The sequence below is a fragment of the Podarcis raffonei genome, chromosome 10 (genome assembly GCF_027172205.1).
Source record: "Podarcis raffonei isolate rPodRaf1 chromosome 10, rPodRaf1.pri, whole genome shotgun sequence".
Classification (NCBI taxonomy): Eukaryota; Metazoa; Chordata; class Lepidosauria; order Squamata; family Lacertidae; genus Podarcis; species Podarcis raffonei.
The window spans coordinates 14,122,521-14,266,699 of record NC_070611.1 but is presented as its reverse complement, the minus strand read 5'-3'; positions in this window follow the sequence as shown (position 1 = coordinate 14,266,699).

Genomic DNA, 144,179 nt, shown 5'->3' with positions numbered 1-144,179 from the left:
TGCCAACCTAGCAGTTTGAAAGCACACCAGTGCAGGTATATCAATAGGTACCACTGCGGTGGGAAGGTAAATGGTGCTTCTGTGCACTCTGGTTTCTATCACAGTGTTCCGTTGCACCAGAAGTGGTTTAGTCACGCTGGCCACGTGACCAGGAAAGCTGTCTGTGGACAAACACAAGCTCCCTCGACTTCAAAGCGAGATGAGCGCCACAAGCCCATAGTCGCCTTTGACTGGACTTAACCGTCCAGGGATCCTTTACCTTTTACTGTCAGAAAAACATTGTGTGGATATTTTTTTGATGTACCTTTAATGCTTTAATTCTGTTTTGAAGAGTTCTGCAAGTAAAACTTTGAATAATATTTTTATGGGTCTAGACAATGTTGTCACCCCCCCCCCCAAAAAAAGGATTCAGTTCTTAGGCTTCCAGTCACTTCAAATTACACAATATTAATATCTGGAATATACCTTATGCTGGTATATCCACAGTCTCCCCGCAAAAAATCTTAAGAGAGGTTGCATAACTTGCATGGGGGGTCTTGGTGGACCTTGGGGTCTCAAATTTCAGTGGCACCCTGTGTGGTGCCAAAATCTCCACCTCTAGATTTGCCCCTGATGCTGCCTGCTCAGTGCGATCAATTTCATCACACTCACTTAAATCTAGTGCTTTTTTTCTTTAAAAAAGGTCTCATTTTGACTCAAGAAAATCACCATTTTATAGTTCAAATCAGGAAAAATAAATACTGTAAATGGACAAAAGTACAAAGAACATGCCTTACCTCATATTACACAGCTGACAGCTCACAGCAACTTCCACACTGGCATGAGGTTGTCTGCACTAACATCTTCCCTCCCACTTCCAACTCCTACTTCACACATTAAACGCTCGCTTCCATCTGAGACTCAGGAGAAACTGTGAGAGGAAATGAGGTCGCCATTGGGGGTAGCAATGGAACTGACAATTCACCGTGCTAGAGAAGAAACTATTTTTAGTTTCTTCTCCCGTTAGGTTCACAAAATGTTTAAGGGTATGCTAAACCCCTGCATCCCCCCAGAAAAAAGCACTGGTTAAATCCACTTCTGAGAGAGAGAGAGAGAGAGAGAGAGAGAGAGAGAGAGAGAGAATGGAACATTTGAAACTAGAAGTTGTACGGTGGTACCTCGGGTTAAGTACCACTATTTCTGGGTTAGTGGAGTCTGTAACTTGAAGCGTATGTAACCCAAGGTACCATTGTACTTTGAAGTCAGAAGAAAATAATCTGTTACACTGGAAACAATTTAAATGAATCCTTAGCCTTGTTGTGTTCCTTACAAAAACATGCCAGATAAATTTAGTGGCATTTCTTTTGTAATTAAAAGAAAAGACATCCCAAGATAGTATGTAGGTTTTAACAGTGGTCTTCCAACAGAAGCATCGGAGTGAGCTGTATCATTTGTAAATGCTACCTCGCTATTTTGTGACTATATATAAAATCAATATTTCCTTCCCCACAATCTTGACAAGTTAAATCTGTCATTTTGGTGGATGTCCCTGTAAGGAGATATTGCAAACAAACAATTCATTCTTCGGAAAGTGTTTGTTTCTCCGAAAAGTGTTGGCACACAACCTGGACAATTGAGGACATATGGAATAAACTCTTCTGTTTCCACGCTGTTCGTATTTGGTGGATTCGTTGCCATGATCTTCATAAATGATGACAGTTCCGCTGATTTTCTGCTCTGGCTGCAGTTTCTTGTGCATATATGGAGAACATAGCTGTCAACTTTTCCCTTTTCTCGCGAGGAATCCTATTCAGAATAAGGGAATTTCCCTTAAAAAATGGGAAACATTGACAGCAATGATGGAGAGAAAAAATTAAAAGACGCCTGCTTCTTGGGAGAAAAGCAATGACAAACCTAGACAGCATCTTAAAAAGTAGAGACATCACCTTGCCAACAAAGGCCCGTATAGTAAAAGCTATGATTTTCCCAGTAGTGATGTATGGAAGTGAGAGCTGGACCATAAAGAAGGCTGATCGCCAAAGAATTGATGCTTTTGAATTATGGTGCTGGAGGAGACTCTTGGGAGTCCCATGGACTTCAAGAAGATCAAACCTCTCCATTCTTAAGGAAATCAGCCCTGAGTGCTCACTGGAAGGACAGATCCTGAAGCTGAGGCTCCAATACTTTGGCCACCTCATGAGAAGAGAAGATTCCCTGGAAAAGACCCTGTTGTTGGGAAAGATGGAGGGCACAAGGAGAAGAGGACAACAGAGGACATGATGGTTGGATGGGGCTACCAGCATGAGTTTGGCCAAACTGCGGGAGGCAGTTGAAGACAGAAGTGCCTGGTGTGTTCTGGTCCATGGGGTCACGAAGAGTTGGACATGACTAAACGACTAAACAACAACAACATGATGGAGAATATATGAATCTGCTTTATACTGAATCAGGCCGTTGGTCTATCAAGCCCAGCAGTGTTGCCTGGCTCTTAAATGCCTCCAGCATTTGGTCTTTCCAGGTTTTGCTACCTGAAATCCCTTTAAGGTGTGAGAGAGTGGATCTGCCAGACTTGTGGTTTACCGCTGAGCTATGGCTCCTACTGTAATGCTCTTCCAGAACATTTCCTAACATTCAGATGAGAATAAGGGCAGGTAAGGAGCCACAGTTACAGGCTTTCAGATCTGTGGAACTGAGTTGTTAAAAACAAGGATAGCACCTTTCTCTGTAAGGCCGGGAATGCAGAGGCTTCCATGGTAAAGGTAAAGGACCCCTGGCTAAGTCTAGTCAAAGGTGACTATGGGATGCGGTGCTCATCTCGCTTCAAGCCGAGGGAACTGGCATTCGTCCATAGACAGCTTTCCGAGTCATGTGCCAGCATTTCTAAACCGCTTCTAGCTTAACAGAACACTGTGATGAGTGCCAGAGTGCCCGGAAACATCATTTACCTTCCTGCTGCAGTGGTACCTATTTATCTACTAGTATGCTTTCGAACTGCTAGATTGGCAGAAGCTGGGTAGAGTAACGGGAGCTCACCCCATTGTGAGAATTTGAACTGCCGACCTTCCAATCAGCAAGCCCAAGAGGCTCTGTGATTTAGACCACAGCGCCACTTGTGTCCATGACACTGAACGGAATGGAACACCCCTTCCTCACACAGAACATGGCATACTCTCAACTGCCCTGGTATTGCCAGGACATTCCTGGTAATGACATTATGGTTTCCGACTTGAAGTTGGGGTACCCAATTTCAAGGCTTTGTCCCTCTCTCACAGAGCCACTCCGGCAACGGATCCTACCTGTCTGCCCCTCATAGAGGTGCCAGGTTGCTTCCAAGATTTGGGGGGCCACCCACTGGACCTGCAACACGCATCACACAATGTGCACAGGGCTACCTCAAGATTAAGGGGCTTTTATTATAATGAGAGGGATGCAGGTGGCGCTGTGGGTTAAAGCACAGAGCCTAGGACTTGCCGATCAGAAGATCAGCGGTTCGAATCCCCGCGATGGGGTGAGCTCCCATTGCTTGGTCCCTGCTCCTGCCAACCTAGCAGTTCGAAAGCATGTCAAAGTGCAAGTAGATAAATAGGTACCGCTCCGGCAGGAAGGTAAACGGCGTTTCCGTGCGCTGCTCTTGTTCTCCAGAAGCGGCTTAGTCATGCTGGCCACATGACCTGGAAGCTGTATGCCGGCTCCTTCAGCCAATAAATCAAGATGAGCGCCGCAACCCCAGAGTCGGCCACGACTGGACCTAATGGTCAGGGGTCCCTTTACCTTTACCTATTATAATGAGGCTATCTTCTGAGTGTAATTGAAAATTAAGAAAAAATATTATAAAAGGTTAAGGGACCTCAAGGACCACCTCTTTCCATATGAACCTACCTGGACCCTGAGATGACCTTCTGAGGCCCTTCTTTGTGTGCCTCCTCCTCAAGAGGTCCAGAGGGTGGCAACACAAGAACGGGGCCTTCTCTGCAGTGGCTCCCCATCTGTGGAATGCTCTCCCCAGGGAAGTTCACCTGGAGCCTTCATTATATACCTTTAGGCACCAGGCAAAAACATTCCTTTTTAACCAGGCGTTGGGTTGATTATTTGACATCCTATTCCCTTTTAAAATGGGGCTCTTTTCTAAGAGACAAGATTTACCCACTCTGGAAGAATGGCAGATGAAGGTGATGGACTATTTGGAGTTGGCGGAAATGACTGGCAGAATCCGAGACCAGGGAGAAGAGTTGGTGGAAGAAGATTGGAAGAAATTTAAAGACTATTTACAGAAACACTGTAAAATAAACGAATGTTAAAATGATGCTGGAATGGACCTAAGTGGACTTAGTAATAAGATCAGTAAGAGTACGAAAAAATGGTAGGACAATTGGTTAAGGTATAAAGTTGTAAATTCGATGAAAATCAACCTAAATGTTATAATGAAAAAGGGGTAAGGATATGCTGAACTAATGTTATGACTGGGAATACAAAAAAGGGAGGCGTGCGGAGGTTAAAGAAATAAGCGAATGAGAATTTTGAAAAAAATGAGAAAATTGAGTTGGTTTTTAATTTTTAAATTTTTTTCTCTTCTTGTGTTTTTTCTTCTTTTTGATGTATTTTCTGTGGTTTTTCTGTTTTTGTATGCATTTCTTTCGGTTATGATTATTCTTTGCTTTATTTGTGAAAACTTTAATAAATATCTATATAAACAAAAATAAAATGGGGCTCTTTTCTGTGTGTGTGTGTGTATTATTTAGTTGTTGTTTTTATTCTGATTATATATGTTGTGATCTTTTCTGTGAATCGCCCTGAGACCTCCAGGTATAGGGTGCTATATCAATTCAGTAAATAATAATAATAATGGGCCTTGACCCCCTTAGACATAGCTGTCAACGTTTCCCCTTTTTTAAAGGGAAATTCCCTTATTCCGAATAGGATTCCTCACAAGAAAAGGGAAAAGTTGACAGCTACGCCCTTAGAACAAATATTGAGGGGCGTGAGATGACTTCGGCCCCCTAGAATTGGCACACCTGGTCCCTCACAACATGGCTACCAACTCTATGCTTGATGATATCACTGGGAGGGATGGGCTTAAAAGGGCTGCAGTGCGGTTTGGAGCTGGCAGCTGTGGTGTGTATATCTTGAGCAGCTAGCAGGATGGGGAAGAAGGCTAGGGGGAAGCAAAGGAGGACTGGTGCCCAGTGCTAGGGTCCTGCCAGGTAACATGTGAGGTAATGAAGAGGTGGCAGAAGCATCTCTGAGCATGTACAGAGAGAGTGTGTGTGCCTATTTCTACACACACCACACTGCTTTTCCCCCAGCCAGAAACATCTTGCATTCCTTGGATGAAAATGTCCCAATTTTCATCTGAAGAATGTTGGAGGGTATGAAATGAAGGGTAATTACTGGAACCAATCAGCCAGGTTTGACTGCATGCAGAGATTATAGCCTAGCTGGCCAGGTTCCATAAAACCCTTAAACTGTTGTTTGCCATATTCCTTTTTAAAGAGGAATAATGTTTTCAAGATCTGCAACACAATTTGGCACATCATGTTTCTGACCCAACCACAGGGAAAGCTGCCAGCGTTCAAACTCATGGGTGACTCAGCTGAAAGAATGGAATGGTTGCATTATTTGATCATCAACTCACTATTAGTGGTGTGCAATGTCCACAAGAAATGGTTCGCTACCACACTTTGATATTTTGGGTATTTTGGGAAACTGCTGTGATTCAGCTTGTGGCCTGGTCAATTCAACTTTGTTTGTTTCTCCTCCCACCCACATTCACGAAAAAAGTACGTTTCCAAGCACAATTCAAAGTACAGTGGTACCTCTGGTTAAGAACTTAATTTGTTCCGGAGGTCCGTACTTAACCTGAAACTGTTCTTAACCTGAGGTACCACTTTAGCTAATGGGACCTCCTGCTGCCACCGTGCCACCGGTGCGCGATTTCTGTTCTCATCCTGAGGTAAAGTTCTTAACCCGAGGTACTACTTCCGGGTTAGCGGAGTCTGTAACCTGAAGTGTTTGTAACCTAAAGCATTTGTAACCCAAGGTACCACTTTACTGACCCTTAAAGCCCTAAATGGCCTCGGCCCAGTATACCTGAAGGAGCGTCTCCACCTCCACCATCCAACTTGGACACTGAGGTCCAGCTCTGAGGGTCTCCTGGCGGTTTCCTCACTGTGAAACGTGAAGCTACAGGAATCCAGAAAGAGGGCCTTCTCGGTAGTGGTGCCCTCCCTGTGGAATGCCCTCCCATCAGATGTCAAACAGATAAACAATGATTTGATTTTGAGAAGACATCTGAAGGCAGCTCTGTTCAGGGATGTTGTTAATGGTTGATGTTTTATTGTGTTTTTAATAATTTGTTGGGGGCCGCCCAGAGTGGATGGGGCAACCCAGTCAGGTGTGCGGCATATAAATAATAAAATTATGATGATAATGAGTGATGCAACTAGGTACCCTAGACTTAATGATCTTATTGAGGGTTGGGGACTTTAGATGGTCATATGTATTACTTCAGTTGTAAAGCACACAATTTATCTTTGCTTTTCTCCCCCCACTCCCGAATACGGGTGTTTAGCACCTTTAACAAACAACAGCTTCCAGAATTTTTGACTGCTTAAAGTGACATGATACTGTCTTAGATATATAGTTTCCAGTACGTTTCCGAGCACAATTCAAAGTGTTGGTGCTGACCTTTAAAGCCCTAAATGGCCTCGGTCCAGCATACCTGAAGGAGCATCTCCACCTCCATGGTTCTGCCCGGACACTGAGGTCCAGCGCCGAGGACCTTCTGGTGGTTCCCTCGCTGCGAGAAGCCAAGTTACAAGGAACCAGGCAGAGGGCCTTCCCAGTAGTGGTGCCCGCCCTGTGGAACGCCCTCCCACCAGATGTCAAAGAGAAAAAGAACTACCAAACTTTTAGAAGACATCTAAAGGCAGCCCTGTTTAGGGAAGTTTTTAATGTTTAATAGGTTATTGTATTTTAGTGTTTTGTTGGAAGCTGCCCAGAGTGCTTGGGGGGACCCAGCCAGATGGGTGGGGTATAAATAAATTATTATTATTATTATTATTATTATTATTATTATTATTATTATTATGCAAATGGGACATTCAATGGAAGGATAAGTTTGCTTCCTGGCCTCTACAACAACTGAGGTGCCATTTGCCAGCTCCTGGATGACAACGATGACAACAATTATTATTTTCAAGCCTGGAATATGATATATTGTAAACCCTTGCTTGGTGGGGGAATAAACTCCAACAATTGCAACAGGAAGTTACACCCAGTAAAGTTAAAATATTTTATGTCAGGGAAAACTGTAATTTAAACACTCTTTTAAAATTTATTTATTTATGTTTGCAAACTGAAAACAAAACAAAACAAAATTGTCTGCTGTGATGAGTTGACAACCTTCATTAGCTTGCGTCCCAGGCATATGATGAGCTACGCTACGCAGTACTTTTTTTCATATTGAGCAGATGAATTTTCAGTATTGATTTAATGAAGCAACTGCACATAAATCACAGCAATGAGTGCTGGGAAGGGCTGTTGGCCATTTAATTAATTTCAGTTCAATAGGTGTTGACCTTCTCCTATCACCTCATTCCTTACCGACTTCCTTGGAGACTTCAGTGAAATACCTGAGGCCAAGTTTATCAAGTAGGGCTAAGTCTCTTTGAAAGAACAACATGCCATTAGCGGACTCAAAAGGGGTGACAGAAAGATCAATTTTTGCTGAGGTTGTCCTATCAGTCGCCTACAACCGCATTAGCATTGCTTCATTGTGATCTTGTCATTAGAGTCAGTCTGGTCACACGCGCAATGATGCAGTGATTATAAATGTAGGGAAGGACTTGGCCCAGATGCAAAAGGCGATCAGGAATAAACAGGGCTAGTTCATCTGGAAAGAAGAGAGGCAGCAGCAGATGTTTGTTCTGATGTGCAGACATGTAGTTCATATCGATTAAGCTCGGCAAGCAAAGACAAGGATATGTGACCTTCTAAAGCTAAGCAGCAAACATCTTACTTCAGTGCAAATAACAGTAGGTATCTAGCAAACGCATGGTTGGGGTTTTTAATTTCAGGACTGGAATGCCTTAACTTTCAGTACATAGTTGAGCTGCAGGACTTCAAACTCAACTAAATCACTGAGAGAAACTGCTCAGTCCACAAACTAGTTCAGCTTAATCTTTACACACCTTATCTAAGAACATAAGAAGAATCCTTTTAGACTGGGAGTGGCTGCCTGGACCATATAACACTGGTCCTGAAATGCCTACATTGGCTCCCAGTATGTTTCTGAGCACAAATTCAAAGTATTGGTTCTGACCTTTAAATCCCTGAATGAACTTGGCCCTGTATACCTGAAGTCATGTCTCCACCCACATCATAGAGCCCAGGCACTGAGATCCAGCTCCAAGGGCCTTCTGGCAGTTCCCTCACTGCAAGAAGTGAAGCTACAGAGAATCAGGCAGAGGGCTTTCTTGGTAGTGGCACTCACCCTGTGGAACACTCTCCCATCGGATGTCAAGGAGATGAGTAACTATATAACCTTTAGAAGACATCTGTAGGCAGCCCTGTATAGGGAATTTTTTTAATGTTTAATGTTTCATTATGTTTTATATATGTTGGAAGCCTTCCAGAGTAGCTGGGGCAACCCAGTCAGATGGGTGGGGTAAAAATATCATAATTATTATTAGACCAAAGATCAATCCAATTCAGCCTCTTGTTCTCAGAATGGCAAACCAGATGTCTATGGGAAGCTCATAAGCACAACATCACTTGCCCCATCTGTGTTCCTCAGCAACGGGCATACAGAAATTGCCTCCAATATGTAAGAAAATGGTACAAATTTATTTGATTTGTTATTTACCGTATTTTTCGCTTTATAAGATGCACCAGACCACAAGACGCACCTAGTTTTTAGAGGAGCAAAAAAAGAAAAAAAATATTCTGAATCTCAGAAGCCAGAATAGCAAGAGGGATCGCTGCGCAGAGAAAGCAGCAATCCCTCTTGCTGTTCTGGCTTCTGGGATAGCTGCGCAGCCTGCATTCACTCCATAAGATGCACACACATTTCCCCTTACTTTTTAGGAGGGAAAAAGTGAGTCTTATAGAGCAAAAAATACGGTATTTGGAATATTTATATACTGCTTAATGTTTTAGGCAAAACCCGCTAGGCGGTTTACAGAAATTATGAAAGCAATAAAATAGAAATAAAGAGCAGAATATAATAAATGCATTTGATAGTCATCATTGAAAACAGTGGGTCAAGAACAGAACAGGATAACACTCTCAAATATGCAAACAGGCCGGAGTAAACAGCTTAGTTTTTAGGAGACATTTGAAGCATCTAAAATATGGCAGGTACCAAATCTCTTTTTGCAAGAGTATTCTAGAGGGTTGAACTGAAAAGGACCACTGGATCCATGAACTGAAGTCAAGCCGGGTTTTGTCTGTTTGTTTTACTACCTACATAAAGTTATAGAATTTGGCCAGGATCCAAAGGGACATGCACAGAATTATATGTGCACAACAATTCCTTTCCCACTGTTTCATAAAAAGCAGAGGGTTGGGGGGCATCTGGATAGAATTTGATGTGGTTCAAAGAGTTAGAGTTATTTTTCATGCGTCAAAGTGTGTGTTTGTGTGTTTGTGTGTGTGTGTGGTTGCTTGGATTCTAGCCCTCTAGAAACACGGTTGTGCTAGCTGTCTTTAATATCCTGAATGCATCTCAAGGTGTAGATTGTAAGTTATTGAGGGGTTTAAAAATAAAAAAAACTAACTTCTCGATATGAGACACTACCATGTCACTTATGTCCTGCGGCAGATTTTAAGATCAGCCAAGAACAAAATTTTGCCTTATCTGTTTGTAGGCCAAGTTCATGTGAAAATCACTTACATAAGTCCTCTGTTAGCTCTCCTTCTTTGTGCATTTTCCTTCCCATAAAATTTCCCCAAAAATTAAACCCAGTTATGTCTTCAATAACATTGTACAATATTTTTTCTTGGATATGGTTTTTCACAGATATGCATTGATACAGTGTGGCTTTAGCGTACAGCGTTTTATATTTTCATTAGACAGAATTATTTGTTGCATTTAATGGATTTCATGCTAAATAGTGCTACTTAACCTGAATTTCCAGGTTGAGCTGGAAAAATGAAACCTGTGAAAAATATGCACACCTTCTCAAGTTTATATCCATAGCAACTATATTGTTGCAATTTTAAGAAGCTGAACATGAATCCACAAATATTAAACACTGCAGCTGTTAATCCAAAATTACACTACTCACCTGTTACAACTGTCTGCCCCTGAAGTTACTAGAACTGTTCCTCTTTACATCTGCCATGATTTTCATTTTAGCCCATAGCTTTCTGATCTTTTGAAAAGGGATACAAAGTGAGAAAGTTCTCTGCAAGCAAGTAAAGTGATCTGAACCCAACCCACCTTTAAAAAGCCAAAGAGGAAGGGAAATAATAGCAGCAGAGAATTATTTGCCCATCTCTACATTTCCCCCTCCCTTTTTGCTGTTACCCAAACACAGCTGAAATGGCACAAGATTATATGATCTGTAGAACTGCTCTGAGCAGTATCCATGGTGACAGGTTGAAGGAAAGAAAAACGGGAAAATATTATTAGGATGCAAACGGATACATTAAAATCCATGGTTAGAAGGCAATTTTGTGTGTGAGCTTTTATTATTATTATTAATATTACCTGTATGGAAAGCAAATGCAGAAGTATAATAGCAGCAGTGACATAAGATGCAGAATTTTGCTTTGCTAATATTTTAGAATAGCAGCAGCAACAACAACAGTCCTGAAATAAGCTGCCTTTTTTATGAGTAAGAGAGTTTTTTCAATACTATGCAAACTATCCAAGAGAGATTTGAGCTGTCTTTGCTTTCCATTCAAGTTTGCCAATTAGACAAATTCACAAACAATATATCTAAATAAAGTATCAACCTGTGCATGTAAGTTGATGGCTTCATGCTCCTCTTATGAGCATGAACCTCTGAATTATCTTCTTTACAAACTTGACATTGGACTCCATAGACCAGAGATGGGTAACCTCAGGTCCTCCAGATGTTGTACCCCAGCCAGCACCAGGTTCAATGGCCAGGAATGACAGCTGTTGTGTGCCATCAACATCTGGTGGTCCAGCAAGTTTCTTCTCAGGTTTGAAAATTGGTTATGACACTGAAGGTCATTTTGATATTCCAGTGGTCTTACCAATAAACGTTAACAGAACCTAATTAGCTGCTAATATATAACACCTAAAGGGGAGAAACTATATAAAATAAAGTGTGAAACAGCTTTAAATTATTTGACAAGCTGTTTAAGTGGGATATGAATTTTTATCTCATATATGGCCAGATATGAATTGTAAGTGTAATGCACAGTTGTCCTTAATTGTATTCTAAAGCCTGGCAAAGATTATTGTGTAGTGAATTAAGAGCGGTCTTGGCAAATGAATGAGAGCAAGGCATTTTTAAGCAGGGCAGGGGAGCAGAAGCACATTGGCCTGAAAAAGGCATTTGTAAATCTTTATTTCTTTATTTCTTTATTTCTTTATTATTTATTTATTTGTAAATAAATGGCTATTCTACAATGACTACATGATGAAAAACATCAGCCTATGAGCAGCTGTAAAGGTAAAGGGACCCCTGACCATTAGGTCCAGTCGTGACCGACTCTGAGGTTGCGGCGCTCATCTCACTTTATTGGCTGAGGGAGCTGGCATACAGCTTCCAGGTCATGTGGCCAGCATGACTAAGCTGCTTCTGGCGAACCAGAGCAGCACATGGAAACGCCGTTTACCTTCCCGCCAGAGCGGTACCTATTTATCTACTTGCACTTTGACGTGCTTTTGTACAGGTATGTCCTGCTATGTCCCACAGAGAAATTTACGGTCTGCAAATAAAAACATCCTGAAGATCCCAGGCCACAGAGAGGTTAGGCTGGCCTCAACTAGAGCCAGGGCTTTCTCGGCCGCGGCTCCAATCTGGTGGAACACTCTGTCACAAGAGACTAGGGCCCTGCGGGACCTGATATCTTTCCGCAGGGCCTGCAAGACAGAGCTGTTCCACGAGGCCTTTGGTCAGGATGCAGCCTGACCCCTCCTCTGGCAATCTGCACAGAATTTTGCTTAATGGTTGCCATCAATTTGATTTTAATTTGATTTTAATTAATTTTATAATGAATGTTTTTAGAATGTTGGATTATTTTTATTGTTGTTAGCCGCCCTGAGCCCAGCTTTGGCTGGGGAGGGCAGGATATACCGTATTTTTCGCTCTATAACACGCACCCAACCATAACACGCACATAGTTTTTAGAGGAGGAAAATCCGTAGGCATGCCACCCGTAGGCATTCCCTCCATAACACGCACAGACATTTCCCCTTACTTTCTAGGAGGAAAAAAGTGAGTGTTATGGTGCAAAAATTACGGTAAATAAAATTTATTATTATTATTATTATTATTATTATTTTGAACTGCTAGGTTGGCAGGAGCAGGGACCAAGCAACGGGAGCTCAGCCTGTCGTGGGGATTCGAACCACCGACCTTCTGATCGGCAAGTCCTAGGCTTTGTGGTTTAACCCACAGCGCCACCCTATGAGCAGTTGTAGGTGAGTGCTATTTTAATAGACAGGAGGCAAGGGGATGTGAGAAAGAGCCTTCTCTGTAGCAGTGTCCTGCTTGTGAAATGTTCTCCCTGTTACACACATGGTGCTGAGATATTCTGTCATTTCAGTACCAAGGAAGGACTTGTTGGCCTGCCATTTTCAGTGTTTAGTATTAACTATGGTAGCTAGCCTGCTTTCTAATTATGGGTGGTATCCAAGTAATTTGTTCCAGCAAGAATTTATGTTTCTGTAGTGGAACTTCTCTTTCTCCAATTTACCCCCCAAATCTATTATAGGTTTTGCTATCATCACCCTCCAGAGCAGAATTGGGGAGAGCATATTAAGTACAATAGACTTAATTGAAACAGAAATGGAAAGCGTGTGTATGTTAATGAAGGTTTAAAATGGAAAATGGCTAAATGTATATTGCTGAAGGGTTGCTAACATTTTCCACAGCTGTTGTCTAAAGGACTCTGAGCTCCTTAGTGGGCTAATGAATAATTGTTGGTTGTTTTCTGTTACTCTAAAATGTTGTAACCTCAGATCAGGTGACCGAGGTATTGAGTTGCAAATCTGCCATCTTAAAAGGGTGGTGGCTGTTAGTCAAAAGTTACATCCTTACAGAAGGATATAAATGAAACTTCCAAGGTAAACCCTTTGCTTATAGGCCTGTGTGGCGTTATCTTTTCTTTCTAAGATGCTGAGCTTGTGCTGGACAGCACAATACATTGTATGGATATTTGGGTAATATCTTTGATGCTTATGTTTTATTTTGAAGAGTTCTGCCAGTAAAGTTTGAATAATATTTTGATGTGCCTGGGCAATGCTTCTTTTCCAAGAGGAGTCAGTACTTATGCTTCCAATTACATCAAACTGCACAATATTAATATCTGCAACAGAGCTTATGTGGGAAGAGAGAAATTGAGGGAAGTTCATTGGTACAATGGAAAATCCCTGCACTGTCAAACTTAGTGCTATATCGGAAACAACCCTTTAGCTGCTCTTATTGCTAAGTTAGTTGTTTATTATGCCAGTGTTCTATGTAATTTTACTGGATGTGTATACTGGGAGGGTTGCCATATTTCAAAAAGTGAAAATCCAGACACAAAAGTGTGTGTGGGGGGGGGGAGTTGTTGACCTTTTTTCATTTTGCTTTGTTTTGGCCAAATTGGTTGAGCTTTCTTTTTCAAAATTAAAAAAATGAACACAAATCAGCTATTTGGGGGAAAATTCTAAAATCAACACTCTGATCTCAGGATTCCCAGACATTTTAACCGATTTCTGAAAATTCTGCCCAGATACTATTTTTGGTGAACGAATCACAAATTCTGCATGTATGGCAGCCCTAATACTTGGATCCATTGAGATGAAGGATATGCCTTTAATTAAAAATACATACATACATAGATGCGTAAATGTATGAATACCAGTATTTTGGGGAGCTTTTGACACGAAATAAACATGTTTATATACATTTATACATGGCTTAAAATGAGGAGTCAAAAGAAGTTGCAGTTAATGCAGGTGGAAGAATTATGAGGCTTTTGTGAGAAATTAAGAAGTGGCAGCTGTGCACTTTGATTCTCTGAGAATTTGTGGGCTGGCTTGAAGTTCCATAATGGACAAGAACAGTCTCTTTAATTAATAGGTTTGCCCACTGCAGACATCATTCTGGAAAAGAAACTATGGACAAATCTTCTAGCAGCTGTAAATAACTCCACACTCCACCAGGGATGGTTCCAGAGGGCAGGAAGAGGGTGTGGGAGCCCCTCCAAAATATTTCCCATTATGCCTTCTTCTACCCCACACACCTGACTAGAAAAGGAGCATAACTTTATAAATCAGAGCAAATTAATTATCAAACAATCACAGTAGATTAATGTCTGAGTTTGAATTAAAATATTTAACAGCCTGCAAGTGGTATGGAATAAAAAAAATGCCTCCTTTCATCCGAACAAGGGAAGCTAGGCAGGAGTTAACTCTTCAGCCAGCAGACCTCTAGCCATATCCCCTAGCTGCCTTCAAGAAACAGTAGAGCTTAAGCAGCTACCTTGTACAGCCTTTTTGTGCATGTATGTGTGCCTATCTTTTTTAAAGGTGATTTTCTCATGCAAGTATAGTTGCACTTTACATCCGGCTAGAGCCAGTGTGGTGTAGTGGTTAAGAGTGATAGACTCGTAATCTGGGGAACTGGGTTCATGTCTCCGCTCCTCCACATGCAGCTGCTGGGTGACCGTGGGCCAGTCACACTTATTTGAAGTCTCTCAGCCCCACTCACCTCACAGAGTGTTTGTTGTGGGGGAGGAAGGGAAAGGAGAATGTTAGCCGCTTTGAGACTCCTTCGGGTAGTAATAAAGCGGGATATCAAATCCAAAATCTTCTTCTAATGCTAGGGCTTTCAGATCAGAAGGTCGGTGGTTCGAATCCTCGCAATGGGGTGAACTCCCATTGCTTGGTCCCTGCTCCTGCCAACCTAGCAGTTTGAAAGGACATCAGAGTACAAGTAGATAAATAGGTACCACTCCAGTGGGAAGGTAAACGTTGTTTCTGTGTGCTGCTCTGGTTCACCTGCTGCTCTTAGTCATGCTGGCCACATGACCCGGAAGCTGTCTGTGGACAGACACCAGCTCCCTCAGCCAGTAAAGCGAGATGAGCGCCGCAACCCCAGAGTCATCCGCGACTGGACCTAATGGTCAGGGGTCCCTTTACCTTTATCTTTACTATCTATTATTTCAGTTCCTGAAACAATAGGTATACCCAAATGCAGCTATTTGTTTGTGTGTTGTAAGCCGGATTGTATACCAAAGTCTGCATATTAGCAGAAATGTTCATTATAATGCTGGTGCTTTTCATTAAGATATGAGAAGCTGATGTAAAATTAAACATTTCATGGAGAAATTAAATGAATGCGAAAGAACTGTACAACAATCAGAATGACTTCTCCAAGATGTCCCCTGTAGTCTGGTCAGTGTATAAGGGACTAGTCACTAGGCCATTTAGGGCAGGTATCCCCAAACTCGGCTCTCCAGATGTTTTGGGACTACAATTCCCATCATCCCTAGCTAACAGGACCAGTGGTCAGGGATGATGGGAATTATAGTCCTGAAACATCTGGAGGTCTGAGTTTGGGGCTTTAGGTAAGGTACGGGACACGGTGGCACTGTGGTATAAACCACTAAGCCTCTTGGGCATGCTGATCAGAAGGTTGGTGGTTCAAATCTCCATGATGGGGTGAGCTCCCATTGCTCTATTGTAGCTCCTTGTCAACCTAGCAGTTCAAAAGCATACCAGTGCAAGTACTGCTGTGGCGGGAAGGTAAACGGCATTTCCGTGCACTCTGGTTTCCATCAGTGTTCAATTGTGCCAGAAGTGGTTTAGTCATGCTGGCCACATGACCTGGAAAGCTGTCTGTGGACAAACACTGGCTTCCTTCAGTGGCCTGAAAGTGAGATGAGCGCTGCACCCCATAGTCACCTTTGACTGAACTTAACCATCCAGGGGTCCTTTACCTTTTTACCTAGGGCTTTAGACACCCACAGTAATACCTTGAACTTAGCTCTACTGAACTCACACTTGATCTACTATAACTCCAGAATTCCCTTGGGCTTTTCTCAGACACTCTGGACTTCCATCTCTATCCCTTCAGCAAGTATTCCATCATATCCCTACCTCTCTTGATGTGACTCTTTTTGGTGTGACCCTTTCCCACTGTACTCCAACCAACCCACCTTAACATCACTTTATCCCTCTCCTTTTGCCTAGCTGTAAAACTAGACAGCATCTTGAGAAGTAGAGACGTCACCTTGCCAATAAAGGTCCGTATAGTTAAAGCCATGGTTTTCCCAGTAGTGATGTATGGGACCAAACTGCGGGAGGTAGCGGAGGACAGAGGTGCCTGGCGTGCTCTGGTCCATGGGGTCACGAAGAGTCGGACACAACTAAACGACTAAACAACAACAACAAAAACTAGACAAAAACTTGATTTTGTCATTAAATAATAATTGTTGGTCGTATTTAGGGTTAGGTTTGGTTTATAGCCAGTTTTGGACAATGTTTGCTTAAAGATGATTAAAAAATAGTCGGGGAGAAATGTTGAAGATATTCTCAACGTCATATGTGTTATCAATTACTCCGCAGTAATTGATGTGCACACTGAAACGGGCTCTATATTGTTTTATTCTTGGAAAATAATAGCTTTTCTTCCAAAATAAACAAAGCAAAATACAGGGCAATAACACATATCATATTTATTAATCATATCCAACTTGTACTTTTATTTAGGTTACAGCTTGTTCTATATATGGGTATTTTGGCACTAATTATAGAACAGATTGTGCGGGGATTTCTACGGGACTGCACTATGGCAATACAGATTAAGCAATTAACCTTGATGTCACTGTAATTATTAAGATACTTTAGCAAAATGAACTAATTTCCCCACAGGATGTTCTGCTGAAATCAACTTTCCCTCTCTTTAAGATGCCAAAATAGGAAATGTTAATGGAAAATTAAGTTTGCGATTTTTAATAAATCTACAGGGTATATGGCTCTTTCTCAGTACTGTGTATTTTAGGTGTTTTGTGCATAATAATTCCAGTTAAGGCATGACAAATTACATTTAGAGAGAATTTTCTTCCATCTACATTTGCACAGAAAAAATGCCTGTATTTTGTGAAATATCCTTAACAGGATGTCTTCTAATGAAAAGATGCAGAATTACGGCTGCCCACAGTGTCCTGCTATATAGTGCCACAAAAAGGACACATTCTGCACAGTGGCACAATTTGCCCTCTACTTGCCATGCCCTTAAAGGACAGCACATAATACCACAATTCTGATCCCTTCCCTTCACAAAGCCCTTAACATGATCCCATTGTTATCCTGGAAGACCAAATATATTGCAATGGTAGCTCTTAGTTTCACTGTTTGCGTGTTGAGTCCCACAGTGCCACCCCCCAAAATAATTCACACTTCACACTTCAATTTTTGTTTAAGGTTTTTGGCATAATTTTTGGCCACAACTTTATTCAAATACAAAAAATGTGAGTGGTTGCTTAGGCATTGGTTATGACTATCTGTCCTTGCCCCCCAAGGACAGAGCTGGCCCTTCCGGACACCAACGGAAGCCAGCGTGGGAAACAAGTATTGGGTGAGAAATGAAGCTGGGAATCAGACCCTCACCTCTCACCCTCATGTTCCTGTGGGGCTTGCACGGCCCAAGTCTGGCTCCATGGACAAGGACGAAAAGAATGGCAAGCCCCTGGATTCCTTTAATGGAATTCCCTTTCCGCATCATTTGGAGGGATAGGCACTTACCCCTCCAAGCACCAATTTAAGCAATGCCTAACCGCCAACCTTACAAGTTGTGACGATTTGCTACGCAGTAGGCAAAAACCAAATGGCACCAGCCAATCAGCCAAATGGCAAAATTCCTACCAGGCCCCCGCTCCAAGGCGGACGACCCCATGACAGGCATAGCAAGGTCAAGCGAGCAAAAAACCACCCTATGAAAGGGAGGGAGGGCGGGTGATCCGGTGCAAAACGGCCAAGAGGATGTCCCATTGTCTGGCCCCTATATTTAAAGCCTCTGACCCCTCCTCCAAATTGGCAACAACCAAAATTCCCCAGCAACCCAATTAACCCCTTAAGGCTAGGGTTCCATACCAAATTTGCCTAGTCATGACAGGGTGGCCTGTTCCCCCAACCGCAACACGTGCTATCTGTTAGAGAGAACACGCTTTACAGATATTCTAACATATATCCTTCACATCGTTCCTTACTGATATGTTCCAAATATTCACACTCCCCAACTTCCTCTAGTTGTGGAAATATTCTGGAGCAGCAGTTTTATAGTGTCTGTTTCCTTACAAAGAGAGTTGGTTGAAAAGAGAGTGGAGATAATGGGGAAAGCCTGCAATGGTGTTACGTGCTAATCTTTTTGGCAGCATCACTTGACCCAAAGCAACAGCATACATTCCCAGGGTTGAATGAATCTTTATTTGCATCAGCCATCGGCCATAGCAATAAAAGAACAATACAATATGCAAAGAATAGAAATAAAAAGTCAGTTATATAAAATGCATTTTAGGGTTTTGAATCAATAGTCAAATAGTGGCTCTTATTCTGATTGCCCCAGCTAAAAACCTTGCAATCTTTGCTGTCACCTTGATCTGCCAAGAGAAAGGACACTGTGGCTGTGGTTGGGCAACCCGGAATGGACAATAAAAGAGGGGTGATAATCTCATTCCTCAAGTCTTTATAAAGACTGCAAGCCAGAAGGGCATGCGCCACCAATTCGGTACTGCCATCTCCACAGGGACACAAGCGTGGATATGTCATTCTAAAACATCACAGGGCATGCTTGTCGATTAAAGCATTTATTACCTTGATTTTTTCCCATCAAAATGCAGTCTCCCTGCTGCCAGTTGCTGGTTGTTCTGCTGTGCCCTCTGATGTCACACTTTAACAATGCATTATGAACTTTAAAAGTAGGATGTCATTGTTGGGAATTCCATTCCACCCTCCACTGCAGATATGTGGGACTGTTACATGTCACATGTCTGTTTACATTCCAGCACAGAATGCTGGAGTTCCCATGAGCAGAACATCTGCTCTGTATTGCTTTTGTTTTCTCTCTCTCCGAGAAGAACGACAGGGAGAGAGGCCATGTTTTCCTTTGTCCTGATTTATGTATAATAAATGCATAGTATAGTACAGTATCCACGCCTTGAGCCTGATCTGTTGTGTGTTTACTCTGCTGAGAAATGTGTGCTCTTGGATGCACAGCAGCTTGAGTCACAGATGCACGTCGGAGGAGGGTGACTGATGGATCTCTGCAGTGGCAAGGCTGAAAAGGGAGACACTCTGGCTGGGGCCAAGCCAGCTGGCTTTCCATCCCCGGTTCTGACAGTCATGTGTCCATATACATTATCAAAACTCTTCCTTATCTCTTCCTTAACATTAAAAAACCATGGGTGTAGATCTGCCCCAAGTCAGGGAAGAAACTTCACCAGACCTAGAATTGGGATAGAGAAATTGTTATCAAAACACAGACAGAAAATGACTGCTGTTGTTGTTATAAAATTGTCCAGTAGCACCTCAGAGACCAACTAAGTTTGTTCTGAGTATCAGCATGCACACAAAAGCTTATACCCAGAACAAACTTAGTTGGGCTCTAAGGTGCTACTGAACAATTTTATTATTATTATTATTATTATTATTATTATTATTTATTTCAATTGCATCAGGCCAACACGGCTACCTACCTGGATCTATTGTTGTTGTTGATGATATTATTATTATTATTATTATTATTATTATTATTATTATTATTATTATATTAGTGTTGAGTCTTGACATTGATATGAAATGAACATGAGGGTGCTTGCATGAAGATTAGATCTCTGAAGTAGAGTTATTTGCAAATGAACAGCTGTGAATACCCGATACAGCACAATTCTATTGTTTAGGTGAAATAAAATGAAATGTTATTAGCCATAAGAACATGGGATGTTTGTAGCACCAGCACCGCCCGCCCAAGTTATTACCAATATGTATGAAGTTGACGAAACCAGAGGTATCAATATAGGCAAAGACGATTAATTCATTCCTCATGCATGGTTTGCATGCAAAACCATGCAATCTGGAATGACCATTGTGTTTAGAATGAAGAAGAAAAGATACAAATCTAAAAGTAGGCTGTAATGTTAAAACTGACAGAAATGGAGCGGAAAACATTTAAAGCCATTAATTCCTTCACATTCCTTCACTTCATTATATTTCACATTTAAACGTTTAAAAACTTCCTTCTCTGTTCCTTGTGGATTCAATTTGGAAGTGTGTTAGATTTATTTTTGCATCCTTTTTTATTATGATAATGTTTAAAAATGTCTGAAATTATGCTGGGATAGATTCTTTTTTAGAGCATGATGAAAAGTGGAAGCCAGAGCTTAGTTTCTTTTCACCTCAGCTCCTGGTTGTGTTGAACGGAACACAATATCTTTCCGGGCGATTTTATGAATATGTACATAAGTGGGGAAGGTTTTCATCTATTTTGAAAAGAAATCCCATAGCCCTTAAGCAGTATGAAAATGAACAAGTCATTTCCTTATAGCTTTCCTATTGTAGATATTTCAAAAGTCCTTCACGATGTCTCAAAATGTGCACCATTTTGATTAGATCATTATACCCTTGGAAATTATTATTGCTGCAATGTTAAATATTAATCACACTCCACAACATTTTCTCTGTCTCTGAGAGTTTATAAGGTGATATGATTTCTGGTCTGAAATACTATAGTTATTTCCCCAAAGTAGAAGTGAAGAATACTACTGCCTCCTCCAAAACCTACTGAAACTCGAAACTGCATTAATATTGACTTCAATAGGCCTTGATTAACGTGTATTACCACCAAAGCTGCTACAGGGTAACTTGAGGTAATAGATGAGCTCTCTCTGTCCTTTAATAGTCATGGATCTTTTGTTCGCTGTAAAATTGGAAAATGTGGAAGAGAAGCTCGAGTCCCTTGAATTCGTTAACTTGGCTTGCCAGCAATCGGCACATTTTTCTACTCCTCCACTGCGCATCAAAAACCCCTATACGATACTCCAACAAATAGTCTGTCCAGCAGCCTCAGCTTTTGGAGCTGGAGTCAGTCAACGCCCCCATCCTTGGTCAGGTGGAAAAGGCCTGCAAGGCAGGGAACAGGTCTTCCAGGACTCACAGCCAAGATACCTTGCATGCCATGAACGCAGTGCCTTTTTTGTTCTATTCTACTCTTATGCAGTTTGGGACGTGAGTGGCGCTGTGGAATAAAACATAGAGCCTAGGGCTTGCTGATCAGAAGGTCGGTGGTTCGAATCCCCGCAACAAGGTGAGCTCCCGTTGCTCGATCCCTGCACTTCACATATACGGCAAAGATGGATCCATAACAAAATTATGAAAACTTAAACACTTTGGAGGGTGAGACAAAAAAATCCACATATGCAGGGTCATTCCCTTGAAGTGAAATGATCAACACATTCTTGAAGATTCCCCATGGACTCCAATCCATAGGAGCAGTGGCGTTGCATCCTTTGCTGGTGCCCGGGGCATGCATGTACGCTGGGTGGGCAACGGAGGGTGAATGAAACCCGCTGCACCAGCCCAGCCCTGGCTGCCGGATGGGCGTGGGGCACAGAGAGTTCACAAGGCCATGCCAAGCTGCCTGTCCACCCGCCCAGGGGGGAGCCCAGCTGGTCTACACGGCCTTTGGTGGGCGTACCCCCAATATTGGCCAGACAACCATTTAGTGAAGGGGCCAGGGACATAGTGGCAAGGCTAGGCCAGGCTCCGGGATCCAGGCAGGGTGGGACTACAGGTCCCCACCCTTACAAACCTGCATAAGAGTAAAGGGACCTATCAGTTTGAAAGCACACAGTGCAAGTAGATAAATAGGTACCGCTCTGGCGGGAAGGTAAACAGCGTTTCTGTGCACTGCTTTGGTTTGCCAGAAGCAGCTTAGTCATGCTGGCCACATGACCCAGAGGCTGTACACCGGCTCCCTCTGTCAGTAAAGCGAGATGAGCGCCGCAACCCCAGGGGTCCCTTTACTCTTAGGCATTATCATTACATCTCAGAAGCTACTGTTTCACAATGTCTTAATACTTATTATTTATTTATGTATTTATTTATTTCTAGGAATACAAAACCTGGATGTTTTGCAGCCTTGTGTGGTCATTGGGTCAGCTGGTGCCATTTTATATAGTCATGCTGTTTATAAAATTAGAAATACTCTGTAAAAGAGAAATGTATAAAATGCAATTATGGAAAAATAAATGATGTCTTCAGGATATATCTTTATTATATTGTTCACAATGCATAGCTATTGCTGGACCATTTCCAGCTTCAAACAAGGTTGTTGTGTGCCACTAATACATCATAAAACCCCATTTTAAATAGCTGAAACTTGGCAGTGAGAAATTTGCTCCAGGCTATTTCACATACAAATGTCAGCTTGAGAGCACATTGTTTAAAATACTTTCCGCATTGTTAAGTAATAAAACCAGAATAGTACATTCAAATAGAAATCTAATATGTAAAGTTTGGTCTTTGCTTTATGCTTTTAAACTAGGAGGATTGCAGAACAGCAGACTAGTTGAGTGGGCAAATATATAATATAACGGGCCAGAAATAGCTAAGTGAAATGAGCCTAAGATCAGCCAGTCAATTAAGCCATCAATCAGTCAGACAAGACATCTAAGATTGATTTCACAGCAAGGGATTCAACATTTTGAGGAAAACTGAAACATCAAAGTCTCTCTTTCTGAAAGCGCATGTTTAGGGCTAGCATATTTAGCCCCAGTACTTTATTAGATAGGTGTGTTTCAGTTTAGGATTCTTGGTTGTTGTTCTTTATAAGGAAATTATGAAATAATATTTTAAAATAACTAACCGATAGATGGGTAAAAACCTCCCATCTCAGTTGGTGAAGACCCAGAACAACCAGAACAATAGCAGGTCATATTGAGTGGATTAGATAGTTCTCAAAGACCAAGCATCTCATAGCTACATTTGTCTTTTAAGATACAGCGTGTCTTTTCTGTTTTCACTCCATGCTTTTCAGATACTGAGTGACGCCCAATGTAGCCTTCAAGCGTTGGGGCTCCTTCTTCATCTTCTCCCTGTGCAGCCCACCCCACCCCCCAAACTTCCAGATGATTGGAATACTCTTTTGTGCATTTTGTGTGTGCCTGGTTGGAGCTATTATTTCACAATTGACTTCCATTTCTGGGAATTTTATTTATTTTTACTTCTAAGAGATTCTTAACCACACAATCCTACTCAATCAGGAATCAAGTAGTGAATGTGATGACATCACAGCACCATGTAGCTAATTGGATTTGGCTTCCTGATGATGTCATTGTGGGAAATCCTTTCACCACTTCCCGATGTTTCCTGACTAACCGCAGGGCTGGATTTCGGTTTGATGAGGCCCTAAGCTACTGAAGGTAATGGGGCCATTTATATGTCCAGCTGTCCTTTGTCAACAGCAAATTGTCGCTGTTTTTTTGTGTTGAATATATGCTATATGGTAATTTATGAACCTAATAGGTATCTAAAGCCATTAGCACATTACAAAATATGTATTTTATCAAAGTAATGGGTGAACTGAAATACAATTAAGAAGTATATTAATAGTGAAATACAATGAAGAAGAAGTATATTAATAACATTACTTGCATCATAGGAGCCTACACAACACAAAATACTGTTGCTGTATGTAGGTTTTGTTTTATTCATTTTTTATCTTATATTCTGGAAATGTACATCCAGTTGTTTTTTCCCTTTGATTTTTTTTGGGGCCCCCAAGAGAGTGGGGCCCTAAGCTATAGCTTGCTTAGCTTATATGTAAATCCAGCACTTCCTAACCATAAACTTAGCTTGAATGGCTTGAGCTGTGGGAGTACGGACAACATATTTCTTCTTTTGCAATGGTATGCAAGATGTTTGCAAAAATAAAATAAAATTTGAAAAGGGAGCACTCGTCCCATTAATTCTTTGGAAAATTCAGTGCAGAAGGTTGTATTGGATAAGTTGTGTTAAGACTATGTGTTGTAATCATTATTATTTTTTTTTTAAAAAAAATCCAGTAGCACCCTAGAGACCAACTAAGTTTGTTCTGGGTATAAGCTTTTGTGTGCTTATCTATCCAAGCTCCCAAGTCGAGCAGGTACCACATTGTTGTATTATCTCTGACTTCATGAGCTACCCCATCAGCTCACGACTTTTTGAAGCGTTGCCCCTTTGAACATCATTTACTTCTTTCTATAGATGAGCTTTGACAGAAAATGCTGAACCTGTCTTTGAACTTCTATGTATTTGGACATTTTGGATGCTTCCTTTGATCTCCCTAGAAGAGGAAAGGGGACTCTCCCATCGTTTTCCTCTTTTATGCAAAGCTTCCCTGGTGAGGGCAGGTAAATTTTTAATAAGGCTCACATGAAAGGTACTTAAAATTCAGCTGGGAAATGAAAGAGTTAAGGTAATGGGTTAAAGAGTTAAAGAGGCAGGCCTTGATCTTAGACCTTTCAAGTTGAGTCAAAGCATGGATAGAAGGAAGAAGAAGGAAGCAAATCCCCAGTTATATTGAACATGTGTGCATAGCTTTGGGAATGTAAATAAGTAATATTCTATTCTATATCACAATATAGCTAGTCTTCAGTGTTTGAATGTTTGGTCCTATTAATTTAGGAATTACTTTCTACTTTCTACTATCACTTTTTTTAAGCCACAAGGTCTGGTGTGTATCAATTCTTTGTCTGCTTTCTCCCCAGTACGACCACTCAATCCTTGTCATAGATAAGAACCTGCATTATTATTTAGAAGGTCTGATGGGGAATAAAAATTCATAACAAAAGGCAGTAGAGTGAATGGGTGCTGGGTTTGTAAAACTGGACCAGTTTTTTAATATTGAATGGAAACAAAATTCCTAATAGAACTTATTCTATTCTATTCTATTCTGTTCCGATCTGTTCTGATCTATTCTCTTCTCTTCTCTTAATTCCTTTTTATGTCACCAAAGGACATAAATGAAGCTTAGAAAATGAAGTAAATTATTTGAATGATGCACTATACTGAATGCCTCAATGTAATATAGCAGAAGTCTTCCTCATTTTCAGAACAGGGACACACACACCCATACATATGCATGTCTAACTGTTTTGACCCAAAAATTGAGCCAGCTGAGGCTCAGCCATGGGTCCTGACCAACCTCCTGAAGAGCAACGGCACAAAGTATATCATTTGACAGCAGATACTTTAAAAAATCTGGTGGATTTACACAAAAATTTGTTTAGGACCAAACAAGCTACCATGAGAGCCAGTGTGGTGTTGTGGTTAAGAGCGGTAGACTCGTAATCTGGGGAACCGGGTTTGCGTCTCCGCTCCTCCACATGCAGCTGCTGGGTGACCTTGGGCTAGTCACACTTCTCTGAAGTCTCTCAGCCTCACTCACCTCACAGAGTGTTTGTTGTGGGGGAGGAAGGAAAGGAGAATGTTAGCTGCTTTGAGACTCCTTTGGGTAGTGATAAAGCAGGATATCAAATCCAAACTCTTCTTCTTCTTCTCTTCTTCTTCCAGGAAACCCAGCCTATAATATAGCATTTGCCCCAACATCTGGGAATATAGGCACAATACACTGATACAGAATTACGCTATGGCCATAACTTTCCAATTGCCAGTGTGGGTTAGTCAGAGTTTAGGGGAAGCTTGAGAAGATAAAGTTTCCTGCTGCCTCCCTGTTTGGGTGACCTCTCCTGCCCTCAACCCAAAGCCCGATGTTATATGCTGCCCCGTACTTGTTATTGCCCACCCCACACATCTTAAGGCATGCTGAGGACAGGCTTGCCTTAACACACACACACACACACACACACACGTAAATACGCCTGGGGTGCTAGTAAGACAGCTAGACCCTATCTGGAGATTAGAAGCTAAGAAGCTTTACAACAATACCTATTGCTCAGTGGTAAAGTGAAGCTCATCCATATAGAAGATCCCAGGTTCACTGGTTTTCTTTCAGGTAATAGGTTTGGTCATGATTGCTACCTGAGGCTTTGGAGTGCTAATTCTTTCCAACCTCTCCACAGCCTTCAAATTTGTTTCTGTGCCCAGTTTAAAGTGCACGTTGTTAGCAAAAATGTATAAGGATTTGTCTAATGTATGCTGGAAGTGTAAAGATAAAGTGATGCCTTCCATCAGCTTCGGCTGGTGGTGCAGTTACGCCCCTATCTGGACAGGGATAGACTAACTACTGTTGTCTATGCTCTGGTAACCTCAAGGTTATATTACTGCAATGCGTTAAATGTAGGGCTGGCTTTGAAGATGGTTCTGAAGCTTCAGCTGGTGCAGAATTCAGCAGTCAGATTGCTCACCGGAGCAAGATGGTTTGAGCATATTACACTGATCCTGGTCTGACTGCACTGGCTACCAACTAGTTTCTGGGCCCAATTCAAAGTGCTGGTTTTGATCTACAAAGCCTTAAATGGCTCAGGGTTGCAAGACCTAAAGAACCGCCTCTTCCCATATGAACCTACCCAGACTCTGAGATCATCTTCTGAGGCCCTCCTTCATGTGCCCCCTCCACAAGAGGTCTGGAGGGTGGCAACATGAGAACGGGCCTTCTCTGCAGTGACTCCCCATCTGTGGAATACTGGAATACTCTCCCCAGGGAAGTCTGTCTGGCACCTTCATTATACACCTTTAGGTGCCAGGCAAAAACGTTACTTTTCAACCAGGCCTTTGCCTGATTTGATCTACATTCTATACCTTTTTTTAAAAAATAAAATAAAATAAAATGCTGGCTCTTTTTGGGTGGGTATTGGGTTGTTGGTTATTTTTTCATTTTATGTATTTGATATTTTATGTGAACCACCCTGAGACCTTCGGGTATAGGGCAGCATAGAAATAATAATAATAATAATAATAATAATAATAATAATAATAATAATAATAAAAATATGGTGGTCACGCAAAAAGGTAATAGGTTTCTGGGAAATGATTTATAATGAATGGAAGAAAATGTTTAAGATAACTTTTCTTAAAAAACCAGAGGCCTTTTTATTAGGAATAACAGGTGAAGGCATACCAAGAAATGTTAAAATACTATTTATGTATTCAACTACAGCCTCAAGGATGTTACTTTGCCCAGAAATGGAAAGAAGAGGAAGTACCAATGAAGGAGGAATGGATAACTAAGATGATAGAATATGCCGAAATGGCAAAGATGACCGTGAAAATCCGTGACCAAGGTAAAAAAAAGTTTGTACAAGACTGGACTATATTTATAGAATATCTTAAGGTCCACTGTAAAGACTTAAAAACATTAGCAGGGTTGACATAACATCTATGAAGTAATGTGAATTAGGGTTATCAATGGACTTGTAACTGAATGGAAAAATAAAGATGTGTAAGGTAATAAAAAAGGGACACAAGTGGCGCTGTGGTCTAAAACACTGAACTTCTTGGGCTTGCCTATCAGAAGGTTGGCGGTTTGAATCCCCGTGATGGGGTGAGCTCCCGTTGCTCGGTCCCTGCTCCTGCCAACCTAGCAGTTCGAAAGCACACCAAAGTGCAAGTAGATAAATAGGTACCGCTCCGGTGGGAAGGTAAACAGCGTTTCGATGTGCTGTTCTGGTTTTGGTGTTCTGTTGCGCCAGAAGCGGCTTAGTCATGCTGACCACATGACCTGGAAAAACTGTCTGTGGACAAACGCCAGCTCCCTCGGCCTGTAAAGCGAGATGAGCGCTGCAACCCCTGAGTTGTATGCGACTGGACTTAACTGTCAATGGTCCTTTACCTTTTAAAGGTAATAAAGGTGAAAAATTGGAAACCAGGGGTGGGGTGGGGAGTCTAGAAGGGATGAAGAAGTAAGTAATTTGGATGTTAAATTGTTAAATTATTGAAAATTGAAAATAATATATGAAAAGTAAAGTGCACATTGTTTCCTCACAACAAGCTAGTGAGGTGGATTAGGCTGAGGGGTTGTAATTGGCTCAAAGTGACCATGTGAGCTTTACTAAGAAGCTGGAATTTGAATCAGATACCTGAGTTTGTCGGGCATGTGGGCGGCAGTGGTGGTGGTGGTGGGGACACTGAAGTTGCACAATCTTCCTTCGTATCAGAATTGGATTGCTAAAAGCAGGTAAACTCAAGTTCCAGAGGGCAGAAAACACTACAACTTGATTTCTGCAGACTGCATTGTCTGGGGACTACAGCATTTTGTTTAAAAGTCTAGTTTTGTACATTTTTTCAGATAAAGCCCAATTTCTCCCATTTCCTCCATGAAGTGTGTGTGTGTGTGTGTGTGTGCGTGCGTGTGTGTGAATTCATGGTTCACCTCAGGTGCCAAAATTTCTTGGGCCGGCCCTGTTCCAAAGCGTTACTAATTCCGATTGTGAAGGCAAAGTATTGCAACCATGGCTAGTAGCCATTGTTCTCCTTCTCCCTCACTGCCTGATCCTCCTTTAAAGCCATCCAAATTGTTAAAATACAGACCGGACTAGGACCTGGGTGTCTAGGGTTCAAATCACCTCATGGCTATAAAGCTCCCTGGGTGACCTTGGACCAGGTATTGGTCTCTCAGCCTAGCCTACCTCAGATGGTTATTGTGAGGATAATTTGGAGAGAGGAATTGCATCTTGTACACCACATTGAGTTCCTTGGAGAAAAGATGGAGTTTTCATGTAAACCAAGAAAGGTGCACAAAAATGTTTTTTAAAAGATGCCTAGACATGGCGAATGTGGGTGAGCACCCAGGCAGAGAGAGAAGGTGGCTCCATAATACAGTGGTACCTCGGGTTAAGTACTTAATTCATTCCGGAGGTCCGTACTTAACCTGAAACTGTTCTTAACCTGAAGCACCACTTTTGCTAATGGGGCCTCCTGCTGCTGTCACGCTGCCGGAGCCCGATTTCTGTTCTCAACCTGAAGCAAAGTTCTTAACCTGAAGCACTATTTCTGGGTTAGTGGAGTATGTAACCTGAAGCATATGTAACCTGAGGTACCCACTGTACAATGAAGGCCCCCTCCCCCCAAAAAGAAAACATTTTTAAAAGAACATTCAGCCCACTGGAACCTATGACCAAATGATGGACCACTATCCAGTCAACCCCTGGGCAAACAGGTGAGTTTTAAGGAGGTGCCAGGAACTGGACCACAGTCATGACTTGCCTTATTTCCTCGATTCTCCAGAGGGGTGCGAGGGTTTGGAGAAGCTCTAAGGGGAGCTTAGATCCAGCTTCCTGAGCCTTCTAGGTAAAGGTAAAGGGACCCCTGACCATTAGGTCCAGTCGTGACCGACTCTGGGGTTGCGGCACTCATCTCGCTTTATTGGCCGAGGGAGCCGGCGTACAGCTTGCGGGTCATGTGGCCAGCATGACTAAGCCGCTTCTGGTGAACCAGAGCAGCGCACGGAAACACCGTTTACCTTCCCGCTGGAGCGGTAGCTATTTATCTACTTGCACTTTGATGTGCTTTTGAACTGCTAGGTTGGCAGGAGCAGGGACAGAGCAACGGGAGCTCACCCCGTCACGGGGATTCGAACCGCCGACCTTCTGATCGGCAAGCCCTAGGCTCTGTGTTTTAACCCACAGCGCCACCCGCATCCCTGCTTGGGGGTAAATGCAGGGCTGGGCCAGATGTTTGGCAGCTATCTGAAGGTGCCCAGGTGACACAGGCCTGGCAGAGAGAGCGTCCCTGGAGCCCGGAGCCCATAGGCTTCAGTCCTTGGCCAGGCTGTGACCTCACAACAGGCTGTGGAATCCTGCGGAATGTTTTGTTTCCTAGGAGACCAGGAGCGTTGTTTCAAAGGATCCCTGGGTCAGTTGAAAGCCCAGACAGTTAGATTGGTTGAAAGCCATTCAGATTACGTCTTCTGTTCTGGTGTTCGGATTAATTGACTGTCACATAATGTGCCGCTGGTTCTGCAGACGCCAAAGCCATGGGAAAGAGGGGAGACATTGCCTAGTGCAGCAGGTAAACAGACAGCTGAAAAATGTACCTCTTAAGTAAGTAAATATAAATAAATAATACCCGTAAAGAACACTGGGGCTGATGAATTAACGGTCTGACTCAGAAAAAAGCAGCTGCTTATGCTGCTTCAAGACCAAATAGAGCACATTAGAAAAACAAAATACTGCAAGAGGCATTTCTTTGAACTCTACTATGAATCCCCTGAAGAACTCTTGTGGGGAGGGGGGAGAATGCAAATTGTACAGCAGGAACATTAAGATATCCAGGCACAACAGTTTCATCCAACACCTCAGCAAATGAACAGTCACAAAGTTGGTCCCAGAAGATTTACCGCCGCAGTCATCTTGCGACGAGGTAGAACTATTTAAAATGAAAATGAATTGACTCTCTACTGCGTGTATTTTGCAGGTAAATCACTTGCTTGGGATCTGCGGGAGCGATTTGCTTCTCTCTGTTTCCCAACCAAACAAGACATCCAGGAATCTTAGCCAAAAAAAGATATGACAACTTGAAATGCCTAATTTAGCAGGATTCCTCAGGAATTGCAAGAAAGCTGAATATTGTTGGGAAGGAAATTTCTCACAGGCATATCATCACTAAGTAAACCTAAATTACGGGTAGCTAAATGGCATGTTGACGTGTAGGCTTTTTTCAGTTGCCTCAAACATGTAATTAGTGAATGACCAAAAAATGGTGGGAAATCTGAAGTGCATCTGAATATGTGGGATGGGTGATTGCCACTTCCGTTTTCCTTCATTCTTTCCAACTAGCTTTGCCCAGTTGCCCTCACTTTCTCAAGGTTTCCTTCCTCAGCCACTTTCCACTGCTTCACCTGCTCAACTACTTCAGAAATCTGTTTGAGGCAGGTACAGGTAAAGGGACCCCTGACTCTGGGGTTGCGGCGCTCATCTCGCTTTATTGGCCGAGGGAGCCGGTGTACAACTTCCGGGTAATGTGGCCAGCATGACTAAGCCACTTCTGGTGAACCAGAGCAGCACACAGAAACACTGTTTCCCGCCTTCCCGCCGGAGAAGTACCTATTTATCTACTTGCACTTTGACGTGCTTTCGAACTGCTAGGTAGGCAGGAGCAGGGACTGAGCAATGGGAGCTCAACCCCGTCATGGGGATTCGAACCGCCAACCTTCTGATCGGCAAGTCCTAGGCTCTGTGGTTTAACCCACAGCACCACCTGCGCCCCTTGCCTAGTCTCTAAAGACCTCTAATGAGGCAGAAATGACCCTTCTAGTGATATCGTTGCTGAAACATTAAAAATCACCAAATGTCCTACTAACATCTCCACCCCTGTAGTTTAAACCCATTTGATGTAGTCTTTCCCTCTGAGGCAACATTTAGTATTATTATTTTTAGCTAAATAGGAAAATGTCATCTTTTTATACTACTGCATCACTGTGGCCAAATCTAGACTGTTGTCATTTCTGCTCTTAGACCCATTATTTGGCTGTATTGTTCTTCCGTGCAATTACTTTGTGTAGGAAGGTTCTCACACCTCACATGCACAAATACATTGCTTTCAGAACAGAATGAAGTAAGAATAGGCATGTGGTAGTTTGTAAAGTGCAAATGCTTTGGCTGGATTCACAACAAATAATGGTTTCCTATCCTGAACTGATAAACTCTGCTTTGAGAAAAAGTCCCAATGGCATGACAAACTGCTGTTAACTACAGTTGAAAGCTTCCATTTTATCATCATCATCATCACGTACATCAGTACACAGTAACATAGTGCACAGTGGGGCAGAGTTGTAGAAAACCCCCAAAACACACACATCAGCACCCTGCTGTTTACAGGTGAGATTGTACCGGTATGGTTTCACCAATGATAGCATCTCCACCAATCTGGAGCTCCTCTCAGTGTAGCTGGGAACCCCCAACAGTAGGGTGTGGTCAGTGCACTAGGGGGACTAGGCTAGTCCCCTAAATGTTTCCCCGGCACCTCCTTCTCAAAGCCCAGGAAGTGTATGTCCAGCTTAGGGAGGTGGACACAAATCACCCTCACAAACTGGTGCCTCTGGCCCTAGTTGTTCCCCTATGATAAACTTCACCGCACACCAATGACCCCCAACCTTGCTACCATTCCATCCCAGCCTGGTTTAAGTGGCGAATCAGGGGATTTTGATCAAAACGGTTTTGTTTGTTTTTAGTTTTTTATTTATACCTTTTCAAATTTATGCTATTCCTTAGTTTTACAATCAATTTAACATTTCAAAATTTGACTTCCTTCCCCCTCTTTCTGCGGTTCCTGCAATTTGATTTTTTAAATATCTTCTGCATAGCCAAATTCATTTAACTTGCTCATTTAACTATCTACTGTAAATATATGTACTCTTATAAAACTGCAGGTTATTACAATAATCCTGCTAATGTTTTTATCTGTTTACAATTTATCTGCAAATATTCCATAAACCATTTCCATTCTTTTATATATAAAAAAGGTTTGGTATCTTGATTTCTTATTCTTCCAGTAAGTTTTGCCATTTCTGCATATTCCATAAGTTTCTGTATCCATTCTTCCTTTGCTGGGACTTCTGCTTCTTTCCATTTTGGGGCAAGTAACATTCTAGCTGCTGTAGTAGCATATATAAATAAATTTCGATACAATTTAGGTAGTTCTGTCCCTATAATTCCCAAAAGAAAAGCTTCTGTTGTTGTTTTTTAATAAAAGTTATTTTGAGCATCCTTTTCAATTCATTATATATCATTTTAGCCAAACAGTTGCTCCCTTCCCAAATAGAATAATTTTTCTTCTGCAAATTAAGCTGACTATCGGGACTGGTAAGGAGCCGATGGGTGTAGACCGAGCCAATAACAGATGAGTGCCATCTAGTTTGACTTTCCCCCACATCCTACTCTCTGTGTTCTACAGGAGCAAAACTGATACAGTGGAACCTTGGTTCTCAAAATCTGTTCTGGAAGTCCATTCGTTCCTGAATCCATTCGAAAACCAAGGTGTGGCTTCCAATTGGCTGCAGGAGCTTCCTGCACTCAAGTGGAAGCTGCGTCAGATGTTCGGCTTCCGAAAATTGTTCAAAAACTGGAACACTTCTGGGTTTTCTGCATTCGGGAGGTGATTTGTTTGTCAACTAAGCCGTTCAAGGACGGGAGGTTCCACTGTAATAAGGAGGAGGAAGCCAACAGGCATGATCATCCCTGGGATTGGTTGTAAGTCAGACATCAGGCAAGTTTGGGCAGCCTGGAGACAGACCAAGATTGGTAGCACTGGGTCCCATTCACTCTGATGGATCAGCTTCCATGAAGTTCTGTGCTCCCCATTGCCAGTGTACTGGAAGAAACAAAGATCACCAGTGTTGAAGCAATGATTCTTCAACACCAACTTCGTTGGACTGGTCATGTTGTGCAGATGCCTGATTATCGTCTTCCAAAGCAACTACTCTATTCTAAACTTAAAAATAGAAAGCATAATGCAGGTGGTCAACAAAAGAGGTTTAAAGACTGTCTCAAGCCAAATCTTTAAAAATGTAGTATAAACACAGACAATTGGGAAACACTTGCCTGCGAGCGCTCCAATTGGAGAACAGCCTTTACTAAAGGTGTCAGGGCTTTGAAGACACCCAAACTCAGGATGCAAGGGAGAAATGTGCTAAAAGGAAGGCACGCTTGGCAAATCCACACCATGATCAACTCCCTCCCAGTAACCAATGTCCCCGCTGCAGAAGGATGTGTGGATCCAGAATTGGCCTCCACAGTCACTTACGGACTCACTGTTAAAACCGTGTTTATGGAAGACAATCTTACTTGGCTACGAGTGATCGCCAAAGAAGAAGAAGACGCCTTCTCTGAGAAGGAAAGTCCTTTAAGATGACTGACACAAAGGCTTGTCAATCTATCCTTGCTGTGCCAAACTGGGTCCTGCTGCCAACTTTGCTTTTTCCAGGAATAGAACTGCATGCATTCTCAAAATGTGAAGGGTACACTACTTTCTTATACTTACATTTTTCAGCATACACACACATTCTAACAAAACTCTGAGATGGTCACAAGCATCAAGAGGTTGCAGAAACCAACCTGTTGTACAGCAGTATCTCTTATTATTTTGGACAGTTTGCCAGGCATCCTTGGAAACTACTTGACGTTTTTAAGAAGAGGCACCATTTTAATGTGTTAGATGAGGAAAGATGGGAACTCTTATAAAAGCTTAGCCATTTCACCGATTGGCAGTAAAGAGAAAGGACTGTGTTATTTACTATTCACACAGCTCTAATCATAACATTTATATCCAAAAGCATCTGGTAGATAAAAACCGCAACACTGCACACCGGAAAGTATTTTAATTGTCCCATATTCATCCCACCTCTCTATTATTTTGTTATCTGAAATGAATATTGTTTGGAGGGGTTTTATATATATATAAAGCTCTGTTCCATTTTGGACACAGGGATTTTACATCCTATAAATAAAATATTAAGCTGGACCAGTGTACGGTGAGCAGAAATTGGACAAAATTATCACATTAATATTAACACAGAGATACAAGGAATAGCCAACATGAGGCCGAGCGAACTACCATTTTATGACAACCATTGCCCCTCTTTGCTTCAAAACACGCCTTAATGCTTGTTATTCATACTGTTTCACACAGTTTAGCTTATGTTTTAAATATAAACCCTTCCTTCTACCTAATTAGAAGGGGGAAATCTCCTCATTTAGGAGGTTTCTGCTGAGAGATAACCTTTTCTGCATGAGATAACAGTAGACGATAACATCCTACCCACTTGGGAGGCTTGTAAGCGACTGCAAACTTTTGTACTTGTATGTTCACCTATAGAAAGGTTATACAACCCTGAGGAAAGTATCATAGTAGTTAGTATATGAAACTACATCATCTGCTTTATTTAGTGCTGCGTTGAAACCTGTCTGCACTTTCTTAAAACATTTCTTCCCCTGTGGAAAAGGGCTTTGATTTGTCTGTGTTTTCTTTCTCAGGACACTTTAGATATTTGTCTTCAGGTATTTGGTGGCGCAGTGTTGAGCTTACTATGTAGTTGTGAAGTGGAGGTGGTGTGAGCATCTCTCTCTCTCTCTCTCTCCTTTTCTCTTTCTTCCTATTAAACATTTCTCAAGCACTCTGCCATCTCCCCCGCTGCCTATGCTTCGTGATCTGAAATAGTCCCATGGGAGAAGTTACCTCAGGTTGTCTTCCCCTGGGCTTTAAATGAAGAATGGGAAAATGAAGAATGGAAATGAAGAAAGGGAAGTGCCTTAGATCAGTGCACTCAATCATTCTGTTTTTTAAGGAAAGTCATTCCCTTTAGGTTAAAATAATAATAATCTGCATTGATTTCTTTAAAAGTGTGTATGTGTATGTATGTATATGGGCCTTTTTTCCCCCAGCTGGAGCTCACCAAAACTCAATTTCAGCACCTCTCAGGTGGGCACCATTGTAAGAGAACAAGGGTGAGCTCTGGCATCGCTGTTTCTAGAAAAATAGCACTGTCTATGTATTTGTGTGCGTGTGTGTGTATACACACACACAGACACACAGCCCAACAAGACAACAAGGCCCTGCCAACAGCATACAAATCAATCTCGCTAACCTGACCCAAACACACACTACTCACACACAAAAACAAATTTCGCTACAGCCAGTCAAAGACAACCAACCACACTCTAGGCCAACCCCAACCTCTTTCACCACCAAAGAAATACAAGCGAATAGTAAAGAGAACCCACACAAGTGACGCTGACGCAAAACCCCACACATACACTAAGTAGAAGCACTGCCACGCGACCCCACCCCCCTCATCATTCTCCCCTCCTCCACCTCTTCCCCCCTTTTCTTCCTAATGTAACGCTAATGTCTCACAGCAAATGAAACTGTAGAAAACGTGACTTGGAAAATGAGACATTACACATACTTTTGTAAACCAAGAAATCTTTATTCACACAAAAAGAGAACATACGAGATGAGCAGCTGCCAGGCACACAGTAGGAAGCATCCATGTCTTCTCGTGATTATAAGAAAGCCTAGCTGAGGTTGTCCTGTAGTTGCCAGGAAATTCAGTCACCCAAGAGTGCTGCAGAGTGCTTATTCAGATGATTTTTAGAATGAGAAAAGTACACTCTTCTCTGACACACACTATGTTCACCTTAAGAGGAAGGTAAGTGCCAAACCCCAGACCCCACCCCACCCAAAAAATACCCATGCATAATTTCTGAAAATGGTCTGGAAGCTCCAGTTAGTGCAAAATGTTGTGACTGGACTGTTGATGAGGACAGAAGAAGAAGAAGAGTTTGGATTTGATATCCCGCTTTATCACTACCCGAAGGAGTCTCAAAGTGGCTAACATTCTCCTTTCCCTTTCTCCCCCACAACAAACACTCTGTGAGGTGAGTGGGGCTGAGAGACTTCAGAGAAGTGTGACTAGCCCAAGGTCACCCAGCAGCTGCATGTAGAGGAGCGAGGAAGTGAACCCGGTTCACCAGATTATGAGTCTACCACTCTTAACCACTACACCACACTGGCTCTATCCCCAGAACCTAACTGTGGTGCTTAAACATTCTCAGGTGACCTGAGCTACTCACCTTGGCCCCAAGGAAAGAACTGGGCCACAATGTCTCGGGAAGCTCTTAAATATTTACTCATTTCCACAATTAGAAGTTTCACACCGGAGGCACTGAACAGTGAAAAGATAAGTTTGTGTAGGGTAACCGTGACTTGCCGGTATGTGTTTGTGTTCAGTTACTTGGCTGTATCGTTCATCTGCTCTGTATTTCTCTGCACAGATGGAGAAAAATAAAAATCACTTTTGAGAGTTGCAGAAGCCAACAAAGTAACTTCACCCTGCGGGGTTCTAGAGGTTCTTAATTTAAACTATGAATCACTTGCCAAACCTAGAGAGAGACTTCTAAAGCGCCTTCTGTTGGGGGTGATTCTGTCTTTTCTTCTGCACTATATATTTCCGACATTTGGAGCAAGTTAAAGCACTTGAATAGCTGACAGTAATCTTCTCACTTAACTGTGGCTGATCTGCCTATTATTCAGCTGCCCTATAGAAAGTACATGACTCTTTGTTCTTGCCCTCTTCCATTTGCAATGGCAGACCCCCAGGAAAGTGATGTCACCCGGTATTTGTACAAATCAGCTCAAAACAATCTATTGAGTTTGTTTGTTGCTGTTCCCTTGGAATGGAGAGAGCGTGACTCAGAGGATGTTCTTTGGTGAGGGCAGTAAATATTGGAGGCCACTGCAATCTGAGTAAAATTCACAGATCTTTGTGGCATCCATGCAGGCATTGATAACGGAGAGGAATATGTAGTTTTCATTTGCGAACTGGATTAAAATTCTTATTAATTTACTGCAGCTAATTCTGAATCTGGATGTTGGACATATATGGTTTTAAAAAATGGTAAAAATGAAAGGATCTTAGAGGATTTTTTTTAAAAAAAAATTATTTAACTTTATTGAATTCCAGTAACAAAAACCAAAAAATGTCACAAGAAAAAAGGAAATATAACAAATTACACAAAAAATAAAAAATACCAAAAAATACATAAAAACATAGACTTCTCTCCACCCATGTTTGACCTCTTTCCCTTAATCTTCTTTTATTCATTGTGTTATCAGTATTACATTGTTTTTGTTCCACTTCCATCCATTTCCTCAATATTTCTACCCTGTAAACTTTATTCATTGAATATTGATATATTTGTCCCAGAACAATGTCTTTTCATGTACCCCTTTACACAATCCCATTCTTCAATTAATTTTTGATCTGTTTGTCCTCTTATCGCTGCCTTATCTTCAAGTCCCATATAAGATATGAGGGGAATAGGGAGGGACGAATCTTGTCAATTTTGATTCTGCAACAATTATCTTAAAAGAAACAACAGCACCTAATGACTTTCCCTTTTACTAACTTTAAGTCAGTGTAGACCCATTGAAATTAATGTATTGAAGCTGGTTGTGCTTATTAATTCCATTGACTTTACTCTGAATAAAAAAATACAACCCTGTGAAAATTCATCAGCATTCCAGTGCAGTTTCCCCCTTTTTCTGCATCTTTGGCAAGCAATTTCCCCTAATACAATGCATCTTATGTTTGTTTGTTTAAAAACAAATATATGCATTTTATGACACCTTCCCCTATTATTATTTTTTGAGGGGGTACACACTGGTTGGCTGGAGAACTGCATTACAATATTTGGAGACTTGTGAATTTTGAAAGCTAGCTAGGTTTTGCTTCACATATTCATTCAAGAAATGTGGATTAGATCGTTTCTCATGAAATGCAAATGCACTCTAATTTCTTCACCTTCCCTAGAGAGGGGCTAGCACTGTGTCTGGACTGTGCATCTGCATGCTAGCTGCGTACACAAACGGTGTGTAACCACAGTTTAGGATTTGTGCATAGCACTTCACTGTGGCTAATGAAAAACAGAAGTGGGAGCTTCTGACCTCTTCATTGTAGCCATACTGGAATTGGAGGGAAGGGAGAAAACCATGTGAGTCTGAGGCTCACTGACGCTGATCCTCACAGCCAACATGACAGCAATAATTCAGCAGAACTTCCAATCCCTGCTGAATTCTTGGTCACGATTCTAGCAAGCACTGGTTCAATAATGTCTAAATGAATAGGAATTGGTTCCGCGCTGAAAGATACCATCAATGGCAACAATAACAGAGAACAAATTTCATTATCACTACCCTGCCACCTTTGCTGCCTCCCAGCCTTCAGTATTGCAATGAGCGCCCTCTGCGGGATTACGCACTGAGCTACAGTTCCCAGGGAACTTAATGGCAAACAGGGGCTGGCCTGCCTCTCAGTGTTATTATTTGGAGGTTCACCCCCAGCCTCAGCAGTCAAGTTTCATTGCTGGGAGGTGGGGCCAGTCCCATTTATAAATAGGGGGTGGAGCCGACAGTAGCCAGGCAGTTGGCTCTGGAGATTCACCCTCCCTCCCCTCCCTTTGTTTAATGATTTCTTGTTTACAGTTTAACATTTTCTTCCTGTTTAGCGGGCGCTGCTACAGTCCTTCACTGGTTGCTGTTGAAGGACCAGGAAGAAATGTTCCTGCATTGGCAGGTTTTGTCTTCCCCATAGCAATCCGTCACAACTTTGGCCTTGGGTGGAATCCTTTTCTTCCCTTTATGGGGGAGGGTGAAGTGGTGACTCACTCCCCTGCAGCAGCGATTCCGGGGTCCCCCTCTTGTTGTTGTTGTTTAGTCGTTTAGTCGTGTCCGACTCTTCGTGACCCCATAGACCAGAGCATACCAGGCACTTCAGTCTTCCACTGCCTCCCACAGTTTGGTCAAACTCATGCTGGTAGCTGGGAGAACACTGTCCAACCATCTCGTCCTCTGTCGTCCCCTTCTCCTTGTGCCGTCCATCTTTCCCAACATCAGGGTCTTTTCCAGGGAGTCTTCTCTTCTCATGAGGTGGCCAAAGTATTGGAGTCTTAGCTTCACTATCTGTCCTTCCAGTGAGCACTCAAGGCTGATTTCCTTAAGAATGGATAGGTTTGATCTTCTTGCAGTTCATGGGACTCTCAAGAGTCTTCTCCAGCACCATAATTCAAAATCATCATATATATATGGGTGTAACTGGCCATACGCTGAAAGGTTGTCAGTGAACTACTCTGTGTGTGGGGATATGGCCTGGGCTGCCTGCTACACATACGTCTTGCAGTGCACCCCCATATCCCATTTACACTGATGTACCTAACTTCCCCTGGCTGGGGGGCTGGGAGGGATACGCGCCAAGGCCTAAGCCAAGGTCTTCCTACATTCGGAAGTTTAATAAAGTTGTGGCCTAATTTTAATTCCATAACATGTTGTCAGAGTCTTTATTCCTTTCTTGTGATCCCTGGGGGCTGGGGCTGTCACTGCCTGGTCGCACAATGCAGTCAGCCCAAACAGTGAGTGAGTCTGTCCTTTCTGTTCAGGGGCATCATTTTGTTTTTATTAAGATCTGACTAAAGTTATATGGTATGTTTTCTTTGAATGGTGCATCAGCTGTTATCATCACTGCCGTATTGTGTCTGAACTTGTCACCGTGCGCAGTACATATGTCTCCGTCAAAGCTCTTCCCATGGAATAATGATGTATAAATGTTGTTGTCATTCTTAGCTGGGATGAGGGAGGGAGCGAAGGGAGGCAACACCTTTCAATAAATTCACTGAAGACTTTGTATCAGATTTAAAAGATACATCTAATATTGGGTTCCTTGTTTCAAAGACGCTGTAATTTGACAAAATGAATTACCTGCCAGAGCTGTGTTATACTTTCATCAAGATATGTTTCATAAGAAAGAAATGGCTGAAGAAAGAAAGAAAAACCAGGTGATAAAGTAGGATTCATTTAGCTCCAATGAATGGAAGACACATTTTCTTGAAGGTATTATTTCATTTGCCTGCTTTATTAAAACAGACTATCTGCTACCAAAAACAAAACAAAAAACACACCCTAATAGCAGCTTTTCAGCAGAACACTCTTCTGGTGCATTATTACTTTCATTTATATTTTATTTGGTTCCTTTATTGAGGGGAGGCGCAAACCAGGGGGAAAGATATAAAGCCCTATTAACTTTGTACAAGACACTGAATTGGGAAGCTGCAAATGCAAGTCATATGTGGAGGCCTGTTTCGGCACACATATGCCGTGTAAACATGCATTAGGGTTGAGATGGACAAACCAATTTCTCTCCACTCTGTATCACTTTTTACATATAGAAATTATCCGAAATAGACGTACGTACATGGCTTGGCGCACAGATGTTGTGTGGGACAGAGGTATGTATACACTTGTTCAATTCTGCTACGCATTTAGCAACCTGGAGTGGGACTTCCATGTAGATTGGGTGAGGGAGGGATCCAGAACTGGCCCACTTTCTGTGGGATGTAAGAATCAGGTGCAGTCAAACACAACATGGGTAGAGTAGACATGAAGGTTATCTCAGTCCTCCAACCATAACTTCCTGCTTTCCAGGACTGAGACGAAACTTCTTATGTGTAACTTGAGATGGGTGTGGCCTCTCCTGAAGTAGAAAGAACCAGAACCACTGGCTGGCGACCATCTTGTCTCTCTTGTCTCTATCCATTCCATCTTAACAACAGCACTACTAAGATGCACCCTTGGCTCCAGGCCAAGAGAAGAAAAGGGGGGCTTTCTCCCATAAGGAGATAGTCACCACATTTAAACTATGTTCTAACCTTTTATGTCTGCCTTCTGGGAACCTTTGTGTGAACAGATGATTACTTGTGAGTAAACGTTTTATGCTTTACAGAAGACTGTGTAGCATCTTATTTTAGGAGGGATTAAATGGGGGAAATACCAGGAAATATTTACAGAGACTCTAACGAGTCTGAGCAAGCTGTCTGCTGTGCATGTGTTTAAAAAGGGGAATGTTAACTCTGCTGATTTTGTTAAACTTGTAAAGACAAGTTGGGACAGGATATCTTAGGCAATATATCCTTCCCCGCATCCCTAAACATTCCCACACTTTCCAGGAATCGTAGCATGTGTGAAAGCAAGGTTTGTCTCTTCCTCTCAAGCATGCGATTCAGAACCTCCTTCCCTGCCCCACCTCCTGCACACAGTTCCATGGGTTGGAATTTGGCACATGTGAGTGCATGTAACTGTCATAGCTGGTTTGATTGTGTGTGTTTGTATGGATCATAGCTGCAGAGAGAAGGGATAAACCTCCGTGCTCTGTGCCCCTCAAACCCCAGTGTGTAGCTTGGCCCTCATATACTGTAGAAGCCATGGGCGTGAACTTGAATCAGTAGATTAATCAACTTACATTGGAGGGGCAGCTTAAATAATTGAAATCAGTGGGAATCTGATAATGTGCAGCTATGCAGTCCTCATTGATTAATCAGTATTAGCTTTACTGCTTATTTTGTCCAGTTGTCAGACTTTCAGAATTGATCTCTTCATTGCTGTTCGGTAATAGGTTATGCAGGCTATTTAATTAGTCTTCTAAAGAGAAACTAAAAAAGAGTAACGTTACTCTCACACTCTTTTTAACAGATGCATTTCACAGAAAAGATACACAGATCCATCTGTCTCCCATTTATCAAAAAACAATGTAAAGAATAACAATGTTAAGGCCAAGTATTTCCACATTGTTACTATTATTATTATTATTATTATTATTATTATTATTATTATTATTACTGTTATCATTTTTATCATAAGCATCATAATTTAGCCATGTAACACTTGGATTAGGTTCCACATGAGTCCATCCAAAATACCTTCCTCTAAATTTTGCTAGATTAAGTGAAAACAATGTCTGCTTGTTTGTTTCACTCATTTATATGCCACCATACGACCAATTTCTCAGGGTAGCTACCAACAAGAATAAAAGCAAATTAAAATTCCAAAGATGTCAACAATACAACACAGAAGAGCAGCATAAGGACAGGTTGCAAAAAGAAAACTAGCTAGACCTAGGGCAAATTTCAAAAAGTCTGAGAAAATGTAAAGGTATTTGCTTTGAGTTAAGTTGAGAGTGTTGGCACTACCATTAGTTAGAGTGAAGCGACTACCTCAGGGAGCAGATGCTGCAGGATAATTAACCTGTGTTGAATTAAGATTTCAAATGCCAGTCCAGTTGGCTTTTAAAAGAGGAGGGAGAAAGAGTGCCATATTGTCCTGTGCTTCAGGCAGCAAAATGTCTTGAGCCAGCGCTGCAAACTGAGAACAACTTGGGTGCTAGTGAGGAGGGCATTAGGTAGGTAGAGTGTCAGCACCAAGAAGGCCTTTTCTCCAGGAGCCACTTGCTCATCCAAATATGGCGTCTAGAGAAGAGCTTTCTAAAGTCTGGGTAGGATGGTACATTGTCTGATCAGCAGCAAATGGGATCATCTTTAGAATGGTCCTGGTTGCAGGCAGGCCCCCAGCCTGGTTCCTCCCCCCACCCTGGCATGGGTGGAGTAACGCTTTCATGCCAGGGTGGCATCACGATCACCCCAGACCTATTGGCCAATCATTTTTGAGCGGGGGAATTGTGAGGAGTTTAAAAGCGGCAGCGCGACATGGGCAGTGTACCTGCTTCGCGCTGCCGAACACCCACCCACCCGCCCTGTAATTTATGTGTTCTCTGGCCTTGCTTTGGACGTTGGTTGGTCGCCTGTCTTGGGACAGGGGCCAGGTAGGAATTTTTCCATTTGGCAGATTGGCATGGGCAACTTGGTTTTTGTCTACCTCTTAGCACAGCTTTGTAAGGTTTGGAGGTTAGGCATTGGCTCATTGAATTGTGGGGGAGGGGAGGTCAGCCATCGCCTGCGCCTCCATTGACCAAGGGTATTCCGGTAAAGGAATCCAGGGCCTGGTTCCTGTCCGAAGTCCGCTTGAGGGGCTAGGGCCATGACAGGCCTCTGGGAACACTGAGGAAAGCTACAGGTGGGTTCCCCCGATGTGGCTTCCTCTTGGGGTGGTTTACCCTTATTGACTACCTGCAATGCCGGCCAGAGTCCGATATAGTCTATGTCAATGCCTAAGCCAATACCGCTCACATTTCTGTAATTCAATAAAGTTGTGGCCTAAAATTTTGCCAATAACCTTAAACTAAATATTATGTGTCCTTGTGAATTTATTTTAACAAGGGGCTGGTCTGGGGGCCTTGCCACGCAACTATGGCATCCAAGCTGTTGCCGATATGAGTGATTTGATCTTCCACAGTGCCTAGAAGCATGGCACGGTTCATTCACCAGACCAGATTGGAAAATGTAACAGACTCCTCAGAAAAAGCTCCACTGAATGGGGAACAGACAAGAGTAGTAGGTAAGAATGGCTTACCTTGTAGACATCTCCCAGTCTTGACTCCAGCTTTCCTCTGGGCTAAGACGATGAATGCATTCTGCTCCTCAGGAGAATGCATCTGGAGGTGATCCTATCAAACACATTCCACAGAGCAACCAGGGTTGCAACAGGAGTACAAACCACAGCAGTGAAAAAATTATAAAGACTGAAAACATCAAAGTTACATATTAGTACCAACTGTTCTTCATGGTCCTCTAAACAACAAACACCCAGAGATGAATGATGATCATTTGAATTATATTTCAAGTGCTTAAAGTGGTTTGGAGTTACAAGCATATCATGTCGGTATGCAGTTGACTGTTGTTGAACTTGATTCAGATCTTGAGCTGGGACTTATTTAAAAATGTATTTTTATTGAAGATTTTCTTGATTTACAAAAGTATGTGCAATGTCTCTCTCTCTTATTCCCCCCCCCCATGTAACATTTTTTACAAATCGGTTTCATTTGTCGAGACATTAGGAGGAAAAGGGGGGAAGAGGTGGAGGGGGGAAGATGAGTGGGGTTGGGGTTGGGTGGCAATGTTTCTGTTTTACTTAATGTTGAATAGTGGGAAAGATGGACGAAGAACAGAGCTCTGTTGGATTCACAGCTCTTTATTGCAGCAGTTAGAACCGCTCCTGGAATCAGACTGACTGCAACCTAGCTGGCTGCTTTTTATTATACTAAGTAAATTGAAACAGTAACAACTCAGAACTAGCTAATCAATCAGGAGCGACAGTTTTCAATCCTTCATTTACATACTGATGGCCCTGAGTGAGAACTGCCACTAATCTTAATGTTGTTGTTGTTGTTGTTGTTTAGTCATGTCCGACTCTTCGTGACCCCATGGACCAGAGCACGCCAGGCACTTCAGTCTTCCACTGCCTCCCACAGTTTGGTCAAACTCATGCTGGTAGCTGGGAGAACACTATCCAGCCATCTCGTCCTCTGTTGTCCCCTTCTCCTTGTGCCCTCCATCTTTCCCAACATCAGGGTCTTTTCCAGGGAGTCTTCTCTTCTCATGAGGTGGCCAAAGTATTGGAGCCTCAGCTTCACAATCTGTCCTTCCAGTGAGCACTCAGGGCTGATTTCCTTAAGAATAGATAGGTTTGATCTTCTTGCAGTCCATTATGTGGGGTTTTGTGTCAGCGTTGCTTGTGCAGGTTCTCTGCTGTTCACTTGTGTTCCTTTGGTGGTGAGAGAGGTTGGGGTTGGACTAGGGTGTGGTTGTCCATTTGTGGTTGGCTGTGGTGGTCTTTGTTTTCATGTGTGAGTGGGGTGTGTGTGTGTTTTGGATCAGGTTAGCCATATTGATTTGTATGCTGTTGGTGGATTTTTGTCATTGTCATGTGTATGTGATAAAGGGGAGCCAAAGTATGCTGCATAGCTCAAACACCTGAAAGAACCCTCATCAAGCCTACTGAGATCTAAGTAATGCCTCTGGTCAAAATTCATTCAGGAGATCAAAATTGCAGCAGGAAGTTATCCCAAAACATAGGAGATATATATAGTTTTTAATATCTTAAAATGAAAGGTAGGCCTACTGTTCTTATAGACATCTGGGAGTTGAAAGCTGTGCTCTGTGGTTGTACCTGGCTTCTCTGCTGATCTGAGGTTTTTCAAACAGTGTGCTGGTTTTTAGTATTGTGGTATTTCAGACCCCCAGGTGTCCCATTTTCCAGGGACAGTCCCAATTTTACAGAAGCTGTTTTGATTTAATCCTGGGATGTCCTGCTTTTCCCTAGGACTGGACGTTCCTATTTTCATTGGATAAATGTTGGCGGATATGGTAGGGCACCCCTAATTTCATCAAAGAAATGACGGAGGTTGCAATCCTTAGAAGACATCTGAAGGCAGCCCTGTATAGGGAAGTTTCTAAATGTTTAATGTTTTATTATGTTTTTATGTATGTTGGAAGCTGCCCAGAATTGCAGGGGTAACCCGGCCAGATGGGTGGGGTATTATTATTATTATTATTATTATTATTATTAATTATTATTGAATAGAACATCACTACAGTGGTACCTCCAGTTGTGGATGGGATCCTTTCCAGAGCTCCGGTCGGAACCCGAGGTTTCCGCAACTGGAGGTGCCTGTTCTGCACATGCGCGCGGCGCATAGAGTGCTTCTGCGCATGCGCGAGTGGTGAAACCTGGAAAAATACCTCTGGGTTTTCCACTTTCACAACCCAAAGTTTACGTTACCCGAGGGTAATGTAAGCCGAGGTCCTACTGTATTTTCATCAGAGAAATGTTGGAGGCTATTGGGGTTTGAGCAGTTTTTTAATTTTATTTTTGGTAGGCTGGCTTCAGTAATAGTAAATATGGGTATAAATCAATAAATACAATGAATTGTATCCAGAAGTACTTCCTGTTTATGGAAATATTTTTGACGGAGCGGAGATTCTTTTGAATGGAAGGGGGATAGATAATTTCCCTAAATCTGCTCCAGAGGTTATGGGGACTCTCCAGAACAGTATGGGATGTGGAAAGTGAATCATGGGGGGAAAAAACATTTTCCTTCTTCTGTTTGCAAGATTATTCTCTGGCTTGAAGGTCCTTCTGGCTATGACAAGGCACAGTTGAATCCAGCGCTGTGTTCTTGTTGTTGTTTAGTCATTTAGTTGTGTCCGACTCTTCGTGACCCCATGGACCAGACCACGCCAGGCACCCCTGTCTTCCACTGCCTCCCGCAGTTTGGTCAAACGCATTCTGGTGGCTTCGAGAACACTGTCCAACCATCTTGTCCTCTGTCGTCCCCTTCTCCTTGTGTCCTCCATCTTTCCCAACATCAGGGTCTTCTCCAGGGAGTCTTCTCTTCTCATGAGGTGGCCAAAGTATTGGAGTCTCAGCTTCATGATCTGTCCTTCCAGTGAGCACTCAGGGCTGATTTCCTTAAGAATGGATAGGTTGATCTTCTTGCAGTGCATGGGACTCTCCAGAGTCTCCTCCAGCACCATAATTCAAAAGCATCAATTCTTTGGTGATCAGCCTTCTTTATGGTCCAGCTCTCACTTCCATACATCACTACTGGGAAAACCATAGCTTTAACTCTACGGACCTTTGTTGGCAAGGTGATGTCTCTGCTTTTTAAGATGCTGTCTAGGTTTGTCATTGCTTTTCTCCCAAGAAGCAGCCGTCTTTTAATTTCGTGACTGCTCTCACCATCTGCAGTGATCATGGAGCCCAAGAAAGTAAAATCTCTCACTGCCTCCATTTCTTCCCCTTCTATTTGCCAGGAGGTGATGGGACCAGTGGCCATGATCTTCGTGTTTTTGATGTTGTGCTTCAAACAATATTTTGTCCAGCGCTGTAGGTATACCTGTAAAGCACAGGGGGAAAATATTTACTGTTGGGTGATGGGAGCAATGAAAGACGACACGGACGAGTCTAGGATGCTGATCTGGAAGAACCTAATTACTGTAGTTCCACTTGTCTCATCACATAGTACTTTCATGCTTATCAGATTTTTAAAAGGCCCTTTTTCTTCCTCCTTGTTCAGTTACTGCAAATTAATAGCAACACTGCCGAATCTAAGCAACTGTTGTTGCATTAAGGTATTCCAAATGGGTACAAATGTCTACTGATGGTATAGAGTTACACTTTAAATGAATAGCAAGGGTAATTTCACTCCATTGTAAAATGATTTTAATTTTAATTTTACTGTATTACTGAACCAAAAAGAGACTAATTTTGTATCTAATTTAGCAGAGCTGAGTCGTAGCTATTGTTTTTAATGGCATCGTGGTGTTTTGCTGGTGGAAAATGCAGAACGCAAGAACATTTTAATATGTGAAATTATAACAAGGCCATTCATTCATCTGATGGTAGCTGTAAATGGAAGACAAAGTCAAAGGAGAGAGAGAGAGAGAGAGAGAAATGGAAAATGCAGTTTTTAAATATGGATACCCCCAACAAAAAAGCTATGCAACTACAAAAATCAACATTAATTTAGAGTGTAAGCATTATCCTTTTATGTACTGTGCTCTCGGAGCACAACTTACTTGTTTAATCACTCGTAGTTTGGGGAGGCAGGGGTTGTTCAAAAAAGTAGGTAGTGGGCAGTGCTCAACAGGACAGACAGCCATACAACAGTTTGGTAATATCATGTGCAAATTTTATTCCCCAGGAAAGGAAAATAATGTTTGTGTGTGCCTCCCTTTCCAGGAGGTCCAGTCATGGCCGACTCTGGGGTTGCGGCGCTCATCTTGCTTTATTGGCTGAGGGAGCCGGCGTACAGCTTCCGGGTCATGTGGCCAGCATGACTAAGCCGCTTCTGGCGAGCCAGAGCAGCGCACGGAAATGCCGTTTACCTTCCCGCTGGAGTGGTACCTATTTATCTACTTGCACTTTGACGTGCTTTCAAACTGCTAGGTGGGCAGGAGCAGGGACTGAGCAATGGGAGCTCACCCCATTGCGGGGATTCGAACTGCCAACCTTCTGATCGGTAAGTCCTAGGCTCTGTGGTTTAGACCACAGCACTACCCACATCCCTTAATACTCATCCTCAAATGAAAGTGAGCCAAAATAGCCAAAGCAGTTGCATTTTCTCACATTCACTCCTTGCACCCACAGCGCCACCCGCGTCCCTCCACAAACAGGTAACAAGGTGATTTATGACCATGGCAATATCCAAGTCCATTGCCTATCAGATGAGAAGATTTGGTGCAGGATGCATGTGACAAAAATGGAGAGATTAGGCTGAATTTTATATCTAAGTGTTGAATTAATAAATCGACTCATATACCAAAGAGCATTGAGATGCTAAGTTAAACCACCCAGCCTTACCTTCCACACCAACAAAGCTGAAAAGATACAGTGGTACCTAGCAAGACGAAATTAATTCATTCCGCAAGTTTTTTCTTCTTGCGAGTTTTTTGTCTTGCGAAGCACGGTTTCCCATAGGAATGCATTGAAAATCAATCAATGCGTTCCTATGGAAACCGCCTTCAGACCAGGTCCGGGGACAGTCTGTCCCCCGACCTCTTCTGAAGGCTGGGGGGGGGACAAGGGCTTTTCTTCCCACCGCCAGCCTTCAGAAGACTGTCAGGCTATATCAGCAATCAGCGACACGAAGCCTCAAGAAAAGATAGCCACATTCTTGGACTTGTGCACACTCTTTCAGCAGAATTCACACAGCAAAAGATGCACAGCAGGAAAGCATATTTACAGTTTATTCAGCGTTGGTCAGAACAAAAGAAGACATGACCGTCTGCTCCGACTGCTCAGGCAAAACAGCAGAAAAACGAAATGAACTGACAACATAAACATCCTGTGAGACAGGAAATACGCAGACTCTGTGACTCACAAAGCCTGCTCCCTTTTAAGGTGGAACGGAAATATCCTAACACAAAACACATGTTCTTTTCTGCATTCCTTTTGACCTGACTTCACCTCATCTTCCTCTCCTTTTGTTCTTTCCAGCTGTGTCAAATGTAAGCTCCTCGGAACCTGTTCAATTTGTGAGACCGTTTCCAGAAAGAGGGTTCTTACCCAGCAGCAATGATCAAATCTGTTATTTTTTGGTTTGCTCTCATTTTTCCAAGAGTAAATTCAATTCTTGACAGCTCCACATTGCTTCACAATTCTTTTAAACAAATCCTCCTGAAAACCCATCAGCATGTTAGTGCAAATTTATCCTGGTATAAATATTTGCATACAGAATTTTCCCCAATGTACCCATTCTTGAAAAGCAATTTTCACCAACATAATGCATTTGGTATGGTTTTTAAAAACCAATACATGTATTTCAATCCACACTTTACCCGATATATGCATTTTCAGCACATTCCTTGGCTTAAAAACTGCACTACAATTTTTAAAGAAATGCACATTCTGAAGAATGGCCATTTCTGTTAGCAAACTAGAATTAGTGCAGGTTTTTCCAGACTTGGGTCTCCTGCTGTTTTTGGACTACAATTCCCACCATCCCTGACCAGTGGTCCTGATAGCTAGGAATGATGGGAGTTTGAGTCCCAAAACAGCTGGAGACCCAAGTTTGGGAAACAATGAATTAGTGAAACTCAGTTCACTAGGAGCAAGGAGATTTTACAACTTCATAGCACAATGCTACACATTTACTCAGAGGTTGTCATAATAACAGAAAAAGAGGCAATGGCCCATCTAGTCCAGCATCCGTTGTCAGAGTGACTTGCCTAGTGTGCCAGAAAGGGGATGATGATGAGAACCTGCTGCTATGTGATAGCTGCGATCGTGGCTGCCACCTCTACTGCCAGTAGCCCAAGATGGCCGAGGTGCCAGTTGGTGACTGGTTCTGCTCCCTCTGCATCGCTCAGATGCAAAGAGAACACCAGGATGACTATTGCTCTCCACGATGTGGCAAGAAAAGAAAAGGTGGAAGTTCTGAGGCTTTTTTTGGAAAGGAAGAGCTCAGGCCCCGATCTCGGTCAACAACAAACTAGCAGCGCGGTAACCTGGCCAACGTACCGCCCCCATACTCGGGTGAAGGCCTATCTCCTTCCAAGCGAAGAAGAGTGTCTACACGAGGCCAGAGTGCCGACCTCACCTTCTGCAAGATCATCCTGATGGAGATGGAATCACGTGAAGCTGCCTGGCCTTTCTTGGAATCAGTTAACCCCCGGCTAGTGCCTGGCTATCAGAAAATCATCAAAAACTCTATGGACTTTGCCACCATGAGGGCATGGCTGCTGCGCGGCAGGTACACAAGTTGTGAGGAGTTTAGTGCTGATGCTGCCCTGGTTTTCGACAACTGCTGGACCTTTAATGAGGATGAGTCCGAGGTGGGCAAGGCAGGGCTGACCATGCACCAGTTTTTTTGAGAGCCGGTGGGAGGAATTTTATCAGGGAAAACAGGAGACAAACCCATGAAGCTGGCAAAATGGGGAGAGATGAGAGGAGCCAAAGTCCAGCATCCTGTTCTCGCAGTGACTAATCAGCTGTCTATGGGATTCCTGAGTACCTTTTGAGTCTTAGGCTTTAGTCCTGACCCTTCATTACCTCAGAGTAATCCCCATTAAAGTGAACTGAATTTTCTTCTGCAAATACATGATTCAGATTGCGCTGTAAGGCTCTCATCCTATGCTCACTTTCATTGGAATAAGCCTGATACAACATAGCGGCATAAATATTGGAAATTAGCATTTGTGCTAAATTTGCATTGTGTGGAAATGTATTGTCTCTCTTGATAATGCAGATATTTGGGGGGGGATGAAATTACTCTGCAATTACCCAGGCATTTTGCTCTCTCCCACTTAAGTAAAAGCTTCTAGCAACAGACTCACATTTTCTTCACTTGAGAAAGCCGGAAAGAGATATGGAGAGAGGGGGGGTGGCGATGGGAGTGGGATTTCAGACAGGAAAGAGATGCAGGAAGAGAATTATGTACACAGCAGATGACAGCATGAATCAGGAATTTAGAGAGCTTGGAGCTCAACATTATAATATCTTTTTGTCTTGTAACTTTATAATGTCTTTCTGTCTTGTAGGTTTTATCTTTTTGTATATGCAAAAACAATTCATCAAAGAACAATAAAAATGCAAAGAGGGGAACGGTTCACAGCTTATATCTGCTCTCTGTGTAATTACAGGCACACATTTGTAAACCGAATAGGTCTATTAAAGCTGTACGGACTCAGTACAATCCTCCATAACCGAGCTTTTAGAATTGGCATTGCAATATTAAAATATGAAAAAAACAAAAACCCACCGTAAATAGAGACTACAGAATGGAGAAAGAGGAGGCTGGCAGAGAATTATAAGACCTGGAATGTGATCAGTCAGACTAGAGGTCAGCAAGGAAATGTAGCCAATCACAGCTCAGCTCCCTGATGAATGGAGTTTCAGGATAGCTATGTTTGTAGATTCATATTTTTTTCACATTCACTCACCGGATGCATGCTTAAACATCAATGGGACACGGATGGCGCTGTGGTCTAATCCACCGAGCTTGTTGGGCTTGCCGATCAGAAGGTTGGTGGTTCAGATCCGTGCGTCAGGGTGAGCTCCCGTTGCTCTGTCCCAGCTCCTGCCAACATAGCAGTTTGAAAGCATGTCAATGCAAGTTAAGGTTACCAGATTTTTTCCCCCAATGAATCCAGGGACACTTTTCAGCTTCCTACTAAATAGATGAATTTTGTCAAGGGACTGATTTGTAAATCCGGGGACTGTCCCCGGCAAACTGGGACGTCTGGTAACCTTAATGCAAGTAGATAAATAGGTACTGTTGTGGCGGGAAGGTAAACAGCATTTCCATGTGCTCTGGTTTCTGTCACAGTGTTCTCTTGCACCAGAAGCAGTTTTGTCATGCTGGCCACTTGACCTGAAAAGCTGTCTGTGGACAAACGCCGGCTCTCTCGGCCTGAAAGCGAGATGAGCGCCGCAACCCCATAGTCGCCTTTGACTGGACTTAACCGTCCAGGGGTCCTTTACCTTTACCTTTTTTAAAGCATCACATATGCCCAGCTTAGCAGTGCAATTTGTGAAGCGGCCCATAGTTAAGGTAAAGGGACACCTGACCATTAGGTCCAGTCGCATATGACTCTGGGGTTGCGGCGTTCATCTTGCTTTATTGGCCAAGGGAGCCAGCATACAGCTTCCGGGTCATGTGGCCAGCATGACTAAGCCACTTTCTGGCAAACCAGAGCAGCGAACGGAAACTCCGTTTACCTTCCTGCTGGAGTGGTACCTATTTATCTACTTGCACTTTGACTTTTGAAAGTTCGAACTTTGTGCTTTCAAACTGCTAGGTTGGCAGGAGCTGGGACAGAGCAATGGGAGCTCATCCCATTGCGGGGATTTGAACCGCCAACCTTCTGATCAGCAAGCCCTAGGCTCTGTGGTTTAATCCACAGTGCCACCCGTGTCCCATAGCAAGGTATTATTAAGCAATGGTGAGAAGGAGCGTTGAACCAGAAATGGTGCCTCTCTTTGGCACCCTTCTAGACTAGCGGCTATTCAGATGAAGTAATGTGATTTACCCTGGTCCTGTGGGATTGGGTTCACATCCTGCACTGCAGCATCTGAAATGGAAAGCAAAGCTATATGAGATGGGTGAATGAAGTGGTAAAGAAAGTAGGAAGAGCTCCAGTGGATCAGGAGAAAGGCCCACCTAGTTCAACATCCTGTCCTCACAGTGGCCAACCAGATGACTATGGGAAGCCACAAGCAGGGCATGACTCCAAGGGTGCTCACCCAGCTTATGTTCCCTAGCAACTGGTATTCAGAAGTATACTGCCTCCAACTATGGAGGTAGAATACATCTGTTAGGGCAGGGTTAAGCAAATTTGGGTCTCCAGCTGCTTTTGGACTACATTTCCCATCATCCCTGGTCACTGGCCCTGCTAGCTAGGGAAGATGGGAGTTGTAGTCCAAAAGCAGCTGGAGACCCAAGTTTGGGAAACTCGGCACGAGTGAAGATTAATTAGTAGCTACTATTCCCACACCAGGACCATAGCTCCCTAAATCCAATGACACTTGCATATTCATTCATTCATTCATTCATTCATTCAGCCTTTATTGACATAATTTAGACTATAAAAATAAAATAGCCATGGAACAATGGTAATGCAGACATATCAAACACATAAAACATATAAAAGACTCAGCAGTAGTTTAAAATAAATTAAGTAGTTTTAAATTTGCCTTTTAAAATCTCGACTAAGTATCCTGAAACAATCCCAGTAGTTTCCGGCATATCACCTCTCAACAGATATTGCATTTCTCATACCCTGAATTACAGATTCTTTGCAGATGCTGGCATACAAAGTAGCCATGCCATTTCCACAACACTACTGTGGCAAGGAAATCTTGACTCTCAGTTTTAAGACTGCCATTTCCAACCATGCTTATTTTATTAATTAAATTTATATACCACTCTTCATCCGAGGATCCCTAATGCTTAGGGGGGAATTAAAGGTTGCACTATCATGATTGTTCCGTCAGTGCAAGCATTTCAGCTTTCCAGATGAAACAACCCCCTCTTCTCCCCATGTGCTATTTTGGGGTTCTCCCAACCTTTCAGAGTGAATTTAGGTGGGGAGTGTAGGGGGAGGGGAGAAAGACCCATTTTGCTAGTGGCAATCTTTGTGCTTGCTACCACACTGGGCTGGTTGAGTTCAGCCCTTAATATTTGGTTGATCCAGCCTAATCTCACCACCTGTATTACTTCAGGGTGTGAGAAAGTTAAAACACAGAAGTGGAAACAATAGGAATTACCGACAAAGTAAGAATGGCAATTGAAGTTAATTGAGTATGCGGAACTGGCCAGGACCAGAAGTTCATCAAGGACTGGACTAAATTTGTAAATTATTTGAAAGACAATTATAATCAAACACATTGGTAGGATTGCAAGAGGCTTTGTAAGGAAAGGTATAAAAATCACTGCAGAGAAGAATAAGAAAATATGATGCTTTGATGTTTTTGATTTGAAAGCAATGGTCAAGTAGTGAAAATGCAGAAATTTGAAATGAAATTTAGAAAATCATAAGGAAGGTTTGAAGGAAGTCATGGCCCTAGAAAGTCAAATTGTGTAATATAAGAGGAGAGATTGTAATGGAAAGCATTATTGTAAAATTAATAAAAATGATATGGCAAAAAAGAAAGAAAGTTAAAACACGTGGGCTCCAAAGTAATAGTGCATGCACAGTTTTCATGCCCCTGAAAACGTAGCTGGAATTGTGCCAATCAGCTGTTTAGCAGTGGGAATGGTGGAGATTGAATCCAGCCATTGGGAACAGCTAATTGGTGCAATTCCAGTTTCTTGTACAAAGTTATGCATGCATGGCAAGTGGATTAGACTAAAGAAATTGCATGAGTAGCCCTATAGTTCTCTCCCACTGAAAGTTACAGGGCTTAAATGTCTTTAACTTTGTCTGAATCATGACTGCTGTTTGTGAACTTGATACACGAAGGAATGGCACACTCTTATATATGCTTGTGGTGTTCTCTTGCTTTGGAACTGGTTTTCATGGTTGCTGTTAGTTGTTCTATGAAAAGCTGTCCTGATCACGGAGATAACGCCACATGTCTCAGCGGATTGTTTTGCATGAATATGTTTGGGCAGATAGGTATGAATATGCATGCCTGCTATAATTAAATCTCAAGGAAATAGGGTTTCATCTGGAAGTCTACATAAACTGAAACTCTAGGTCAAATATTATTTTAATCACATTAAACACTTTCAGACACCGATTTAAGTTTAATTACAAGTGCTGCCTGAAACAATATTATTAACACAAGTTGCTTTCCATCGTTTGCATATCTTGACCCCAAGTAATAATGGGAAGTTGTCACTAGAATGTAACAGTGCTAATTATATTAATTAGTTTATATGGAATGGCTCAAGGAAAACAGCACATTTCTGACAAGGTAATCCCAGATCAAACCAATCCTCTAAGGATGTAATTCATTGCATTTATAAATTGGAAGGTGAATTCTGGTTTGCAGCCCAGTTGTATGTGTTTTTATCAAGAAGCGAACTCTACCTGAGTTCAAAGGGGCTTCCCAATTGAGTGTGTACAGAATTTCTGCCACGAATGTTTGCTAATAGCAGAAGATCCAGCTAAGTCACTGTAACCCCACAGAGCTGGTCAATCAGAGCAAAAGGTCCCTACCAGCACGACCTTAAAGAGGACTCCAGGAAGCATAACGGATGGAGAATGTTCATTTATTCAAATATAACAAAAGAGAGGACCTGCAAACAACCAAATAAACATAATTAGACAAATCCAAGTATACTCTAGTCAAGGAAGTTCCCTTGGATGTGCTTACAGGCTGCACCTATGGCCCCACAGCAAAAGGACTGGGAGGAATTCTTCCTCTTTGCTTCGAAAACCTTGGGTATGTGAACCTGACAAGTGCATGGTGGCCCTGCTGGGTATGCATTCACTGGCCGAGCTTGAAAAGCAACCAAAAGGACCCAAAGCCAAAGCAGTGTAGGGTGTCAAAGAGCAAAGATGGAGAACCCTTAACCCTCTAGGTACTGTAGGACTCCAACTCCCATCAGCCCCAGCCAGCATGGCCAGTGGTCAGGAATGATGGAAGTTGTAAGTCCAACAACACTTGGAAGGCCAAATGTTCCTCACACCTGCTCTATTTTTGTGTGCTAATGTTGGGGGCATGCAACTGTGTGGCTGGAATAATACAGAGAAAAGCAAAATGGCTGCCTGCTGTTTTCCAGCTTGTCTTCTCATTTTTGTGTGGTCCCATAAAGCCATAAGTTGGCTTGTTGTGTTGCGCCACCTGGGCCAGTATTAATTCTAATGTCATTCTCAAGTTCCTTCAGGTTCTGTCCTTTCAGAAGAAACGTCTGGTAGCCTCTTACAATTCCAATGATTCACCATTCTAGAGCTCCACAGCCTGCCCTTTCAAAGTATTGTTTAGTACAGCTAATAATATGGTTTATTAAAAGATTAATATGCATTACTCTCTTTTTATCAAGGAAAAATGTTTGCATAATGAATTCCATTAAGAAGAGCTGACATGAATTTATTTTCCTTAGTCCTAACAAAAAAATAACCAAAAACCAAAAAAACATATTTGCCATTCAAATTTGGCTCACGCAAATTTATTAAAATGTAATCTGGTTAAAACGTTTTATGTATAATTTCAAAGGCATGTGTGGGGGTGGGAATCACTACTGATGTTTCTCAAACTATGAATTGTACTATGAGTAGGTTTCTGACGGTTCTAGGATGGAAAAAAGACCCTATTACATAGGCAACATGGGGTCTTATATACTGAGTTGTTTTAAAGTTCTTTCAAATAAAAAAAAACTTCAAAAACCCCACACCATTGAATGGTTACACTTGTGAATATATAATAGTATGCACAAAGGGGATAAGCCTCATATGTACACATGCAAAAAATGGCATATGAAAAACTAGGGTTGCTGTAAGTCCGGGTTTTTCTGAACATATCCAAGATTATGACCTTGAAAATCGCCTCCGGGAGGAATTTCCAGTTTGTGGTAAAATGTCTGGGAAAACTTGGATGTATAGCAACACCACTTTTTTTTTATAAAAAAAAAGGCTCCAGAAGTGGCAAGAATAAGCTCCAAAAGAAGGTGAATTTGCCCAAAGGGGTCATTGCTTGTGTCGGACGGTGGCAGCTGAGGCAAGAAGAGGTGTGCAGGGGATTGTCCTTGTTATGTACTAACCTTGGATCCTAGAACAATAGGCAAGTAGGATTGTAGAATGCAACAACTGATTGGCTTGCAGGAAAAGACCAATCAGGCTCCAGGAGGACATTAATCAGCCTATTAGGCTGGTAGGATTGTAAAATGCAACAACTGATTGGCCTGCAGGAAAAGACCAGTCAGGCTCCAGGAGGGAAGCAGAATCAGCCAATCAGACGGGATTCATTGTGTAAATAATGCATATAAAAGCCTGAGGTTTGGGGGGGGCATTTCAATCACTGTTTTACAAGCTGCAATAAAGAGCATGAAATCACTACAGGACTCCGAGTATATTTCAGTCCTCTTGTAGGGAAGGGGCTCGGGGGCACTGGAAGGTGAGAATAGATAGGTACGTGTCTGGTCAAGCAGTGAAAAATTTCCCCCCCCCCCACAAAAAAACCCTGACACTCTGCTTCTCTGCCTCTGGCAGTGGCTGGGACACCTCAGGCTCCACCGCTGCAGGGGAACTGAGGGGCAGGAAGCTCCTGAGCAGGATGTCGAGGCAGAACCCGGGGAAGGCAGCGCCCGCTGCTCTGCGTCGGGCCATGCCATTGAGCAAACTGATCTGAGAAAGGCGGGGAGCAGGCGGCGGGCAGGGTGGGGGTTTGAGGAGGAGAGAAGAAAAGAAAGTAGTGTGATGAGAGGTAGCCGAGGCAGCTTTCAGAGGTGGCTGCTCTCGCTCCGGTTGTCGAGTAGACAAGGGCTGCAGGAGGTGAGCCCAGTGGCGAAGAAAGCCAATCAGCGGGGCCAGCTGCTGGAAGGGCCGGGCCAACTGCCCACAGGGTGGGGTGAGCCGGGGCAGGATGCTCTGCAGAGCCAGTGTGGTCTGGTGGTTAAGAGCAGTAGACTTGTAATCTGGTGAATCGGGTTTGCTTCCCCGCTCCTCCACATACAGGTGGCCTTGGGCTAGTCACACTTCTCTGAAGTCTCTCAGCCCCACTCACCTCACAGAGTGTTTGTTGTGGGGGAGGAAGGAAAAGGAGAATGTTAGCCGCTTTCAGACTCTTTCGGGTAGTGATAAAGTGGGATATCAAATCCAAACACTTCTTCTGTTCTTCTTCCAAGGAGTCTGCCTGCCTCTTCCCACTTAGCCGTCCTACATTGGAGGGAGAGGCGGTGCGTGGACCGTTTGGGCGCCCAAGCCACCACATTACTCCCAGGAGAGACGCGTGGCTCAGGCGCGCTGCAGGCCCCGTGGTGAGTGCCACCCGGCATTTTGTCACACACACCCCAGTGGTGACACCCGGGGCGGCCCGCCCCCACTACAACCCCTTCCTCCCCTCCCCAGGCGAGCCGGTCACCAGTGCACCCAGATTGTCACTTTTTTAATTATTGCAACCAAGTGAAAGACTACTGTGTTTGACAGTGCATACACTTCTGCTGCATTAAGGCACGATACATATTCAGCCTTATATTAAGATTGTCACACTGCACATTTCCATTTGCAAAACAGCTGTAACATGAGGAAGTGACTCTGTATTTCCACATTGTCCGTCTGTATGAGGTTTCCCTCCCCCCCTACATGGAAGGCTGCACAGCAATGAATCTATTCATTTTCCATAGTGGAAAAGCATATATTAAATGCTTATTATTGTATTGATCAAGTACTGGTTATATTTCCATTTTTTCTATGCAAGGCTCAGGTCTCCAGCACCACCCACCTCTCAAACCATGATAATTAAAGATACAAGACCTCTTCATCCTGGCCTTTGAGTGTTGATATGTATGTGTGTATGTATGCAGCCCCTCTAGTTGTGATTGTATTTCATTTGAAATTGTTATTAAGGCTGTATTTTATAATGCTGTAACCTATCATGGAACCTTCTGATGAGGGGCATGCAATTAATCTAATAATAATAACAACAGGACTATTAACTATTAAAAATTAAGTTTGAAGTAGCCCATACTAATCATTATTTTCATCCTTTTTATTTTTATTTCGTACAAGAGTCTCTTTTATACTTACAATAAGGTTTAGTTCAAACACGGCTATTTAAGCGTTGGGGTGTTCAAGATCTGACCTGCAAGGACTGTAAAGGGACGAAGGCTGACCCCGTGAAGTAAAGGGCATTTTATTGGTAGGCTATTGCCATTTAACTGATTAAGCTTGAACTATTATTTAAAACCTCTCACCACCTTTTATCAATTACTACTATTTATTATCCCATTCTTCTGCTAGAGGAAGTATGAGGACCTAAGGGAGAGTACTATATTAGCATAAGTAAGGAGACATTACAGTAGCAAAAACGCATCTTGGAAGCTAATTTCCAAAGAAGGGGATTGGTCATATGACCGATCTCCTTCTTTGGAAATTAAACCAATGTCCAGACTTTAACATTCAAAAACTTTACTTGCAGAAACTTATAGTTCTAGACCAGGCACCCCCAAACTTGGCCCTCCAGATGTTTTGGGACTACAACTCCCATCATCCCTAGCTAACAGGACCAGTGGTCAGAGATGATGGGAATTGTAGTCCCAAAACCTCTGGAGGGCCGAGTTTGGGGATGCCTGGTCTAGATGAATTAAAACATAATATTTATAGTCACATGCTTATCCAATCATAGGCTTACAGTCTATTCTTCTTACTTCCAAACAACTGTATTTTCCTCCGTTTGCAGAGCTCAGCACTTAGCCTTCTCAGTTAGGCCATGTCTTGCAGCTCCTATGAGAGATTTCCACTTTTACCTTCTCCTGAAGCTTTGCGCTCCCAACACTCTATTCATCTTAGCAGTGTTCGCAGTGGATTCTAAAACACAGTCAACTTGTTTTATATAAAACAGAGTCTCTTCTTCACTAGATACCTCCCATGTGACTGATGTTAGCCATTTACAAGAGAATGACTTAGCAGTGTTCACAGTGAATTCTAAAACGCAGTTATCTTTCTTCACATAAAATGGAATCCCTCCTTCACTAGAGACCTTCCATGTGTCCAACGTTAGCCACTCTCATGAGAACTACTAGAGAACTCTCTAGAATTCAGTTACCAACCAATCAAATTTAAACAGATAGTAATGCATACAAGAAGGGACACGGGGGCGCTGTGGGTTAAACCACAGAGCCTAGAACTTGCTGATCAGAAGGTTGGCAGTTCAAATCCCCACGACGGGGTGACCTCCTGTTGCTCAGTCCCAGCTCCTGCCAACCTAGCAGTTCGAAAGCACATCAAAGTGCAAGTAGATAAATAGGTAGGTACCGCTCCAGCGGGAAGGTAGACAGCGTTTCCGCCAGCTCCCTTGGCCAATAAAGTGAGATGAGCACCGCAACCCCAGAGTCAGTCGTGACTGGACCTAACTGTCAGGGGTCCCTTTACCTTTACCTTTTTAATGCATTCAAGCATTTACAATTTCAGTGAATTAAATTACTATATTTAGCATATTCTTATATATGTGCATGAACATATATTTATGAATAATTACTAGAATTTAAATAAAAGTTCAGTACATTTTACCATAGCGGGGACACAAATGTTACCAGTCTGCTTGCCTCCTAGGTCTGCTTTCCAAGGACTGACTGTGGATGGACAACTTGAGGGTCTTGACTCTTCCTGCTTGTGGTTCTTTATCTTTAAACCATACTTTAAACCTTTAATTTTTATGGGGCTTGAAGGCAGCCTGTTGTACCAAAGCAAGAGCCATATCTATTTCTCCACACGCTTTTGCCCTGCTTAGCCTGGAATGTGGTTTCTGGAAGGCTCCTCATGAGGGAATGGGGCCTTCAGGCTGAAAGAAGTTTCCCACCCCTGAAATAAATAATCCCAGCTTGGCCAGATTAATCAGCTAGGAAAGCATCTGTGTAGTCTGCTGTACTTCTCCAAGAACCCAGACAACAAATAAAAAGATATTCAAATAAAAATATTTACTGTATTTTTCGCCCTATAGGACGCACCGGCCCATAGGACACACCTAGTTTTCAGGGGGGGAAATCAAGGAAAAAAATATTACACACACACACACCCCGCAGCTCTGGGAGCAGCGCACAGGCTGCACGCAGCCTGTGCGCTACTCCAAGACCTTCTCCCTGCTTTTGCGGGAGGTGGCGGAATTCCCCCACCTTCCGCAAAAGCCCGCAGGAGTCGCGCGCGGCTTTTCGACCAGGAGGGGAAAGGGACTGAAACTGCCAGTCAGTCCATTCTCCCTCCTTGGGGAAAAGCCCCCAAGAGCGGTGCGCTCTTTAAAGGCTGTGCGGCACCTACGGGCTTTTCTACGAGGTGGGGGAATTCCCCCACCTCGTAGAAAAGCCAGCAGAAGCCACGCAGCCCCTTTAAAGAGCGCACGGCTTTTGCCTGCTTTTGCGGGAGGTGGGGGAATTCCCCCATCTCCCACAAAAGCCAACCGGAGGGAGAAGGGACGGACTCGGCCAGTCAGTCCCTTCTCCCTCCTTGGGGAAAAGCCCCCAAGAGCGGCACACTCTTTAAAGAGTGCGGCTCCTGCGGGCTTTTCGACCCAGATTGTGCGCCCTCATCCTCTGGGGCTGGCGATGGGGGAAGCGTTGCTTTCCCCCCCCCCCTCAAAGAGCAGACTCTCCTGGCTTCAGCGGAAGCAATGTGAAGCCTCTGGAGCACAGGCTTCGGAGGCTTCGCGTTGCTATCGCTGAAGCCAAGGCATCTGCATTCGCTCCATAGGACGCACACACATTTCCCCTTAATTTTTGGAGGGGAAAAAGTGCGTCCTATAGAGCGAAAAATACGGTAAGTATCTCACTTGTTCTATAAGACATAATGACAGTACAGTTAGGGTTTCCCCCTAAAACTCTAATGGTAGAAGTGACCTTATTAAAATTCCACTTCCTCCATAGCTTAAAAAAACACACCAAAAACCCACAAACTAATTACTGGTAGTAATTGGAGCAGAAATGACATTTGCAGATCATTAATATTCAACAAATTGTTTTTGAAGATGTTCTTCCAGGGTTAGTCAATCTTTAGCATTTCTGTATTTCGAAGTCATCTAGGATAATAGTTTGCATTTTAATAGGACTTGTCTTTATTGAATTGACTTTATTTATAAAGTTTTAAATTGCTAATTAATTTGTGAGGATATCTGCTGTAATATTTGTAACACATGAACTGAAAGGTGAACGTAGTAGAACATCTAGTGACTCATGCTGTGCCACTCTAAGTGAGTATGAAAGATGTAATATTGCCTTGATAAGGATTTTCATTATTCTTCCTTAGAAATGTCAAAAACAGGTTTAATGTGTCACACTTTTATGCACCTGAATTCAGAAGTCAATTTATTTGACTCTACAGAGTTGAAGCATATCAAAACAATGAAGTATGGAAAATTTTCCTAATTAATAAAACACAGCTAGGGTCCTATATTAAAGGAAAGTAAACTGTTTACGTTGCATAACGAAACCCCACGTTTATGTTTTTCGAATGTTTGAAACCCAGGGCACGTTCCTTTAAAATTTGAAACACTTTTTACTCTTGCACTCAAAATGATGTACCTTTGTTTTCATGACGCAATCTCCAAAAACTGAACACGTACCCCTCCTGTAACAATGGAATGGCCAATCTAATATTGGTTCCATTTGTGTGTCAAGGTCCCCAGGGCCACCCCAATTACTCACACATCACACCAAATTTTTTGTTTAAGGTTTTTGGCATAATTTTGGCCACAACTATATTAAAATACAAACATGTGAGTGGTTGCTTAGGCATTGGTTGCGAGTATCTGTCCCCACCGTGGGGGACAGACTGACATTCCGCATGCCTATGGAAGTCAGAAAAGGGGAATACACTTGGGGGTAGCGATGGAGCAGGGAACCTGCCCTCAGCCCTCCCCAAATGCAGCCAGGAGCTCATTGCTATGGTCCGAGCCCCCTTGACAGAGTGGACAAGCAATAGTTAGCCCCCGATTCCTTTAACGTAATCCCTTGCAGCAGCAGCATTAGAGGGGCAGGCACAGCCAATCCATGCCCCTCAACCAACCAAACCATAAACCAATGCCTAACCGCAACCTTACAAGTTGTGACGATTTGCTACGCAGTAGGCAAAAACCAAATAGCCCCAGCCAATCAGCCAGATGGACAAAATTCCTACCGGGCCCCTGCCCCAAGAGCAGACAACCCCATGACAGGCATAGCAAGGTCAAAGCGAACAACCCTAAATATAGGGAGGGGGCGGGCAATCCGATGCACAGGAGAAAAGAGGAAGCCCTAGCCTCGTGCAAGGAGTTTTAGCATTTCAGGCTGTGAATCAACAAATGGCAATATTAACTTCTTCCCAACAACAAGGGAACGCTAATCGCATCAGTGGCCAATGATCAATTAGCCCGCCCCACAACTTTGGAGTGTCCTGGCGGCCCGCACCGCAACAAGCTTTCCCCATTCATTCGGAATCAGGAAGTGGCACAACTGTCACAGACCAACATTGTAACTAGGCTTGCTCTGTCTTCCCCTCAGTATACAGTACATGCACAAACCACCTGTCACAGTCCAGTTTACGGGCAGTCAAAGTCCCAGCTGAGGATGTTGGGACCAGGGGCAAGGTCCCCCGGTGGGACCAGGAACCAGAGTCCAGAAATCAGGGGTCTGAGGGTCGAGAAGCAAGGAGTCATGAAGTCAAGGGTCCGAAGGGCGAGAACCAAGGAGTCACAAAGTCAAGGGTCCGAGGATCAAGAAGCCACACACAGCAAGACAGGAAATGTGTAGATGTGGCAAAGAGCCAAAGGGAAATGCTGACCTTATATACCGTCCTGGCTCTTGCCACCAGATGCAGTGAGTTACCAAGCGGCCTTACCTGTGCGACCACACCTTGCCTCCCCAGAACAAACTTAGGAAGGCCCCAGTCCTGTGAAGCCCTACTGGTCACAGGGCCTGGCTCCTGCACGCACTCTTGACACCACCTACTTGACAGTTGGACCTATTATTGGTCTCTTCCGCTCAATCTACCAGATCCTCTCTTCGCATGCAGTGGAAATCTCTAACTCACCAAGGATTTCAGGACCTATTGGCTGCCTTCACCTGGTTTATCTAGCCGGTCGAAGCCATTCTTGGGGTGCGGCTGCCGACAGCTTCTAGGAGCCACAGGTGAGAGTGGACTGCAGGGTGGGGACCAAAAGTGGACACACTACCCTGGAAGGAACACAATGTGTCCCCCGCCAGAGGTACTACCCTTCCCCTAACATCCCATTCACACATTCAATCTCTCTCTCTCTCTCTCTCTCTCTCTCTCTCTCTCTCTCTCTCTGTGTGTGTGTGTGTGTGTGTGAAGGAGAGGAATATACCATACTTTTCTGTCTATAAGACTAGGTTTTGTTATACAAAATTCCTGTTAAAAATTGGGGGGTCATCTTATACATGGATAGTGCATTGTGGTGACATGGGATTGGTTGCTGCTGTGAGTCGGAGGTTGTTATTGGTGGTTGCAGCAAGGGCTGGTGTTGATTGGCTGTTGTTGCAGCAAGTGGGCGGGCAATTTGCTGCTTTTGTCAGCGAGGATAGGTGGCTTTTGCGATGTGAGCAACTGGCATTGTCGGTCAGCAATCCTTCCCCGAAAAAGCTCAACAACTTTGGGGAATTTCCCCCCTCCATTTTCTTAATTTTGAGTCCCCCAAAATAGGGGGCGTCTTATACGTGGGGGCATGTTATACAGTCATACCTCATGTTATGCTGCTTCATGTTACGTTCTTTCAGGTTACGTCCCACGGCCACCTGGAAGCACCAGAAAGAGTTACTTCCAGGTTTCACCACTCATGCATGCGCACAAGCGCTAAATTTCACTTCACACATGCGCACAAGCACCAAATCGCGCTTAACACCTGCGCAGATACGGCGCTTCAGGTTGCGCTCTTTTCATGTTGTGAACGGGCCTCCGGAACAGATCCCGTTCGCAACCAGATGTACCACTGTACATGGAAAAATACAGTAAATGTATCCAACACTGCAGCTCTGCTGACAGAAGTACATTCATATGTGCAAATGGAGCTTCTCCTCCATCTCCCTTCCAAGCTTCTCTTCATATACCCTAAAAATAAGCTCTGGAGATTGTGAAGCCCCCCAGAGCTGATGGGGGGAATCAAAATCCCATTGCACCCACACAATGGTGTACCCAGAGCATGGAATAAAACCGTATTTTTTTATTTGTTTGAAAATCTGGGTGCCTTGAACTGCAATTTTGGCAGATGACTGGCTGACTGGCAAGCCTATACAGTGGTACCTCGGGTTACATACGCTTCAGGCTACATACGCTTCAGGTTACAGACTCCACTAACCCAGAAATAGTGCTTCAGGTTAAGAACTTTGCTTCAGGATGAGAACAAATCGGGCTCCAGCAGCGTGGCAGCAGCAGGAGGCCCCATTAGCTAAAGTGGTGCTTCAGGTTAAGTACAGTTTCAGGTTAAGTACGGACCTCTGGAACGAATTAAGTACTTAACCTGAGGTACCACTGTACATGCCAGAAGTAAGCCTCATTAACTTCAGTGGTGCTGTTTTTTAAGGTAAGTGGGTCTATGTGTGAGCAGCTGTTGAGGCTTTATCACCTAAAGTTGTCCAAAACACAGCGCCATATCAGAATAAATTGCACATTAGTCTCCTTTGCAAAATCAATTTCAGTAACAGACATATAGAATAACACTCTCTAAACCTGCATAATTTTGAATCTTCATTAAACATAAAAACAAATAAAGTTAGGTGCTTCAGTGCTCAGTGAGAAAGTGTGTGCTTCACACAGGGAGACAGAATAAATCTTCCTCGGGTTTTGAAACTATCAGTTATGGCCTTCCACATTTCCCTTCTTTCCTAAACTCTGTAGAATATTAATTTAATCAGTTTCTTCTCCGCTTTGGAAGAATAAATATCCTGATGTTATTTCATCATAATATTCATAATGATTTGGACTCAGGTGTAGTAATTTGAGGCAGAGTGTGAGGGAGCGAGGGGGTGGAGATAAAACAAAACAAACTTAAAAAACCCCAAACACCCAACCCTTCCATAGCTCTTGAGAATCATAATGGCCCTTAAATGCAAATTCTTGTCTACAGCAGGGCAATTTTCCCCATTAAATTTTTGAAAGGATAATTCTTTGTCATACAACTTATTCCTACAGCAATCAGTCAGATTAATGATACTGTTAGTTAAGGAGTCTGCTTATACAATAGAAAAGAGATGCGTGTGCAGAACCAAAAATCCTACACTGCTGGCTTAATCCCCCGCGTGCACCCCAAGCACACACACACACACACACAGACGTACAAATTTTGCAGTTCTTGTGCTTGTGCTTAAGGGAGTCCTTGGAGCACCCCATAATTGCCTAACCTTGGCAATTATGGTTGGGGGGCACAAGCAAGAGACTTAAGCCAGAAGATCGAAGCAAAACAGCGGCCAGTAGGCCTGATCTTTATTGTTGCAACAAGACTTCAAACTACCACATAGAAGAGGCAGAGAGAAGCCCCAAACAAAGGATGGCTCCCTTTTGTATATATATAAGTGTTATGTACTGAAGTTCTCACCCTGGGCCAGCAGGGGGATACTGTAGATAGTTTTCACTCAGGTCCGCAAATGCAAATAAGGAATTGAAAGTGATGTTCAGTGATTGAATAGTTACAGAAAGTTGTTACTGTTGCTTTGTAGTTGAGCTCTATATAAGCAGGTTGGCTGAACCCTTCAGTTCAGTTCTGTTCTGGCCTGTGACTAAACAAGAGCTGTCTGAAGAATCGCTGTGTCGTCTGATATGTTCACCCACAACTTAACAATAAGTTTCCCAAATTACCCACAACACCCTTAGTAAAACATCATACATTTGTCATAAATTGGGAGGGGTCTTCTGACATTTGTCATAAATTGGGAGGGGTCTTCTGGCAGAAACTTGAGCACCAGGCATGCCCTGTCCCTTGCATGTCCTCCACCTCCCAACCTTTAGGTGAAACAAAGTAAGTATTTACATTCTCCTGTCTTCCCAGCCAAGTTAAGCACACCCTTTGTCTTGACCATTCACTGAGGTTGGGTTTGTGATTGTTCTTGGAATGACTACCTGTCTAGCACTTAGGTGCCAGGATGCCAGTGATGATCACTGTGATGCCAGTGATGATCACTGTAGTTATCTCCCGCTTGGACTACTGCAATGCGCTCTACATGGGGCTACCTTTGAAGGTGACCTGGAAACTACAACTAATCCAGAATGCAGCAGCTAGACTGGTGACTGGGACTGGCTGCCGGGACCACATAACACCGGTCCTGAGAGATCTGCATTGGCTCCCAGTACGTTTCCAAGCACAATTCAAAGTGTTGGTGCTGACCTTTAAAGCCTTAAACGTCCTCGGTCCTGTATACCTGAAGGAGTGTCTCCACCCCCATCGTTCAGGTCAGACACTGAGATCCAGCTCCGAAGGCCTTCTGGCGTTTCCCTCATTGTGAGAAGTGAGGTTACAGGGAACCAGACAGAGGGCCTTCTCGGTAGTGGCACCCACCTGGAATGACCTCCCTTCAGATGTGAAGGAAATAAGCAGCTATCCTATCTTTAAAAGACATCTGAAGGCAGCCCTGTCCAGGGAAGTTTTTAATATTTAATGCTGTACTGTTTTTAACACTTGATTGGGAGCCGCCCAGAGTGGCCGAGGAAACTCAGCCAGATGGGTGGGGTATAAATAATAAATTATTATTATTATTATTATTATTATTATTATTATTATTATTACCCAGGCAGTGGGGCCGCTGAGTACATGGTCTCAGCCTTCAGGGATTATGGCTGTCCCGACCCATGTCCCAAGCTCCTCCCTTCTAGCCATTTTCCTTCTGAGTAGAACATTGGAATGGTGTAAATCCCTCACTGGAGTGATTTTATATGAATTTCTTAAGTTTCCCCATTGAGCCAGTACTTAGATACATTTTTCTGTGAATTGCTACATTTGGTAGGTCTCTCACCCCACTTCCAATTCTCCAATAACACTTGACAGTGCAATTCTGAGCATATTTACTCAGAAATATGCACTATTGAGTTCAACGGGATCTGGTGAATTTGACAAAGCACTGGTACTATAAGCTCTTTTGCACCTAATTTAACTGGCTTTTCGAGACTGCATTCAAAGGCAGCGTCAGTACAATTTAGCGCAGTAGTCCAGTTTCATATCGTCAGATACCAACTACCAAATCATCAGAACTGAAATCAAATTTCAGAGTCTGATATCCAAATATTGATATTGCACATTGCAACATGCAGTGAAAAATCTGACATCAAGAATTCTCTGAAGCGAATATTTCGGTGCAAATAGATTTCAGTTCTGTCAGCCTAATCCACCTCCTCTTGGGTCTGTTGTGAGAATGAGTTGAAAAGCATTATAGATACAAAAACCTTTATTTTACCCAGTGCTTTTTTTATATTAAAAAAATGTTTAGGGGTACTCTCATTTTGACTCAAGAAAATCACCATTTTATAGTTCAAATCGGGGGAAATAAAAATAGTAAATGGATAAAAGTACAAAGATTCACAAAATGTTTAGGGGTATGCGTACCCCTGCATCCCCTCAGAAAAAAACACTAATTTTACCACTTTGTATTGATCCCTCCAGGCTATCAGGGAGGAGCAGCAGAAGTGTGTTTTGCTGACTATCAAAAGAAAGCACTTCATAAAGCACATAGTTAAACTATAGAATTCACTCCCAGAAGATGTAGTGATGTCCACCAGGTTGCGTGGCTTTAAAAGAGAACTGGAGAAAATTTCCAAATAATAAGGTTATTACTACTAGGCATGAGGGATATGTCCTCTCTCCACTGTCAGAGGGCAGTAAGTCTCTGAATAGCAGTTGCTGTGAATTTGTCCCTGCTGTGTTCAGCTATTGCTTGTGTTCTTCCTATTGTATGGTTGCCATATTTCAAACAGTGGAAATCTGGACAGAAAAGTGGTTGAGCTTTTTTGGGGGGGCAAAGTTGTTGAGCTGTTTGTTTGGCCAAAGTTGTCGAGATTTTACAGGTTTGCCAAAAGTTGTCAAGTTTTTGGGCTTTTACTTATTAATTAAGTAAATAATTATCATTATTAAGTTTTATAAACAAGTACATAATTATCATTATTAAGTTTTATAAACAAGAATAATGTTATACAAATAAGTATACCAAGTTTTCTCATGCCATATGTATATCACAAAATAGCATAATAAATGTGGGAAAATATCTACAACGTATGTTTCATTATTAGTGGTCAATGTATGAGTTCTTGGTTTATGAATTGGTTTAAACAATTAGGAGGAGGAAGAAGAAAAGGAGGAGGAAGAAGAAAAGGAGGAGGAGGAGGAGGGGAGTGGGGGTTGTGTGGGGTCATGTGGTTATGCTTCTATTATTCTACTTAGTGTGTGTGATGGGTTGTGTCAGTATTACCTGTAAGGGTTCTCTTACTATTCGTTTACTAAACTGCAAAAACGACACTGCTTACATGGGCTGCCATATGTCCGGATTTCCTTGGACATTTATCCAATTTTTGCCTCGACACTTCTGATGACTGCAGTATTCCGGATACGGCCAAGAAGATCCAAACATCTGGCAATCCTAGAAATCAGGATGCTGTTCTAGTTGATCCTCTGGCCTGATCCAGTGGTTCTCTAAAGTTCTTCTGCTGCTTGCCATGCCCAGGAGAGGTAATTCACATAATTTTCCCCTCCATATCATTCCATCTCTTTCCAGTCAAGCCATTATGCAATTCCATCATGTTTCTCCACGTTATCCTCACAGCGCCCGATTTCTAATTTCTGTTATCTTCCCCCCCACCCAACAATCTTTGTTTACACAGCTCTACAGTACACGGCCATGCATTTCGCAAAGGTACCTGCCTTAATAACTTTCTCCAATAAAGAGGTCAATGGGAACAGCGCAGGCGGCCCCATAATTGGATCAGAGCTCTTTGCTTAAAGTGATTAAGCTTTCAAAGTCATGTGCGGACAGCTATGCTTATACATCCCAACCAGGGCTTAAGAACACATCTCTCTCCTAGCCCTGATCCCTAGAATTAGCACTCCGTGACCTGGGAGGCAAAACCTACTCATGAAAGAAGCTATCAGCAATCACACGGCTCCGGGAGAATAATAATTAGTGACAGACCGGCTTTGGCAACGGTAAACAGTTTTGTGGCTAGAGTTTAAACCAAAGTGAAGCAAATATTTATAACTTTATGATTATTTTTATAATATTTATAACATTATAATTATTTTTATAATATTTATATCTTTATAATTATTTTTATAATATTTATAACATTATAATTATTTTTATAATATTTATATCTTTATAATTATTTTTATAATATTTATAACATTATAATTATTTTTATAATATTTATATCTTTATAATTATTTTTATAATATTTATATCTTTATAATTATTTTTATAATATTTATAACTTTATAATTATTTTTATAATATTTATAACTTTATAATTATTTTTGACAGGGCCATCTGAAGTATATCCGGCACCATGGTGCAAAGATCCCTCAGGTCCCGGCCCCCCCCCCCGTTTCCCAGAGTTGCCAACATTTTTAGGGCAAGGCCAGCAGCTTTGCAGGGCTGGAGGAGCCGGGCAGCAGCTGGAGGGCGGCTCCTCCAGTGGGGAAGAGGCGGAGGCCCCGGGCGTGGTGCTGCTTCAGTGAGGTGGCCGAGGATGGTGAGCTGATGCCAGGAGGCACCGCGTCCAGCCTCCACCTCTTCCCTGGCGCCCTCCAGAACTTGGCACCCCGGGACATGCCCAAGGATTAAGGCTTTCTGGGAAGTGATTTATAATGAAATGAAAAAGGTATTTATATATACCTTTTTGAAGAAACCAGAGGCCTTTCTCCTGGGTATGGTCGGCCAATTGGTGCCAAAGAAGGATAGAACTTTCTTTATGTATGCTACAACAGCAGCAAGAATACTCATCGCAAAATACTGGAAGACACAAGATATACCCACCCGGGAAGAATGGCAGATGAAGGTGATGGACTATATGGAACTGGCGGAAAGGACCGGCAGAATCCGAGACCAGGGAAAAGAGACGGCGGAAGAAGATTGGAAGAAATTTAAGGACTATCTTAAGAAACATTGTAAAATTATTGAATGTTAGAACGATGTTGATTTTGAAATTAAGTGGTTTTTAGCTGTAATGATTATGTAATTAAGAAAAGAAAGGTCAAAAATTATATAGAAATTAGGGGAAGGATTTGCTGAATTGAACTAATTAGAGATTGGAATACAGAAAGGGGAGGTATGAGGAGGTCGGGAAAGTAAGTTTTATGAATATAGGGGATTGAAATTATACTTGTTGTATGTGTTTTGTATGTATTTTTGTTGTTTCTGTTTGTTCTTTTGTTTTTTCTATTTTATATAAATCTTTAAAAATTTAATAAATATCTTATAAAAAAAAAAACAGAACTTGGCACCCCGGCGCCCCACGCCACTTGCCTCTATGGGCAAGATGGCCCTGATTTTCGAATAATTAGATGCACCCATTAGATGTGGGTTTATAGTGATTGTGTTTGTAAACATATTCCAAACTAGTGAAGGATTTTGCCATTAAATACTCATTTTGGGGAGATGCATGCAACATTTTCTCTCTTATTTCTGCACTTCTTTAATCGTTTTTTATTGAAAGTTACAAAATAATCTTGTCTTTAAAAAAAAATGCTTTTCAGGTTTATACATTTCACTACTTTTACAATCATTTCAAAACTTGACTTCCTTCCCCCTCTTTCTGCGGTTCCTTGAATTTATTTTTAATATCTTCTGCATATCCAAATTAACTTAATTGCTCATTTATTCATCTGCTTTAAATATATACTCTTATATAACTGCAGGTTATTACAATAATCCTGCCAATGTTTTTATCTGTTTACAATTTATCTGTAAATGTTCAACAAACCATTTCCATTTCTTTTTTAAAAAAGTTTGTTATCTTGATTTCTTATTCCTCCGGTAAGTTTTGCCATTTCTGTGTATTCCATAAGTTTTGGTATCAATTCTTCCTTTGCTGGGACTTCTGCTTCTTTCCATTTTTGGGCATGTAACATTCTTGCCGCTGTAGTAGCTTACATGAATAAGTTTCTATACAGTTTAGGTAGTTCTGTCCCTATAATTCCCAAAAGAAAAGCTTCTGGGTTGCTGTTTTTTACAAAAGTTATTTTAAGCATCCTTTTCAATTCATTATATATCATTTCCCAGTAAATGGAAAGGGAAGCAAAATAATCTGTCTTGGGACTATACAACTGCAAATATAACCTTTTAAGTGTGTTTTAAGTGCAATATACAATGTGACACTTGATGGCGATGGTGAGCCTTATGGAAAATTCAATGCATTTTTAAAAACGCTTTTTTAAAAAAAAAAGCATTTCAGAACTTTTTTATATGTGTGTAGATTCCACTTTGGTATAAAACAGATTCTTCTGCTCCTATGATTGTCCCTGTGCAAATAAAGCCACTTCCGAACTGGAGAGGAGGTGGGGTTGCGGGCTTCACGCCCCTCCCCACACACCTCGTAGCAATCGTCACAACTTCCTGGGCATTGGCGGTTAGGCATTGGTAGGGATATTGTTATGCAGATGAAAGGGGTGGGGAGAGGAAGCGTCATCCCCTTCCCCCAAAATCGAAGGGTAGTCCGGTAAAGAATTCCGGGGGGTGTCGCCTTGTGCTAAGCCTATGGAGGCGTGGGTCTATGGCACGCCCCCGATCGGTGACCCCGGGGGAGCTCCTAGTTGATGTGCATCAGCAGGACTCCCCCTACTGGTGGTTAACCCTTGCCAGTCTTCAACCAAGCGGGCTGAAACTGGTTAGCTGATAGGGGCAATGCCTAAGCCAATACCGCTCAATTCCTGTAATCAATAAAGTTGTGGCCTAATTTGACCCTTTAACCTTAAATTTTGGTGTCTTGTGTGGTGGGAGGTGGGAACTTGCCACGCAATAGCTCCACCTAAGCACACAAATGCACTCACCACTCAAAAACAAAACTACGAGAGCTTTCTGGAAGGTACTTGGAATCAGCACTACTTCCTTCACAGATGTCCTTATATTAACTAAATTCCTGTACATCTTTTATACAAAAAAAGGAGTGGGGTCGAATTCATATATTGCAGTCCGTAGACAGTCTGTCACACAAATAAGGCTACTCCATAGTGTTTCATTAGTGTGTGTTTTTCCTCAGGGAAACATCCAATTTAACATCTTTATTTCCATCCATTGGTCTGGCTCCCAATATCCAGTTTTCTGGATTATCTTGCAATTGGGCTGGATCTCCATGGTTTCTGATACCTGCCTTGACATGACTCCATGTGTCCTTGACTGCACCCTGAGATTTCCCACCATTCCATCATACAAATGCAGATCTAATCTGATCCTTAATGAAATTGTAAGTGTAAAGGAAAAAGGGGGGGGGGGATAACCATTTTGACTAGGCTTTTGAATTATATTTGATTTCTCTTAGATGTTTGAAACATATTACCGGAAAGCAATAAAATACTGCTCACGCTGTAATGCCTTCTTGGCAATGCGCAGAGATGATAGATAACTTTCTTATTAAAGACAAAATCCCATTCCATTCTGGGTACCTTATCCATATTCTAACAAAAATATGCATAATAACACATTGAAGCTAGACAACCAGCCATTAATTCTAAATGAAAGTGATTAATTATGCCTGTTCTTGTTCCCCTAACAAAGAGAAACGTAGCTCAGTTTAGGGTTGTTTTTTACAGCAAAATGTAACAAAGTATATTTTAACATAATCTATAATAGTATATCCAACAGGGTAATATATTTGGACCTGGAAGCCATGGTTTTAAAATCCCACAGAACCAGGAACAAGCTTTTGACAAGCCATTTTTCTTCAATTTCATCTGCTCATCTGAGGTCACGAACTATCTCACAGAGGTATCATGAGGAAGAATGAGACGCATGCTGAGCAAAGAAAAATATCTACAGTGATTTACAAAAAATATTGTCTTTTTAAATATATGGAAGCTTAACAACAACAACAACAACAACAACAACAACAACAACAACAACATATGTATTTGTACCCCGCCCATCTGGCTCGGTTTCCCCAGCCACTCTGGGCAGCTTCCAACAAAACACTAAAATACAATAACCTATTAAACATTAAAAGCTTCCCTAAACAAGGCTCCCTTTAGATGTCTTCTAAAAGTCTGGAAGTTGTTTTTCTCTTTGACATCTGGTGGGAGGGCGTTCCACAGGGCGGGTGCCACTACCAAGAAGGCCCTCTGCCTGGTTCCCTGTAACTTGGCTTCTCGCAGAGAGGGAACTGCCATAAGGCCCTCGGCGCTGGACCTCAGTGTCCGGGCAGAACGATGGAGGTGGAGATGCTCCTTCAGGTATACTGGACCGAGGCCGTTTAGGGCTTTAGATCATGTGTTTTTAATTTATTACTAATTTAATGTTTTGAGGGACGCAGGTGGCGCTGTGGGTTAAACCACAGAGCCTAGAACTTGCTGATCAGAAGGTCGGCAGTTCGAATCCCTGCGACGGGGTGAGCTCCTGTTGCTCGGTCCCAGCTCCTGCCAACCTAGCAGTTTGAAAGCACATCAAAGTGCAAGTAGATAAATAGGTACTGCTGCGGCGGGAAGGTAAACGGTGTTTCTGTGCACTGCTCTGGTTCACCAGAAGCAGCTTAGTCATGCTGGCCACATGACCCGGAAGCTGTACGCCGGCTCCCTCAGCCAATAAAGCGAGATGAGCGCCGCAACCCCAGAGTCATCCGCGACTGGACCTAATGGTCAGGGGTCCCTTTACCTTTACCTTAATTTAATGTTTTGAGTGTTTTCATTGTTTTTACTTTTTATTTTTGCTTAATCTTCTTGTAAATTGCTTTGAGGGTTTCTTTGTTTGTTTGTTTGTTTGCTTACAACCAAGTGGTATATAAATTTTGCCAAACAAACAAACAAACAAATATAGTCCCCCCTCTCTCCCACTTCAGAGACAGACTTACTTGAGATATCTTATCCAATATTCAGTATTCAATCTGTTGCTCTTTTCCATTTTCTAAAGTTCATTGCCCTTCAAATATGTGGCTTTTGCTAAAACATTACGCTTTTTCCCCCCTTATGAGGGAAAAAGTTTTATCCCAACAGGGGGCTGCTTGATGGCTCAGAGCTTGTCTAAAAGCAGCCCGGCTTTGGGTTGTGCTAATGCATGGTTCACAGTTGTGATGAGGGACCCAGGAAAAGAGAGCCTCTTTGTTCCACATTGTAAAGCCCTGTTACTAATGGCCAGAGTTTTATGTCACTGTGCAGCAGCGACTGAAGAAAGGACCCACAGGGAGTTAATACAGTTCTTAGGTCTATTAACTCTCAGCCAGATTTCTCTGTAAGTTTACAGCAAGTCTGTGGAGAATGGCACTATGGAACATAACCCAGATCCTGGCTTCATCTCGCTACTGATTTTAGCTACGTGCTTATTCTGCTTTCCTAACAAATATTTTGAAAAGCAGTAAATAAATAAAAGCTAAATGCTCGGGAACTACAGACCGTAGCAAATGGCACAGCCACTAAAAGCAACAAGGTAGTGGAATTTTACTTCATGCCACTTTTGAATCGTGTCGGTTCAGAATGTGGGTGTTCTGTGTAAATACTCCCCCCCAAAAAATATCCCTGCCTAGGGATGTTAGGAAGACAGAAGGCTGCCTTGTACTGAGTCAGATCATCTGGACATCTAGCTCAGTATTGTGAGCTAGGCCAGGAGTCAGCTTCACCTGCTGAACGGCAGCCTGAAGGGAGAGAAGGCAAAGTGACTCCACCTGCAGCTGATCAGCCTTCAATGACACACAGGAGACGGTGCTAATGAGGACCAGCAGCTTCAGCCTTCTTAAGCAGAGCTTCCAGCAGCAGTCAAATGCTGGAAAAAATGCTTGTAGTGCCTAGCCCTTCCTTGGAGCTTCCTGCTAATCTTGACCTTTGACTCATGATCATTGGATTCCTTGATTCCTGGACTGTCTGACCACATGGATCGCTGTTCGCCTGACCCTAGGACTGGACCTTACTCTGCCTCCAGCCTAGTACACCTCAGCGACTCTTCTGGTTGGCTGGCCTCACAATCCACTGATCTCTGCACATGATTGCTCAGCGATGAGACTGTGACATATTGTCCATATGGACTGGCAGAGGCTCTCCGGAGTTTCAGAGAGGTTATCTTTGCCAGCCACAGGTGGAGATGTTGGAGATTGAAGTTTGGTCCTTTGGCAAGCAAGCCAGACTTTCTAAAACGATGAACATCTGTGGACTATGGCCTTTTCCCATTAGGGAAAACATGCTGGTGTAGTGTCAGGGAAGATTGGGCAATGCAGTCACAGGGAGATCAGTTCCTAACAGAAGAGGAGGGGGAATATTCACACACAGACACCCCCGCTTCCAGCATTCCCAGAAGCAGGCCGACAGGCAGACACAGAAGCTGCACACTTGAGAGAGGTGCTACCCAGCTATGAGATAGTAGCTAAGCAAGCAGAAGGGAGGGAGCAGTTGGGCGATACATCAATCGAGAGTGGGGAGGGACCCCCTCCCTCCCCCTGAACTCGGAGGTCCGAGCATGTCAGAGAACAAAGGATACACGGGGAGGGAGGGACTTCCCTTTGGTGCACTTCTTGCTGTGGAAGTGGTGAGGAGACAGAGTAGGCAACTGATATCCTTGCAGAGAGTTCCCTCTTTGTGCTTGTAACAGAATGCTGTAATAAAAAGACTATAAATCTACCAAATGCTCATTAATTCTTATCGGTGAGCCACTGGAAGGTAGAGGGGAACTACCGTACATGACATGTAGCTACTCATCACTGTGCTTGCTTGTTGCATACAGGGACCTTAGAAACTCAACCACCTAGGAAGTTGGAGCTTTGGAGACATTTGGACTTGAAAGGAGTAAGAAACAAGATTCAGGCTCCACTTTTAAGTATGGAGGTCTGGCTGGAAGAAACATGGACCCTATTGGACTAGAGCTTCTCCGAGATTTGGTGCTTAATACCAAGGACTATCAAAAAAACCGGCAGAGAGGAATTGAGAGAGAATTAAGAGCCTCGGACGTGAGGTCTCCAGGCTGATAGTAGATTGACTGAAGGACGTTTGTTGGGGATTGAAACCGGGAAAGGGGGGGTGGAGTTTGGGAATCCAAAGGGTGTATAATTATAATCTGTTTTGCTTTTACTTTGTTTTGTTATTTGTATGAGAATTGAGGAAATCGTGGAAGGGAATTTAGGCCGACTTTAGAAAAAGGTTTTAAGAATAAGCACTGATGTATAACCATCGATGTTTACAAGGCAAAATTGGTTTTTCAAAATGAACTAAATATAAAATATAAAATATAAAAAGGTTACAAGAACTTGTTGAACCAACAATTTGAATTGGAATACAAGAGGGGGAGGTGTGGGGAAGTCAGGGAAATATGTTATTGAAAATAAGGATTGTGAATTCTATGTGTTTTTAAACTTTTTTGTTTCTTCTTTTTTGATTTTTTTAATGTATTACAATGGAAAATTTTAATAAATATCTTTTTTTAAAAAAATAATAATAGAAACTCAACCACCTCTGCCTGCTGTCTGAAATGGTACACTCCATAATTCCAGTCTTCAAATCTACCTTTTAATTCGGCACAACGTAAAGAATGGTTGTGACTTAGCTCGGCGGGCGAAGTCACCCCAGGGCCTGAGGATGCCAAGCTGCAAAGCTGCAAAATGCATTTCAGCGTCTCAACTTATGGGGGAGGCATGCGCAAGCCCAAAGGCTCCCTGCTGGAGCCTACATTAGTTTCCAACAGTCCCTATGCTTGGCTTTACCTCTGATCCTGTGAGACACTGTGTCAGTGAGGTGGAAATGCTCCAAAATGCTGAAGGACGGTGAAACTATGAGTCAGTTTTCGACGTCTGAGGTAGACAAGGGACACTTGCTGGTGTGTTTGTTCTTCCTACTTGATTTTCTTCCTTTGTTTCCCCCACCCCACCCTCAGTTGCTGCCACCTGGATAGATCCGATGATAAGTCTAATGGGCTCTGCATTTATCCAGGGTAAACCCGGCCTTCAAATTGTCATTACGGTCTTTGAATCAGTTGCCCTCTCTCTCTCCATCCCATAGGCTGCTTTAAGATGCACCCGTGTTTTCAAATGTCTCTTTTAAAATCCACAGAATGCAACACAAAGGAGAGAGCAGCGTGCCAGAGCGTATAAACCTTGCCAACCTGGTTGTAGCAGCACAATGCTTTTTTTGCCCCACTGGGTCTGGAGTGCAAGCCTTTGGACTGGGTTGCAAGCAATTCATCCTGGTTGAGCCTTGAATTATGTTCACTGGGAGACTTCACATTTTGCTATTTAGCCTGACTGAAATGGACTGCCAGCTGCCTGCGTTAAAAATGTCCAGCGCTGTCATTGTTTCATATCAGCTTATGACACCTGTTTGTATTTTCTTCCAGAGGGAACCTATTAAAATCCTCTTCATTAACCCACTAGAAAGCTCTGTGCTTCAAACTCTCTGATGCTTGTTTTTTTGGTTTTGCAATTAGAAATGATTGCCAAGGGGGGGCCCTCTCCCTCATATTTGTCAAAGAATAGTTGTAAACTTCTCATTGTGTAGTTGTGTGTAGATTTGCCTAGAACGTCAAGTTGCCCTCTGTAACAGCAGCCTGTAAACAGAAACAATCTTTTGAGGTCTTCCTGGAGTACTTAAAGTCACTTTTGGAGTAATTATCTGAAGGCAATTATCCTTATTACTTTAAGCAAATAAAGCAGAACTTCCACAGAAGCAGGGAAGTTAGAAGGAACATAAAACAGGCCAAGAATAGAGATGAACGAGTCTATTTCTGGCCTATGTCACTTCTGCACCGTTTTGAACACAGATCAGCAGCATCTGACTGGGTTCCATAGAGCTGCTTGGTTAGCTTTCTGGCAGGTGGTTGCTCAAGAGAAGGAGCGAGGCAGAGGAGAGGTCAGCATGGTGCAAACGCTCTGGCAGAAGTGCCAGGTTGGCTTCACTGCTGTGTTTGCATTATGGTGATCTCTCCTCCTCCTCTTCCTCCCGTTAAACAACAGTGACCCCCCCTGGTGGGATGCTAATATGGCAGCTCCACCCCACCAGCTGGTTCTGCAACAGATCCATTCTATGTCCACATCAATCTGCAATATTTGTTTAAAAAGTCTCTGGGTACATATTTTGAACACGGTCTGGGAGTTGTACTCCAACAACACCTGAAACATCATAGAATTGGAAGGTACCCTGAGGATCATCTGATCCAACCTCCTGCGATGCAGGAATATGCAGCTCTCCCGGGGATCAAACTGGCAACATTGTTGTTATCAGCACCATGCTCTAACCAGCTGAGCTATCTAGGCTGACAGGCACCACTGTGAACACCCCTGGTCTATACTGGCTGGCAGGAGCAATCCTAGGTTTTATTTGGGGGCCTTTAACAAGATTGACTGGAGATAACAGCAATTGAGCCTATGGCTTTCTGCCTTCAAAGGATATACAGTGGTACCTTGGGTTAAGTACTTAATTCGTTCCGGAGGTCTGTTCTTAACTTGAAACTGTTCTTAACCTGAAGCACCACTTTAGCTAATGGGGCCTCCTGCTGCTGCCGCGCTGCCGGAGCACGATTTCTGTTCTCGTTCTGAAGCAAAGTTCTTAACCCGAGGTACTATTTCTGGGTTAGCAGAGTCTGTAACCTGAAGTGTATGTAACCCGAGGTACCACTGTACTTTACCACATTAATCACAAACATGTGCAGAATACTTATTTATTTGAAATATTTATATCCTTTCCTATATACTTGTACCTTGGTTTTCGAACAGCTTAGTTCCCGAACATTTTGGCTCCCGAACGCTGCAAACCCGGAAGCGAGTGCTCCGGTTTGCGAACTATTTTTGGAAGCTGAATGTCCAGTGGGGCTTCCATGGCTTTCAATTAGCTGCAGGAACTTCCTGCAGCCAATCAGAAGCCGGACTTTTGTTTTCGAATGTTTTGGAAGTCGAACGGACTTCCGGAATGGATTCTGTTCGACTTCCAAGATACGATTGTATAGGGTAGGGGTCAGCAAACTTTTTCAGCAGGGGGCCGGTCCACTGTTCCTCAGACCTTGTGGGGGGCCGGACTATATTTTGAAGGGGGGGGGATGAACGAATTCCTATGCCCCACAAATAACCCAGAGATGCATTTTAAATAAAAGGACACATTCTACTCATGTAAAAACACACTGATTCCCAGATTGTCTGTGGGTCAGATTTAGAAGACGATTGGGCCAGATCCAGCCCCTGGGCCTTAGTTTGCCTACCCACGGTATAGGGCTTCTCACAGTGTCTTAAAACAACAGCAACAAATACTATAGAAATCCAAAGAAGAAAAGAAACAGATCTCTATTTTTTAAAGAAAGAAATCTTAAACAGAGTTCACTTAAAGCCTTCAACCTAACCAAAAACTACAGAGCAACAAGCAGCAACTTAGTTAATAACGGGAGGCCAAGAGAAAGTTGCCTTCCCTGGGTAGCCTAGAATGTGTTTCTTTCTGTGTAAGTCAACATTTCATGCTGTCTTGATGGCTATCTTCAATCAACAGGGTTTAATCAGGGCAAGGCAGCATTTCATGCTGTCACAAACACAATCCTGGATCAAAGGAAGGAAGCCCAGAGACCAAGGCAATGGTACCAGTTTTCAAAATTGAAGAGAGCTCTCAGTCATATAACGCATTCACACACGCTCTATGGGGATAGAGTTACCAAAGACAGATCCTGTACCTAACTAGATGGTCAGGCTAGGAGCACAGAGGGATGGATGGAGCTGGGCGATGGTGGAAATTTCACCCTGCTCCACAGGGTGTTGCAGAGGTGTTTGAACCTAAAATATCCACATATTTCTTATACTTTGATCTTGCTCTCTTTTGATATGTCACAGGTTGACTGACATGTTGATTGCAGACATTCTTTTGTAATGTCTCAGTGTATGACAACAGGTCATTATGATCTTTTGGTCCTGCCAGGGTGCCTCTGGGCAAACAGGCATAGCCGTCCTGGAACGTGTCATTTCTTTCTACGAAGAAGGTTGTTTTGCCGTCTCATTTTCCAAGAAATTTTTCGCTTTAATCTGATTAAATCCATTGATCTAATGCAGCCATCTGCAACTCATCTTTGGCAACCCTGCACAGCCTGCTTTTACTACAAAAACTCCCTCTTTTTCTCTCAACCATACAGCTTGGAATTGATTACAAGAAAAAACCCAGTAATAAAGCATCCCAAAGATACATGGACACATATTCACAAAATCTTCAGAGGACTCATTTTACCAAACCATATCTAATGTACAACGTGTAATGATCTCAGGCAGGCAAGCAAGCCACGATAAGAAGTAATGACTCTCCACCAGTTTTATGTTACATTTATTTACAAAAAAAAACACACATCCAGAGCACAGCTTCTTGCCTGCTCACATTGACGATAGCTGGTCAGTCTGAATCTTCACCCCTTTCACAGCAGGAAGGATGCCAAATTCCCGCCCTTCCCCTCTTGCCCTTCTGTGGTCCTCTGACCTTATCCAGTCTCCTAGAACGGGGACTGAGAGGCTGGTCTTCCCCCTCCCCACTTCCATTTGGCACACTCTCAGTCCTCTGCTTATCTGCTGATTGCCTAGCAACGCTCTGGCTGCCTCCCAACTCTCCCGCTTCTTGAGAGCTAACAGTTCTTTGGGAAGGGGGGTCGACTAGCTTGCTCCATGACAATAACCCTCCACACAGACCCTGTCAACCCTTTCTTGGCTCTGTCAGCTAGCTCTCATCTGCAGAGTCGGTCTCTCTCTCACTTAGCTCAATTTCTCAGTCTGACTCTTCCCCTGCACTCGGGTGAGCCACGTTCCTGGAATAACAGGTACATGGCAAAACTCTCTCCCCTCCCCCAAAGAAAACAGGGGACTAGGATTGAGATTTGGACCCTGGGTTGTTGCTTTTGTTTGGAAATCAACCACTGGTCCTAGCAAAGACCACAGATTTTCCTATACTTGCAGCTCTGGGTTGACAGGGTCTGTGTGGAGCGTTATTGTCATGGAGCAAGCTAGTCAGTCAATCACACAGTTTCTCATTACTAGAGAAATACCATCTTCACAAACTTGGCTGAGTTTCAGGCCTAAGGAGCACAACAGCTCATGCCCTGTTGGTCCTACTCTGTGAAAGCAATTGCATACCCTCCAACCTTTCTCTGCTGAAAATAGGGACACCCTGAACAACAACAATAATTTTTACTATTTACAGTGGAACCTTGGTTCTCAAACTTAATTCATTCTGGAAGTCTGTTCGACTCCTGAAACCATTCAAAAGCCAAAGTGTGTGGAGGTGCTGTTGAACATGATTAGAGGGGACCGGTCTATTAAAGGAATACAGGTCGGAGCCAAACAATATAAATTGAAAGCCTTTGCAGATGACTTGGTTTTGACTCTACAGGAGCCGGAATCTAGTATGAAAAGAGCTTTGGAATTGATTAAAGAATTTGGTCAAGTGGCAGGATTTAGATTAAACAAGTCAAAAACTAAAGTATTAGAGAAGAATTTAACTCCAATGGAAAAGGACAGGTTTCAGAATGAAACAGGTTTAATTGTGGTTAAGAAAGTGAAATACCTAGGGATAAATATGACTGCGAAAAATTTGAACTTATTTAAAGATAACTATGAGAAATGTTGGTCAGAAGTTAAAAAAGACTTAGAAATTTGGTCTAATTTGAAGCTTTCCTTGTTGGGTCGAATAGCAGCTATAAAGATGAATGTTTTGCCAAAAATGTTATTTCTGTTTCAATCTTTGCAAATTTTGGACAAGATGGATTGTTTCAAGAAGTGGCAGAGAGATATTTCTAGATTTGTCTGGCAGGGCAAGAAACCCAGAATAAAGTTTAAAATTTTAACTGATGTAAAAGAAAGAGGTGGATTTGCCCTGCCAGACCTTAAATTGTACTATGAATCAGCAGCATTCTGCTGGTTAAAAGACTGGCTGCTTCTCGAGAACACGGACATTTTGGATTTAGAAGGTTTCAATAATGTTTTTGGGTGGCATGCATATCTGTGGTACGACAAGGTTAAAGCTCATAAGGCATTTAAAAACCATATTGTCAGGAAATCTCTGTTTAATGTCTGGACAAGATATAAAGATTTGCTGGAAAGCAAAACCCCAAGGTGGTTATCACCTATGGAAGCTAAGTCTCAGAAAAAGCTCAATATGGAGGCCAAATGGCCAAAATATTGGGAAATTTTGGAACAAGAAGGTGACAGATTGAAACTGCAGAGTTTTGAGAAATTAAAAGACAAAGTGCGAGATTGGCTTCATTATTATCAAATAAGAGAGGCCTACAACTTGGATAAAAAAATTGGCTTCCAGGTGGAGAAATCAAAATCGGAAACAGAACTGTTAGAACCAAAAACTAAGATTTTGTCAAAGATGTATAACTTGCTGTTGAAATGGAATACGCAGGATGAAACGGTTAAATCAGCAATGATTAAATGGGCGCAGGATATAGGTCATAACATTATGTTTGCTGACTGGGAGCAGTTGTGGACCACCGGCATGAAGTTTACGGCATGCATTGCCTTAAAGGAGAATATTATGAAAATGATTTACAGGTGGTACATGACCCCAGTTAAGCTTGCAAAAATTTATCACCTGCCTGACAACAAGTGTTGGAAATGTAAAGAAGCTGAGGGAACATTCTTTCACCTTTGGTGGACATGCCAAAGGGTCAAGGCTTACTGGGAAATGATATATAATGAACTGAAGAAGGTATTTAAACTTACCTTTCCTAAGAAACCAGAGGCCTTTCTTTTGGGCATAGTTGGCCAATGGGTGCCAAAGAAAGATAGAACATTTTTTATGTATGCAACAACAGCAGCAAGAATACTTCTAGCCAAGTACTGGAAGACACAAGATTTACCCACCGTGGAGGAATGGCAGATGCAAGTGATCGACTACATGGAGATGGCTGAAATGACTGGCAGAATCCGTGATCAGGGAGACGACTTGATTGAACAGGATTGGAAAAAGTTTAAAGACTATTTACAAAAATATTGTAAAATTGTTGAGTGTTAATATGATGTGGGAAGTGAAGGTAACAGGGTTTGTGTGACTCGGTTAAATGTGAATGAAAAGAAGAATGTTAAAAAGGATAGGGGGCTATGAACAGAACATTATTATGTCATAGTATATAAGATGAGGTATGGATTAGAAGAATATCATTTATTACGGCCATAGGCCCATACAGGTAAAAACAACACATAAATAACAGTTTGAGCCGTAAGGAGAAAAAAACGATCACTAAAACACCACTATAACAATAAAATACTATAAAATGGAAAAGGTATGGATTAAAATAATGAAAAATTGGGACATAATAACTAGAAGAATATAAAATTAAGTATGGTTAAAATAAGGTTTTGAATTTGCTGAATTTGATTGGAATAAAGAGGAACACAAAAAAGGGGGATGTGAGGAGGTCAAGACAGAGGGGCATCGAACTTCATAAATTTAAGAAAGTGGGTTTTTTTCTCTTTTTTCTTATTTTTCTTTTTCTTTTTGCTATATATCTTTGTTTTTCTGTTGTATGTGTTTTCTATATGAGCTTTATGTATGGAAACAATACATGTTGAAATGATGAATCTTTTGTTTTGTAAAATCTTAATAAATATTTATTTTTAAAAAACAAAAAAAAAAAGCCAAAGTGTGGCTTTTGATTGGCTGCAGGAGCTTCCTGCACTCAAGTGGAAGCTGCGTCAGACATTTGGCTTCTGAAAAACATTCGAAAACCAGAACACTTACTTCCAGGTTTTCAGTGTCCGGAAGCCGATTTGTTCGTCAATCAAGCTGTTCGAGAACCAAGATACCAGTGTATACCCCACCCATCTGACTCACTCTGAGCAGCTGCCAACATACAGTGGTACCTCAGGTTAAGTACTTAATTCGTTCCGGAGGTCCTTTCTTAACCCGAAACTGTTCTTAACCTGAAGCACCACTTTAGCTAATGGGGCCTCCTGCTGCTGTCACACTGCCGGAGCCCGATTTCTGTTCTTATCCTGAAGCAAAGTTCTTAACCTGAAGCACTATTTCTGGGTTAGCGGAGTGTGCAACCTGAAGCATATGTAACCTGAAGCGCATGTAACCCGAGGTACCACTGTATATGGAAACATAATAAAACATTAAACATTAAAAACGTCCCTATACAGGACTGCCTTCAGATGACTCAGGGTTTGGATAACTACATATCCTCCAACATTTCTCTGATCAAAACAGGGACATCCTAAAGAAAAGTGGGACATTTTGGTATCAAATCAGAAACTGGGATGGCTTCTGTAAATCTGGGATGTCCCTGGAAAATAGGGACACATGAAGGGTCTGCAGTTGCCAATACTAAACGTCTCCCCCCTGCAGCTGTCTATATCTCCTCTCCAGGGTTTCTTGCAAGCAATCTGAGACTGTGCCTGCCTGCAGCCTGCCTTTGCTCCTCCTGTTCCATTGCTCTTTCAGTTCTGGGAGTCAGGAGGATACGGGAGCTTCTTGAAGCAGGTGGGGAGACATCTCTGCCTTGCACCTCTCTTCTCCCATTCGCATGTTTCAGCTTCTGCCTCTGATTATTGACTTTTCTCTGCCATAGACTGAGCCCTGTTACCCCTTCAGCTTCCAACACTCCTCTTCCCTGTCTTCTCCCTCTTCTCCCTGTGACCACTCATTGTTGTCCCCAGGATCTGAGCCTTCTTCATCCCTTGGTGGTTAACCAGCTGGTTCCTCCCACCACTCCTCCATGTCCAACCAATCCGTGACAGTTACACAGAGCACATACATTGACCAAATGTAAACTAAAAGCTCTCCTGCAAAATTGGCCATTGCTGACAAACCCTCGTTTATATGGCAAGGTTCTGAGAGAATGGTCTTCTGCATCAGTTTCACTGTAACTTATTGCATCGCAGGCAAAAAAAAAAAACCAAAAAAGTGATCAGAGTAGTGATTAAGAAATGTTACATGTGGAGAAAAGCACAGCATGAAACCTGCAAAACACTCTGTTTTGATTACATGTTTGAGCTGCAATGAAAGATCACGGGAATGTGAAACTAGAGCAGACTGTACAGGAAGCTGTAATTATTGCCTTTTATAAATAACACTCAAAAACATGTTCTTTAGGGCTATTAGAGCAAAAGATTCATACTTGAGACTAATATTAGGGTGACTGAGGTTGCTCAGTTATTTTAACCGTAAGTGTCTTTGTTGTGCAGAAGAACAATGATGTTACAAACAGCAGACTTTGACTTTTTTTTATATATGCTTTACTAGATCCCATTCCCGACTGTAATTCAGCCTAACCAATTGTAACTGGGAAGAACAGCTTGCATATTACTTCCCAGCTTACCTCTCTGTTTCCACCTCCCTGCCCTTCCTCTGTTGTTGCCCCTATATTGTTGCTGATGACAACGTAGTGTGCGCACACTCAGAGGATGACCTCCAAACCATCCTAAATATCTTCACAGACTTACGAAAAGCTTGGCTTATCGCTCAACATCCAAAAAACCCAAAGTGCTGCACCAACAAGCACAAAACAATTCCACCACAAATCCAACTCAATGGTGTAACGCTGGAAAATGCCGATCACTTCTCCTACCTGGGCAGTTATCTTTCCACAAGGGCTGACATCAATGCCGAATTCCAGCATCACCTGAGCTCTGCGAGTGCAGCTTTCTCTGGATTGAAGTGTAGGGTGTTTAAAGACTGGGACATTCACAGGGAAACCAAAATGCTTGTTTACAAAGCTATTGTACTACCAACCTTATTGTATGCTTGTGAAACATGGACCACTTATAAACGCCATCTCCAACTCCTCAAAAGATTCCATCAACGGTGTCTCCCCAAAAATTTACACATCACTTGCGAAGACAGGTGAACTAATGACAGTGTACTGGAAGAAGCAAAGATCACCAGTGTCGAAGCAATGATTCTTCAACATCAACTTGGACTGGTCATGTTGTGCGGATGCCTGATGATTGTCTTCCAAAGCAACTACTCTATTCTGAACTTTAAAATGAAAAGCGTAATGCTGGTGGTCCACAAAAGAGGTTTAAAGTCTCTCTCAAGGGAAATCTAAAATAATGTAGTATAAACACTGACAACTGGGAAACACTGGCCTGTGAGCGCTCCAATTAGAGAACAGACTTTACCAAAGCTGTCATGGGCTTTGAAGACACTCAAACTCAGGACGAAAAGGAGAAACATGCTGAGAGGAAGGCACGATTGGCAAACCCTCACCGTGATCAACTGCCACCCAGAAACCTACGTCCCCACTGTGGAAGGATGTGTAGATCCAGAATTGGCCTCCAGAGTCACTTATGGACCCACTGCTAAAACCATGTTTATGGAAGACAATGTTACTCAGCTACGAGTGATCACCAAAGATTGCATTTTAGGATGATGTGCTTCAAATATGTCTGCATATATAAGATGAAGGCAGTGTCATGGACAGGCTAGATGCACAGGAGTGCTGAGAGGCACCATCTGGGGAACCCCTAAGGGAAGAAGGCTCAGAGCTGAAGATTAGTGGTAGGATGACAATGAGTGGTCAGAGGAGAAGAGGGAGCAGACTGGGAGAAGGAGGTGTCATCAGCTGAAAAGTCAGCAGGGTTTAGTGATCAGGAAGAGTCTGTGGCAGAGAGCAGTCCAGAACCAGAGGCAGAAGAGGAGGTTGGAGAGGGCCAGGGCCTAGAGACAGAGGTGAAGCAGGTTGCTGAAAAAGCCAGGGGATCTCTCCCTACTGCTGTGACCAGCTCCCCTCCCTGCTGGTCTCCAAGGACCAGAAGATGTATGAAAAGTGTGGAGCAAAGACAGAAAATACATTGAAGTCTCAAATTGCCTGGGAAGGACCTGGGGGAAGAGGAGACTTAAGGAGCTGTGGTAAGGCAGGGATCTTCAGTCCTCACAAGTGCCTCATTGGGGCAGGATCTAGCAGGGAGAGTTGCTGTGCTCACTAGGCCTGGCCTCCCGACTTGTTTTGTTTCTTTGAATAAAGAGAGTTAACTTCACTGACACCGTGTGAGTTCTTGCTGTCCTGCTGCTGACTTTTCCCCTGACAGGCTGGCAGCATCAACCCCGCTGTGTGGGAATCCTTTACAGATGACCACAGTGCCTGGAGACATACAGTCAGGTTGTGCATCCGTAGCAATGACCAGAGAAGGAATGATTGCTGGGAAGTATGCAGAGAGAAGAAACCATGTAGTGCATCTGCAGCAGCACAACTGGAAGCCTTTGTCTGCCCCAACTGCAACAAAACATGTCTCTTCCATATTGGCCTCTACAGCCACAGCGGGTGCTGTAACCTTCCAATAGTTTGACTTCACTCCCAAAGGCGCCTTTCTCCATAGTGTCCCAAGATAGACAGATGCCAACAACAACTCCAAATTGCATTTTAGATTTCAGATTGCAATTCCTCCCCACCACTGCTGCATGCCCCCACACTGCACTTAAATCTCCTCTGGAGGGTTGAAGAACAACACACCCTGGGCAGATCTTGGGGGGAAGGAGAAGAAGGGGAAGCTCCATTGCCCATGCAAAAGTTGTCCCACTTGCCCAATGACATGGATACAACCCAGTATTAGTTTTAAAAGGTAGAGGTAACGGACCCCTGACAGTTAAGTCCAGTCGCAGATGACTCTGGGGTTGCGGTGTTCATCTCACTTTACAGGCCGAGGGAGCCAGCATTTGTCCGCAGACAGTTTTTCTGGGTCATGTGGCCAGCATGACTAAGCCACTTCTAGCACAACAGATCACTGAAACCAGAGCAGCGCATGGAAACACCATTTACCTTCCCACCGGAGGGGTACCTGTTAATCTACTTGCACTTTTTGGCATGCTTTTGAACTGCTGGGTTGGCAGGAGCTGGGACCGAGCAACGGGTGCTCACCCTGTCATGGGGATTCAAACTGCCGACCTTCTGGTCAGCAAGTCCAAGAGGCTCAATGGTTTAGACCACAGCGCCACCCACATCCCATAGTATTAGTTTTAGTTCAACTCTAATGTTTCATACTGTTATTCTGTTTAGTTTTATATATTGTTTGGTCATTTGGGGGATTGTTCATTATTGTCCTGGTGTGTAAGCTACCTTGAATATCAGAGAGCTTGGGGTGTAATTATATTTCAGCTAACCATTTTAGCGTCTTGTGAATTGGCCATAAGACTGTAAAAACCCAGAACAAATGCAGAGATATTTGATTGACTGGTGAAGCAAAGTCAACAGATTTCAAATCCTTTGCACTGGCAAAGATCCATAAATACTCATACCTGCAATATATTGATCGTGACAATAACTGGATTATATTTGAATGCTGATCAAACCCTCGCCACAACAGTTGTTATTGTGTTTATGGATAAAGCACATGATGCCTCCAAAAGAAACCCATTTCAGTGTTCTCTATTTGCCTGAACTTATTCCACCCTCGGTACCGAGGACATTTACCCAAACAGTGAAAGAAACCATTGAACCTATAGCAAATTAAGAAAATAGCCCATCAAACAGATGGAGGGGAAGAAAGGCTAATCAAAGAGTAGTTCAAACAAGTGGAAAATGAAGATTTAGGTTACAACTGTTTCCCCGACATCTTTGCATCTCCATTCATTCTCAGATTCCAAATTGCTCTTTATTCAACTTGGGTATGCCTCTTTAGCTAGCAAGATTCTTTTAAATGCCTCCATTTTAATTCACACAGACGATACTCACAGCTAGTGGTGAGACAAAGCTGATTAGCTCATTGGCTCCCTACTGCTATACTCGGTAAGAAATTTCTGATCCTGACATGTAGATATTTGGGATTTAGCAGCGATGGAGTGAGAGAAGGCTTGGAACGGGCTGATGCTTAATTGGTGTCTAGGCCCTGCTTTGAGGATGAACCGGATTTGAAGTTTTGAAGTTAACAAAACCTCTGAAAGGGTTTTCCTCTGATTTTGTAGAAGGAAACTGGTGATCTCCCCATACTAATTCTGCAGACAGCCCTTGCTGCCTGTTTTTTCACGCCGTACTCAGTCAAATAAGATGCATGAAATTCATTAGATGGCAGGGAATTACTGTAATAAATTGGACAGCAACTACTGGAGTGGCATATATATACATCTGAAACATTGACAAGGCTGTCTGGCATGTTCACTTACTTATTTATATTTGTTACCAGCCTCCCCCCATAGTTTCAGGTCTGGTAATGATATCAGAGATTCAAACATAAAGATGGGGTGTTTAAAGGAAAGGAAACAACGGGAAAGTGCAAATATAAACTCTAAATCTCATCGAACTCACTCTATTGAACTCAAGGAGACTTAGCCTACAGTCCTATGCACATGCACCTTAAAACAGGCTCCACTGAACTCAGTGGTGCTTATTTTTGAGTATACATGGACCACATTGTTAAGCATCCTTCCACACACTTAAGCCCCATTTACTTTAGTGGGTTGGGACTTGTCTGACTTTTGCCTGGCGTTTCTCCAGAGTGCAAGATCCAAAGGTCTTTGAGGCTCATGTGTGTACCTGGAGCTTTATAGGAGCAAGAACATACCCACCCAATTGCGGTTGCAATTTGCACAGCTTCCCAAAAGGAAGAGAATTGGGTGATTTCTGTTGGCCTGTAGAAGCTCATGGGTCTTCAGAGTTTTAGCAAGCACTACAGAGCTCTCCTGAGGCAAAAATACAAGAGATGAAAGGTTAAGAAGACATACCAATGAAAGAAAGGTTCAACTAGTAGTAGATAAAGCTAGGTAACTGGTATTGAGAACATTCCCTGCAATCTAGCTTTTTTTCCATTTCATGCTAGCGAATTTTATTTTTCTAGTCTTTTTGACCCAACAGTTGCTTTGGCAATGCCAAGAATGGACCAGCTGGAGCTAAGAACTTTTAAAGGCATATTGACTTCCCATGACATTTTGATGAGGTTCTTTATGCCTTGGGCTCCGCTGGAACATTGTTATATTCAGTTGCATACCAGCAAATTCAGGTTATGCCATCAAAGTTGGTTGGGCGATCTTCTGCAGCAAACCCACTTCCCCCCCAAATCAGACTGTTTTGTGCTAAGGAAAGTGACGAGAAAATGCCCCAAGAGTGTGAGGTTATGTCTGATGATGGAACATCTTCTAACCTTCTTGAAAACAAATAAGAATGAATGGCAGATAAATAGCTGACATTGTCTAAGAAATGAATCAGAGTGAAGGCTCAACAAAGTGGAAGCACACTTTGTCCCTTGTTTTTGGAATACAGTAGTTAGCAATAAAATAAAATAAAAACCTGCATATTTCAAATTTCATTGTGCTGTAGACCCAACAGAGATTCGAGCAATTAAAACATTTGCTTCAAGACATATTAGTTCCATTGTAGCTACTGGTGGTCGTGGAGCTGATTAAGTTCAACGATGCCCCTGCGGCTGAACTCCATTAACAATCCACTCATCATGTCTTGAGCAATTGTTCGTACCATTTACATTAATAGCAACCTCAAGGGCCATTTTTGCTAATAGGATTTGTTTGTTGCTATTAAAAAAAAACAAAAAACCCAACACATACAGCACCCCCCCCCCAAAAAAAGAGCAATGGATGTAATCAACTTGGTGTCATTTGCAATCCTTCAGCAGAATGGGAATGAAATTATTGGTTTCTGACCCCTCTGCAGCCCGTCATCCTCTTAGCTTTTGGAGGTAATCTGTGGAGAATATTTGGGAGGGGCTGTAGGAACTGCAAGGGAGGTGGTGGCGGCGGTGGGCAGTTTTCCAAAAATTGTCCCATCTCTGCTCCACTGATGGACACTTTCCATCAGTGGAGTGACACCAAAAGGATTCCATGCTGTAGGTGAAGTAATTATTAGTACTAAACAGCTTTGGCCTGTATACCTGAAAGAGCATCTCTACCTCCATCGTTCAGCCTCGGCACTCAGGTCCAGCTCTGAGGGCCTTCTGGAGGTTCCCTCATTGCCAGTAGTGAGGTTACAGGAATCCAGGCAGAGGACCTTCTCAGTAGTCGGCACATGCCTGCCCCGTGGAATGCCTTATCACCAAACGTCAAGGAAATAAACAACTATCTGACCTTTAGAAGACATCTGAAGGCAGCCCTGTTTAGAGATGTTTCTAACGTGTGATGTTGTTGTTGTTGTTTAGTCATTTAGTCTTATCCGACTCTTCATGACCCCATGGACCAGAGCATGCCAGGCACTCCTGTCTTCCACTGTCTCCCGTAGTTTGGTCAAACTCATGTTAGTAGCTTCGAGAACACTGTCCAACCATCTTGTCCTCTGTCATCCCCTTCTCCTTGTGCCCTCAATCTTTCCCAACATCAGGGTCTTTTCCATAGAGTCTTCTCTTCTCATGAGGTGGCCAAAGTATTGGAGCCTCAGCTTCAGGATCTGTCCTTCTAGTGAGCACTCAGGGCTGATTTCCTTCAGAATGGATAGGTTTGATCTTCTTGCAGTCCATGGGACTCTCAAGAGTCTCCTCCACCACCATAATTCAAAGGCATCAATTCTTCGGCAATCAGCCTTCTTTATGGTCCAGCTCTCACTTCCATACATAACTACTGGGAAAACCATAGCTTTAGCAATATGGGCCTTTGTTGGCAAGGCAATGTCTCTGCTTTTTAAGATGCTGTCTAGCTTTGTCATGGCTTTTCTCCCAAGAAGCAGGAGTCTTTTAATTTCATGACTGCTGTCAGCATCTGCAGTGATCATGGAGCCCAAGAAAGTAAAATCTCTCACTGCCTCCATTTCTTCCCCTTCTATTTGCCAGGAGGTGATGGGACCATGATCTTTATGATGTTTTAAATATTCTGCTGGGAGCTGCGTAGAGCGGCTGTGGCAACCCAGTCAGAGGGGCAGCATGATGGTGATAATCCACAAAGTCCTGAGTTCGAGCCATTAAAGGTGTTTTTTCACTTTTAAAAAATATGAAAATAGCATCCACTGTGGGGCTGATAATCACCCAATAGGTTTCCTTCCTTTAGAGGAGGATTTTTCCTCAGTACTGCAGCAGGAAAGGGAAGAGATTCTGAGAATGACCAGGCTCCTCCCAGCAGATACCCTATGCATTAGATTTTAACTATAGATGTAATAAATTAAATGTACAGCTTACATCATAAGAGGATGTCCCCTGACTGAAACCCTGGAGCATTGCTGCCAGCCTGTGTCAGCAATACTGCACTTGATAGACCAATAGTTTTGACGTGGCATTAGGAAGCTTGCTAAGGAAATGACAGAAGAGAAAACAAAGAAGAGAAAATCATGTAAAGGTATTTTCCTTATATTTTTTGGTTCATTGTTGGACATAACATTTTTGTACACATTGGAGGAGTCTTACTTCAATGTTTGTTCAGAGATGCCCTGGGCAGATCAGATTCATGGAAGTCTCTTTGGAATGCAGGACTCATGAAGCCCTTACATATTTGACCTACCAGCTTCTAGGATGCAGCACAGAAAGCATAAGACCTCCCCTTGCCTTCAGAGAGAAATATGGATCCCTTTGCTATGTATGGAATGCCTCTCCCAATGTACTGTGATGTTTGCTGGGATTACAAACTCCAGTGTTGCAGGTTAAGCAATCCTTAGGTTTCTTTTTCTACAAAGTACCATTTGGTGTGGGACGCGGGTGGCGCTGTGGTCTAAACCACTGAGCCTAGGGCTTGCCGATCGGAAGGTTGGCGATTCCAATCCCTGCGATGGGGTGAGCTCCCGTTGCTCAGTCCCAGCTCCTACCAACCTAGCAGTTTGAAAGCACATCAAAGTGCAATTAGGTAAATAGGTACCACTCTGATTGGAAGGTAAATGGCGCTTCCATGAACTGCTCTGGTTTCACCAGAAGCAGCTTAGTCATGCTGGCCACATGACCTGGAAAAACTGTCTGAGGACAAACGTCAGCTCCCTTGGCCAGTAAAGCGAGATGAGCGCCGCAACCCCAGAGTCGTTTGTGACTGGACTTAACTGTCAGGGGTCCTTTACCTTTACCATTTGGTGTGGACCATATTAAGGACCCACAGTCCAGAGATTGGTGGACATGCTGGTGACCTCACTCATTCCTGGAAGCAGGACTCAGCCTTCCTTCTCCATCTTCTGACATCGCCAAGCTTGGAATTGAGAGACCCCCCACCTCTATAAGGGCTGAAACCTTCACTGAAATGAAGTTAGCTCAGGTACAACTTCACACAGACCCTGAACAGGTCCCCTTCTATGATCTCCCCGCCACAAAGAATAAATCTTATTTGTAAGCCATTTCTTCACACTTCAACAAGAGGAGCTGAATGATTTAACGTATTGTCAAGAGATGGCTTGTGATCATCAATTACTTAGCAGACTGGATCAAAGTACAGATTGCTTGGATCAGTCAATTACAGCCCAAATAGAATAAAGGCATCTCATTGTAATCAGGCCTTATGCAATTCAGCATGGATATTAAGGGAAATAAAGAACAGTCATAAATACATTGACCCACTTATCTCTTTATCTTTCTGCTTACTAAACATGAGCATTAAGTTCAAGCAAACCGATTTGAAAAGCAGAACTGAGCTAATTAGCTATACTGAATTACCAAAATATCCAAATTGGATTTCACTTCAAGGTTTAGTTGAAACTTATCTTAGCTTGAAGCTGATTCTGTTGGGGATAATGAATGTATAGAAATAGGATGAAAAGAATATTTTGTCATTGCAAATCAGAGTTAAAAAGATATAGTTAAGGGACATTGTTACCACCCACTGACTACTTTGAACTCTTTGCACTGGTAATGAGCCTTATTTTACTTTTCATGGATAACCAGAACTGGGTTTTGACACAATTCAGCAGGACCTAGTATGTATTTATCTGTCTGTGGTATTCTTACCCACTTTCACCCTATGACTGAAGACTGGTTACAAAGCTAAAATACAATCACAAAAATAATGGATAACCAACAAACCATAAAACGCTGAAAGCATACAATGGGTACAGCTAACAATACTATTTATACAGAAGGGAACTAAAAAAACACAACATACTTCCACTTTCAAAGGCCAGGGCAAGCATGTTGTCATGGGAGTACTGACACGTAGCACAGTTCGGCACAGCTCAGAAAACAGACAAGGCCACTCCAGCTAAATTGCAGTTAGTAGTTTTATTAGAGAATCAGAACAGGAAACATATGGAGACCGTCTTGTACTACCCGCTTCACTGTATTTCCTCTTTGTCAGGCCCCTCACTCTATCTATGGTGAGTCCCAAGGGACCCTCTCTGTCTCTGCCTCTCTCTCTGCTTTGTTATGTGAATTAAACACTGGGTTCTGGGAGAGAGAGGAAGACCTGTGGTGAAGCTGCTAAGTCTGACTCCTCTCTTTGCTCTTTGCTGTGGCACCTGTCTATTTCCTCCTCTTCATCATCCTTCAAGCTCCCAGCCTCCAGTACCTTTCAGCTCTTCCTCTCCTCTAGGGTGTGTCCTGTTTCCCACCACCAGGGGGGCTTTTGGTCAAAACAAGAACAAGAGCATCAAGTCACACTGAGGACAATCCTAGCTGTGATCTAAAATCACTGTTCAAACAGAGTCCTGGAGAAGATTCGTTTAATTCACCGCCAGTAGCAGGCCCAAGCAAAGCTCCAAGAAAGAAAGTTTGTCAACAATATGTGGATAGCTATTTGACTCAGTTTTGCATGGACTGGAGATGAAAATGTCCCTCAGCCTATGTGTTTGATTTTTGGTGAGAAGCCTTCCACTTCCAATGTGGCACCAAACAAGATGGGAAGACATCTGTTGTCAAAACATGGAAATCTGGCAAGCAAGAATGCTCAATATTTTGAAAGGCTTTTGGAACACCAGAAATGCCAATGAACATATTTTGGAAAATGAGTAAAATAAGATAAGATGCAATGTATATCTTACCAAGTGGCTGAATTGATTGCTCAACAGACAAAACCACATACGGTAGTTGAAAAATTGATTAAGCCTGCCTGTGGCTTGAATGTGAAGAATTTGTTTGGTGATGATACTGAGTGACAAGCTATGGAAATTCCTTTGTCTGATGATTCAATGTGCAGAAGAATGGTTGATACAGTAGGTCAGCTAATATTGAGAAGCATGTTTCCAAAACTATGGAGAATTCTAAATTTGCCATTCAACATTGGTGGAAAAGCACATTTGCTTGCCTATATCAGATGAAATAATTACAGAGTGTCTACTTTGCAATGAACTAGTAAAACATACCAGAGGACAAATTATTTTCCAAACCTTGTCTGAGTATTTGTGAAAAAATGAGATTCCATAAGTTCTTGTATTGAAATTTGTACGGATGGAGTGTCATGTATGGCAGGGAACAGAAGAGGCTTAGTGGTACACATCAAACATAAAAATCTAGATGTAATATCAGATCACTGTTTTTTTTACACAGAGAGGCATTAATCACAAAAACCCTTGTAGCTGATTTGAAGATGCTTCTAGATCAGACTTTAGGACTACAACTCCCATGATCCCTAGCTAACAGGACCAGTGGTCAGGGATGATAGGAATTGTAGTCTCAAAACATCTGGAGGGCCGAGGTTGCCTGTGCCTGTTCTAAATCAAGCACTGCTAGAAGTTGTTTCTTTTGGTTTTCCAATGTATTTCTTATAAATAAAAGATTTGGTATGGCACAAGCACATTTTTATTCTGAACGTGTGGCCCAGAAATTGTTTTTGAGAGCCATTGGCTTAGAGTATCTGAGAAACATGGTTTGGGAAGCCTTTGAAAATAATTGGGCATATTTCCTGGATTATTAGTTTTCTTCACTGGGTGCATTTCCCAAAATTACCGCAGTAACATACATATGAAAAAACTAGGAAATAATCCATACTCATGCCTAAATTTACATGGGCATCTATGTTGTGTATGTTTTTTTTCCCATTATGGAAAATCCCCAGAGACTAGTTCTTCAGTGCCATCTCCTGTGGTGAAACTTCCTTCTCTGTTTTCATCCCTGTGGTCAGATCAATATCTAAGTATGTCAGGTTTTTTATATATATATTGTTGTTGTTCTGAATAAATCACAATGGAGCAAAGCTTCCACACAGGGAAATGAGATGATTGTGTACATTTGTCCAAATATGAAAAGGGGGGGGGGACTAACTAATGAATTTCCTGCTTTATTATTTTTACCAGCATAGTGACTGCAAGGAGAAGACTCCAAGGAGAGGCATGGAATATGAGAAGTACTCAGTAAGAATAAATAGGAGGTGTGTGTGTAAAGGTGTTGAAAGGTATATCAAGACAATATATTAATAATATAGGTTTGTGGGGCTGGTTATCAGCCTTTAATGGAATCTATCTGGACTTATTTGGCTATAATTGCATATCTTACCATTATTAAGTATGTTTCAGAAAAGCAGATATCTTACAGAATCGGACTAATTTGCACAACCTTGAGATTATTTTATAATAATAGCAAACTTAGGCGCTGCATTAGGAGGGCTATGTTGCAAAAATCGGGCTAGTGAGAAACAAGAGGGAGGCCTCAACATACTTGGAGAAATCTCAAGCTTTGCAGAAAAAGAAGTATTTAGGGGGGAAATCTGGGAAAACCTTCTAATGAGGCCAAGCATGTTTAGTGGCCACAGAACACTGAGTGTCTATCAAAACAGGTCTGGGGAACCACCAACCCATAAATAGGAACTGACCTGGCAAGCCTTTCTGGACACTGTACCAGACCCCTTTCTTGGTTGCAATGGTGCCAATATTGGTAATGGAACTAGGAGAAGCAATGGCAACAGAGAAGCACACCCAAACCAACCAACTGTTCCATGTTCCCTCCTCCACCAATGTTTCCTAGCTTTCCCTGCCTTTATGTTGGTGCAGCAATGCTGATAACAACAGAACACACACACACACACACACACACACACACACACAAACACTGATCTTCTTTGGAAATGGGAGGAGTCTTCTGGATCACTCATTACCAGTGCTAGGAAAACATCGGAAACACTGGTCTAACTTCTGAAAGTGCTCAGCGGTCACTGGAGGCCATCCTGCCCTACACTTCTTCCTCTTCACCTGATCCTATTGCTCTGTGGGGCTGGCACAGCAGTTGCGTCAGGGGCTGTTTTTGGCAGTGGGAGGTGAGCTAATGCTTCGGGACAAGTAAAAGGAGAAGGAGGAAAACAGGGTATGTGATCTTTATCCCCACCATACTGCTGGCAGTGAAAATCCCCAGCAGTTGAACAGCGGGCGGAGGGGCACTAAGTAGCATGTGATAACATGTGTATGTATGTTAAGTATGTGTGATTCATAGAATGTTAGAGTTGGGTCGTCTAGTCCAATCCTCTGCAGTGCAGTAATAATAATAATAATAATAATAATAATAATAATAATAATAATAATAATTTATTTATACCCCGCCCATCTGGCTGGGTTTCCCCAGCCACTCTGGGTGGCTTCCACAAAGACCAAAAATACACTAAGATCTCACACTGTAGAAACTTCCCTGAACAGGGCTGCCTTAAGATGTCTTCTGAATGTCAGGTAGTTGTTTATCTCTTTGACATCTGATGGGAGGGCGTTCCACAGGGCAGGCGCCACTACCGAGAAGGCCCTCTGCCTGGTTCTCTGTAGCTTTGCTTCTCGCAATGAGGGAACTGCCAGAAGGCCCTCGGCGCTGGACCTTAGCGTCCAGGCAGAACAACAGGGGTGGAGACGCTCCTTCAGGTATACTGGGCCGAGGCCGTTTAAAGGTCAACACCAACACTTTGAATTGTGCTCGGAAACGTACTGGGAGCCAATGTAGGTCTTTCAAGACTGGTGTTATGTGGTCTTGGTGGCTGCCCCCGTCACCAGTCTAGCTGCCGCATTCTGGATTAGTTGTAGTTTCCGGGTAACCTTCAAAGGTAGCCCCATGTAGAGCGCATTGCAGTAGTCTAAGTGGGAGATAACTAGACCATGCACCACTCTGACGAGACAACCCGCAGGCAGATAGGGTCTCAGCCTGCGTACCAGGTGGAGCTGTTGGACAGCTGCCCTGGATACAGAATTGACCTGCACCTCCATGGACAGCTGTGAGTCCAAAATGACTCCGAGGCTGCGCACCTGGTCCTTCAGGGGCACAGTTACCCCATTCAGGACCAGGGAGTCCTCCACACCAGCCCACCCCGTCCCCCCAAAACAGTACTCTTTTGCCCAACATGGAGTTTGAACCCACAACCTTGAAATGAGGAGAAGATTGTGTGAGAGAGAGAAAATGAAAAGTGGAAGTGAGATGGAATAGAGCATGCTGGAAAATTGCCTTTCTGGCTGCCTAGAACAGGAGCGCTTTACACAGCAACAGCCACATCCCCCACACCCCACTGTCCTTTTCTAATCTCTGAGTCTGTTGCTGTATAACAAGGCCTCCATGATTGATTCAATTCATGCACACCACTCTCCAGGATAGTTGCTAGCAACTTCCAGTATGTTTGGGTAAACGAAGTCCTGATATGCAAGCCCATTTATTTCAGTTTTCTTTTCAGAGTTAATTAGGAAGCATTAAGTATGGAGGAGGGCAGGGGGTAAAGAATTTTCAGAGACATATGCCAAGCAGTTTCTGCAGCAAGTCTAATTAGAATTACCTTTCTCAGACATGCAAAGAAGCCATCGCCAGAAGGTCATTAGGAAGAGGAACGCAAAAACCATTTAGGATTCATTTGGGTCCTGAAAAAACACCCCTAAGAATGTATTGTGTTTGTGTGCTTTCCTCTCCTGCTTTCATAACATAAGAATAAAGATTGATTTCCTAATTTACTTCTCAGGTGAAAGCAAAGCCTGCCTTTGCTGTTTAAATGTGTGTGTTTTTCCTAATGGTTTTTACAAACATTCCACTAAAAATGATATGACTCACCAGCTTTTTCCTCCACACAAATTTTCAGCTCTTAGCTCTTGTTCTCCTTCTCCCTGGGGTTCATACAGTCAGCTGCAATCTCTGCAAATCACCTTGTGGTCCTATAGATCTCTATTCAGGCACTGCTGTAATTGCTAAAAAAATAACATCCTGATTGACCTTACATACTTCCAGTTCATGAGATTCATTTTTGATATGGCCAAATGCATTTGAATGCCCCAAACCATTTCTCTCTCCTTTTTTTAATGCTTGTGCAGTTCTTCTGTCTTGTCCAGCCTTAAGGCTACTTTTCACATGATGTTGGGTTATGTGGACTCATGAGAAAGGTAGGTTTAAAGGTGAACCTACCATATCTGCACTACCTTTTGAAGTTCCCACTTCTCTGAGGGAAAGGGTTATAGCTCTGGGGTAGGGCACCTCCTTTCGATGCAGAAGGTCCTAGGTTCAATCACAAACATCTCCAGGAAGGGCTAGGAAAGAACCCCATCTAAAATCCTGGAAAGCCATAGTCCATCACTGTCGACCAGCGTTTCCCAAACTTGGGTCTCCAGCTGTTTTTGGACTACAACTCCCATCATCCCTATCTAGCAAGTCCAGTTGTCAGGGATGATGAGAACTGTAGCCTGAAAGCAGCTGGAGACCCAAGTTTGGGAAACCCTGATGTAGACTACACTGAAGGAGGTGTAACCAATGATTTCACATAGGATAAGACAGCTTCCTACGTTCCCCAGCCAACTAATATGCATAAAAAGCCATATGTTAGGGTAAAGTGTGCATATAAATACATATATTAGTGAAAGTAACATTGTTGTTGTTGTTTAGTCGTGTCTGACTCTTCGTGACCCCATGGACCAGAGCACACCAGGCACTCCTGTCTTCCACTGCCTCCCGCAGTTTGGTCAGACTCATGTTTGTAGCTTCGAGAACACAGTCCAAACATCTTGTCCTCTGTCGTCCCCTTCTCCTTGTCCCCTCAATCTTTCCCAACATCAGGGTCTTTTCCAGGGAGTCTTCTCTTCTCATGAGGTGGCCAAAGTATTGGAGTCTCAGCTTCAGGATCTGTCCTTCCAGTGAGCACTCAGGGCGGATTTCCTTAAGAATGGATGTGTTTGATCTTCTTACAGTCCATGGGACTCTCAAGAGTCTCCTCCAGCACCATAATTCAAAAGCATCAATTCTTCGGCGATCAGCCTTCTTTATGGTCCAGCTCTCAAAGTAACATACAAAGTTGTATTATATTAGGGGATGTTGCTTTGAAAAATATGCATACAAATTTCATACAAACGTGTATTAGCAGAAAATTGCACTAAAGTGCTGGTGAATTTTCATGTGGTCTCTTTAGAAAAAGATTGTAAACTGATGTGGAAATGGGGAGGGTGGAACTTGATTAGAAACATGAGAAAATGAAGGGGTGGGGAAAACATCACCCGTGAAAAAATGTTCAGCCTCAGTGGTTAACTGCAACATGCTCTGAGCTGAAAAGCAATGGTGGAAAAACTCTTGGGAATTCCATATCAAAGAAGCAGAAAGCACCAAATATGCAGACCAAATTTATCAAAAGACTAATGTGGGCTATTTTGTTATCCAACAACTGCTAGGTGCCTATGCTCACTCCAAACCCACACAAACTGTTGCAGAACCGTTGGTAGTTCTTTGGGAGGCTGTAAAAAACCCTAGCATTTCTTATTTATTTTGGTGAAAAACTATTTGTGGAATTATTGGGTGAACCTGTTTCTCCTCCTCCTCATTTTCTCTGTATAAGATGTTGCATTGCAAAGTGTTTGTATTAAGCTGCCTTAAGAATGCGAGGAACAGGTTGGGGCAATAAACAAGGAAGTGGGCTCAACTGAATACATGGGGAGATTGGAGGTGATGTTTATTCTTTCTGTTTTGAAAATAGGAGGCTTCGGTATGGAACATGAAGACAGAAAGTGAGTATATACTTCACTCAAGATTCACATTAAAGGTAAAGGTACCCCTGCCCGTACGGGCCAGTCTTGACAGACTCTAGGGTTGTGCGCCCATCTCACTCAAGAGGCCGGGGGCCAGCGCTGTCTGGAGACACTTCCGGGTCACGTGGCCAGCGTGACATCGCTGCTCTGGCGAGCCAGAGCCGCACACGGAAACGCCGTTTACCTTCCCGCTAGTAAGTGGTCTCTATTTATCTACTTGCACCCGGGGGTGCTTTCGAACTGCTAGGTTGGCAGGCGCTGGGACCGAGCGACGGGAGCGCACCCCGCCGCGGGGATTCGAACCGCCGACCTTTCGATCGGCAAGCCCTAGGCGCTGAGGCTTTTACCCACAGCGCCACCCATGTCCGTGCATTACAGATTCACATTACAGAACTGTAAAACAAATAAAGTAAGATTCAATGGTCTTCTCTCTATGAAACTCCCTCATTTCCAAACCTCAGCCTTATAGGATTAAGTAGGAAAAGAATATGTAATTTATAGCTTTATGTATGACCACCCTGTTCCAATTCAGGGTCTGATTCAGCACTTTGGAGCAGCCCTGACCTGAGATGATACAGGGCTGACCTAACCCAGATGTAGTTACAGGTAGGTAGCCGTGTTGGTCTGCCGTAGTCGGAACAAAATAAAATAATCTGAAAAAGTGTGCATGCACATGAAAGCTCATAGCAATAACAAACTTAGCTGGTCTCTAAGGTGCTACTGGAAGGAATTTTTTTATTTTGTTCTAACCCACAGTGGGCAACCTTACACAACGTTTCATTGGTCTGCCTGCTCCCCCATGCCACCACCCTAATTGACAGCTCCAAATTTCTCAAGGTGAACCCAATCCAAACTAGGGTGACCAGAAGCTGACTCACCCCACCAGTGGGATCTAGTGGGATCCTGAAGTCAACCTGAATTGCCCCGACGCAATCCAAGATTCAGCCCAAGCTGATGCACAGCCCTGGTATTTGCATATTTATCCAAACTGGAAGTCAATTTTTCAGCACATTTCTGCTTTCAGATTTGCCCCCTCCAGTATAAATGCCATCCCATGGAACATGATGTCATTGGAAATAAAGATTCACCCGAGACCCAAGTGAAAAAATATGGAACATTTTTTTTGATCCAAAGCATCTGTCTCTTTGGCAGATTCCTAAGACTCTTGTATTGGCATCTTTGAAATAACCTCTGCATCTGTCGTGAAGCGACTACCTTGTCCTTTCCTGCTACATTATTGTGCAGTGATTCAATTTGTTTCTGAATAATGTCTGTAATTTTATGTGATTAAAGCTTCAACACAAATCACCAAAGAGATCTCTAAACCAATCCAGCTATTGCAATGTGCTGGACTTATTAACTGTTGACAATCTTCCCTTGCCTGCCAACAAAATATTTGTTACAATAAAAAAAAGGCTTACAGTTTGTAATTACCACCCCGTTCTGGAAGGATGCCATTTTCTACAGTTCTGGAAATCTCGAGTTATCATGCTCTAGAGGAGATTTTCAAAACGGTATCCAAGTCTCTGGGACTTCAAGGCAGGTAGAATGCCTTGCACAATTCATGTAACACCAAATTTTCAGTTCTAATTCTACAGTCTTTAGTCTGATCACACTTTAGGGATGGGGGACACATTCAAAATTCATTGCATTTGAAGGCGAGCCTCCCTACCTAATTTGCACTTTCTGAAACCTAATTTGCACTGTGCAAACCAAAGCACAGATTATCTTTCAGAATTTGCAGCTCCGAATTTTGCAGTGCAGTTCTCCAGCCACACAATGTGTACAAAAGTACACTAGAGTGAAATGTGCTTAGAAGTTCGCATATTATGGAAAGCAATGTACACAAATGCATTATATTGGGGAAAACTGCTTTGCCAAAATCTGTATATTAGGTAAAATTGCATACAAAAATGCGGATGTTCTCTCAAAAATGCTGATGAGTTTTCATGAGGACTTTTTTGGGGACAAACTGATCTGGAAATGTGGAGAACCGAACACATTATGCCCACATCTTTTGCACATTTAGCTTTCGTGATTTCAATTATACACTGGCAAGGTGAGATGCTCTTGTGAAGTCAGGTTGTCCTGCAAGATCTTGCGAGGGCATCCCTACAAGTCCATGAAATGTAGCCTTATTGAATTTTACCAATTGGTGGGGTCTGCGTTGCTCCCGGGAGGGAGGAAGGAAGTCAAATGACACCGAGGGTTGGTTCAGAGAAAGAGTTTATTCTGCTCTCCAGATAGCAGAAGGCACTTGCGTGGTCAGCTCACAGCAAGTCCAAAGAAATGAGAAATTTCATGCAGTATATATATCCTCCAGGCACCCTCTCCCCCCTTCCCCAGGAATCCAGCCACGTCAGCTTATACACGCAGGTTGACATCACAGATGTTCCTGCTCCGGCACTCTTAACCATAAAAGGATGTTCCTCTTCCTGTACTCTTGACCATATAAGGTTGTTCCTGTTCCTATATTCTTATATTGGGGCAGGAGGTCACCAACTCTAAGAACACTCCTGGCACCGTTCCCGGTGCGTCATTGTGGTCAGGAAGTAAGATAAGACCCAGACGTGCTATCCCTACTCCACTGGAACAGCCAAGGTCATACATTGCTGACACAGACTGATAAAGGATAGAGCTTTTTTTATACAGCTGTGTTCTTGTTATACATTTGCTCAATAGCTCAAGTTAATGCATTTTAGAAATGCTCCCTTGGAGAAGGAAAAATGCGGATTTTGGGGCCCATTCCAGACTGACTACACAGTCAGGTTTTTAGATTTGGGAAGCCCATTCCTTCAGAACCAGAGTGCTGAGCAGGCTTTCCCCAAGAAGCAAGGCTGAGAGCTTAAAATCTCTTTTCACACCAGGTAACCCCAAGTAGACCAGGTGCCAGAAGACCTTTTAAGATGTTGACCTTGTTTCCATGGAAAGTCTGCTCAGTGTTCTGGCTCTGGGACTGGGTAAGGATGCTTTCTCTCCTCTTCCTCACTGGTGACCTTATAGAAGGCAGGCTGGCTAGCAATGGGGCAGCACCAGGGTATATGTATTCCCCTTGGAACTGAACCCCAACTGTATAAGACTGGAAAAATGAGAAACTGAAATTGACCAATTTGCCCATCCCTGAATCCCAAATGGCTCAGAGTTAGGAGTCTGGTGGCACATGGAGAGCTGCACTGATCATTGCAATGCATCCCTAATTATTGCTATTGCATAATTCTAAGAGTATTGTATAATTTTAGAATTTTGCATAATCTTTGAAGCAGGCATGGCTGTGACTATCATGAAAGCATTCTGCACTTCTGAATTTGCCACAACACTACTGAACATGGGATAGAGATAAATGAACTACTGGGGGAGAGGAGAATCACCCAAAATTGAATGGATCTCTGCATAATTTGGGGTGGTTTCCACTTCCCACAGTTGCCCCCAGTGGCATAGCATGGGTTGCCAGTGCCCGGGGTCAAGCAGAGGGGGTGGGTGGGAGGGAAATATGCAGAATACGCATCTGCATTCAACTGCCCAATGGCATCCACGTCGGCCAGGAGATCACAGCCACAGAGATAAGGAAAGAAGAGCCATTCCACTGTCTGGAGAGGTCATTTCCTGGTTCACATAGAGAAGAAATTTTCAATGGAACCCAGCGATGGAAGCACAAAGCTGTATTGTGGCAGCACTGGGTGCTGAAATTTTGCACCCCTAACAATTTACGCCTGGGGCAATTGCCCCTGTGGCCCCCAATTTTACTACACCAGTAGCCTCTTTAGCCTCATACCGCATCCCCTTCACAAGACCTTCCAAAAGAGCTTTTGAGGAAAGCAGGTAGCAGAGAGAAGGTGGATACAGTAGTACCTCTAGTTATGAACTTAATTCGTTCCTGAGGTCCGTTCTTAACCTGAAACTGTTCTTAACTAGAGGCATGTTTTCGCTAATGGGGCCTCATGCTGCCGCTGCGCCACCTGCACACAATTTCCGTTATCATCCTGGGGCAAAGTTCTCAACTCAAGGTAACTCTTCCAGGTAAGCGGAGTTTGTAACCTGAAGCGTTTGTAACCTGAGGCGTTTGTAACTTGAGGTACCACTGTACTTTCCTTCTACAAACTTCCTCAAGTTAACTGATTTTAGGATTGTGTTCTACATTTCAAGTATCCAACACATCCCACCATGACCCTTCAACCTCACCATCGACCAGTGGACCATTGCATGTTCTGAAAGTTCTGAACCCAATCCTTTTTTATATTGAGCTTCATTGTGTTTGTAATTTGGCTTAAGTACTTTCCAGACATTTAGGATTATTTTACACAGGCTGTGATAAGAAAATGAATGAGCTTATACAGTTGGCATAATGTGGAGAGAGGAAATGGAACATTTAGCTGGTTATCAAGTGATAAATTCGTACTCTGTGTTTCAGCAATGATTGATGTATGCCAGGCAATCATATGCTTGACCCATTTTAGGAACTTCTGCCTGAATGTAGATTATTCCTGTCAGAAGCTATAAAAGTTTTGAATGCTGATTCCAGAGAACTCATTACCATACTTCTATTTGCCCCCCCCTCTCCTGCTGTGTGTGGGATCACTGCTGGTGAGATTTCCAGAACTTCCTCAGACTACAATTTGATGACACTACTTACTGGTGAGTATCTTCATTGATTTCAGTTGAATAAGCCCACACTTACAAATCTGAGAATCACAGCTTGATGTGTTATTTATTTATTTATTTCAACAACTGATACACTGCTTTAATATCGTAGTCTCTAAGTGGTGCACAATAAGGTCACAAGAAAGGAACAATAGACATAAAATCAGCCAAAATTAACCACACAAGTGCCCACTGAAATATGAATGCTTTCATGAATGCTTCGACAGAGAGGAAACCTGTCTCAGTCAGTAAGGGGTTCCACATATTTGGACCCATGGTACCTAAATTTGACTCCAGGTGGATGAAAGCCATGTGTCAGAACCATCGGATGACAACTAATAGAGAATCCCCCAGGACCTTGGTGATTGGGTGTCAGGGAGGAATGGTGGAGACTGCCTCCTCACCTGATCCTTCCAGAGAAGAGGAAGACAGTTCAGAATGGCAACAGGAGGTTGAGGGAGATTACAGCTCAGAGGAAGATGAGGGGGGAAGTTGGGAAATAATGGGAGAGGAGGAGGAGGCAAAGCAGGAGCATCTGGCTGATAAGTTATCACTAGAAAGCATTCCAGACCCACCATCTCCCAGAACCTGGCAAGCCTTAAAAGTAGGAGAGCAAAGAGCTCAGAAACAAAGGGTCTTCAGCGCCACCCGTAGAAGAGATGACAAATGAGAGAAGGGAAAGGGAGATTGACTTGGGACAACACCATTATTCTAAGAGGCTGCATTCCAAAGCCTCTCGCTGTAAACATTGAATAAAAAGGAGATGGTAAGGACTTTCCTTGTCTTATCCGTTCCTGGCAACCTGCTGTGAGGGCTGGTTCCTCTGCAGCCTGACATTGGGCAGGGTTACAAGGGAACTTGCAGTCCTTACGGTATCCTGGACTCAAGTTGCAAAGCACCACATTGTTAAGGTGGTAGGCACAGAGCAGACGCCAGTCTCTAAAAACTGAGCAGCACAAACTGCATCCCAAGCAATGCCACACTGATGGTCGCAGGTACGATCCCAGCAGCTCCAGGTAGGATTGTGGGAGACTCCTGCAGGGAACTTTGAAAAGATGCTCACTGCCAGTGCAGACAAGAATGGGGTAGGTGGAGTGATAGTCTGACTCAGCATAAGGCAGCTCTCTAGGTTTCAGTAAAGGTAAAGGGACCCCTGACCATTAGGTCCAGTTGTGGCCCACTCTGGGGTTGCGGCACTCATCTCGCTTTATTGGCCAAGGGAGCCAGCATACAGCTTCCGGGTCATGTGGCCAGCATGACTAAGCCGCTTCTGACGAACCAGAGCAGCGCATGGAAATGGCGTTTACCTTCCCGCCGGAGTGGTACCTATTTATCTACTTGCACTTTGATGTGCTTTCGAACTGCTAGGTTGGCAGGAGCAGGGACCGAGCAACGGGAGCTCACCCCGTCATGGGAATTTGAACCGCCGACCTTCTGATCAGCAAGTCCTAGGCTCTGTGGTTTAACCCACAGTGCCACCTGCATGCAAAAGATTTTTTTATATATTAAGAATAATACGTATCATACAGAGTGAATTCTGTTACTTCCCTTTTCTTCTGAGATCCTCGTTTCCATCGCCCACCCCCCACCCCTGCTGCTGCTTTAGTCTGGTTTGAAAACTACACAAGATTTATATGTGCTGTACGTGATATTGGCACAGTGATACCAATATTCCTGATAAAAAGATAAAGTGGAGAATTTGCACAGGCTTTTTACCAGCATCCGAATGAAATGGAAGGAACTGTATAAAGAATATTGATGCGAGTGAAACAATCCCTTGTATGCCTGTAATGCAGTGATCAGATCACCAATACCTCGACTTTTTAAACGACCATCACAGGTCACCATTTCAAGAAGAAGTCAAATAATAATAATAAAAAGACTGTTAAAAAAAAATTGTTGTGTGCTGTTCTTGAGGTCAGTTTGGGCAGCCAAGCAAGAATTAAATAGCTTCTGTTTTTGCTCTCAGTCCCGAAGCAACAAATGTGTTTCACAGTTTGGCCAGTGATTTTTTTCAAATACATTTTTTAAAAATAATAATAATGTGTTTTTTATTAAAGATTTCTTGGTTTGCAGAAGTATGCGCAATGTCTCTTTTTAAGTTATATTTTCTACAGGTCAGTTTCATTTGCTGAGACATTAGTGTTACATTAGGAAGAAAAGGGGGAAAGAGCTGGAGGGAGCCTTGGTGAGTGGGGGTGGGGTCAGGTGGCGATGTTTCTATTTTACTTAATGTATGCCTGGGGTTTTGTGTCAGCGTCGCTTGTGCAGGTTCTCTTTGCTATTCGCTTGTGTTCCTTTGGTGATGAGAGAGGTTGGGGTTGGCTTAGGGTGTGGTTGCTTGTTTGTGATTGGCTGTGGTGAACTTTGTTTTCATGTGGGGTGGGTGGGTGTTTTTGAATCAGGTTAGCCATATTGATTCGTATGCTGTTGGTGGATGCTTGTCGTTGTCTTGTTGGGCTGTGTATGTGATAAAGGGGAGCCATACATTGCGTGTGAAGACCCTCCCCAAAACCACCCCCAAATGAAGACACAATAGACACAGATTTTAGTTTAAGGTTTTTGGCATTAAATTTTGGGCACAACTTTATTGATTACCGCATGTGAGTGGTTGCTTAGGCATTGGTTCCAGACTCCCTGAACCTGCACAGTGGCAGGAAAAGGACTGACAACTGGGCACCACCATATGTCAGTAAGGGAAAACATCCTGGGGCAACGAGAACTCCTTCGATCTCACAGCTCATCCCAAATGCTCCCAGGGGCTCTGGCGTGGCCCTAGCCCCTTGACAGGGTTCAGCCAAAAGCAAGACGAGCCCCTGGATTCCTTTAATGAAATTCCCTAGCAGCAGCAATGGAGGGCCAGGCACAGCCAACCACGTCCCCTCCCCAAAACTTTGAACCAAAGGCCTAACCGCCAACATTACAAAGTTGTGACGATTTGCTACACGGTAGGCAAAAAACAAGTGGCAACAGCCAATCAGCCAAATCACAAAATTCCTACAGGGCCCCTGCTCCAAAACAGACACCTTAAGAACAACCCTAAATATAGGGAGAGGAGGGTGGGTGATCCGCTGCACATCACAAGAAAGTGAAACTCTGCAGCGAATGTGCAGCAGCTTAAGTAGCCCCTCAACAGCCAATAGCCAACTCAACTGACCAAATTTCTGCCCCAGCAACAGAGGGGAAACCAATGGGATGTTGTGGCCATCCAAACGGTCCCGCCCCACAATAGGGAGGCAGTTTCTGGTGATCTCACCGCAACACATGTCCTCCATGATGGAGGACCCAATTTCTCAGAATAGCTTATATGTTTTTTTGTTTTTTTTTAAAGCATTGGGTTTATATCCATGCATGATATATCAGTCAATAACTATTTGGTCATGGTAGGATCACAGAATCAAAGAGTTAGCAGTCCAGCTCCTGCTCAGTGAGGTACGTGCAGGAACACAGGAAACCACAACTTCTCAGACTCAGTTTAAATACTTCCAGTGAAGGAGTGTCCACTGCCTCTCAGGGTAGTTTGTTTCATTGCCAAACAGAATGGTTCTTCGTGCCCATTGGTATCGGTGGGGCTGAAGGCAGGGAGGTAACAGCTGGAGAAACCAGCACCATTGTTAGGCTGGGCCAAAGCCAATGAGGGGCAGAGCCAACTAATTTGAGCTTTCCTCGGTTTCCTTCCCTGCTGAGTTCCAAAAGGACAATACTGATGTTATATTTGCAGCTGTATAAATGAGTCCAAAATATCTGAGGAAGTCTGGAAGAAGAATGGGCTGGGAAGTAATCAGACTAGTGACCCATTGAAATATTTGTGGGAATGTTCAAGGTGGCAGGAGATTAATTTTTTTTAAATTAATATCCTTCCTAATTTGCGATAGCAAGTTCCTTTACGTAGCAGAGTGCATTCCCCTTTTCACACCGCAGAAAACTTGTTGCAAACGCCTGTGAGTTTCTTAAGACAATACACAATTCAATCTGGCTTGTCCAGATTGAAATGTGTTCCAATATTTTCCTGGGAAGACCCCTTGAATCCCTCCTAAAAGAATAAAGACACCACAGTCATATTCATAAGCAATAAAAAGAAAATTTACTCACAATCAGGCAGAGCACAGTGTGATCCCTGAAGGCAGGGTTTAGGCTTAAAGTTCCAAACATATACAAACAGGTTTACCCCATAAGGGAGATTTACGTAGTGACTGCAGGCTAGCAGTCCAGCAGTTCGCAGGATGAAAGGAAGATGGAAAAGAGAGAGAGTGGCAGCATGCCTTGTCCTTTTACCAGGTCTGGAAAGTTCACACCCACCCACTAGTCACATGCAAGAAAGGATGCTCCAGGCCAGGAGGAACAGGAAGTTTCGACTGGCTGGACCAAACATTCCTTTGCATGTCCACTCTAGCAAAACAAGGAATGTTGTATTTGACTGCTCCCATATGGCCATGTTACATATGGGATGAAATATATTTGTGAGAGAATTAATCAGCCTCTTACATGAAACATTCATTTTCAGGTCCACGTCATGAGAGACTGGAGTGTATTTTACATATGGAAAAGTTTTTGTCAAAACTGGGGAGGGATATGACTTCCATCTATTTTGATGCCTTTTTGTGATTCCCATTTGTGGGCGTTTTTAATACATGCGTCTGGATCTCCAAATGAAGCGAAGATTACTTCTCAAGTGCAGAAAGGGGAATTATAGAAAAGAGTCTGAAGTAGTGAGTGATAGTGCTTGCATTCCAAAGAATGGAGATAAAATGGAATCTGGGCGTACAAAGTATCCCCACCGGCATCAATGTGCTTAATTTTAAAGGCATGCTCGAATAAAGTTTATGAAAATAGAAGGTGGTTCACCATGCCTGATGGAGCCAAGGCAATGTTCAAGCGCGCGCACCCCTCTCTGTCTTCATGAATAAGGATTTATTTGTTTTTTTGGAAACTCGGTGCATTTTAGCTCCTCTTAATACATTTTGCTTTAATAATTGAGCATGCTGAACCCAAAGTTGTCACATGAAGTGGAAACAGGGGAGCTTTGCGAAGGAATTCTTCCTCAACTCCGGAGCACAGCTGCAAATGGCCTGATTGTGGCTTCCCATAGGCATATTCTTGGCCACTGCAAGAACAGGATACTGGACTGGACGGAACTTTGGCCTGATCCAGTGGGACTCTTCTTATGCTCTTATATAAATGTTGTACTCAGACATGCATATAATATTTACTGCAATATTTACTACAAAACCAGACTCATAGGCTAGAAGAGGGCTTACAATGGCCAAAACTTTGTTAGAGAGTTTATTGGTTCTCTGGGTGGTTTCCAATGAAGAAGTTTAATTAGTGCCATTGGTACAGTGGGACTTCACTCATCTCTCTCCATGTGCATGGTGCTCAAGAAGGTTGTGGGGAGAAACCTTAGAACAGATGGGGGGGGCATGGAAAGAGGAGAGGGATGTTCTGTTACACAGCCAGAAGTCCTTGCAGTTACAGAATTACTTCTTTGGATAACACCCACAGAGTTTGGCATGGCAGGTAAAGGTAAAGGACCCCTGGATGGTTAAATCCAGTCAAAGGCAACTATGGGGTTGTGGTGCTCATCTCGCTTTCAGGCCAAGGGAGTCAGTGTGTGTCCACAGACAGCTTTCTGGGTCATGTGGCCCACAGGACTAAACTGCTTTTGGCACAATGGGACACCATGATGGAAGCCAGCTGCATGGAAATGCCATTTAAGTTCCCGCCACAGCAGTACAGTGGTGCCTCGCAAGACGAAATTAATCCGTTCCGCGAGTCTCTTCGTCTTGCGGTTTTTTCATCTTGCGAAGCACGGCTATTAGTGGCTTAGCGGCTTAGCGGCTATTAACGGCTTAGCGGCAATCTTCGCGGAGCTCTGGCCCAATGGTGGCCAGTGGCTTGAATTTAATTAATTTTATAATGAATGATTTTAGAGTGTTGTTTGTGTTGTACTTTTGTACTGTTTTATTGTTGTTAGCCGCCCTGAGCCCGGCTTCGGCTGTGGAGGGCGGGATATAAATAAAATTTATTATTATTATTATTATTATTATTATTATTATTAGCGGCTTTAAGAAAAAGGAAACAAACTCGCAAGAACTCGCAAGACGTTTCGTCTTGCGAAGCAAGCCCATAGGGAAATTCGTCTTGCAGAACGACTCAAAAAATGGAAAACCCTTTCGTCTAGCGAGTTTTTCATCTTGTGAGGCATTCGTCTTGCGGGGCACCACTGTACCTATTTATCTACTTGCACTAGAGTGCTTTCGAACTGCTAGGTTGGCAGGAGCTGGGACAGAGCAACGGGAGCTCACCCCATCATGGGGATTTGAACCACCAACCTTCTGATTGGCAAACCCAAGAGGCTCAGTAGTTTAGACCCACATTTGCCATGGTATAGGGCATCATACACACTCGGAGCAGTCTGCTTGCCAGACAACGCCCACATGCTGGAATAATGTTAATGGAAGTGGCTTAATTCTTGGCCCCTACCCTACCCTGGAACAATCTGTTACTGGGAGGCCCCCTTGTACAGTCTGACAGTGTGGCAGCTGTGCCAACCTCTCAAGGTGGGGCTGAGGCCTTGAAGCAACACCCCAAAACCTCCTGAATGGATCCTCTTAATGTGAAGTGGAGTGCCCATCTCCTGCTTACCCGGCTGTGCCTAATGCCCACCACACACATTCTTTATTATGGTCCAAAGACCCACAAAAACAGTTTTGAAAGCAAAACACAGCAGAAATACAAAGAAAACAATCCAAAGCAGTTACTATGTTTTATCCAGATCATGTTGATTTCTAATTCTTCTTACCTCCAAGAGAAATTTTGCCACGGCCAGGGTAATGTCATTTGTCTTATCTTCAAGAAGATACTTGAGATAGAATGTTTCAGAATGTCCAGTTAAATTTACCAATAAGGGTTTAATTAATTGATCCCTGGCTTGTTCACACAGCCCACAGTGTAGTAAGATATTCGTCGTGCAATCGTCGGCCAGTGAATAAAAGCAGAGTCTATTCTGATAAGGTATACCAGTCAGTTTGCCGTTTAGAACTTCAGATGGAAATACATTTAATCTGGCTACCATGGAGAGTTGTGACAGATATTGATGTAAATCAATAACTATGAAAAATACTGCTGTGCAGTCTGGTCAGTGCTGTGAGCAGGGCTTTTTTTTTCTCAGGGGGAACTCACAGGAACTCAGTTCTGGCAACAAGGCAACAATCAGGTGGGCTCTATTGCTATTGTAAAAGAACAAGGGAGGTGTTCATGGTGAGTTCCGGCACCTCTTTTTCTATAAAAATAGCACTGGCTGTGAGCAAAATTCATTTCCAGACGCATCAACAGGGAACTAGCCTTCTTATATATCAACCACAACTTTAGACAGTGAGTAGAGAAGACTCTGCCAAAGATAAGGAATGAACCTCTACTTTCCTGGAGCAAAGAATGGATCAGAGAGAGCAAAGTCACACCCATGCCATATATTTAAAGTACTTTTATGCCACTTTAACAGCCATAGCTTCCCCCAAAGACTTGTGGGTACCATAGTTTGTCTCTTAATAACTTTCAGTAGTCTTAATGAACTACAGTTCCCAGGATTCTTTGGGGGAAGTCATGTATGTGGTGCAGTAGTGTTTCAAATGTGTGGTGTGGATTTGACCTAAGTTCCTTCTCAGGTCTGCTCTCCAGCCCTGACTCCTTAAAGCTGCCTAGTGCTGTTGATCTGTTCTTGGAGGAGGAGGAGGAGGAGGAGGAAGAGGAGGAGGGGGAGAAGAAGAAGAAGAAGAAGAAGAAGAAGAAGAAGAAGAAGAAGAAGAAGAAGAAGAAGAAGAAGAAGAGTAGTTTGGATTTGATATCCTGCTTTATCACTACCCAAAGGAGTCTCAAAGCAGCTAACATTCTCCTTTCCCTTCCTCCCCCACAACAAACACTCTGTGAGGTGAGTGGGGCTGAGAGACTTCAAAGAAGTGAGACTAGCCCAAGGTCACCCAGCAGCTGCATGTGGAGAAGCGGAGACGCGAACCCGGTTCACCAGATTACGAGTCTACCGCTGTTAACCACTACACCACACTGGCTCTCTGGAGGATGACATTTTCTATTTTTTAAAAAAAGGTAAAGGACCCTGGACAGTTAAGTCCAGTCAAAGGTGACTATGGAATGTGGCACTCATCTCAGTTTTCCGGCCAAGGGAGCCAGAGTTTGTCCGCAAACAGCTTTCTGGGTTATGTGGCCAGCGTAACTAAACCGCTTCCAGGGCAACGGGACACCGTGGCAGAAATCAGAGCACACTGAAAAGCTGTTTACCTTCCCACCACAGCGGTACCTATTTATCTACTTGCACTGGCATGCTTTCAAACTGCTGGGTTGGCAGAAGCTGAGGCAGAGCAGATTTTCTATGGCTATGGTGCAGCTGAGAAGCATTACACTTTGTGAGTCGCCCACTGTGCCCATTCTGAGTCAGGCATGTTTTCCCCACACTCATGTGGAACAGAAGCAAAGTCCCCATTTAGCCTTGGACCCAGGGCTTAGAATAAAAAAAGACCCAACCTTTGAATGTTACTGCTAATCTTAACCTCTTGACTGAAATATGTCCCCATTCACGGAGAACACTGAACTATCATCACCGACCCCAGCCCCCAGTAAACAGCAAATGCTATAATAGGTACCTTGCACAGATGTTTCATAAAATTCCAACTGTGCACTCGTGTAATATTGAAAACACGGGAGATATACATGTATATTCCACTGCTGAACTTTCTTTCAAATCCCATCCTATCAGTGTTCATTGTGTTACTCTACGTAAGAGAACTGTAAAACAGATCGTAATCTCCTTTCGTTTCTATTTTGCGTTAAAGAGTTTGTATTGATTTGAGAGTCATTGCAAAGAGTGAATGATGCAATTTTCTTCATTCCTAAGGATTTGCAGGCATTAAAAAAAGGGAGTCATTTTCTTGGTTGTTTCATACATTCGGAATGTCTCTATTGCCCAGGTTTCTGTCTGATAATACAGCTTTTAACATTCAGGTTGAGAGCACAGGCTTTGAATGTAGCTTTTACTGCTTATTGAATTTTATGTCAGAGAGTTTGATTTCAGTTGTATTTTTTATTGGTTTGATTAGTTTTATTATGTAAAACACCCTGTGATACGGCGCCTGATGGCACAATAAAAAATATCTATGGAACACAATGAAGCGTCCTCGCCAAAGGAGGAAAAAACAAGGAGAAAACTGTTTAGACATGCTTCACAGTTCATTTTAGTTCCATGCCTTGGAAACCATGCAAAGTCCAACTGCACATTAAAAAGCAAGTATTGTATTTCTTCCAAATAATTTCTGTACCTACTAACTCATGGGTAATGAACCTGATTAAAGGTAAAAGGTAAAGGACCCCTGGACGGTTAAATCCAGTCAAAGCTGACTATGGGGTTGCGGTGCTCGCTTTCAGGCCGAGGAAGCTGGCGTTTGTCCATAGACAGTTTTCTGGGTCATGTGGCCAGCAGGACTAAACCACTTCTGGTGCACAGAGGACTGTGACGAGGGCCAGAGCGCATGGAAACGCTGTTTACCTTCCGCCATAGCGGTACCTATTTATCTACTTGCACTGTTGTGCTTTCAAACTGTTAGGTTGGTAGGAGCTGGGACAGAGCAACGGGAGCTCACCCCGTCGAAGATTCAAACCACCGACCTTCCAATCAGCAAACCCAAGAGGCTCAGTGTTTTAGACCACAGCGCCACCCATGTCCCCAATGAACCTGATTATTGTGCAACCAGTACAGCAAATACATTCATTCTGTTTTTGGCCATGTTCTTTTGGACAAACTTGACACAGTTGGCAGTACGTTACTATGCTGGATCCGGTTGTCACATGGCTGAACTCAACTCTGACTTTTCCTTCTAACTAACCAAGAGTTAAGGGAGAGGGCCCACCCATTTGCCATCTCACAGAGTCCCTTTCATTTGTTTCCTGTAATGGCCAATCACCCAGGTGATCAATCACCCCAATACAAGAAGCTAACCTGGCTTATATTTTAACACTTGCTGGATGCAGGGGTTAGGAGGGTTTCTGCACATACCCTACTTCCCCCCACCTTAAACTCATAACAATATTAATTTGGCATGGCAAACTATAAAGTTTTTATTTTAATGTAAATGGACTTCCTCATTTATGATATGTGTAGTTTGTAATTGTAACCACAAGTCTTTGTTGTGTTTTTCTGAAATTTGTTTCCCCCCCCCCCCAAATGAGCTAATTTCAGTCTCCGACTCAGCCACCACACTAATTTCCTTGTTTCTCCCTTACTGAGAAGTCTGATCTTACTGCTCCTCATACAGACATTTTAGCAACATCCTGAAGCGAAATACTCTCGTCGTCTTTCATGAAATTAGTTTGCCTGATGGAACTGGAACTTGCAATAATTATATGAAGTCAAACATAAAGTTTACGGATGTGGTTTTGCTTGCAGTGTGGCAAGTTAAGGAGTCAAATGCAATCAAAAGCCAAGAAAATTAAAAGTCCAGCATAACCCAGAGAGCAATATTTATTCATTTACTCAGTAATTCATGTCCAAATATCTGAACCTGAGATTTCTTCCACTAGGCCATTGAAGTTCAGCAGGGCCAGCTGTGCATGCTGCATCTGCTAAGATAGGGTATCTGTGGTCTTCCAGATGTTGTTGAACTATGTCTCATCATCACCATGATGGGACATAGGATGGACTGATGGAAGTGGAGAGCTATAGATTCCCTATTCCTGAGCCAAGACATGATTCATTCCGGGTGCTGTTGTTCTTGATGTCCTGCTCTGAGGATGTCACATGACACTTTTGGGTTTTTTAACGTGTTTTGTTGGGGTATGTAGTCAAACACAAAACTTTATTGCAACATAACTAGACAGAGAGCAGAACTCCAGGCAACAGCTAAAACTGGAAGAGAATTGCAAGATCCCAATCAGGCCCAAAGGCAATAGCTTAACTAATTAGAATGCACAACATAATGGATTTCTTATGCAAGCTGAGAGAGAAACAACCAGAAAGGGAGTCTGGAGGCAGATCAAATCATAGAAGGAAAAGTCAAGGCAGGGGAAAACCGGTTGTGGTGAACACAGCCATGGACCAGTGAAGAAGCTAGGGAAAGGGTTTAAAAGTTGGGAGTGTACTGGAACTGGGTGGAGGCAATGGATACATCACATAATGGAAGGGCACTGGAGAGGAAGAGTCTGGGGAGCAAGAAAGAGCAGGTAGGGCCTCTGGTAGGGGTAACACAACCAAGATTTGAGCCAACTGGGATCAAGAGACAGAGATTGTGAGCGTGGTGGTTGAAACCATCAGAAATGCCTTTGAGATGAGTGGCAACAAAGACAGCCTCAAAGGTCAAGGGATCCACAATTCATAGCCTTGAAGGACCAAGAGTGACATTAACCTGGCTCAACTTCCTGGACTTTCCCCTGTATTTCTGTTGCTAGAATAAAACTGCTGGTGGACCCAGAGCTAACAATACACAGATGCGCCACCTGACTAGCTGCAGACAGGCAGAGGCTGGCTGAGGACATACAGTGCTTAGTAGGGCAGGGTTCCATATGCCCTAATGGACAAGCCCCCAACGTTGGCTGTTGTCGAGCCAGAATGGGTGCTGAGAAAGCAGAATATGGAGTTGGCTATGATTTTTCAGTAGTAATGCCCAGTGTGTTTGATAAGGTTGCATAGGATAGCAATCACAGTCTGTCCTTTTCATGCTGAAGCCTGTGCAAACGCTGTGTCTCAGCTAAAGCAGCAAACAAGTTAATGCTGTATGTGCTGGCGAACGTTGCACATTATTAGATGAATTAATATGTTCTGGAGGTTTGGGCAAACCTCAAAGCTGGCACAGGGAGCAAAAGAGGGAAACAGAAAAAAATGCCTTCCCTTCTTTGATGGGCCTTCCTCTGTTCCTTCTATCCATTGAAGAAGCCTTCTATTTGTGGAAAGGAAAGTGAAATTCAGCCCATTGGAACGTTGCATTGTTTAAAGGGAAGGTTGATGTAAAATACTTGCAATATTCAGCCAATCAGACAAAGCTCATTGCAGCGTTTTCCAGTACCTTGAGTGTGGGATGGGATATAATGTTTTGACACCTGAATGCTGGGCTATGTGTGTTTATCGGGGGGAAAGAACCTGATATTTGTGTTCAATTATATCAGAGGGAGGAGAAATAGAAAAATTTCTGTATGCAAGGCTAGCCCTGCTACTAAGTTACTGGTTCCTCAGACTGTCACAGTGTAAAGTCCACTAGTTTAAAGAGAAAGAGGGTGGAATAGTGTGAAAAGCAGTATAAGTAATATCAAATTCCGGACAACAACACATCCTGAAAAGCGGCAAGCGAGAATGTTGCCCTGTACATAAAAAACTCTCTGGAACTTCAATAAATTATGTGTTTTATTTTTAAAAGATGCACATAGCAAAGCAGAAGCTGCTTATTCCCTCCCTGCCCCCATCTCACCTCTACTTGTTATTGCCCATGATGCGAAATGCTTGAAAGCTAGGCTCCAAATTAGGCAGCTGTTTTGAACATGTGGAGCCAGAACAAGTGGTTCCAGTGGGAATCAGATGAAAGCTCTCAACGCTCTTTTCCTCTCCCGACTGACTACTTTTCATCAGAGAGAGAAGATACATTACTGCCTCGCATGACCACTAGGCATCGCAGCGCACACTAATATTTGGTTCGCTTCCTTTCCTCGATGGCCCCTCACGCATCTCCAAAACGATGAAGCATAAAGTGAAAGGAAAAGAAAGGGTGTGCATTGATAGCTCACTTGTGAAGATTCACGTGTGATTTTCAAGTCTGATAACATATTTAGAAGGGGCAGTAGCTTCTGATGCTATGAAATGTGTGCAGGAGCAGAAAACTGCAGCTTTGATCAGTGTAACTCTGAACTCAGACTAAAAGCAACCAAAGGCTGTGTTCAGATATGGAGTTTATTGTGTTAGTTTCCCGAGTTAAAAAAAAAAAAAAGCCTTCTCATCATCATCAAACCTTTATTGCATTAGCATACAGCCATAGCAAGATAAGACAAAAATGCTAGAAAGAAGCAACCTGATAAAACAGAATTCAAACGATATTACTGACATTGTGACATTTAAATTACCCTAAAACAATAATATAAAAATTTAGTTGCCAGCGCCGGGAATCTAAAATGCAGATGTATATAAAACATATAATGGCCCCAAAATAGGCTCGGCACATTAGGTTAAAAAGGTAATACAAAGAATTAAAACAGGTCCGGGTCTGGGACACACTACCCAGTCAGTGTAGCCCTAAGTTTCAAAGCCTGCACTATAAAGATTGCCACCCCACGTGAAATTTCCCGAGTTATAGTGCTGGAGCTGCTGTTGTGGCATCTATTGTCCCTTTTGCACTGTTATGTTATGGAACAGTGGCTTTTTGACTGAATACCAACACGCTGCAGTAAATTTTATTCACACCAGTGGTTGTGCTGTGACACAACAGCAAACGTCATTGGCATACCTTCCAACATTTCTCCAATGAAAATAGGATGTCCTATTCCATATTATTAATAATAATTTTATTATCTATATCCCACCCATCTGACTGCATTGCCCCAGTCACTCTGGGTTAGGGCTGCTGTACATACATGTGTCCTAAAAAAGAAACCTCTACTCTGGGTGGCTTCCAACATGTAAAAATCATAATGAAACATTAAGCATTAAAAAAAACTTCCCTATACAGGGCTGCCTTCAGATGTCTTCTAAAAGTTGTATAGTTATTTATCTCCTTGGCTTGGGAGGGTCACATAACTCCATACCCCCTAACATTTCTCCAATGAAGACAGAGACATCTCTCCAACATTTCTCCAATGAAGACAGAGACATCTCTCCAACATTTCTCCAATGAAAACAGAAACATCTCTCAAACGAAAACAGAGATATCCTACAATACCGTCCAACATTTCTCCAATGAAAATAGGGGCATCCTTAGGGAAAGTGGGACATTCCTTTTTTATATATATATAAAATTTTTATTGATTTTCCAACATATATTATAAGACATTACAAATAACAATACAAAAACAAACAAACATATAAACATGTATAATTTCATAACCTTTTTTCCTTATACCCAATTTTGACGACTTCCCCATGCCTCCCTTTTCTGCATCCCTATTTTAAACTTTTTCAGCAACCCCTGATCTAAATTACTTATAATTCCCTTTCTTTAACCTTTTTTCTCTTATCCAATCATTTATTGCTGCAAATCTGCTTTGCCTTACCCATGACATTTTAACACTCAATAATTTTACAACAGTTTTTAAGATAAAATTTAAATTTCTTCCAGTCTTCTTCCACCGTCTCTTTCCCTTGGTCACAGATTCTGCCCGTCATCTCCGCCAGTCCTATATAGTCGATCACCTTCGTCTGCCACTCTTCCAGCGTGGGTAGTTCTTGTGTCTTCCAATACTTTGCTAGTAGAACTCTTGCTGCTGTTGTAGCATACATAAAAAAAATCCTATCTTTCTTTGACACCAATTGGCCTACCATGCCCAGGAGAAAAGCCTCTGGTTTCTTATGAAAGGTACACTTAAGCACCTTCTTAATTTCATTGTAGATCATTTCCCAGAAGACCTTAATCCTTGGGCACGTGGAAAGTGGGACATTCCAGGATTAAATCAGAAACTGGGCCAGCTTCTGTAAATCCAGGACAGTTCCTGGAAAACAGGGACACTTGGAGGGTCTGAATTAGACAAGTCACCTTCCTAAATGGGCATGTCCGCTTTTGTTCCCCCATAGTCCCCCCATGGAAATAGTGAGAAAGAACTGCACGTCAGGATACAGTCCCAAGCTTCACCCCATGATTTCCCAGGTTAACAGTTTAAAAGGTTTGCTTTTCCCCTCCCAAAGCAATTAAAATGGAAACAAAATGTAAAACTACCACTAGATTGCACTAGAGGTAGCATTTGCACAGTGTGGGAAATAATACACACCCTAGATTAAGTTAAATCTCAAGGCTAGATTCAAAATTCCGTTCAATTCAAAACAAATAAGCAAATAAGCAATTACAGGTGGAGCAGCAACATTTGTTAGTCACTTTATACAATGTCTCAAAGCAATTTAAGATAGAATACAAAAAGGCAGATTTCACCCCTCCCTTCCCAATGCTTTTTTTTTTTTTACCCCTCTTTGTTATTCCAGACATATTTGGGCTCATTATGAACTGGAAAACTCCTCATATGCCAAATCAAATGGCGTTCTGATCAGAGTGACTCTGCGTTTTAACCTCCATTCGTGAATAAAAGCTTTTTAGTGTGAAGATAAGCATAAATAAATTACTGGGCCGGCGTCTTTACACATCACACCACTGCCTTTATAATCAAAAGGAAATAACAGTTCTGGAGCGGTGTAGAAAAATAATGGGGCCTTGTAGGGGGAATCGTCCTTGCTGCAAGCAGAGGTTAAATGAGGAAAGTTGTTCCTTTCTGCAGAAGAATTTACATTTCTTTGTAACGTGACAGCTTTCACTAGTAACAAAGCTAAATTTAACCTCGCCGATGATTGCCATCTTGCAGCTCTCTGGTTACACGGCGCATCCTGAAAATGTAGTCCCTTTTCCCCCCTCTAAAACTTTTCATGCTTGATCGCCCTCCCAACGTGCATATTTCTGGAACATTTGAGGAAAATCCTTCCAGCTATTTTGGAGTTTACGAGGGCGCAGAAACACACACACACTTACCGGAGGTAACAAAATCCTGACCACTGGATTGCCTGGATCAGTTAACTTTGAGCTTTCTGAACTTGACATGTGCCTAACCTTTCTTGATTCATGGATGCTTTGCAAAGTCGGAAAAATCAAAGATCTGTAAAATAGGCTCTTCCCCTGAAATTGTATGCAGTTTCTTTTTTCTGTGGTATAGTCTGTCGAATTCAAAATGACACTGCAAAGAGAATCCTTCATAGGAGCAAATATCTACCTTCTGGGAAGAAAAAAGGGGATTCTAAATATTCAAGAATTCATGGACTGTATTACTGGAATGAATGTATTTAGTCAGCCTTAGGAACTATGCAGTTGGAGCTTGAAAGGGGCACCATTTTGCTGTTCGACCTCAGTCAGCAAAATAGGTTGGGCCAGCCCAAGGTTGACCACTGTGGGAACAGAATACTGGACTAGGTCTTTGGTCTGATCCTGCAGGTTTTTATCTTATATTCTTATGCTATTGGGGGGGGGTGTTGCGATTGTCATGCGAATAGGGGTGCTGTCCAGCTAGGTTTGTGAACCACTCAGTTGTGGTCCATTGGTATGCCCCCCCTCCCAGCTGGAGCAGTGCTTCCACTGACCAGTTCTGGGGCAAGGGGGCCAATGATGGCGGGGGAAGAAGTGGGATGGTGGCTGATGTCCCCCTTCCCATGAGTGGCAGTGCTGCTACAACTGGAAGGACAGTGCAGCAGTCATTAGGGCTGGGCAATATATCATCCAGAACTGGTTGGAATTCCATATTGTGATATTGGTTTCATAATTATTGACCTGGCAATATATTGTGAATCATGGTGTGGGTGGGTGCTGTGCAAAAATTGCAATGTGGGGAAAACCATGAAGCCAGCCAATGCCTCTACGTAGCTCCATCCTTATTTCAGACATTGTGATACGTATATCAGTATATTGTGATGTTTAGCAGGTGATGTATCACAATGTTGAAAACCAGATATTTCCCAGCCCTAGCAGTGATTCACCTTGCCAACAAAGGTCCGTATAGTTAAAGCCATGGTTTTCCCAGTAGTGATGTATGGAAGTGAGAGCTGGACCATAAAGAAGACTGATCACCGAAGAATTGATGCTTTTGAATTATGGTGCTGGAGGAGACTCTTGAGAGTCCCATGGACTGCAAGAAGATCCAACCTATCCATTCTGAAGGAAATCAGCCCTGAGTGCTCACTGGAAGGACAGATCCTGAAGCTGAGTCTCCAATACTTTGGCCACCTAATGAGAAGAGAAGACTCCCTGGAAAAGACCCTGATGTTGGGAAAGATGGAGGGCACAAGGAGAAGGGGACAACAGAGGACTAGATGGTTGGACAGTGTTCTTGAAGCTACCAGCATGAGTTTGACCAAACTGCGGAAGGCAGTGGAAGATAGGAGTGCCTGGCGTGCTCTGGTCCATGGGGTCGGACACAACTAAACGACTAAACAACAACAACAACAAATATACCGTATTTTTCGCTCTATAACACGCACCTGACCATAACACGCACATAGTTTTTAGAGGAGGAAAACAAGAAAAAAATATTCTAAACGAAACAGTGGATGTATGATTTTTGTGGTTCATGCTGTGGCCACAGACATGTGATCTGACGGTGAGTTTGGGGTAGCCCAATGCAAAAATCCTGAGGATCCATGTGGATCCATGCTTTGTAACCACGTTTTTGCGCCATTGCGGCCCCATGAAACAGTGGGTGCGTGTGTTTTTTGGTGCAGGCTGTAGCCATGGATATGCTATGTGATCTGATGGTGAATTTGGGGTGACCTAGTGCAAAAATCCTGAGGATCCATGTGGATCCGTGCTTTGTAACCACGTTTTAAGTGGAGAGGGAAGGAAAAGAACTCAAGGGACAAGGAGCACGCGTGGGGTGTGTGGAGAAGGATGCTGCTAATAATGCAGGAGAGGCTCCTCTCTGGCTTTGCTCCTTTAGAACAAGCAGGCTCTGCGTCTCTCCCTCCTCCCCGGCAAGGAAACCATGATAGTAACCACTCTGAGACAAATCAAGAAAAATTGCGACCAACACTCTCTCCCAACAAGCGCAGTGAGGTCAAAGCACACACACACACGCAGAGAGAGAACTGGCCCTAAAGTCGCAGGGGTGCTGGGGGAGTGAACGGGAAGCAAGAGAAGGAGAAGGAGCCCTCACACACAGAGAGACACACAGAGTGTCATTCTAAAGTCGCAGGGGCGCAGGGAGAGTGAACGGAAGCAAGAGAAGGAGAAGGAGCCCTCTCACACAGACACAGACACACAGAGTGTCAATTCTAAAGTCGCAGGGGCGCAGGGAGAGCACAGGGGCGCAGGGAGAGTGAACGGGAAGCAAGAGAAGGAGAAGGAGCCCTCACACACAGAGAGACACACAGAGTGTCAATTCTAAAGTCGCAGGGGCGCAGGGAGAGTGAACTGAAGCAAGAGAAGGAGAAGGAGCCCTCTCACACAGACACAGACACACAGAGTGTCAATTCTAAAGTCGCAGGGGCGCAGGGAGAGCGCAGGGGCGCAGGGAGAGTGAACGGGAAGCAAGAGAAGGAGAAGGAGCCCTCTCACACACACACAGACACACAGAGTGTCAATTCTAAAGTCGCAGGGGCGCAGGGAGAGCGCAGGGGCACAGGGAGAGTGAACGGGAAGCAAGAGAAGGAGAAGGAGCCCTCACACACACACAGACACACAGAGTGTCAATCCTAAAGTCGCAGGGGCGCAGGGAGAGTGAACAGAAGCAAGAGAAGGAGAAGGAGCCCTCTCACACACACACAGACACACAGAGTGTCAATCCTAAAGTCGGAGGGAGAGCGCAGGGGCGCAGGGAGAGTGAACGGGAAGCAGGAGGAGGAGAACGATAGCTCAAGCACACACACACGCACAGCCCCTACAGTGGCTAATCCAAAAGCGGACAGCAAAAAACTGCAGGCAGGGACAGAGAGCACGGGGTTGTTTTAAAGCAGCCAACCCCGCTCTGCTTCTCTCCCTCCTCCCCGGCTCCGCTAGCTGACAGGAGCCGCTTACACCCGCTTTGCTGTTTCAAAGCGAGCCACGGACTGCTCACAACTGCAGCAGATTCCCCCGCCATCTGTAGGCATTCGCTCCATAACACGCACAGACATTTCCCCTTACTTTCTAGGAGGAAAAATCTGCGTGTTATGGAGCGAAATTTACGGTATCATCCAGAACTGGTTTGAATTCCATAGTGCGATATTGGTATCATAATTATTGACCTGGCAATATATTGTGAATCATGGTGTGGGTGGGTGCTGCGCAAAGATCGCAATGTGGGGGAAACCATGAAGCCAGTCAATGCCTCTGCACAGTGCCATCCTTATTTCAGACATTGTGTTATGTATATTGGTATATTGTGATGTTTAGCAGGTGATGTATCACAATGTTGAAAACCAGATATTGCCCAGCCCTAGCAGTGATTCCCCTCTTCACACACCACAACAAGAACCATCTCTAGCATTCCTTTTATTTCCAAACAATCCGCCCTTGAGAAACGGATAAAGGATGGGTAGATTGTAAAGATGGATGAGAAAGCCATAATGAACTGTACCTCTCTGTAGACGATCGCCATTCTTCATAGTCTGAGGAAAAGACCACCAGCAGCAAAATTCACATTCCTCCACAGCCTGGCTTTTAAAAATCAACATTTCTCCACCTCTTGCTTTCGTCTTCCTTCCAAACAGGTCTACCCAAGAGAGTTGCAATAGCTGTTTTAATTACGAGTCACAAAAGAAAGAGCAACAGATGTATAAACATATTTTAGGTATCTATTAAATATCTGCTGAATTGTTATACTCCTGTTGGCTCATTAATGAAATCTCCATGGATTAACGGCTGATTTCTAAACACCTTCATCTACAAAGACACAAGGAAGATTTGCATTTTCACCTTATGCACACTAATTACAATTTCTTTTATATATTCCTAATTATGCACCTTTCCCTTTCTTCCCTTGTTTCTTCTTAGAGAAGGGCTGATTGAATGTCTGACTACAGTTAAAAATAAAAGGAGGAAAAGCCATAATTGGCACATAAATACATCTTGCTACAAAGTCTTTATTCATATCAATCAAGGTTAAGTGGTATCAACTGGTAAATAAAGCAGAGAAGTACCTTTGGATTTGAAAATGAAATTACTTGAAGAATTGTTTTCCCTGTCATAGTCAAGATTGTTAGGGTGGGTGTGCTTAACCCTAGATATAAATAGTCCTATATTCCAGGCAACAAGAGTTTACTGTTAAACAGGAGAGAGAATCAAATGCCCATTGGGCATGGCCAAGATCTTGGAGCTACCTTAAGGTAGCTTCATCAATGGCCTATGTTTTCTACCATGGGGGCAGCCCACTAACTCTTTCTTCTCTCATGCTGTACATGAGGAATGGGAACCCACAAACTTCCAGATTTTGCTGCTCCAAATTCCACCAGCACCAACCAGCATGGCCAAAGATTAGGGATGATGGGAATTGTAGTTCAGCTTCTTTTTGGTGGACAAGGTTCCTGATCCACGCTGAACACAAAGCCCAGAAAGGCAGCCAGAGAGCCATCTGAAATACGTATGATCATTTCCAAATGCAGAAATGTACCTAGTGGCATTTCCATGTTTGAGGGAGCCCTGATCAAAGTGCCCTCACTATGTTTTCCATAGTGGACTTACCTGAAGGTAGCGGTGATGGTGGCAGGCAGGCTGAAATCGCAACAGCAGCTTGGAAGGATGAAAGGAGTCTGTGAACTGATAAGGAACTGATAAGGTTCATTACCGAGTGATGTGCAGTTCGACAGTCCACTCTTCTTCCCAGGCTGAGAGGAAAAATGGTGAAAACAGGTTATTTATTGGGACAGAGTGACTTTTGCAGCTGTTGTTAAAGTTGCAAAGCAATGAAGCATGGGACAGAGTGAGGGAGAAATTTCTGGAACAACAGTGAGATATCAGCTCCGCCCAAGGCATGATGGATAACAGTAACAGCTGGAAAAGATAGACATAACATTTTACAAGGAAGAAACACCATGGACAGAATAATTGCCACACAGGAAGAACAAGGAAATAGTTTAAGTGCCTCACTTGTAGTTTTATAAATCATTTAATGTGTCAACACAAATAGAAGTTATCAATATTGCAGTTGTTGTATAAGGGATCATTATGATGAGTGGAATGTAATTGAAATTATTTCTGTATTCCAAAATCTTATTAAAGAAAATAATCAAACCATCAATTCTAGCATGCGAGGGGCCACCTTATCTAAATTATATAATTCGGTATTTGAATGATTGGTAATTGTATTATAAATTGGTATTGTTATAATGAGGCTATTATTGGATTGCAATTGAAAACTAATAAAAAATTATTATGAAATAGCAACAGCACCCTGAGCCATGCAGAACAGTTGGGTCCAGCTACCATTTTAATTTCCCACAATGCCCTGATCTCGTTGGGCTTTGTGGAAAATTAAAATGGCAGCTATGCTCAACTGCTTGGTAGTACTTGGAGAATCAGGCCTAATATCTTTTGAAGGGGGAGCCTGGATAGTTCACAGCTTGCTGTGATCCTGGCAACTGCTAGGAGGTCAGATGCTGACACCATTCTTCATATATCTGACATGCATGGGGCAAACATACAAAATTCAGTAAAAAAATTCAGTAAACCTTACACACACCCACACACACCCACACCCCCCACACACACCCTGCTATCCCAAACAAAGCTGCCCCATTGCTCTGATCTGAGGGACATCAGGGTGACCCATGCTGGGTTGACATGGGGCCACCTCCGCTCCACATCTGCTCCTAAATAACTTTGGGTGTGGATCTAATGTTTAATTAAGGTTTAAAACAGAGCCATGAGGATGTGGGAAGGAGAACTTGAACTGTTGAGTAAAGGGATGATGCTGGAAGTGTGTGATGCCTGCAAGTGTCTTCCCTAAAGGAAAGCCTCTTGCATAACATCATGGTCCACCCCCAGGTCTTGATTTTTTTGCAGGGTTCCCCCCCCCCAAAAAAAAACCCTGCCTGGTGCCTTCCCCACTGATGGTCACAGATTGCTCTGGCCATCCAACATGATCCATAGCGCTTTCTACCTGTCTGACCGAACTCTTCCAATGCGTAAGTCCATCTGAATCGGCCTAACTTGGTTAGGGCACATCCCTAGTAATAGCTGGCAGATGACCATAAGCAGCAAGACCCTTTCAGTACTGGCACCAATACTTTGGAATGTCCTTCCCTTGGAGACCCATTGTTGCTGTTGTTTAGTCATTTAGTCATGTCCGACTCTTCGTGACCCCATGGACCAGAGCATACCAGGCACTCCTGTCTTCCACTGCCTCCCGCAGTTTGGTCAAGCTCATGTTGGTAGCTTCGAGAACACTGTCCAACCGTGTCATCCTCTGTCGTCCCCTTCTCCTTATGCCCTCCATCTTTCCCTACATCAGGGTCTTTTCCAGGGAGTCTTCTCTTCTCATGCGGTGGCCAAAGAACTGGAGCCTCAGCTTCAGGATCTGTCCTTCCAGTGAGCACTCAGCACCATAGGAGACCCCTGAGAGTCCCATGGATTGCAAGAAGATCAAACCTATCCATTCTTAAGGAAATCAGCCCCAAGTGCTCACTGGAAGAACCCGTTGTTAGTTTGGTGCAAACCTTGTTAAGCCAGGAGGTTTTGAGTGACAATTCTTGCCATTGATTCTCCTTAGAGTTAACTTTTGTCATTTTCTGATACTTTGGGACCTGGCTTGAATAATACTATTTTGTTGCTGTTTTATCATGTTTTATCATGTTTCTCCCCTCTTGAATAAATAATTAGTGTTTGTTTGTTTTTTTAAAAAAATGTACATTCTTGGCCACTCAGAATTTCTTAAAACAGTAGGCTATTTTAAGGAACAGAATAAAATAGTCAGAATTAGTGTTATATACAAAGCCCACATGGGTAAATTAGATATTCTGTGTGCATTAGGAGGAACTGTCTTCAGCTGTGGAACTGGGAGATTAACAGTGTTTTCCTCTTCATTTGAAAATGAACTGTAAGTTGCAAACCTTTACAGCTGGCTTTTATTTTTAATTATGTGAAACATTTATTGGTGAAGCACACTGCTTAAGTTGCAATTAGATGAAAATGTGTTATCACGATATAACTTATATTTCCTTTCTGCACATGGATTAGACAATCTGAGTTCAATATTCATTCACTGTTTAGCATTTTATTGTGCTAAAATGAAACACGCATGCACACGCACACACAAATGAACATTTCTTCCCCAATCTTAAATTCAGATTGCACTTTTCTGACCAGTTTGCATTTTTTCCAGTCCTCAAAAAATTGTCTGAATCTTAGTTGCCACCAAAGGAACTGGTTTTCTCACTTTAAAAGGAATATCATATTTTTTCTTAGATTCAGTGTTCCACATACTATTCATCCTTCATCAATATTCATATGGCAACTATTGACATAACTCCAGTATATCTGATATAAAAAAGTAAACTGGTGTTCATTCCTGAAATATCTGATTTCAGCAGAGCTGTTCTCATCTGGAAGCATAATTGCTATTCAACAAAGTACTGTGCACCATAATCTCAACAGCACTATGCTATCAGCTTCAACTCCCATCTCCTCCAAGGCTCTTCACTATGTCAGTTCAGTTGCCAACCGAGATATATTATATCTTTGCTTCGGAAGAATAGAAAAAACACACGCGGTCCAGCCAATTACATTTTGTGGTTTTCATTTGCTTTTCTATTTTCTCTTTCTTTTTTTTAGGCTACAGTCAAGGATGGCAGATATAAATAAACAAATCTACTCTTGCTTTGTCCTCCGTAACTATTTCACATGCGAGAATTCATTATTGTAGCATTCTTAACCTCACTGACAGCAGTACTTATAGTCACAAAATGATCCAAAAGTGCTTGCTCCAAAAATAATAATAAGGGGAAATATATGCAGTCCGCATTCAGTCTCGTTTAGGGAAGAAATGTTTCAAATATTGTCCTATTCTCTGAGCTGAGTTGAAGAGGAGTACCTAGGTAGCAGGTGGTTCACAGAGGTGAATGAGGTACAGGAATTAAGTGATATCAAGAGGGCAGGGAATGAATTTACCTGTGGCACAGCAATTTCCTCCTGCCCTTATTGGACAGAGACCATAGCTCAATGATAAAGAAACAGGATTTGCATGCCGAAAGGACCTAGGCATCTCCAGTTGAGAAGTATCAGATAAAACATAATGGGAGAGATCTCTGCCAAAGTTCCTGAAAAGAGAATACCATGCTTGGTGGGAAAATAGGCTGCTCTGGTATAAGGCACCTTCCTGTCTTCTGGGTGTCAAATTTTGTGCAAGCAATGGTACACAATGGATGTAGAAGCATTAGGAAGACCTACTATTCTGCAATCAGTACACTCAAGTTGAAAGTGGGAGGGAGAGGATAATTCTGGCTTACTCATAGCTGCGTGCAAGATGAAAATTTGAAAGAAGGCATCAGGTACATTAGTGGAAATGATAACTAGTGCAGAAATAAGTAACTCCACCAATTCTTTCATAGCATTATCCTGTAATCCACAATCAAGCAAGCTGCCATTTATAAGTGTTCAGATGCTCTCAGAGTATGAACCACATTTTATTTTCTGCTGAATCGAGTAGTGCTGAATCTTTAATTAGAAGTTTTTAAAATACAAGGGGTTGGTGGGGGTGAATTAAAAGTGCTCCCAAAGAATGGGGGAGAACTTCAAATAAATTGGGGGGGGGGGTCAGGAGAGATCATTTACCTTATTAACTGTACAAAGTGGTCTTTATTTTTCTTAATTTAAAAATGAAGAAATAAACCCCTGTGCGCACTTGCAGCAGCAGCATGTTCTCTAGATGCAGACTCCCAATTTCCTGGGGCCATCTGAACAGCACACTGCTACAAGCACATGCAGAGCTTTTTTTGAAAATAATAATAATAATGATGATGATGATAATAATAGCAACAAAGACCTCTGAATAGCTCCTGGTCAACTCACATGAATAAGCACACACAAGTCGGTCCCCTGCTTGCAAATTTCTTCAGATTGCTATAGAAATGTGCTCCCTAAACCTTTCCGGAAACAAGATCCACTGACAATGAGGGAACAACTTTCAACCTAGAATCAGAATTTAGAGCCAACCTGTATGTTTGACAGGTGGTTTTTTAATGCACAAATAGAGAGGTTGTATGGAACTTATTAACAGCAGCGGCCAAGATTTTGAGAGGAAAGGAATTGAGAAGCTCCAAGGAACCTTTTTTAACGGAGCGGTTAGCAAGAAGCATTTATGGTGGCAGAACTGTCCCAAACAGGCAAAGGCAAACTTGGCCCTCCAGATGTTTTGGGACTACAATTCCCATCATCCCTGACCACTGGCCCTGTTAGCTAGGGATCATGGGAGTTGTAGTCCCAAAACACCTGGAGGGCCGAGTTTGCCTATGCCTGGTCTAAAACAAGGGTGACCCACACCCTTTGGTCAAGGCTCACATTCACCAATGGCAAAACCTTGGGGTGGGGGGCACATGCCCGTGTCGTCTGTGGCTGAAATGGATATGACCAACCACATTCTCATCAATGTCTGTCCGTGTGTGTGTTTGTGCATTTATGCACACACATGCATGCACACACCAAAATGTAGTATTCCAGGCTTTGCAGCTCTGTTTTGTTAAAATGCTAGAGGAAAGCAACGCATGGGACAAGGTTACATGTGGTTTATCACTAGAACCGGCCCTATCATTATGCAGAGTGCATTGGTCAGCTCAGACACAAGCTGCTGATGGACATGGATAGGGCAGAGATTATCAGCCCTGCACCCTTTAAACTAGTCGGCTGCTCTCACCTGGAGGGTGGTGTCCCATCACCAATGTTGAAAGTTTTGAGTGTTGGCTTCTGTGCACAGAACTGGGAGGTGAGTCCCATCTTGTCCTTTGACTGAATCCATTTTGTTCCATGTTCCATGTCTCTGATATACAGTGGTACCTCGGGTTGCATACGCTTCAGGTTACATACGTTTCAGGTTACAGACTCTACTAACCCAGAAATAGTGCTTCAGGTTAAGAACTTTGCTTCAGGATGAGAACAGAAATTGTGCTCTGGCGGCGCGGCAGCAGCAGGAGGCCCCATTAGCTAAAGTGGTGCTTCTGGTTAAGAACAGTTTCAGGTTACGTACGGACCTCCAGAACGAATTAAGTACTTAACCCGAGGTACCACTGTACAAGAATACGGTATGTAGATTTATTGCTTAGCATGTGTGTTATGTTACTTGTTTTTGTATAAAACTACACCACATTATGTTCGTTTGTATATTCCAGCCGTATGCATAGCTGACGAAGCCCAGTTGGGCAAAACAAGGAATTATCCTAGAATCCTTGTCTAATTTTCTGCATGTGCCATTCTTCCAAGTTTTTCATCTGAAACCTGCATACAAGGAACGCTAGAATTCTTAGAAGCATCTCCACGTGGAACACTACAAGATTGATATAAGAATTCCACACTGTGGATATTACTAACATAAGAACTAAATAGATTGTATTTCCTGGTCAATCTGCTGGACTTTAATTTTTCATAATATGTTTTGTTTATATGATAAGTTGGTCTATAGAACCATATATTTTGATATGATATGCTGAATCACGTTTGAAAAAGAATTTATATAGTTACATACAGCCTGTTTTGTTGTTTGTGTGGTTATCAGTTTTGCATTTACGTGACAAAGGGTTTGGTAGTGTTTTGACTTTGCCTCAGGCAGAAAATTGTCTTGGTTATATTTTATTTTGCTCAACTAGTTGTTAGCTTTGAAATTTGACTAACATTCTGATTTAGTCAAATAACAGTAGCTCGTGGATTATTCAGTGCTGCCTACCAATAATTTATTGATTTCATGGTGAAACTGTGGGGTAATTTACACCCATGCATATCCCATTATATGTTTATAAATGTTTCTGAGGCTCAAGTAAAAACTAGTTTTCTCTGTGATAGTCAGTAGTAATCGTCTCTCCTGATCTCATCAGCCAGACCAGCTGTTCAGATGTTAATCCTGGCTCCTGGTAGGCAGCCATGGGGGTTTGATCAATCCTCATCTTTAAATCAAGCTCTGCAATCAAGACTAGCACCACTTTTGATGATGATCAAGATGACACTGCTAATTTATTTTGTTAATAGAATCTAGTGCTGGAATGAGAATTCCTCTGTTACCCACACATCATCCATTAGAGGTATATTACCCTTGTTAATGAGCATGCTGTTAGCCTTTTAACCTGATACTAATTTTAGTTTGTGTGGTTGAGCATAGACTCCTTTTTATTCCAAAAATGGCTTGCAGGGAAGAAAGTTTACCTTGCTTTCCTATTTTCTTTTCTGTATTTCCCAAAGGGCAGGAATACATTTTTTTCTGAAGCTACAATACATTTAATATTAGGACAGAATGTGGTTGAAAACAGAAGAAATGTGAAAATATTATTTTGGTAAGATAGCAATTCTATGTGCTGTTTCTTTGTTCTGCGGTTATAGATGTGAAGGACCTACAATTCTAACAGGGATTTAGGATAGGTCTAACTATGCAGTGGTAGAACTGTGAAATAACAGAATGGGGTGTTATCGCTCCATGAATCCACTCCACTTCTTAGTGGGGAGGAGTTGCGGTGGACCGTGCGGCCACCCACTCTCCTCCTGGGAGTAGGGGACGAAGTCCCGCGTTGCCAGGGGAATCCTGGTCATGTCATCGGCCAGCCGGCCAATGCAGCAGCTGATGGGGGCATGGCCGGGACCATTTAAAACTAGGGCTCGAGCCAGAGGGCTTCCTCTTGGCTCGCTTCTTCAAACTCCTGCCCTCCCTCCCTATTTTACAGGTTTTCTTCATTGGCCTTGCTATGGACTTTGGTTGGTCGCTGTTGAGGGGCCTGGTAGGAATTTTTCCACTTGGCAAAATTGGCATGGGGCCATTTGGTTTTCGCCTACCTCGTAGAAATTGTCACAACTTGGTAAGGTTTTGCTGTTAGGCATTGCTTGATCATGTGATGGGGGAGGGGAGGTGTGGGCATCTCCTGCCCCTTCAAGCTTAAGGGTATTCCATTAAAGGAATCCAGAGGTCTGGATCTTGTCTGAAGCCCGGGGTGGGGGCTAGGACCATGACATGACCCCGACCGGAACATCTGGTGGGAGCTCCAGTTGGTATGCATCAACAGGGCTCCCCCTTCTGGTGGTTTACCCTTACTGGGTTTCCAGCATTATGGGCAGGAGTCAGATATAAAAAGGTAAAGGGACCCCTGACCAATAGGTCCAGTTGTGGCCGACTCTGGGGTTGCGGCGCTCATCTCGCTTTATTGGCCGAGGGAGCCGGCGTACAGCTTCCAGATCATGTGGCCAGCATGACTAAGCCGCTTCTGGCGAACCAGAGCAGCGCGCGGAAACGCCGTTTACCTTCCCGCCGGAGCGGTACCTACTTATCTACTTGCACTTTGACGTGCTTTCGAACTGCTATGTTGGCAGGAGCAGGGACCGAGCAATGGGAGCTCACCCCGTCGCGGGGATTCAAACCGGCAACCTTCTGATCGGCAAGCCCTAGGCTCTGTGGTTTAACTCACAGCGCCACCCGCGTCCCGAGTCAGATATAGTTGGGTCCATTCAATGCCTAGCCAATACCCCTCACAGTCTGTAATCAATAAAGTTGTGGTCAAATTTGCCCAATAACATTAACCTAATATCTGTGTCATGGTGTTTTTTATTCCTTATGAGGGGGTGGTTGCGGGGTCTAGACAGGCAATGCAGGGAAATGTTACATTTGAATGTTCCGCGGGTTTGTTTGTTTTTAATGCATTTTTAAAGGCAATCTCATAACATTATCACATCTGGATATCACATCACTTCTTTGCTGTGCTAGTTTTATGTTCAGGGAAGTTCAGGTAATTCATCTCCATCCAAGGTGGCACAGGTGGGCATCTGTTGCTCTCTCACCTGCCCTGTGCTGCCACTTACTGGGAGGAAGATGGGCAGCGGAGAGGCATGAGGAGCTTGGCATTGTACACAATGTTCTGGTGGGAGCATCAGATTGACAATGCCAACATGCACCACGCTGTGCCAAGCTCCTGGCACCTTGCCCCTCCCCTTGTTGCTATGTGGCAGAGACATAATGTGTGGCGAAGCCAGAAGAGTAACAGACTATTACAGCAAAGTGGAAGAATAATTCAGTTTCAAACAAACATTAGATCTTGCGTGTAGTTCATCTAGTGCCGTGTCCTTAAAAGGATTAAAAATATTTTCTTAAATATATTCATATCCTGAAAGATTAAAAATATATTCTTGAAAAGATAGAGGAGGACGATGTGGTGTTCACACAGGGTCCCTGAACGTTTCACCATCTATTGATCCCTGTGCCACCACTTTATTTCTCGCTGCCACCACCCAGGCCCTACCAGGTACAATACTGAGTCCAGTCAGGGTTAAGTTGGAATATAAACTTCTGTTTATTTATTGCAGTTTAACAAGCGTGTGGTTTCATAGATGGTACAGTGGTACCTCGGGTTAAGTACTTAATTCGTTCTGGAGGTCCGTTCTTAACCTGAAACTGTTCTTAACTTGAAGCACCACTTTAGCTAATGGGGCCTCCTACTGCCGCCACACTGCCGGAGCACGATTTCTGTTCTCATCCTGAAGCAAAATTCTTAACCTGAAGCACTATTTCTGGGTTAGCGGAGTCTGTAACCTGAAGCATATGTAACCTGAAGCGTATGTAACCCGAGGTACCACTGTATTGGTCAATTACAATCATGGTGTGCTTATCCAGACCTATAACTTCCACTACCTGCTCTCACTCACTAAACCACCTCTCAGATATTTACTTGTCTTCCTAGCGTCTAACTGTTCCTGACTCAGCTTATTTCGCTACACTAACTCAACCTACCCACAGACTCTATCCCAATTCACTCCCACTCCAACCAAACACCCAACTCCCAACGAACTCCTCCCTTCGCCCCTCCCAGAGCTGGTTTTATAGTCCCTCTGACTCCACCCCCTGGGTTCTGATTGGATAACCTGTTTAACTATTTCACCTCCAGCACTCTCATATGTTAACGGCACATATGCTATATTAACAAAACAATGAAGAACATAAAAGATCAACTTCTACCTCATTGCAACCCAGAGTCAGGCAGTTGGACCTTTAAATTTCATGCCACAAATCGAGAATAATGGTCAAAACAGTGGTGATTGCTTGACCAGGCCCCAACAGCCCCAGCCCCTGGGATCATAAGAAAGGAATAAAGAGTCTGACAACGTTTTATGGAATTAAAATTAGATTAGGCCACAACTTTATTAAACTTCTGAATGTAGGAAGACCTTGGCTTAGGCCTTGGGCGTGTACCCCTCCCAGCCCCCCAGCCGGGGGAACTGGGGAACATCAGGGTAAATGGGATATGGGGGTGCACTGCAAGACATAAGTGTAGCAGGCAGCCCAGCCCATATCCCCACACACAGTGTAGTTCACTGACAACCTTTCGGTATATGGCCAGTGACACCCATTATATAACCCCTTTTAAGAGTGGACCCTGGAATCAATGCCACAGGGGGGTGAGTCACCACTTCAGTCCCCCCCCCATTATAGGGAAGAAAAGACTAAAGGATTCCACCCAAGGCCATAAACCACCAAAGTTGTGACAAATTGCTACGGGGAAGACAAAACCTGCCAATGCAGGAAAATTTCTTCCCGGTCCTTCAACAGCAAGCAGTCAAAGACCGCAGCAGCACTCGCTAAACAGGAAGAAAAAGTTAACCTGCAAACAAGAAAACATTAAACTAAGGGAGGGTAGGGAGGGTGAATCTCCTGAGCCGACTGCCTGGCTACTGTCAGCTCCAACCCTTATATATAAATGGGACCGGCCCCATCTCCCAACAATGAAACTTGACTACTGAGGCTGGGCGTGAACCTCCAATAATAACACTGAGAGGCAGGCCAACCCATGTTTGCCATTAAGTTCCTTGGGAACTGTAGCACTGCATGCGATCCCACAAAGGGCACCCACAATGCAAAGTGTGAGTGTTCATTCCAGCATGGCACACTGGTATTGCCAATTTTTTAGAGCAGTATATGAGCCAATGAAGAGATTGCCATAAACTGTCATGCTAACATAATCATGTGGTTAAGAGAGTGACTGAATAACTCTTGTCTTTGGCAACATCACAGTCTGATTTCTGCTGACGATCAAGGCAAAGAAAGGTGTCTGAACATTTCAAAGCAGTCCTGATATATCTTACAATCCACTTTTCCTAGCATAAAAGAAATGCTTGCTAATCGCTCTTTGCATTACAGTACAGAATTTGTGTCAATTAAAAGGTTTAAAAGTGGAATACCATGGAGAGTCCAAGCAGAATCAGTCTTGATCAGACTCCAGGGGTGCAATTTCGTCAGAAGCTTTCTGTTGGAAATATCATGAAGGAAGGAAGCCCTGCTCCATTGCTAGCAACCAATTTGTTTGTGATCTAAATTTCTCACTGACTTCCATGGAGCTAGAATTGCAGCAGCTGATATGTGGAGAATCAGAACTACAAACAAGGAATCCAGATGCCTGGAATTAAAATGGCTAGGACTAGGTGTTAAAAGATGGCTTGTTTCAAAGACTAGGAATTCATAGCCTCCATTTGTTATTTCACTCCATCTTTCATCAGTGCCAGCCAGTATGGCCAATGGTTAGGAATGATGGGAACTGGAATCACACAAAATATAGAGGGCCACAGATTCCCTGTCCCAAGTCTGTGTGCTTATCGCATTTTTAGATGAATGCTTGGTAAACTCTAAGACAAAAGTCTGACATGAACATTCCTCCAAATGCATGAAAATATGGGAACATAAGCTGCTTCCTAACCTTTTCCCCAAACTGTTTTACAGAACTTGAACATAGTCCATAGCAGATAAAAAGGTAAAGGACCCCTGGATGTTAAGTCCAGTCAAAGGCAACTATGGGGTTGTGGCACTCATCTCACTTTCAGGTTGTCTGTTTGTCCACTAAACCGCTACTGGCACATGGAGGACCATGAAGAGTGCCAGAGTGCATGGAAACACCATTTATCTTCCCACCACAGCGGCACCTATTTCTTTACTTGCACTGGTGTGCTTTCAAGCTGTTAGGTTGGCAGGAGCTGTGGCAGAGCAACGGGAGCTCACTCCATCGCAAGGATCTGAACCACCGACCTTCTGATTAGCAAACCCAGGAGGCTCAGTGGTTTAGACCACAGCACCACTGCGTCCTGTCATTTGTTCCATTTGTGTTTGATTAGACAGTTTTAGACGTTCTCTGGAAAACACACAATTTATCTTCCTGGAAGACTGTCTTCTTGCTACACATCACTATTGATTATTACCAGGCAGAGGTGGACTTAGGTCTTCCAAAACTCAGCAGCACCCTGTGTGAGCCCAAAATTCGGCTCCCCCTACCCCACCTCTCACCTTTCTTTCTGCTCAATTCACTATGTCAGGGTTTTCCAAACTTAGGTCTCCAGCTGTTGGTGGGCTACAATTCCCATCATCCCTAGTTACAAGCACCAGTGGTCAGGGATGATGGGAATTGTAGTCCAAAACAGCTAGAGACCCAGGTTTGAGAGATTTGGCACAATGTCATAGTTGTGATGCCCTGTGGCACCCCCTAGACTTGGCATCTAGTGTGGCAGAATTGGTCTCACTGCCCTAAATCTGCCTCCATACCAGGAAGAGAGTCAAGTTGGATCAGTAACAGAGGTTTCCTTTTTTCAGCCATACCATGAAAGCAATATGCAGCAGTCCAGAATCATGGCCAGAATCAGTCCACTCCCCTAACACACGTGGTGGTTCCCCACCCCCATCAACTCTCAAGTCTGAACCTTGTTGCATGTGCTGCACAGCTGGTTCCTGAACTCATGTTGTGGAAAACAGACATGGTTTAAATATAGTTGTAAACTGGATCCTTTACTTAACACCAGCCATTTCAGCAGAAGCTAAGAAAAAAGGAGAAATAGAACATAAACTCACAAGTCAAGAAGGCCCCTTCCCCATCTCCAAGATACATTAACCCCTTATGGTCTTTTTCTCTGTCTCTCAGCACAGTGGGTCTTAATTAAAGGCTGTTGCTTATTCTAAAAGCATAGTCATCTTAAGGCATGTTCGGTGAGTTTCCCCACCACTTATTCCCTCCAAAGGAACACTTCTGCAAACCTTGTGTATCCTGCAAGCCTACTGACACCTCCCTATTCTGCTTGGATGTTGCTGATTTGGCTACATAAGCAACAGCACTTTCACATGGATATTGGAAACAGAGGGAATGATGCAAAATAAATACTGGGTGAGATTGATTAGTCCCAAACAAACGAAGCAATTGTGAACTCCCAAAGCGATGGCAATTCTTTCAGGAGATGCTTTCCAACAAGGCTCTTTCCTCTAACTCTACCTGAGGAAATCACCATCTGTCATTGAAGAAAAAAGGGGGGGGACCTTTCATGAAATCACACGCTAATCTCATGAATATGGATGCTTGGCAACCTCAAAGTTGTTGAATAGATGAGTATCTGGCTGCCAGATGCAGTGCAAATGTGGTGTGAAAGAATCTGTTAGTAGAAGAAAGCTTTTAGATGTGAATGACATTGATGCCTAAGGAAAGAAATAAAAACTATAGTGTTGTGAGTTTTGGGGGTGGGGAGGAAGTGAGATTCTTCTAAACCATAGATCCAGCAAGGATCTATAGGCCAAACTATCTTCCTGTGATCGCCGAAGAATTGATGCTTTTGAATTATGGTGCTGGAGGAGACTCTTGAGAGTCCCATGGACCACAAGAAGATCAAACCTATCCATTCTGAAGGAAATCAGCCCTAAGTGCTCACTGGAAGGAGAGATCCTGAAGCTGAGACTCCAATACTTTGGCCACCTCATGAGAAGAGAAGACTCCCTGGAAAAGACCCTGATGTTGGGAAAGATGGAGGGCACAAGGAGAAGGGGACGACAGAGGACGAGATGGTTGGATAGTGTTCTCGAAGCTACCAGCATGACTTTGACCAAACTGCAGGAGGCAGTGGAAGACAGGAGTACCTGGCGTGCTCTGGTCCATGGGGTCACGAAGAGTCGGACACGACTAAACAACAACAACAACAATCTTCCTGCGTTGAGGTGATCACCTTGGTGATGGGCCATTAAGGAAATATGCAAGGCGGCAAATAGGTGGGGCCCAATAGTTAGGAGGACAAAGTCTGAGTTGAGAGTTTGCAGGGATGTGACCTAGAGGTGAAGCAGCAAGCTGGAGAGAGAGAGTCAGAGTGCAATGTTTGATGTCTGGTTGAATCCACGGCTGTGGCGATGGGAGAAACAAGACCCCTTTGGAGTGTTGCTGCTGTGAACCCCTCCATCCCAGGCATGGGTTGTCTATATATGAAAATAAACCATATATCCTAAAGACACCACACTCTCCTCTCTCCCTTATTCTCAAAGGAAACATGAGTAAGCACCTGGAACCCCTGGGATCTTACACCCCTTGGAGATTGGTGTGCCATGCAATGATATATAATTTTATTATTCACAGTAGCCACATTATAGGCTCTTGAACTCTGGTTACCTCCATAAATACATCATATATATCCATTTGTGACCTACTGAATAGCATTATTGAACGGCTGGCTGCACTGGCTGTAATTCTCAAGCCACTTATGAAGGGAAAGTCCCAATGGGTCTAACCTAGAGCTTGAGATATATGAGTCTTTCTATAGTGAAATGACTTCAATTGCATTTGAAAGCTCAAATTCTTCTTATTATTTTTAAACTGCAAGTACTGTGGACATCTCTGAGGATATATTCACAAGTAAGGCTTAAATCAGATTTGAGTCTCTCTCGTGCTATTTAAGTTTCCGTCTCCTCATGGGACATACTTACATTTGGTGCCTTACCAACAAAAAGCTTCATGTGTGAAAACACCAATGTCTCTTTCAATTTCCATAACTTACTGCCTTGTTCATAACTCCCAGGACCCCTCGCTAGATACTGGCCATCATATTCCACAAAATATGCCTTATTTCCTTCTCATTTTTGCCATTGCACACAAGCTCATATGTGGTTCAGAAGAAGGTCTATCTAATCCAGTAAATTTCTGTGGCTAGCAACATGTCTTGAAACAGACAGAGCACAAAGCTTGTAGACCTCTCCTGATGTTGTTGTTTACAGTATCTAGTTAACTCTTATTCACCAGTCACTGATTGGTTTTGTTCCATTCATTTGTCTAATCTAGGGGTGGAGAACCCTTTCCAGTCACCAGGCTGGATGCTTAGGTCTCCCAAATCCCACAGGCACTGCCCGCCTGTCAGTTACCGGATGTCCCCATAAAGTCAAGTGAAATGTTCTCATTTGCCCATTAAAAGTTGCAGGACATTGCATGTGCTGATGATCGGAGAGAATAATTGGGTGCACTATTCCCACCTTGGATCAAATCTATGCTTCCAGGTGTTATAAGAAAGCGGCAGAGATAGTGCAGGATAGTGCACACCCCGGAAATGATCTCTTTCAGCTTCTGCCTTCTGGAAGAAGGTACAGGGTTATAAAGACTAGGACCAGCCGCCTGAGAAACAGTTTCTATCCAAATGCGATTTTGGTTTTAAACACAGTGTAAGGTAATCTCTATGGGAGTACAGTGGTACCTCGGGTTACATACGCTTCAGGTTACATACGCTTCAGGTTACAGACTCCGCTAACCCAGAAATAGTCCTTCAGGTTAAGAACATTGCTTCTGGATGAGAACAGAAATCGTGCTCTGGCGGCACGGCGGCAGCAGGAGGCCCCATTAGCTAAAGTGGTGCTTCAGGTTAAGAACAGTTTCAGGTTAAGAACAGACCTCCGGAACGAATTAAGTATTTAACCCGAGGTACCACTGTATATTGTATTTAATTATGGGGTATCAGAGTTTTAAGGGTGCTAACCAGGCTGGGATAGCTGGGATAGCAGGCTTGTTGGTTTTGAATGTCTGATGTAGATGTTTCAGTTTCGTTGTTCTGTATGGGACAATGACAATAAAGATTTTCGTATTGTATCGTATTGGCGGCACTGCAACAGTGCTTCCTTTACCCATACGGTTTCAAATCAATTCACACAAACAAAGGCTGATAGGTGGTACCTGCAAACCCCTCTTTCAGCAAGAAGATGTGTTTTTACTTGCCCTGCACCTGACATCATATATGTCATCAAGTGTTGGGCAGGTGGGTGGGGTTTGAGCAAAACAGCATCATTTGTGCAAATAGATCTGCGACTCCTTTTTAAAAAGTCATAGAATCATAGAATTGTATAGTTGGAAGGGACTCTACAATACCCTACAGTACAGGAATCACAATGAAAGCATCCCCGGCAGATGACCATCCAACCTCTGCTTAAAAGCCTCCACAGAATGAGAGTCCACCACCTTCCAAGGGAGACTGTTCCACTGTTGAACAGCTCTTAGTGTCAGAAAGTTCTTCCTGGTGTTGAGTTGGAATCTATGCAGTCTGTGCCTTAGTCTGCTAAATATATGTCTTGTCTCTAGTAGTTTAGTCTGGTCATTTTCAGACTTTGTGCATTCTGGGAATGCAACACAGAAGGTCAGTGCATTGCAGAAGATTCTGTGGTAGTGGTCAGACCTATTGAGAGCCCCACTATTTCTTCATCTGAGCTGGACGTTTAAGCAATACTCCAGCCCTCACTGAGCATTCAATCCCCCAAAGCAATCTGGATTGTGTGTGAGAGAACGGAGATGTGCTAACTGCCCATGGGACAGAAGAAGGTCTGTTTTTCTTGTAGAGGTTTCCCACATGATTGAGTCAGGGGCAGCCATGCCAGGAGGGAAGCCAAGCCCTTTTGCTGAGGGGGCAGATTAGGGCAGATAGAGAGGGCACCGAAAAACACAGGTCCGAAAGATTAACTGTTTGTGCCACCATTTTCCTGGGGAACTTTCCTTTAGTGCTAAAGCACAGCAAATGTCATTCGGTGGAATACCTGATTGATGTTTGCTCCAATTCAGTGCTAAGGAGCAGGGTTTCCCAGGGTAAAGCAGTGGGATATATAATAATAATAATAATAATAATAATAATAATAATAATAATACCTGAAGGAGTGTCTCCACCCCCATCGTTCTGCCCGGACGCTGAGGTCCAGCGCCGAGGGCCTTCTGGCAGTTCCCTCATTGCGAGAAGCAAAACTACAGGGAACCAGGTAGAGGGCCTTCTTGGTGGTGCCGCCTGCCCTGCAGAACACCCTCCCATCAGATGTCAAAGAGATAAACAACTACCTGACATTCAGAAGACATCTGAAGGCAGCCCTGTTCAGGGAAGTTTTTAATGTGCGACATCTTAGTGTATTTTTGGTCTTTGTTGGAAGCCGCCCAGAGTGGCTGGGGAAACCCAGCCAGATGGGCGGGGTACAGATAACAAATTATTATTAATAATAATATGCTGCCCATCTGACTGGGTCCCCCCATCCATTCTGGGTGCCTCCCCACAGAATATTAAAAACCCAATAAAACATAAAACATTAAAAACGTCCCTAAACAGGGCTGCCTTCAGATGTCTTCTAAAAGTCAGATAGTTGTATGTTTCCTTGACATCTGATGGGAAGCCGTTCCACAGGGTGGGCACCACTACTGAGAAGGTCCTCTGCTTGCTTCCCTGTAACTTCATTTCTCACAGTGAGGGAGCCACCAGAAGGCCCTCAGAAGGCCCTCAGTGTCTGGGCTGAGCGATGAGGGTGGATGAGCCCTGAGTGTGGGTCTGCCCATTGTTACTATAAGAAACTGTTCCAAACCAGGTTGTGTTTGGAGTTGCTGGCACACACTATTAGGCACAATCAAGAGATTCAATGTTTTGTACATGAACAAATGGAATCTAAAAACCTCTTGGCATGTTAGAGTTGTTATTGCTTATTAGAAGGTACAAATCATCTATACTGGAACTAATAAATTTGATTAATCATTTTGGTGTAATTTGTGTGGCTATACAATTAATTATAGCCAGTAGACACTATTAAGTCATCCAGTTTATGTGCTAAGTGGCAATTTTATTGGTTCCAGAGGTTATAACATACTTAGGTATTTTGGTTCCCACAGATATTTCTCAAAAAATTACATTGAATTTAAAT